The sequence below is a fragment of the Melitaea cinxia genome, chromosome 11, assembly GCF_905220565.1.
Source record: "Melitaea cinxia chromosome 11, ilMelCinx1.1, whole genome shotgun sequence".
NCBI classification, from domain to species: Eukaryota; Metazoa; Arthropoda; class Insecta; order Lepidoptera; family Nymphalidae; genus Melitaea; species Melitaea cinxia.
This window is the reverse complement of record NC_059404.1, coordinates 8,719,659-8,852,305: the sequence shown is the minus strand read 5'-3', so window position 1 is coordinate 8,852,305 and position 132,647 is coordinate 8,719,659. Positions and strand designations below refer to the sequence as shown.

Sequence of the window (132,647 nt, the reverse complement as noted above, 5' to 3'; positions counted from 1 at the left end):
AATGTTTAAATTTATAAACTAAAAATTAAACTGAGCTACTCATGAATGTTAATAAAAAAAAAATATATGGAAAAAACATGAAATATTTTTCCTTAATTCATTTATTATAAAAGATATTGAAACTAACAGCTTGAGTAGCAGATTTTAGTTTCTGTCAAGTCCAAATATAATTTATTTATTTTAATTTTAGTACAAGATTTACAAGTGGAAGATGACTGAATTAAATTTTTTGTGTTCGTTGCAGAAGTTAAATAGCAATCAAATTAAGCTAATAATAAGTTAATGGCATAAGTACAATTTAAAAAAAATGTTTCGTCTATGATTGAAACTAATTTGAAAAAATATCCTACATTTAAGAACATATTATGTTAGTATACTATTATAGAATTAAGGTATTGTACGCTTATCCTACGATGTACGTTAATTTTCTTTCCCAATGATTGGAACGATGTTTCTTTTAGATCTCAATAATGGTATAAATTCGTGAAATCTTATAAAGGGCATCAGTATTTCATTTTTCCTGGAATGTTTTATAAATGTATTGCTACAAAAAGTATGAAACCACAAAAAAAATGAATTTATTATATAATAAAAATAGACCGTGAGACACAGGAGTATTTAATTCTAACAAAACATTGTATATCAGTGATTCTATGGTCTGAAAGTAATTATAAAATTTTAAATGACAGCTTTTCATTAACTTAACAAGTGATGTAATTTTTTATTTCTGTATCGTAAAAACTACAATACAATTATAATTATTTCATCATTCATCATCATCATCATCATCATCAGTTCAGCCTCAGCCTCAGCTTATTGCAGTCCACTGTTGGACTTAGGCATCTCCAAGCTCGCGCCTGATATCCCGGTATATTATTATGATTATCCGGTATTATTTATATGACAGATATTTGCAGTTGTCATTGTTTCTTTTTTTCATTTTATTGTAAAATCATTATATACAATTGAAACATTCTTTTAAGGGAAAATCAGTAATTTAGTGTTAAAATAGAGCTTAATTTTACTTTATTATTTGTACTTCTATTGAATCAATAAAGATTAAATTATTATATTTTGATGTTTTCTTTAAGAATGAACCTAGATAGATTATTATTTTATGGTAATGTTAGATAAATATTTTATTTATTAATTTATTTCTAAATAACCGATTCGTAAAAATAGGAACTTTCTTTTTTTTTACGATAGATCATACTTTTTTGTAACATCAAAGAGTAATTTGCTGAAAATATTGTTATTTTTGATTACCCTAATTTTTTAGTGTTCTTTCCGGGATTTATTTTTGATTTGATATTACCCTTTTACGATTAGTCAATACAGTTTATTATTTAGTCAGATTCTGATATCGATCAGATACATAGTTTACAATAATACTTATTAAGGTAATGACTGATGACATGATCTATACATATAATAGAATGGTAGGAAAGTCAAAACTGTACATTGAATATTTTTTTAAAAGAATACTTGGGGTGTGATCTACCATCGATACTGAAGCCAAAAATATAGTTTTTATAATTTTTGTCTGTTTATCTGTATGTATGTCCGGGATAAACTCAAAAAGTACCGCATGGATTTACTTCAAATTTGGCACGAATATTATTAAGAAGTCGGGTCAATATATAAGCTACATAATTTTATCATGCTATCACCTACGGGGAACGAGCAGTGAATCTTTATTTCCTTTTTTTATGTCACTAGGTCGGCAAACAAGCGTACGGCTCACCTGATGGTAAGCGATTACCGTAGCTTATATAGACACCTGCAACACCAGAAGCATCGCAAGTGCGTTGCCGATCCAATCCCCAATCCCCCCAGGAGCTCTGGTCACCTTGCTCACCAACAGGAACACAATACTGCATGAAAACAGTATTATTTTGCTGTGATCTTCTGTAAGGTCGAGGCACTACCCCAGTCGGGCTGCTCCATATTTCGAGCAGGAAATTCCTTCTGTGCCCTACCTCAGTTAACGCATTCCTCAACGCATTCTGTAACAACGTGTAATCTAACGACGCATATTTGATTGTTGTTGTTATTATGTTAATAATCATGCTATATAAGCTAGCTTCACACTATAAAAATCATGCAATATAAAGTAACTAAGCCGATAAACGCAATTAAATGAATATAAGTAGACAAGACAATTTTAAAGCAGCGCCATCTATGAGATTTTTTGTAAACATGAAATGTAAAGTAGAAACGGGTAAATGAATGTTATTTTAAAAGGTATAATTGTAGGTATTTTTGTGCTGTATAGCGTTCACGCAGACGACGTCGCGGGCAGCAGCTAGTGATAAATAAGAAACCACCAAATGATCAAAAACAAATTGAATTTTCCTGATAAAGTTACTTCATCGATATATTAAATCAAAATCCTTTTAACTTATTGACTGATGCAATTTTTTTATATTGCTGTACTACAGTAATATAACTTCTTTGTATTCAACTGTCGCTAACCTTATTTCCGTGTTAAAACTTGTAATTTTTATTTTGTACCATTGTTAAAATTACCCATTCAAATTATAAAACTGACTATAGCTCTCTTTTTTTGTGTAAATAAAAGCATAAGAATAAAATAGAAAACATTAAATATAATATTTAATTGAAAATAACAACAGCGCCATCTTCTTGTAATCTTGTTAACTATGTAGGGACTAAAACACAATGTACGATAGTTGCGATTTTGTTAAAATGTTTGATAGATGGCGCTAGTGATCTACAATATAAAAGTAATCTAATAAAATTCATTCACAGAAGGTATGAAGGCAAATGTAATTTTATTGTTCGTAGATTATACAGACTATTTTAAATAAGGTATGGAGGGTGTCGTAAGAGGCGACTAAGAGATAACGCATTTTAACACGTTAATAATATTCTATTAATTTCAAGTGTTATGAAAATCCTCTACTGTGTGGTTAAGGCAGTAAGGAATATAGTCACCCCCTCTCTTCTTCTCTTCGTTTAGATGAATAAAATGATTCTAAAGTTAATGAGCTTACTGCTAATAGGCAATCTAGGTATTATTGGTCTCTTACCATCAAAAGTAACCTTATCATTATTATCAACATCTGATTCAGTCACATATGACACTTCAGCCTATCCCAGCCGAATGCTGGACATAGGCCTCCCTAAGTTCGCGCCAGACATTATGGCGCTAACTCATGTGTTTTGCACATAGTCACCACGCTGGGCAGGCGGGTTGGTAAACGCAGGACTGGCTCTGTCGCACCGAAGATGCTGCTGCCCGTCTTAAACCTGTGTATTTTAAAAGCCAGCAGTTGGATGGTTATACCGTCATCGGTCGACTTTATAAGTTCCAAGGTAGTAGTGGAGCTTTGTTATCCCTTAGTCGCCTCTTACGGCACCCACGGGAAGAGAGGGGGTGGTTATATTCTTTACTTCCTTTACCACACAGCGAACAGTAACATGTTTTGAAAGCAAAAGCTTGGGTACCAAAAATTAAAGAATTAAGAAGAGAAAGGAAAGAGTTGGAATGATGACCTTAAAATACCTATAACGAATGTTCATAAGTTGTAGCTAAGAACAATCCTCTCACGTCAGCTTTCAGACTAAAACCTACATGATGATCAGTTCATTTGCTTAGAAGCTATGACGCTTCAGACCTCGTGAGTTAATAATACAAACTGTATATCAATCGATATTAATAGATAACCAATAACATTGATGCCAGAATTTCTCAAGATTATTTTATTAAAATTGAGTGTAGCTGTACAGAAGTGTGTGTGTGTGTGAGTGTAGCTTACAGAAGTGTAGCTTACATACAAAACTATAATCATTCTGAAGTATGAAACTGATTCAAAATTTGGTAACGTAGTGGCACCAATCGTCGACACTTTAAGGAGATAGTGGACTTCTTTATAAAATTAAAGGTCATTTAGTCATCTTTAAACCAAAAGTAACGATTGAGTTTGGTAAGGTATATTCTTGATATAAGAATAGGATGTAATATTTTTATTAACTATATTCGGATTAGAAAAAAATCCTAAAAATGGAAAAAGTGTATAAATCTCCAATCATCGACACCGAATCTCCAGTAATCGACACCCCAGTAATCGACACCCCAGTAATCGATAGTTACAATTACCGACTCCCAGTTATCGACTATTACCTATAATGTGTATCTGCCAAATCGCGGCATCCTTAGTGGGTCGTTAAAATAAAATTAACAGTTTAATAAGTATTCATTTATTGTCCATAGTATAATGTCCATATTTTTAACCGACTTCAAAAAAAGGAGGAGGTTACTCAATTCGACCGTATATTTATTTTTTATGTATGTTCGGGCATAACTCCGTCGTTTATGAACGTTATTTTTTGTTGGAAAGGAGATATCCCTAGTTTGGTGCCATGATAAGGAAAGCAGGATCTGATGATGGGATCCCAGAAAAATCGAGGGAAACTCTCGAAAATCCGCATAATTTTTACTGGGTGTACCGATTTTAATGATTTTTAATTTAATCGAAAGCCGATGTTTATCATGTGGTCACATTTAAATTTCATCGAGATCTGATTACAACTTTTTGAGTAATCTTTGATAATGCGTATTTACTTGACTAATTTTTCGTCTACCTACGTTGTATTACTTGTCGATATAATTGAAGTCGGCTTTTCTTCGTTTGCCTGCAAACACAATTATTCTTTCTGAAGTGTATTAATCATAAAAATACACAGATTACACACTTACAGACTTATGTAAATTATAATAAAAAGGGTCAATATAATTAACAAACAATTATCAAAAAGTTTCATCATCATCATTTCAGCCTATTGCAGTCTACTGCTGGGCATATGCCTCCACAAGTTCGCGCCAAAAATGGTATGCGACTGCAATCTTTTCGCCATTTTTTTTACAGCTTCTAAGGTTTTTTCTAACTGGTGAGGAGTATAATTTTTTCTCGGAACCATCTGTAAGAACCAATCATCGACACATTATTTCCCAATAATCGACACTTGTCGATTACTGGTCTCTCGACTTTGTTTAGTTTACTTCAAATATCTACCAAATACGCAAAGTAAGAAGAACTATATTCGCTTGTCAAATGAAAAATGTTTTCAAAAAATTATTATCGACCCGTGTCGATTATTGGTAAAAGTCAGTTTATGAAAACCAGTGATCGACACCAACATTATACTAATATCAAAATAACCTTAAACTTTCGTTAGAACAAAAATCGATCGTATAGTTCTTATAATAACCCGTGAAAAACATAAAATCCAAATATGTTGGACTACATTAGTATAATTAATAAAAAAAAATGTACTCACTTCCTTAAGGATTTCACTAAGAAATGTTGTAATTTTCACCGGTACTCCACGCGCAATCAGTTCTCACACCGTCATTTTCAAAAAAAAAAGACGGATATCGCTCAAAAGTCACTGGGAGCCAATCAAAAGTGTGATACCACTCGGTATATATGTTATCTTTGTTCAACCACTAAAATGAAGGATCTTGTTGTGTGGAATATTTTGTTGCCATGTTGTTACAAAGGAAACTAATGAGCAAATCCAATTAAAATATGAAACAACATCATAGTATAAATATCAATAGAGGCTTTATGAATGAGATGACATTCGTTTCATACTAACATTGCCGGTTGGAGTTAAAGATTATATATTATATAAATAATAATAATAATATAAGCATTATGAAAAAGAACAAAACTCAATACAGGTAAAACCGCAATGATACAATAAATCTATTTTCACCTCAATGTAAAACCGTGACAGGTATTTAGACTACGTATGCCTATATTACAACTACCTTAGTATCTGTACTTACTTTCTTACCTACCAATACTACTTAAGTACTTACCCATTTTTAACCGACTTAAAATAAAGGAGGAGGTTACCCAATTCGACCGTATACATATATATTTTTTTATGTATGTTCGGGGATAACTCCGTCGTTTATGAACCGACCATGATAAGGAAACCAGGATCTGATGGTGGGATGCCAGAGAAATCGAGGGAAACTCTCGAAAATCCGCATAACTTTTTATTGAGTGTCCCGATTTTGATGATTTTTAATTTAATCGAAAACCGATGTTTATCATGTGGTCACATTTAAATTTCATCGAGATCTGATTACAACTTTTGGAGTAATCTTTGGTAGTGCGTATTTACTTGACTATTTCTTTCGTCTGCCTACGTTGAATTACTTGTCGATATAATTGAAGTCGGTTTTTCTTCGTTTCAACGGGGTTTGCCTGCAAACACAATTATTAGTACAGGTACAACTGCAATAAGACATGAAATTAATAACGTAATTTATATAGACTTCGGGTTTCAATAAAAAAGTCTAATCGTCATTTTAACTCCCATATAAAGTCAGCATTCATGTCTACTATTAAACACCTACCTACAGTGTAAAAGCCTTAAAGAATGGGGTACGTTGTTGGTATTAGTCGTTAGTTTTTATTTCACAATATTCTTATTTCGCTATTTTAAATTTTAAATATTTTGTAATAATTACAATGGTACATATAATTATAAAAATGTGTACCTATATTGTAATCTCTCCCACGCAAGTAACAAAGCCGTGAGTAATCTAATTATGATAGATATACATTTTATGTGAGTTTTATATATTCGTATTATCGCGGACTATACTGACGGCCTTTATTTTTTTTTTTATTTTTTTTTTAGTCGCGGATTATATTAAAGGCCTAACAAATATATTTATTTTAAGTTAGATGAAGTAAACATTGAACGATTCGTGGAGCATATCTCGATAACATTAGTGATGATGGCGTGCACTCAACACTTTCCCTGAAAGTTAAAAATCTAAAAATATAATAAAATGGTAGGAAATTCAAAACTGTACATTGAATATTTTTTTAAAACAATACTTGGGGTGTGATCTACAATAGATACCGAAGCAAAAAATATAGTTTTTAGAATTTTGTCTGTTTGTCTGTATGTATGTCCGGGATAAACTATATATTTGATAAACTCAAAAAGTACTGCATGGATTTACTTCAAATTTGGTACGAATATTATTAAAAAGTCGGGTCAACATATAGGCTACATATTATCATGCTATCACCTACGGGGAACGAGCAGTGAACCTTTATTTCGTCAACGCATTCTGTAACAACGTGTAATCTAACGACGCATATTTGAATGTTGTTGTTATTATGTTAATAACCATGTCATAAGCTAGCTTCACAATATAAATAAAGACATTCTGTAGTATAATTGAGTATCAGCATTGCACCCGTTCGAAGCTGGGGTGGGTCGCTAGTATCTCGATAAAGTTAGTGATGATGGCGTGCACTCAACTCTTTCCCTGAAAGTTAAAAATATTAAATAAAATAATTCATTAAAAAGAAAAAGGTTTCTTTAAATTTCTACATAAAATTTTATATATTATATTTTGTATTATTTTTTTAGATAGCACCGCGATAATAGCTTTCCAACCAAATAAACCAATTTTATTTTTATCTAGCTGTAGGTACCTACCCTGCGCGCGTTTTGCTGAAGATCATGACATAATCAAATGCATAATTTACGATTATGTAAAGGACATACAGACAAACATTCATTTATATATATATATAAAAGAAGAAGATAAAATTTACATTGTATTTACGATAGATGAATTTTTTCTAAAAAAGAAATCATCAAAATCGGTACACCCAGTAAAAAGTTTTGCAGCAAAACACGTAAAAATACAATCGAATTTAGAACCTCCTCTTTTTCTTAATTCGGTTAAAAATGGCGTAAAATGGCCCCGAAAAACCAATTTTTGTGAGACTTAATTCGCAAAAAATTGTGTTAGTTTACTTCTAAAAAAAAAAAAAAAAAACTAAGCAGCCTTTACACTCATGTATAACATGTGGGTTTTTAGTTACACAATATTCAGTATCTGATTAAGATTTTTGAACCAGATAATATTAGTATGAGAAAATAACCCGAAAAACTAAACTTACAATGAATTCAAGAAATTCTAAAGCCTTATTATATTAATCCTCGCAATAAATAAGGTTAACTAATTTAAAGGGAAATCTTAAATAAATGGTTCCTATGGATGCCTTATCCGTTCAATTTTATAGTTCGTAAACTAGCTCTATTTTAGTATTAGTATAGAAAACGTAGCTCAAGGCAAAGATTAGGTCTAGTAATTATAAAATAATTGTGTTTGCTCGCAAACGAAAAAAAAACGACTTCAATTACAACGTAAGTAGACGAAACAAATTAACAAACGCACTAGTCGTCACTACGATTTTCAAGGGTTCCCCTTGATTTCTCAGGGATTCCATCATCAGATCCTGGTTCCCTTATCATAGTACCACATTTAGAATATCTCCTTTCCAACAAAAAAAGAATTATCAATATCTGTTCATAAACAACGAAGATATCCCCGAACATGCATAAAAGAAAGAAAAAAATATATGTACATATTGGTATACGGTCGAATTGAGTAACCTCCACCTTTTTTGAAGTCGTTTAAAAATATACAAATTATCTCTTTTATTACGTTGTACAAATTTAGTGACCTAAATTGTTTTTATCTTATTAAGGGTAACACCAATTGTTATCGGTGTATTTTAAATAATTATCAGTAATGAAAAAAAAACGTAATTGTGAGGTCCTTAAACACTAATAGGGTAATTGCTAATAATTCAATTATGTATTCTGGTGTTAAACATTCAAATTAATGTATCTTGTTAAATTAGTTATTCTTTCGTTGACATCGTTTCTGTTATAATAATTGGAGTAGTACCTAATATAATAATAATAATAATTTATTTCAGACATATGTCCATATTTTTGTTAGTTACATTTTTTCTAAACTATGTTAGTTCCAACAATTGTGACAAATGACAAACAAACAAATTATATCAAGTCAAAAATCAATAAAAATAACACTAACATCAAAATCAATATACTAAAATTTAATCAAACCCAAAATTAAAATGATCACCAAATTCAATCCTAAAATTCAATCAATATTACAATTATTAAAATATAAAAAATTTAAATACTAAAATTCAAAATTACAATAATAAAAAAATTAAATAAATAAAAAAAAAAATCAATATTAAAATTCGATCAAAATTAAAATTAAAACTAAAAACTAAAATCAAAATTCAATCAATAGAAAAGCTTAAGAAATAATGACTTATGCAATTTAAATCAAGTTTAAAAAATTTCAATATATTAAATTATCACCGTAAAACCAAAATCAAAAATTAAAACTAAGAATCAAGACAAAATCGAAATTGAAATCAAAATTATAATTAAATGTCAGTTACATTAATTCTTAACAACTATGTTAGTTATAAAAAAAAGTAAAAGCTATCAAAATTGCAACCACCTAAATGCCGTTGGAAGCTGTTTCGATTCCTGCTCGAGGCTGATATTTGAATTTGTAGAAATGTTTGTTCTGGACTGGACGTGTGTAATCTACTTCTGTCCACTATTCTTCAAAAATCAGAGATAAATTAATGGATTCCAGTTATTATAACAGACACCTGATAATAATCGGTAGTTATGGTAGGGCAACTACCAGTATAACACAGTTCCGATACCACCTTGGAACTTAAAAAGCCGACCGGTGGCGGGATAACCATCCAACTGCTGGCTTTGAAATACACAGGCCGAAGACGGGCAGCAGCGTGGTGACTATGGGCAAAACACATGAGTTCACGTTATTTTTGGCGTAAACTTGCGGAGGCGTATGTCCAGCAGTGGACTGTATAAGCTGGTGGTGGTGTGGTGGATTAAAGTGAGTAGGTACAGGTCTTTGTACGAGCAGGGGCACGTTTACAAACTATTCTGCCGTCAATTAATCCTATTTTAAGGATAAACTTATTTTCAAAATTTTACGAGGTAAAAGATATTTTTATAGTCTTAAGTCATTAGCGTTTGGAATTGTCTCTGCAATATTTAACTGGCCCTCTTGTATCCAGTAAAATCAGGTTCAGCAACCTGTGATAGTATAAAAACTGTAAACTTTCTAATTATTTTGAATACTTTTTACAACATTGTGCGTACACAAAGTCATTTGGGTCACATTTTGCGTAACCAAGTGGCACTCGTAAGACTTTTCACAAAATTTACAAATTTATTCTCAACCAATGACCTATTCAAAAGTTTTTTGTCTTACTTCCTTTGAAAATTTTAACCATTAGGAAACCCTCAACAGAACATCTTTTATTTAGACTAAGTTTGTTAAAGAAATTGGAATAAAGTGATTTGGTACACTGTTTGTTTTGTTATTTTGATACACAGAAACTAGAAAGACTAGAAGAGCTATAACAATTTATTTCATATTATTTTATATAATGATAATATAATATCATTATATAAAATAATAAAATATATATTTATTAATGATATTATCATTAATAAATGAGTATACAGCCGTGTATCTGAACTTATTAAACTGACAAAGAATCAACCTCTTACTCAATCGCTAAAATATTTAAGTGTATATTATGTAAAAAGTTTTTGCAAACTTACTATTTGCAGTTAAGTTTACTCCGGACAAAGTTTTCAATAATGTTGATAAAAAAAAAGTAACTTTTATGCATAAATATTAGTATTCATTACCTAATAATGCTCATAAACAACATCGTTTCATAGCTTAATTGGCTAGAGCGCCGACACGGTCAGTCGGAGACGCGGGTTCGAACCCCGCTGGAGCGGTCAATTTTTGATATGATATTCAAAAATGCTCATAAACAATTTTCTCAATTTTAATAATTTGACACAAAAAGTTATATTGTGGCTTGATACCAGAGATACATATGCGGCCTTTTTAAATGTAATTAATACTAACAGTTTTGTAATACATACATTATGTTGACGTATTTCTTACCATTAAGTCAATGTAAGGGCACAAAGTGATGTACTTACCTAATAATATTTTTAATTCCCACTTGTTTGACAAATGTGATTTTTTATAGCTGAAAACTAACTGCCACGTAAATTTATTTACATATTTTTATATATTCTCTGAGTACGATGGAAAGATCACATCACAAACTCCGAGATACTAAAACTAGAACTATGAATACTACTGACAACTAACTAAGAATATGTAAAAATGTTAGTGTTTGATTGGACCAATAATTATTTTATGGAAGCGTGCGATATCTGTTGCATTATGTTGATTAAACGGAAGAGTTCAAAAGCTTTTACTGAGGGGGAATGATGACAAGCTTATTAAAATAACATAAAAGCTATGATTTATTTTAATATTTATTTACAGAAAAAAATATGATATATGTGATAAACAGTGCAACAAAAATAATTAACAGTTTAAAAGTGCACTGCGTATTGTATGCGTTGGACTAAAAGGATAAACTGGCAGTTTATATAATACAAATAAATTTATTTTAATGAAAATAGGCCGTACTTATAAAACTGGTTAGATGTTATTCCATAATACACAGCCATCCCTAAATTATGTTCACGGTACGAGGTTTTTTGTAGGAGTTACAAGATCAAATGGCGATGAAAATGATTTGCCACACCACATGCTGTTGGAGCTATTTAATCGCAAAGTTGTAAATCATTCATCGTTCAAGTAATGGAATTATGTGTAAATGGGTGATTACAAAGGGTACATTATAAAGATGACTATATCTATTCTGCCATGCTTAGACAAAAAGGGTTTATTCAATGGTTTTGTAAAATTTGACGCAATTAGGTACATTATTTATTATGATTGCAGTTTTAAAGTACATCATAAAACCTATTTTGTTAAATCTTTATTATTATGGGCATGCCATATATTTAGTTGAAATAAATTTAAAATTATTAACTCAATTTTCTCAGACACCTTTCAATAAGGTACCAGCTGACAAACTTTCCACCAGCTGTATCTCAGCCAGCTGACATTAATTTTCATTCATCGTAGCATATAAACCAGGTAAATTTTTAGTTGAGAGGAATCATTGAGTATATATATATATATATATATATATATATATATATATATATATATATATATATATATATATATATATATATATATATATATATATATATTTTTTTTTTTCATGAAATGAAATGAATTGAAAACATTTATTTCGCCATAAGGTGATAAACATAATTTACGAAAGTCAAAATAAAATCATTTACAAATAAAATAAAAAAACTAAAAAATAAAAAATAATAAAAGGAAGTTAAAGTAGCAAAAATATGAAGTAATAAAATAAAAATTTACATCTTAACATAAGGTACATTACAAACTTAGGTACCAAATTTGGTAGCTTACATACTGATAGCAGCGCTACCTACTAGGACAAAAACTACCCTATCTCCCAAGTTGGGCCAAATTATAGACGCTTACAAAATTTGATAAAAATTGGTTCAATAGTTTCGGAGTTACATACTGATAACAGCGCCACCTACCGAGTCTAATTGAGATAAAAACTACTCTATTTCCCAAGTCGGACCAAATTATAGATTCTTACAAAATGTGATGTAAATTGGTTCAGTAGTTTCGGAGTTACATACTAATAGCAGCAGCACCTACCGGGTAAAATTGAAATAAAAACTACCATACCTTCCAAGTCAGACCAAATTACAGATGCTTACAAAACTTGATAAAAATTGGTTCAGTAGTTTCGAAGCTACATACCGATAGCAGCACCACCTACCGGGTCCAATTGAGATAAAAACTACCACACCTTCCAAGTCAGACCAAATTACAGATGCTTACAAAACTTGATAAAAATTGGTTCAGTAGTTTCGGAGCTACATACCGATAGCAGCACCACCTACCGGGTCCGATTGAGATAAAAACTATATCTTCCAAATTAGACCAAATTACATATGCTTACAAAATTTGATAAAAATTCCTACCAAATTTGAAGTCGATAGGAGCTATAGTTTAAAAACAGGAATTTTCCATTATAACGCCTCCGCAACCCCCTCTTATGAGTGGAATTTCTTAAAATTCGTTCTTAGCTGACCTCTACTCGGCGAAAGGGTTGTGTGTTTTGCCCATAGTCACCACGCTGGGCAGGTTTTATTATATATACAATAGATAGCATAATGTCCCTAGTGTAGGTAGTCATCCATAGTGTATGTAGGTTATGTTCAAGGAGCCAGCTGTCGTATAATCTACCATATTATGGTCAGGTGACTTTATTTTTCCTTCAAGATCTTAGGTAAACTATAATCTGACAAATTTTAAAGTAGAAGGAAATGACTAAAAAACTATTTTTTCTCCTTGCATGGGAGGCTGCCACTGCCCACCCCACCCACGGAGTCGCAGCTGACGATTGCGAATATTCATAATATCCCTAATGCATTTTACGAAGTTTCGATTGCTAGTAAATTGGTAATGAAAATCGGTCACTGGCTCCCGAACCATAAGCACTATACGTCTTTTCTATAATCATATATTGAATAATAACATTATAAATATCACTGGCTTAAAATTTTAATTTATTTGAGTGGTATTTAATTAAATACAAAAATAAATTTATTTAGAAAGAACACATTTATTTTACTAAGTCAAAAAGTTGGAGGCACCAGTTTATCATTCCATTTCGTTTTATTACAACGTTTGTTGTTGTCTTGCTCAAAGTAATAGATTTTTTTTATGAATATACTCGTACATTAATTCAAAAATTAATGTACGATGTAAATGAAAAATTCTCGCGCATAATTAAATGATTTATAAGATATGATAAATTAATTTACTTCTATTGATGTTTTTTGCCATGTCTACATTGTAAATATACTTATATTCTAATTTATACAATACTTACAAGCTCTCGTAGAAATTGATTATATTTACAAAGTTATGATAAAAAAGAATTTAATGATTATACTATAACAATTTAATATCTCTTCAGCCCGCAATTATGGATCGAAACTCTCCCAAACACTGACGGTCGCAGTTTGTTACATAAAGTAAACGTAAACGTTCCAATAAGGGCACTTCAGTACAAAATGTGGCATATCTAAGTTTCTAACGAAGATATTAACGAAGATTGAGAAAATCGTGAAACTATCATACGTAATTAACGATATGATGAGTAACTGTAAGTCATGACAATAGCCTTGGTCCAGAAATTATGTACATGATCTCTTAATTACGTAAAGACTATAAATACCACCAACAAAACCGCGTTAATTGCCAATATCGAAATACGTAAATTAATATTTTTGCACACATCGATAGCTAAATCTCGCTTCAACCTGTAATATCCCACTACTGGGCATAGGCCTCTGGGGCTCATGGGGAACCATGTAGGAGAAGGATCAGAACTTAATCCACCACGCTGCTTCAATACGGGTTGGCGGATATATTCCCTACCGAGTAACGATCGTTATCAGGTGTACATGATAACCGGAACCGACGGCTTAACGTGCTCTCCGAGGCACGGTGGGAAGACCCACAAAGACTGCATAAACACCCAGAACACGGCAAACACCTGTATGGCGAATACAAATGTTTGGCATGTGCGGGAATTGAACCCGCAACCGCCAGCGCAACAGGCACAATCCATAGCTGTGAACGTTGCGCCAACGCGGCGTCAAAATCTAATCTATATAAATAAAAATGAATATTGCTAAGCGCACAACTCGAGAATGGCTCGACCATTTCGGCTTATTTATTTTCCTGTATAATCCTTAAGGCCCACGGAAGGTTTTAATACTAAAAAGAAGCTTTAAAAAAAATTAAAAAAATAATTATTTTTATTATTAACTTTTGACAGAACGAAGTCTGTCCAGGCAGCTAGTATTAGATATAAATCTATGAGCATATTGTAACGGAGACTGAAGATAAAACGTTGCGTAAATGATTTTAATGACGTCCTTTGACTTTAACAATTTTGCCACATGCTAAAGGAACTTTTGCAACAGTTACATTAGTTAATAATAACACAACCAGTAAGTATATTATTACATGGCTGGATTCCTTTTGCTCAACGATAGGCTGCCCTTAAGATATGTCTAAGCAGCTTATGTGTTAATCTGGGTTCGTGTAACATACCGAATTTCATCTCAGACGTCATAGAATTTTCAATTTGAAATAGTAATACAATTAATTATTTATTCTTAAAAAACTCTCGTATTTAATTCAAATATTTAGTAATCATCGCTAATGCAATAAAGATATTTATTCAATATGAGATTATTTTATATGTTGTAATCTATTAATAACTAATTGTATTAATAACTCGTGACCGAATTAAAAATTCTTTTTGCATCAGAAACATTTTGACGAGAACTATTATATACAGGTTTATTATAACTCGTCATAAACATTATCACTAATGTTATTGCACTTGTCATGTAATATTTATACTAAAATACGTATAAGAATGAATTTTACCTTTGCAGTACCGCTCGGTCTCTGTCTAAACACTTTACCCTTTACAACGATTATATTATTTGGACGCGATTTTCAATCAGATTTTGAAAATTTCCATTTTCCAAACAAGAGTCAGGGTCAAGATTTAAAAAAAATAATTTTATCTATATCTTTCTGCATGTAATATATAAATTAAGTTAGCGTAACTTCGGTCGGTGGACTCACGTCTGCATTAGGGACACTAAGTTACAATAATTAGTTTTCTTGATGTAAGCTACAGTTGTGTAAATACCAAGTAACGATTATTAAGAAAAAATGGAATAACAAAAGCACGGGCATTATAAACCTGTGGACATATCTTATATTATAATACAACGTAGAGATGCTGAGAATCACGCTGGAAAGTAACAATTTACGGAGCCTTTAACGGATTTTGTAAGATAGCTTATTTTAGCCGACAATTGTAATATCTCTAAAATAATAAAATCACTCAGTACTAAAAAGCACCCGGGATAGATAAAATTCGCGGAGTTGATATCGTAGAATTATGTGTAAAATTAACTCCAATTCTTTTGAAATTTATAGACGGTGGTGTCCTGTCAGGAATGTACCCCAAAGAATTAAAAAAAGGTACTGTAAGACCAATAATAAAAAAAGGAAACTTTGACTCATATGAAAATTATAGACCTATAACTATTTTATCAATAATTGATAAAATAACGGAAAAATACATTCATCAACAAATTCAAAATTTTTATAATAAAAATAAAATATTATATATGTAGTAATCAATTCGGTTTTCAGCTAAAAAAAAAAAGTACTACACAACTTTTATCAATATCTTCTAATTCTGTAAATAAACACTTGAACGATAGCAAGCACATTTTGGTATTATTTATAGATTATAGCAAAGCATTTGATACTCTACAACATAACATTCTTCTTGAAAAATTAGAAAATAACGGAAATGGGGACCCACTTCTAAATTGGTGTTATAATTATCTTTCAAATAAAACATATCGCGTTAAAATTACTGACACGCTCAGTGACGAAATACCAATAACAGAAGCATCTGCACAGGGTTCAGTTTTGGAACCCCTTCATTACCTCACATATGTTAATGATCTTAAAAGCGTTGTAAAAACCTATGAAATGTATCAATATGCGGATGATACACGTCTTCTATCGGCTCATTATGATATAAATCATAAAACTTCAATATGATTTTGACCAACTTTCAAAATGGTCCCATGATGTTGGCCTAGTATTAAATAGAGAAAAAACAAAAGCCATCTATATAAGCTCAACGCAAAATAGATTCTCGCGAGACATACAAATCACTGCATATAGCCATCAATGTTTTCATATTTCATATACTGGTACCTGTTACTGTTAACACCATTGACTTTGTTAAAACTCAGCGTTACATTGGTATTACTATAGATACTAACCTAAATTGGAAGGAACATATAAACAATGTGTGTTTTGATTATTATTGTCGTCAGCTTATTACTTATTATGTATGTATGTATCTATGCATGTATGTATTTATGTATGTATGTGTGTATGTATGTATGTATATGTGTATGTATGTATGCAAGTTTATATCTGTTTATGTATGTTTATATTTTTATGGTATATATATGAATTTAGTTGCTCATGTATATACTAAGCCACTAACGTTACTTTATATTCCCTCCCTTTTTTCTTCTTTATCTGAATTTTACTAATACTCGATTTTGCACACCTACAAACGTCTGCTCTTGTACGTCCTAAGGTTGGCTGGTAGAGAATTATATTAGCATTAAGCCCGCCTTTTGTACAATTCTTTAATGTATTGTACAATAAAGTATTAATAAATAAATAAATAAATGTTTGCGACAAATTACGTGCCCTTTTAGCCAAATTAACCATAATTAAACCCAAAATTCCATTCACAATACTATTAATGTTTTATAAATCTTTAGGTGAATCTATTATATCTTATGGACTAAGTACCTACGGTCTTACATTTAAATCACATCTCAATAGAATCTATCATCTCCATTTACGAATCTTAAAAACAATTGTACCCATGTACATAAGAAATAAATACAAAAACAACTCCTTGAAATTATTTAACTACTGCAAAGTAATGCCAATACATACTAAAATAAAATATACATTATTAATAGAACAATACGCTTACATATATTATTCCTTTCTTTATAAATAATCAATATATTATTCCTTTCTTTATAAATAATCTGCCATCGAATTAAAAAAAATTCAAAAAAACAACTATAAAAACATATTTAAAAATTATTTTTAGACCAACATATATAGAGAGATTAAAATGGCCGCATTTATTATTTTTATTACAATTATTATTATTCTTTAATCACTTGATGTTCATTTTTTTTTCTTTCCAATTATATTCACATGTACCTATATATTTATTATTTCTATAGCTTTATTTCATATTTTTATATTAGTATATAATATCGTGTGAACTTTAGTATTATTACTTTAGAAACACAGTGCACTCTTAAACTGTTAATTGTTTTTCTGCACTATTTATCACAAAAATTGTATCTTTTTTTCTGTAAATAAATAAATAAATAAATAAATAAATACGTAAATAAATGTAGGTAACAGTATACCAGTATTTTTTACTGCACTGATACGAATAGTAAGCGTCAATTAAACTTTGAATTTTTTGGTTTTACTGTTTTAATTAATTATAATTTGATTCATTTAATAAATAAAAAAAATATTAGCAAAAGGTCGTAACGCCATCTATCGGAACCCAATAGGTAGGTATTCGATAGATGGCGTATGAAATCTTAATACTCACGCCTGAAAAGTGAAAGGTGCGCAGAATAGGTTGCGTACAAAAACGTAACGAAGGCATTCGTTCAGTAGATTTTACCCCTCATATTTTTTAATACCGGGAGCCTTATTTGAAAATCGATTCTTAAGGAGTAAACTCCAAAAGAAATAAAAAAAGTAAAAGACACAATTTTAAACAATTTAATGCCTACTAAAAATTTAAAATAAATCGCAAAATTACAATGATGTACGTAAATCGTCTAAAAGTACTTATGTATTTAATATTAATCATTTTTAACTATTTCAAAATAACTATACAAGTGGAATGAAATGGTTTTTTAGATACATATTTTTGTTAATATATTTACAGAAAAAATATAATTGATGTGATCACCAACGCACCAAAACCAATGTATACAGCTTAACAGACAAACAGTGCAGAATTTGTTTATAGAATTATATTAAAAAAAGAAAAAGATATTATTAAACTGTTACAATTCTATAAATTAATTGTGATTTGTAAAACACCTATGGGTTATAATAAGAAAATACATGGGTTAAAACCAACGTATTTTCGTCTTCCTCGTACGTTGTAATATATATTTAAAAAAATAATTTCTATATATTTATAGCAAAAATAAACTCGCATCAAGCATCAGTTACGTGTTAAAATATAATAAAAAAATTATAATCTAAAGCTATAAACATTTGTAGCTAACGAAAAAAAAAACATATTTTGACGTTTCTATTTAAGTAATCCTTATTGGCTAAAAGTTAGCTTTAGCGGAATTTTAAGATTGCATAAACTGAAACGGAGTGGAATTTAATAAGCAGCATTTTATAATAGCATTCGGCCATAAAAAGAATAGGTCATTTATGTAACCTTATAATCTGAATAGCTTTATCATAACTCTGTTATTGGTTACATTTAGTTTAGATCACGAAAATATGGCTTACGTTTGAAGACTTCTCATGTAGTTTGGACACAAAATTACCCTACCTTCGACCAAAGATTTTCCGGGAAGTTATGCCGATATATTTTTATGATGATTGCGGTCACTCTTAAGTCGTGTGCCAATAAATGCGGGGTCAGGAGAAACTTTATACCTACTAGGAATGACACAGCGTTACGGAGTTTGTATTGTATGTTTTTTCTTTGATAAGTATTGGTTTACGTACGGAACTCTATGTTTGATAGTAACAGAAGCATACGTTAATTTTTATAATGAAATGAATGATACTAAATATAACTTCATATCAAACAAAATTCCCAATTTTGTTTGATATGAAGTTATATTTAGTATTTTCTTCTTCTTCTTCAGGGTTAATGGCTTTCAATAGTGCCAAATGAGCAGAGATGGTTTCGCCAATGTCACGTAGAAGTATAATGTATAGTTAAGTATTTTATTTCGTGACGTATATTAACAATATTGCTTACTTTTTAACCGACTAAAAACAGGAAGAGGTCCTTAAATCCACTGTATTTTTAAAATGTGTATCACCCTACCTCGTAACTGTCTGCGGCTTTTTTTAATTCGAAAGCTGACATTTTTGATTACTTTTTAACCGACTTCCAAAAAAGGAGGAGGTTCTTAATTCGACTGTATTTTTTTTTTTTTATGTATGCTACTTCAGAACTTTTGACTGGGTGGACAGATTTCGACGATTTTTTTTTTTTTTTGATCGAAAGGTGGAGTCATTTTGTCACACTTAAATTTATTTGAGATCTAACAACCAGTTTCCGAGTTATATCTAATAATGAATTTTTACTTGACTATTTTTTTGTCGACCTACGTTGTATTATACCGCATAACTTTTTACTGGGTGTACCGATTTTGATGATTTTTAATTTAATCGAAAGGTGATGTTTATCATGTGGTCACATTTAAATTTCATTGAGATCTGATAACAACTTTTTAAGTAATCTTTGATAACGCGTATTTACTTGACTATTTTATCGTCTGCCTACGTTGTATTACTTGTCGATGTAATTGAAGTCGGTTTTTTTCTTTTGCGAGCAAATACAATTATTGAGTTGAATATACAGTAAAAGTACGTATTTTTATATACAGTACAGTTAGATAAGTATATTTTTGAGAGTATTTTAGGTGTATAAAACATACTTATGCAAGTAATTATTAATTATATAATACTATTAATATTTTAATTAATATTAAATTTAAAATAAAAAAAAAAATTAGGATATCACTAAAACCAATTACGAAGTACTTCGTTGACAACTCTCTTTTATTTTTTATGATTACTGTTGCCTATATATTTTTTTCTTCTTCCTTCTTTTCTTGGTTATCGAATACATTCATATTTTATGCATCAGTTCCATAACTATTAAGCACCGAATAAGCGTCAGATAACTTCGCCCCCGCTTGTTGGGTATAAAATTGTATGGTCTACCTTCACGCGGCTTAGTTTGTATAAAGTGCGCGGGCGCAGAATCGGCGTGCCAACAACCGTCACGCTAAACTAAAGTCGTATTGGTTTTTACGCGACTTTTTCGTTTAGTGTTCAGTGATTTTATGTTCATAGGCAATAAATAGGCGAAGGTGAGTAAACAAAATTTAAAATAATTAAATAAATTATTTATATTTTTTTAATATTATTTATAACTATATATTTTCTATTTACTAACAGCATATTAAACATTAAATACATGTATATTACGTTTTGAGAAAATAAAAATCAAAATTACTTAGAATCCAAATTTACTTAAAATTAAAAAAAAAAGTTGGATTATGTCTTACTTTTATCTATGAAAAATACATATTTTGCGGAAACTTCTAGTAAGAAAAATTCCGATTATGTGATTACGGTATGTATTTCCGACAGTCCACAACCCATGTTTTTAATAATAAAAAAGGTCTCTGTTCGGCGGCGCAACTTTGACCGTTACAGAATAATACAATTGCATCGGCGTTGAATACGTACCTTAATATTGTCTTTTAACCTCTTACCCGTTAACATCTTGGGAAATAATTATTTGTTTATTCTCTTACACGTTAACAATAGCATTATTATAAATGCAAGTTGGTTTTCAGTTTTTAACAAAATATTATTTTAATATACCTATAATCAATATATGATAGGTTTGTGTATAACGCCTCACTTTTGTTAGTAAGGACGATTATTAGGCATATTTACGTTTCGTTCTTCCCTCGTCTCGTAGTATTGAAGAATGGCTAATTAAGCTCCTACATTCTTTCTTTTTGACTAGTCCATTGGCGCATTTTGTAGTAGCCCTGCTATTCCGCGGGTTGCGGGTTATATTCCCGCCTTAGTTTGGGTGTAGTATTTGTGTTTATTTATCGGTTATATATGTATTATTTCTATGTATATGTATAAAAATAGTTATATCAGTCGGCTGTTACCTATAACACAAGCATTAAATTGCTTACCATAGGAACAGACGATCGTGTGTGTAAGTTATACTTAAGATATTTATAAGATTTATTTATATTATTTGTCTATATTAAGAAGCCTTTACCTAGCAGTTTGAACGCCACGAAATGGTTTTTTTCTTCAGACGCCTTATCTGCTCTTGTTTAAGAATGACCTATGACGTGACATGTACACAGGTGTTTGTAGATAAATGCATTATGAACGCTTATACCTATTCCTATCAGTGTAAAATTTAAAAATGTATTTCCTTCAAATACTTTGACATCGAATTATAGATGTTTTTTTTATACCATATTGAATATCCTGATTATACCTGATTACATACTTAGAGTACCTGATTTGTAGTAAAAAGATAATGCTATGATACTAGTATAAATTACCAAAATATTGTGATATTTTAGAACCATTCATTTTAACTGTGAGTTATAATACAAGTATGATTTTATACTACCTACATTGAATTCCAATTTGAATATTCATCTTTCTTTATGATAGCAATTTTATGATACTTCGCAATAAAAATAAAATAAAAATATCAAAAAAATCCAAGCTTCCATTTAATATGGGTAAATTTTTAAAATAATGTGTAATAAAAAAGTTATAGTTTAAAAGTATTTTTTATGTATTGCTGCAATATAATATGTAAAAAAAATGATAAATGACACATATAAAAAAACGTGTATTTTTTATATATCCTCCGAAATTCTCATACATCCGCTAAACGTTACATACAATACTCTCACTTGCATATTACACGTAACGTGCTCTCGTTAAAGTAGCAACCAGACCCAAAGGGTAACAACATCACGATTTTAACATACCTACTCGAGGTTACAACTTAAAAAATTATTTATCTCTTTATCTATGGTAAATAGTAATTGTTATTCTATATTCAATTTGAATCGGGCGCGTTATTGAAGTGTTTCATGCAATCACCGACAATAATCACTGTGCGCTTGTGAGACAATCAGATTTAGCTATTATTACGGGCACAATGCCTTATAATTTTATTCGCTGTCGCACGTTTTTCCTCGACACGGTTACGGCTGATAGGAAACAAGTACATTGTTGTGAAAGATATCTGTTTAATTAATTATTTCGGTATTCTTCTCATTTATCACCAATTAGCTGATTCGGCAGACGTCCTGTCTTGTGAACTATCCAACGCATAAAGTATAATCGTTAATATTTATCAATATAACACTGTGTTAATTGTCTATTCCGTAAGAACTTTTTACAAAGTATTAGAAAAGTTTATACAAAAAATAAGCGGAACTTGTCTTGTTGTTCTTGTGTGTCGAGATTAGCTACACATTTAGCGATTCATTTTTATTTCTATATCATATATATTAATACGCTAAGGTTAAGATGTTTGCCTCCCTTTTTATAAAAAAAAAACGTCATAATTACTCCACATAAATTATATATCAGTTTATAGATAATTGGTTGCTACCGGCATCCACAACTAAAAAAATTAACTATTTAGAAAGGAAGGTTAAGTATGATTTAAAAAGAAAGAAGGGTATTTTTTTCCTCAAATCAACGCGGCCGAAACCGCGGGGCCCAGCTAGACTGCTACTAGCTACTACTCTATATTCGAACAAAAATAAAGTTTTCTCTCGCATGTATCTCTATAAAAAGTAGGTTAAATCGATACGAAGTAAGTTATATTTCTCTAATTCAAACAACGAAATTTAAAGTCTTCAATAATTTTTTTAAGATTTATAGTCATGTGTTTTAAGACTTTGTAGCCTTGAAGTAACATTTCCTGAAGTTACAGTAATATTATGTCTTAAATACACTTGTTTCAACGTCTTAAAATCGTTTGTATAATAAAACTGAATTACGTCGAAGAATTGTATGAGTAAAACAAAAAAATTCGTAGAAAATAAAATTATAATACGTTTAATCGCGCGAAAGCGATTGCGTTATATTTTTAGCACCTTTGAAATATCGATTTGAATACGCGAAGAAGAAAATTTATCACAAAGTTTTTTAAAATAAATTTAAAGAAATTTTGAGTTATCGTACATGAGTCTCTTATTTATGACTAGAAAATGAGGAAAACTGTTCGAACGCATTTGAAAATCAAGTGCTTAAGATCTAATTCATAATGCTGCGTCAATTTTACTGTACAAATTATACATTGAAATTTGACGCATAATTTGTAAAGGAAATGTACGTGTAACATGAAAAGCCCACAATATATAAAAAAATGGAAAAAAATATGGAAAAATAAAAAAAACTTAAAATTATAGGATTTCTTGTCGTGACTGCTTCCAATGCGTAATAAAAAGTTGTGTGAGCAGGAACGTTCATAACATGCCTTCAAAAAAAAAAGCTTTTTTTGTTCATGGAATCCTAAAAAGTAAATTTATTTTTTAAGAATACAACTGAAATTCTAATTCTAATATATATAATATGAATAACTTGAAATGTGAAAGTTTTCTATTAATTAAAACATTTACTCGACAATAGTTGAAATAAACTTATCAGTTTTTGGTATATATACAAATATTTATTTCTAGCCTTAGGTCTGTCCTAGTGAGTCTCTCCACAATTTCTTTTACCGCTGTTTCCTTCTAGTTTTTACGAATGACGTTATTTACTTAAGGTAGGTACTCTTGTTAGGGTAATTATCCGCCAACCTGCAACGGAGCAGTGATATTAAAAAAAACTCTTGGTCTGTCTAATGCCTACCTGTAGGCTATATATTTTTTTGCCCATATTAACCTTATTTGTATTTTAAATAAAATTGCAATAATAACACTAGCTGGAGTAAAGGAAACATTTACACTGAACGATTTATTACTTTCTTTAAAGGTTTCTTTCCACTTTATGAACAGAGTAATTCGATGATTTTTTTCATAATTACTCGCTAATATAACTTCACTTTCCTGGTTGTTAATTCGTTCATCCATCATTGTTTTTTTTTTCTTTCTATCAAATATAGTAAGATTTCTTTTCAATTATATTTTGAAATATTTTTTTTTCATTACAGTTCGATTGCAAATATTATTTAATTGACAAATTAGTCAATAGAACTATAACAGTGTTTATTAAAATTGTAATGACAGTGTCTAACTTTTGTATTTTTTCAAAGGAATAAATAAATTTTTATTACGTGAAGTCAACAATTCAACAATCAATTAATTTTTTATTATTTTATTTAAAGAAACATTCATTTTATAAAACGATATTGATAGAGCAGTGACTGTTTAACCAATTTACGGTTTATTTTGCACATGAGTAATGTGTGCACATGTGTATGCAAACAGTTATAATTTGCAAGAACGTAACAGGCTGTCTCATTTTTTCGTTACCCAAATACCTACAAGGCAAATGCCACGATCACGTCGAAATTCTCGTATTCACGCGAAGTTAATTTACTTGTGATTTGAAATTAAATACTCGTATCTAATATTGTAAAACTTTGTCTTTACAACTATTATCGAAATTTTATTACTTTATAAATATTAGTTCTTTTATTTTTAAGCCATTATCATTTTTTTCCAAAGAGGTATGATTATTTATTGATATTATCTTTGAAACAACTACTAATTTAGAAGATAAGTATAATTAGGTGAATTGTAATTCAGTACTTGTGGTTCATTTATATATTATTATATAATAAAATGCAAGTAGAGATTGTTAAGTAAAAAAATAGATTAAAATCCACATAACAAAAAAGATTAGGTTTGAAAACATATAGTAACTGAACAAATACGTAGTTTTTATACTTACTGTTATTTTTTTTATAATACCCGTTGTTTAGTTTATAATATCCGTTTTTTACATTTCTGCTATATATTATTTAGAATATTCGCAACAGTGTCTCAAAAATGGTAGTAAAACTTTCTATATCATATCTATATAATTATTCATACATTTTAGAAATGTAAGAAATAAATGTAATATTTTAAAATAATTATAATGATACAAAATTGAATTTGTAATCTAATTCGTAACATTTACTTTTAACATTTATTTATTTTTATGTATATACGTATATTTAGTAGTTTTATATTATTTTTCTTTCACTCTTATGTATACAAATAAATACAATTGGAGTGTCTGTTTGTAATATTCAAATAATCGCTTTTTACTAATGTATACACGGTACATATACCAAAATAACATTTATTTTAAATTTTTGTCTGTCTGTCTGTCTGTCTGTTTGTTCCAGCTAATCTTTAAAATGGTTGGGCCGATTTTGACGGGACATTCACTGGCAGATAACTGATGTAATAGGAAGTAACATAGGCTCCTTCTATTTTAGAAATTTATTCATTTTATAACTCTGCGAACTGAACAATAACTTTTTTGTTAAATTCCACGCGGATGAAGTCTCGGGCACAGCTTGTCTAACATATTTTATTAACACATTTTACTTGTTTGAAATATCATTAAAAACTTAATTTTATAGTCTTTAGTGACTATTTAAATTTAAAGATACGGTGTTATTACAAATAATTTTGCATTTTTTTTTATCTATTCAAGTGTATATTGAATATTAAAGAAATATATAAAAAATTTACTGAGAAATGTTTGTATTTTTTTTTCACTCAGGGTGACTTTACTAAAATGTAGCATGTGATTCCTAAGTGTGTAAAAATAAACTAAAATTCATTAATTATTCATTGGTATTGTATATTTAAGAGAGTCTTATCCTTAATTTTATAACCAATATTTATTACGCATGACTGGTTTATTTAGAGTACGAAAATTTGTTAAATGTTAACACAGTTTGAGGAGCGCTTAATTTATACACTTGTTTTACATCTAAACTATTTATATTTGTGAAATTAAAAACAAGCTCGTTTCAAATATTTTACTTACATCTTATCGAATGAAAGTAAAAACCAATGTATTTAACCCTCTTCGTTATTTATATTTACATTGTTTTTTTAGGAGTTACATCCGAAATATCGATATTATTGTTTCGAACTTTTTTTTTAATAAAACATTCTTCGTATTATATAACAATATATGAAAAGTAAATTAAAAAAGTAAATGAAAAGTAAATTTGCGTACACTTATTTATTATATCACAATCATGATTGAACCATGCTGGAGAAGGGTTTCAGCTTTATCAACCATGGTGTTCCACTGCGGGTTGACGGATATATTCCCTACAATGAGTAACGATTGCTAACAGGTATTTATGATAACAACCGGGACCGGCAGCTTAACGTGCACTTCGAGTCATATTGGAGAGACCCGCAAGGACAGATCCAAACTGGAAAGAAATATTTTATACAAATACAAATATCCATTAGGAGCGCGAATCGAACCCACAAACCGCTGGTATTTAGGCACCTACATACCAGAGTACTTGTCATTATTATGTATTTTACGTAAAAATCTTCAATTTTTCTTCCGAAAACGATTCGGCCTATTTTTGTTTTTGTGTTTTTTGCTATTCGATTTTGAGAAAACTTGGAAGACAACAAACAAGCATTTTATGCGACTGTTTAAATAAAAAAAAGTTAGTTTAGCTTAGTTATCTGTAGGTTTAATTTTTTCTCACGTTCAAATTATTAGTACCTACAATTATTATGTAAGCTGAATATTTCAATATTGTTACCTATTTGACTTTTTAGACCTATTGACCTTTCTAATCTGGCTTAAATTTGATTATGCAGCCTGTTATCGGCTGTCATTGGAATAACCTTAACGTTTCAAATACCAAAGGCGACTAAATTCCATGGTTCGGATGATTTTACAAGTAATCACTTTTCGATTGATCACCTACAAATTCTCATCAGACCTCCGTGCATGTTACTTCCGCAAACATTTCTTTTGTTATTTCGCTTAATGGATGAAAATTACTTTTTACTTATTTTAGTATATTAGTAAAAATAGCCGAAAGAGTTGGCTTAAAAATTACTGGCCAGGCTATATTTAATTCTAAATAGAAAAAAAAAACATTTAAAATGGACCCTACGATGACATAGGGTGCCTGCTAAAATTCTAGTTTAAATAGCGGTTGCCAACAGGTTAAAGCTTACTGTTACTACTGCTCCTGTCAAGTAGGTTTGAGTTTAGTGACTAATACCCAACAGACGACGCCCTTTTGACACAAAAAAGAAATCAAAAAGATCTCTTCTTCGATGTATGGTGCAGTCATTAATAAAATAGTGCTAATAATATATCAATGAGAGTGAATAAATTATATTAATATTTTAAACGCAAGTGGCAAAATGAAAGCCATTCGGCAATTAATAATTTATTTCATTTCAAATTGAATAGAAATATTTAGTATATAATTATTGTTATGAAATATTTCTCAACATTAAACAAAAACAAATATTATAACTAGAGTTATATTAATGTATTCAATGTTACGCAATCATAAACTTGAACTGAAATTAAGTGTTTTAATATCTACTTAGTATTTAAATAAGAAAATGTATTACTGTTTAAATACACAAGCTTTATATGTAGGTATTTAATATTATGTACATCCGAACACGTTGTAAGTAACCGCAGGAAAGCATACACGTTTTCATAGTAAACATAATACACAATAAGTAACACGTGCAATACTCCGGGACAAAAAAACTATTTCCTTATCCTCCTTTCTCATTTTTTTTTACAATATCAGTTTTCGTAAAGAGTGTACTTTCACAAAGTACCTGAAAAGTTTTTTAACTAAACATAATTTTTAAATAGTTTAACAATAATTATGTTTAGAGGCAAACGAAAAAAAACCGACTTCAATTATATCGACTAGTAATGCAACGTAAGTAGATGAAAAAATAGTCAAGTAAATACGCATTATGAAAAATTACTCCAAAGTTGTAATCGGGTCTCGATGAAATTTAAATGTGACCACATGATAAACATCGGCTTTCGATTAAATTAAAAATCATTGAAATTGGTACATCCAGTAAAACGTTATGCAGATTTTCGAGAGTTTCCCTTGATTTCTCTGGGATCCCATCATCAGATCCTGGTTTCCTTATCATGGTGCCATACTGGGGATATCTTCATTCCAACAAAAAAGAATTATCAAAATCGGTTCATAAACGACGAAGTTATCCCCGAACATACATTTTTTTGAAGTCGGTTAAAAAAGTTACACTAATTACATAACGTAAATCATATGTAACAGGTTCTACATAATGTATATTATACCTACGGTTATTTACATAATTGTTAATGATCGTTTGCTGAAGTGCGGTGTTAACAAATAATGTGAATAATGTAAGACGGATATTGAATAATTATATTTTTTTCTGTAACGAATACTGAAATAACGATTTTATTACATGTTCATGTGAACACGATAACTGTTTGATTAGTTTTCCGCGCTGCTTAATGTGGCTTACTAGTTATTTTTTTAAGTTTAAAAATAAAATTAAAAATTTTAGTTTTAATTAAACAAAATACACTTATTAAATAAATTAATTTGAATTTGATTTTATCTTGTCAAAATAAGTTCACCTTGAAATAATTTCGGTTCAAACAATTTTCAAATGATTAATTACGAAATAATAACCACTGTCATGTTAGCACATCGAGCAACGCGTGCTTTGATTGTTACACAAACAAGAAAAAAAGACCAATCATAACCGACACGTGACAAGCTAAAGTGAAACAAGGTCGGTTGAGAAAACGAAATTGATATTGTACTATCTCCTGTACGAGACGCCTACAAGTTGTCGAGTGCACTAGTACTTAGTTACAACAAACTGCACCGTCCGTTATTACTGTGAGTAATGTTGTCATTCAAGTCAATTAGATTACATCTCAACCTTCGCTGTTTCGTAATTTTTTTTTTTTTTTAATAATGTGCGACTTGTTATCTATTTCATTGTCTTTGTTTACTAATGTCAAGTTACAGTCACGCATGTGAAAAACGTAATGAAGTGTTAGGTACAGATATTTTGATAAATATATATACGAAAATAATTAAAGGTGCACTGCGACTTGTGATTTTGTTTTTGACCAACTTCAGTAAAAGAAGGGGGTTCTCAAATCTATTGTATCTTTTTAGGTATGCTACCTTAGAATTTTTGATTGGACGGACCAATTTCGATGATTTTTTTTAATCGAAAGGTGGTGCCATGTTATGTGGTCCCATTTAAATTTATTCGAGATGTGACAAGTACTTTTTGAGAAATCTCAAATAATGCGTTGACTTGACTATTTTTCGTCGACAGTCGTTGTATTACACTTCAAAGCTTTTTATCGGGTGAACTGATATTGATGATCATTTTTTAATCGATAGCTGATACTTATGAAAATCTCTCTTTCATTTGAATTTCATCAAGATCTATTAAGTACTTTACTATTTTTTCGTCTACCCACGTTGTATTACTTGTCGATGTAATGAAGGTTTTTTACGTTTGCGAGCAAACAAAATTATTATTTCTCATAATGCATACGTATGCACGCATTCAGTTACACTCCACTGCTGCCCAGCAGGCCCATATGCCTTTTCTCCGTGTAGGAGAATGATTTGAGCTTAATCCACCACGCGGCTTCACTGCAGGTTGGCGGATATATTCTATGAGTAACGATCGCTAACAGATGTGTATGATAACAACCAGGCCTGACAGCTTAACGTGCTCTCCAAGGTACGGTGGAGAGACCCACAAGGATAGACATCTAAACCGAAAAGAAATATTTGTACAAATATCCATCCCGAGCTGGAATTGAACCCGCAAACCGCCGGTGTTTAAGGCGACTACTCGCACCCCTATACCAGAGTGGCTGTTATATCAGAGCGGTTGTTACACCAGAACGGTTGTTATATTCTATACTAATATTATAAATCTGAAGAGTTTGTTTGCTTGTTTGTTTGCTTCAACGCGCTAATCTCTGGAACTATTGGTCCCATTTGAAAAATTCTTTCAGTGTTAGATAGCCCATTTATGGAGGAAGGCTATAGGCTATATGTTTTTTTCAAATTAACGCGTGTTAAACCGCGAGGTACAGCTAGTAATGCATACACGAAATATAATTCCAGATTTCTTAAAAAATGTTATCTAAAGAGTGTTAAGTAATTCACAAATGTATACTATAGTTAGATTTATTTAGGAGTATATAACCAAAATTTAGTAGGAACAAGTATTTAAGTAAATATTTGCTTCTTTTGACGGCTTCTACTCTTTACATTTAAATACACTTCAGTCTGTAATATCCCGCTACTGGGCATAGGCCTCTTTCCCCATGTAGGAAAAGGACCAGAGCTTAATCCACCACACTGCTCCAATGCGGGTTGGCGGATATATTCTCTACTATGAGTAACGATCGCTATCAGGTGTACATGATAACAACCGGGACCGACGGCTTAACGTGCTCTCCGAGGCACGGTGGGGAGACCCACAAGGACTGCAAAAACACCCAGACCACGGCAAACACCCGTATGGCCGATACAAATGTTTGTCATGTGCAGGGATCGAACCCGCAACCGCCAGCGCAACAGGTACAATCCACGCCTGTAACCGTTGCGCCAACGCGGCGTCATTAATTATGAATATTAAAATGTAATTAAAACACATTCAATGTAAGTAATATTATTAAAAATTTAGTTAATAATATAGGATATAAATGTTTCAGTACGTTAAACGAAAGTTTTTAATATGTATTTCTTTTCATGAGAATAAGTTTCACGCATATTTTATAATTTTTTAGTAGAAATCACATTTATATTGTTACTAAGAAATTTGGTCTAAAATTTATGTAAATAAATTAAAAATTATATCTTTTTTCTACAATGAATATTCTTTTAATATAGTAAAAAGTAACAAAAAAAGACATTGAACAATATTATGTAATTAAATTTTTAGACAATGGAGAAATTTATAAAAATTATTATATTAAAAAAGAAATTACGTATTAAATTCTTATTTATTAAATATTTGTTTAAATAATTACGCATTATTAAAACATAAGTGAATACTTTAAAACTTTTTATTTTAACAATGTTTTGTTCTTACAATATCATTATATTAATAACTTTATGATAAGTAAAGCTGATCTGTCCTATATACAACCTTACAAAATAATATTTCCTAACAGGCCAATACATCATCGACGACCGTAAACTATTAGAACTAGATACATAAAATTGGGACAGAAAGATCCTTTTATATCCCTAGGCCTCAATAAGGAAGAAGTTTTGATACATAACATAACATAACATTTTCGTTCAAAAAATTGTAACATTTTATCGACCATACTTATAGTATGAAAGTATAATCATCAAAATATAATAAATATATCTAAGATGTGTGTAACTATGTGGGATGTCTGTTTGCAGGCAATTTTAAGATTTTTAAGTCTCTAATGGTGCGCCGGCGGCGCCTATACACCGACGGTCGCGGGTTCGATTCCCACTCGGAGTAGATATTTGTATTTATACAAATATTTATTTCCAGTCTGGTTGTTAGTCCTTGTGGGCCTCATCAATGTACCTCAGAGAGCGCGTTAAGCTGTCTGTCCTGGTTGTTATCATGTAAACCTGATAGCGATCGTTACTCATAGGGAATATATCTGCCAATCCGTATTAGAACAGCGTGGTGGATTAAGCTCTGGTCCTTCTACATCGAGATAGAGCCCAGTAGTGGGATATAACAGATTGAAGCATAGCGTTGGCTGACATATATACATATGTATAAATAAATATGTATTACATTTAGAATCGGGGTAATCAAACCCAAAATTTCGGAGCAGAAATACTTCAAAATCACCGCTAACGGCGCCAACGGGCTAGTCATCATCACCATCATCATCATTCGTATCTAGAATAAAACTTTATTATTGAACTTTCGATCAGTAATAATACAAAAACGTTCTTAATTTACCGACACGACCCTTGGGAGAATGCAAAGGGGAACTAAAGTTTCTACACGTTAAAAGCCGCAATCAACAGCCAGAACGGCCTTAAGAATTTAAACGTAATTAAAACGATTAGATAGTTCTTGAACATTTGTTTGCATTAGAATTTCATTTAGTTACAAAATAGCAAACAACTGTCACTGACCTAGAATGTAGACTATTTAGCAGACATAAAACAACTCAATAGTTAGTCGTACTGCCTTATAAGTATTTATATAACCCTAACTCGAAACGTATTAAGCTAGACGTCCCACGTGGTATCAACGCGGTATCATCAGTGATAAATTTGATGGTTATCACTTCACTTGAAGAAGCCTAGCATTCAATTTTATAGTATTTTATTATAGCTATAGCTTACGAATGTACTTAGGTAGAAGAAGAAGAAGAAATATACTTTATTGTGCATATTACAACCCAAAATAACATAGATCTTTAAAAATAAAATTTGCAAAACAATATTATGCACAAAGGCGGTCTTATCGCTAGGTAATCGATTTCTTCCAGACAACCTTGGGGAAGAGGAAATTTTAAAATAAAAAGAGTAGAGTTATCAAAAGGCAAAACAGAAAATTAAAAACAAAGACAGGTAGGTTAAGTAGGCAGAAGTAGGTAAGTAAGACTCTATAACACAAAAAAGGAATGTTTGAGTAAGTTTTATAAGCTGACTAATAATATATTATATATAAGTAATTAAGTTTAACAATATATCGTTAAACAAAATTTTGTATCAATTTAGACGTCGATGTATTAGATAAGTGCATAGTTTCTCAACACATGAACCTTGATATACAATCTATGGGAAAAACTTTATATCAATGTCAGAACCAACCCATATATTATTTACATTCACTTAATACATTATTACATAACCTTCATTTGTTTGGTAATTTCGTACGAGTTTATCCACCATATGTAGACGAGAGGTAATATCATTAAGAAAAGGTTTCGAAAATCCATGTCATCATGTCGCATTTTGATAATCCAACAAAAATATATTTTGATAACATTTTACCTTATAAGTAATGTAACTCTTCGTAAAAGTAAGTGAGGCCTACTTTTTGTCTTTGTTTTTCAAATCATTTCATCAATTCAGTTCATCTAAATGTGAAGCTTTATAAACAGTTATCGTTCCGTTTCTGTGTGTGTTCCTGTAAGTTTCTAATTACCAAACGAAGATACAAAATATTACGAGTATGTGTCGTTAAACATGTAATGTTGACCCTCTCTACAAATTACTACCCTGCTACCCACATTGGTAAATACGATATACTAAACATTTCTCGCGATTTCACCTGTGTTTATATTAACGGCTACTGTCACCATTACTGCTATACCACCTACCATTAGTCATGGGTTTAACGTAATATTAATTACTACTATAATCTATAGTTCTTAAGAAGGCTATTTATAACATTTATGTATTACTAAACCTCTTAGAGGTCATAAGAAATAGTTAATAAAAAAGCAATAAAACAAATTAATAATTTCATTATGAAGTGATAGCTGGACTATAACTTATTAACGAACAATATTTTCTACGTAATCTTTTTATTTCCTGTGGTAAAATTTAATGACTTTGGCGATCAATTAATTCATTCATCCATTTGGCTTAATGGCGTAATTGTGTCTGCTAAACAATTTTGTAATTATAAATTGATGCTTTTTAAAGCACCCATACTGTAAACAGGTTAATAAATTACTTAATGAAATACATGTGACATGGTTTTTTTAAACTTGACAGCTTTTAAAATACACAACATACTATAAGACATGTGGGTTTAATTTTAGATTCATTCATTAAATAATATTCATTTATTCTTATCACATCATAATGTAACGTAGTGTAAGTTTTTAATTTAAGTTGTTTTCACGAGCAGTATTCATATTTTTGATTTAAAAGGGTCTTGCCGCGATTATAATTTTGAGATTCCCTACACTACGACGATGTTGCAGACGTTTAGCACAATGTAGAAGCGTATATTTTTGGTTTGAAAACGTAGTCTAATGTAAAAGTATAATATAATATAATACAATATATATACTGTATATTGCATATTAAAAATGTTACAAGTACTGGCTGAAATTGTTTTAAATACATGTAGATGTCTTAATTACTAACGCAACAATCTTGTCTAGGCAACCTTAGAAATGGCTACACTATACGTAATAAACAGTATTTATATGTTATTAATTTAAATGTACAATGTACCTACATTTATTCAAATGGTTATATTGCTATTAAGATAGATGACCTCAAGTCATTGCACCACATAATATTTTATTAACGTTAAATGCTTGTGTATGAAATGGTTTTTCATGATCTAACAGTTAGTAATATTTTTATATATAATCACGCCCTTAATTCGCGTTATAGACGTGTCTGCATGTTTCTATTTTGTACCCGGTGTTTGGCATTGAATTTTAACGTGCTATTATAATAACATAATAACTGATAACTGATATCATATACTTAGCACGTGAGTAAAGAACACGTAATTAAAGCGAGTTTTTTTCTTAAATTAACTGAAATTATCAGCGTGTGGAAAAACACTTGCTGCATTTGCATCACGTTGCGTTTGCGTTGTGTCTATAACTTTATTGTAATAATAAGCTACCTTAAAAAGACGAGGGAAATCACTGTGTGTGGTACCTAATGACATCATAAAAGAGGAGTAAGATCATCGCTAATTTTGAAAAAATAAGAGTGGTAAAGACTGGTCTCATTTACCATCTCTTACCAGTATAATGTATGAACGGAGATGGAGTTTGACAATGCACACCATGCATCTCCCCTAAATATAACATTTTCCATGGAGTGGCTGCATATTGGCGATCTATTACGAGAAACCTAAGCATTTTCTATGCCCTACACGATCAGATGGTTAAGAAGTATAAGTTCCGAAAGCCTTATTAGATAGACCGGCGCTGGAAAACAACCCTGGTACCGTGGTAATAGATTAGACACGGTTGAAAATGTTTTAGTTTTTCTTAAGAAGCGTCGAAATAGAAAATAAAACTAAATATTTTAATCTGGCGCAAGGGTTTGTCGACTATAGTCGATCCCAATTAGCGCATCGTCAGTGGCAGCTGAGGATCCATGACATATTTTGCTCGAACCAATTTGTAGAAGGCGGTAAGGATGGGCTCTACTAGGATTGGCCGCCGATTCTTAACCTACGATCCTAATCCCCGGTTATTTGACCTCCCTGCTGTAGCGTAATCCTCTCTCCACCTACTTATATCACTCATCACTTTAGCCTAATACAGTCTACTGCTGGACATAGGCCTCAACAAATACGCGCCAAAAATGGCATGAACTCATGTGTTTTGCCCATAGTCACCACGCTGGGCAGGCGGGTTATCGCACCGAAGACGCTGCTGCCCGTCTTCGGATTGTGTATTTTAAAGCCAGCAGTTGGATGGTTAACCCGCCAACGGTCGGCTTTTTAAGTTCCAAGGTGAAAGTGGAACTATGTTATCCCATCGCCTCTTACGATACCCACAGAAAGAGAGGGGGTGACTATATACTTACTGCCGTAACCACACAGCACCTACTTATACTCGTATGTATCCATGTAAATTTATCACAAGGTTTATTTATATAACTAGTTTATTTCACTACAGATAAACGTATTTTCATACGAATAAACGAAACTAATAGTAATAAAATTATTACTGTTTTAATACATTTACATAAATAAACACAACAACATTAAGTTAAAACAATTTACCAACAAAACGTTTTGATTAGTTTATGATCAACAACTTGCTCTAAGGGTTGTCTTGTAGTTTGTTACAGAAAATATTTGGCAAGCACTGGAAATTTATTCACCTCTTCAACTATCACCGTATACATAAGAAGGAAATCAAGGTATCTAGAGAATGTTTGTTTAACAAACATTACCTAAGAACTGGGAAGTATGCTCCAGGCGTTCAATAATAGGTGCCAGACGTGCAAAACTATACACGCAATTCTAGTTCAGGTCAGAAGCATAACATTATAGAGATTTCCTTCCGTAGTTACAACTCGTTACTGCTATAAAACGTTAGTACCTGGGTGACCGAGCTCGGTATTTTTAATAAATCGTGTTTTTTGGAAATCATGTTTAAATACGAATTACATATTTGTAAAATATGGATAATATTTTTTTTACCAACAATAATGAAAAATATAAATAAATGAAATAAAGAAAAAATAATAATCGATCTGGAAATTTGAGGATATGAACCGTGGTCTTTTCGGTTGATCGCGACCGGCCGATTTCCCACCTGAACTATTACAACTTTATTAACAATCGCAAAATTTACCTTTGTATTCTAACGATATTGTAGTTTCATTGTCTAAAAACTGAAATAAAACGAAATTTTCTAAAAATGAATCTTAGCTAGATTTATTTATCTCCCCCGAAATCTCCTACATACTAAATTTGATGAAAACTATTGGTGCTTTTCCGAGATTCAGATTCTATATATTATACATATATACAAGAATTGCTCTTTTAATAGTATTAGATTTAACATATGTTTTTTCACTTTTCGAAAGGTCTTTGCAAAGGTACGAGTAATTGAGGTTAAAGACATTTTTTGTTGTCTTTCAGTAATGACATGTTGTTGCAATAACTTTAATTTTCTAGACAAGGATAAATGTTATATTTTGATATCATAATTACGTATTCGTGTTGTTGCATATTTTTAACTTGAAATAATGCAATATACTTATTAGAGTTGTATAACGGCATGAATGATTATCTAAATATGAATACAAGTGTAGTAGACAAATACCAATAAGATATTATTGTACAGACTGCTTTTATGAAAAACAACTAATTATTAATTATTTCTAAATGTTGATATTTTTGGAAAGCTTCAAATAACGAAAATAGTTTTAATATATTTGTCCGGTGCGAGTTTGATTATCGCTAGGTTCGTTTATTTATTTTTTTAAACAAAAAACTATGTCTGTTTTATGCCTTCTCTACGTGACAATAGTGAAATCATTAGTAGCTTATTGGCTCAACTGAAAACCATTAAAGCAATCAATCAATCAAATACAAATCAAAAATAAATATCTACTTGCCTGCCTTACCCTTAAAATTATCCACCAATCCACAATCGAATCGAATTCTACTTCCTTAACAACTAAAAGTAGGTATATATATTTTATTGTACCAAAATTGTGTACTGATTATATGCATATTGTATAATTTAACTGCAACATAGAAATAAGCTAATTATAATGATGAAATAGAATACATAAACATAAAAACGTAGTGACAAACTAAAAGTTGAAAAACCGGTAAAACCCGTAATGATTACTCACTGGAAAATAAATAGGTTTTTTATCACCACTGTAACTAATCTAGGACGAATTAGTGCTTTATCTTTAGTTAATTATATTTACCTTTACTTTTTTCCTCTATTTTTTTTTTGCTTATTATGCACGGAATCTGTATCCACTGACTTTATTTAGATTACAATTAATGACTTACAAAACAGACAGATGTTGCCCAGACCTATCCTACGACACTACAACTATGATAACATTTAGGGTGAATTGCACCAACTGACGTTAACGTTAAATATCTCACGTTAAGGTAATATCTTTCGTCAAATCGATAGTTAAGACAAAAATGCGTTGCACCATCTGACAATGGTTAAAATGACGTCATAATTTAACGACAACTATAACGACTCATTTTTGACCGGTTATCGTTTATGTTACATCAAATTCCGTCAATACATCTTTATTAAATTGTTGTTTTTTGCTGTAATATTAGATATTTCCATTCCATTCGGTATGTCTTTACTACAAGAAATTTTGTGGGAAAGTTCTTCCGATTCAGACAACGACTTAATTATTTATTCTAATATTAAAAAAAGAAAGGTTTACCTCGAAAGAATAGATAGATTTAGCAAATGGGATGAAAACTCCTTTTTGGAAAGGTTTCGTGTTTCCAAGAAACTTGCACGCGCTTTGGCTTTGTACTTAGACCCATTGATATCATCGAGAACCACGAAGTGAGTATCTATTTTCTTTCAAACAGTTTCAATGAATGTATCTTACATAGTATTTTTAAAGAGTATCTACATTAGAATTAAAGTTCTTGTAATAATAATTTTAAATAAATATCTATTCATTTTGCTCCAGAAATTCAACTGTAACTTCAATGCAACAAGTACTTATTGCATTAGAATATTTTGCGTGTGGCTCATTTCAACGGTGCATTGCTGATACTGCAGGAGTAAATAAATCAAGCGTATGCCGTATAATAAACAGAGTGAGCAGAGCAATTGCAAGAATGAGACCTGAATGGATATCAATGCCTTGTAATATGAATGAGATAGAAAAAGTGGCAACAAATTTCTATGAACTAAGCGCCTTTCCTAAAGTTATTGGGGCTATTGATTGTACACATATACCCATCAAATCTCCAGGTATTTATTATCAGTTATTAATCTAGGATTAAAACTGAATACATGGTATGGTACAACTGTATAAATGGTAACTGTAGGTACCTTAAGGATTAATATCTCATTGTGATTATGTACTTGTATTTTAAATTCATTTAAAGAGGTGTAACTTTTAATTATTATTTTTCATAATACAGTGTACTAATAATTTTTAGTGTTGTTGTAAAATAGTAAAAATTAGGTACATTATTAATTAGACATTATAATTTATTATTTCTGTACTTTTTCATGTTAGGTGGCATAGACGCAGAAAACTATAGAAATAGAAAATTGATATTTTCAATAAATGTGCAAGTTATTTGCGATGCAGAAATGTATATAAACAACATAGTAGCACGTTGGCCTGGCAGTAGTCATGATAGCCATATATTTAACTGCAGTGTTATAAAAAGTAGACTGGAGGCTGGTGAATTTGAAGGATACTGGTTACTTGGTGATAAGGGCTATGCAATAAAACCATATTTGATGACTCCTCTACGTAACCCAATATCTGAAGGAGAAAAACTGTATAATGAAAGCCAAATTAGAACAAGAAATGTTATTGAAAGGCTATTTGGATGTTGGAAAAAGCGTTTTCCAGTTCTATCATCGAAAATTCGCACTGATTTAAAGAAAGCACAACCTATTATAGTGGCTACTGCAGTACTCCATAATATGTGCAAGAAAATGAAAGAACCTACACCATCATTTATGGATTATGAGACTCCGTTATCTTCTGATGAAGAGGAATTTGAATATAGAGGTTCGATTAACAGATCTGATGACCATAATAGAACTTCTTTGATAAATAATTACTTTAATCAAATGTGTTAGTTACTCACCACCTAATATGTTGGGGTTGTTGAGGTAATAAGGATAAAAATAAGGATTTATTTTAAATAAAAATTTTATTAATTAATTTGAATTATTTATTATTTAGTAAATCTATCTCTAACTGTAATTTAATTATTTCTAACTTATGTTTTTCTTCATTATGTCTAAGTTTTTGCTCATGTAATTCTTTTTGTTGCTCAATAGTCTGTTTTATTTTTTGGAGCTCCATGTCATGTAGCTCGTCTAAAACATTCAATTTTTTTTCTTGTAGAGCTTTTTTAATTAAGTTGCAGCTTACTACTTCCCTCCTCCTTTTTGCCCTGCCTACAAAAATTAAAAGTAATATATTAGGTTACCTTTACAAAATTTTTAAAAGTAAGTAAAGTCCTCTGGGGTACAGGGCAGATAAATTTCTGTATCTGATTCACTAATCAGTTTATAATTATACAAGCAGGTTAACAGCTTCCTTTGCCATACATGACCAAAATATTTTTTTATTGTTTCCCTGGGATTCAAACCTTCAAGCTAAAGCGCAAGTTGTCTGAACCACTGAACCACAGTGAGTTTTTCAAATATTTAACAACATTAATGTATTTATCCAAAAGTAGAGAAGGATAAAATAATTTTACATTTTAGCGGTGAAGACATTGGTCTCTTCAATGATGAATGGGGTGTGCTGGTGTCAAAAACAATTTCTGCGTCAATTCCAGCTGGTTCTGCTGTCTTACTTTCAGCAACCTTTAAAAGTTAAATAAATATTGGTATTACTATATGTATAGAATGAATGAATATAATAAACAAATTTAGTTATCTTGTGCACCTTTGCAATGGGAGTATTAGAATTTTTAATTGTTATAATATCCAGTTTGATATTTTCGTCTTCATGGGGCTGTAACAAAATCAAGTTTTCTTTATTAATAAAATACATCAATTTAAATGAAAATTACGTTGATATTATGTACATCATAGAAAACTCAAAAAGTCATGTCAACTTTTATGAAACCCAACAACAATAACAATTATTTCTATCAGAATTAAAATTGTGTTATTTATTTGATACCTACGATACAAAAGAAAGGAAATTCGTACGATTTGATATTGTTTAAAGGCAACGTTTTGGGCTGGTTAATTTGTGTAAATCATTAAAAGCATTATATTAACAAGATAAATATTAGTACTTATACTTTATAATTATGAAATAAATACCTTGATTACATCATCATCATAAATAGCATCATTTCCATCAATAGATGTTGACATAATTGACTTTAACCAATCAGTAGTTTCTTCATCATCTTGTGAAGGGGGTAATGAGGGGGTCAGGCGGCCACCACCAGTTTTTAACATACTCTGACGCTTGCTGCTAGCTTCCTATAGTACAAAATTTTGGTTTTTATTTTATAAATATATAAATAATGCTAGCTGACCCAGTAAAAATGTACTTTTATCATATATAAACACTTAAATCATAACTGCAGACACAGTGACAAAAGATCTTTTATGTTAGAATTTACTTATCACACAATATATCAAGATCAGTGGCTCAAATATATAAGTACCTTTTTAATTGCCCTTTTTAAGTTATCAAATTTATATTTTAATTGTTTTACACTGCGCGGTGTTTCACCAACTGCATTAAATTCTTTGGAAATATTATTCCAAACGTTCTCTTTTTGTTTAGAGCTGGTCCCATCAGTTTTTTTACATAAGAGTATATGTTTATATTTTCCTACAAGTGATTGTAGTTTATCAACTTCTGCTTTTGAGAAGTTTGTACTTCTTTCTCTGAAAAAATAAAATAAAAATGAAAGAGTATCATAACATATACATTCATTTTTTATTTCTATTTGTAAAATATTTTTCATAATATATATAATTAAATCGAACGAGTAAATTACTTTTAAAAACTTACTTTGTTGTGAAGTTTTCAAGCACATGTGAATTTTCCATTATTATACAAATGAAGTATACAACTTATACACTACACAGATGAATTTCTTTGAAATAACAACCAAATATGCAAATAATAACGAGAAAATTAGAACTTTAAAATAAGAAATTGACAGCTGAAAATTGAAAATTAACTGTATGTCTGAAGTGTTGCTATAAACGAAAATTTACCCGCGTTCATTATCGAGTGAAATGTGTCTCATTGTACTAGTAACCCACTAAACTATAACGTTAACAGTTTTTTTGATGGTGCAACCGCTAATGGCTAACGTAGCTATTACTCGTTATTGTTAGCGTTATTGTTAAATTTAACAGTTACAATAACCAAAGTTTTGGTGCAATTCACCCTTAGACTTAACAAAGAATGAATCTTGAATTTGTGTTTATGTGTTAACATGTCTATAGAACAATATTATTCCAATTTGTAAAAATAACTCTAGCGTAACTTTTTTTTTTCGTAATGCTTAATAATTTTGTTATCTCAGACTATTGACTGAAGAAGGTTATAAACTGTGAGAAGTAATCACGTAAAAAATCAACGAAGCGGCAACCTTTACTCGTGAATTCGCGCGTGTCGCTTAGTCCGTGACTTCGTGTGTACGTATAATAATAAACTAAATTTATTAGTTCGCACAATCTAACTAAAATATAAACAATGTTTCAACTAAAAAGAAAATTAGAATAGTAAAATATTCATCACTTTTTCTTTTAATAGAATAAACTGAAAAAGATAATCTATAAAACATAAAGTTAAAAAAGTTATCATTTTTTATATTCATTAAATTTGAAGAAAGTTATTTACATATTTTTCTAAATTAAAAACTAAAATTCCGATTTTTTTTATTTGTAATCATTGCAGCTGTTGACCCTTAAGGCTTTTATATTATGGTTAGTGAGATTCAACCGTGAAAATTGGAAACCTTGTTTAGTGCTCAGAATGGACATTCATCTAAAATTATCTTCTATTGAGATCGTACCTCGACTTCGAACGTCGTCAGAGAGGTAAAATTTCTGCATAAAAATGTCAACTTTTATTTTTATTGACTGTTCACATAACAATATGCCTATTATAAAGACTCTCATATACATTTGCACGTCAATATATAAATATCTATACATTGTTCAACAACATATATTTTTAATTGACTTTAAAAAAAGGAGAAGGTCCACTGTATTTTTTTTTATGTTTGAATACTAAAAGCTGGTCGATGTTTTAAGCCCATTTAAATTTGATCGAGATCTGACAAGTACCTTTTTAATTATACTTATAACGCAAATTTAATTAACTGTATTATCGACTACCTACGTCGTATTACATGTCAATGAAATTTAAATTTGGTTGATTTATTTTTTTTTTCGTTTGAGAAAAAGTAAAGAAATAAAATCTGATTCAAGCGAAATTTTATGCTGTTTTAAAATATAATCAATAGAAATTACTTCAATATAAATAATTAAAAAGTTAAGTAAAATAATAATACATTTATTGAAAATTCTTGGCAAGCGCAAACAATCGCGGATGACATTAAATTTTATAGAGTTACACAAAAATCATATATTCAAATTTTTGTAATAATTATTTTATGGATTTTACTCATCAAATAAATTCTGCCGACTTTGTCTTCGGAATCAAGATGAAGTAATAAAACGGTACTTTGAACCAAATCTTATCTCTCAATCATCACGATCTCATATCACGATTTTAGAATTTATTTTTGAGTAAGAATTGTTAGGTTGTATTTTAATGGGTGTACCATAAAATTCGTTTCCCCGTTGGAAAAGAATTTTATGTATACCATACCATTAAAAATACCTCTAGAAAAATTATAAATTAAAATATATATATATTATTAAAAGTAAATATCACACATCTTATAATATTAAATAACGTGATAATAGTTTAAAAATGTTATATTATATGCGTACGTTCGTAACATTCGACAACATTTACAAGTACATTCGTAAGTGAAAAAGATTTTTCATAGTAATATTTTAAAATGCCATACGGTTCTGTTTAAGGTAAGCTTTTGATTGGTAAGTCACAGGACTGTTATATTTCTCATAACTCATTTTTTGTTATTTCCCACACAATCAAACATTTTTTACGTAAAAATAACAGAAAAAAGCATTCTTAATTAAATCGAGGTCATCTGAAATTCCATAGTAGTTCATACTACATAAAGACAAAACATACATACGCATAAGAGCTATACAATTACTGAAAACGTTCACAATTGAAATGTTTTTCTCATTTTGAAACGGAAGCACAAGCCTAATGCAAACAATCGGGTCTTCGTCAGGCTTAGAACGAGAAAGGCAATCATTGCAAATTTATCAAATAAATACTATATGAACAGTACAGTACTGTAAAAAATCTTCTTATAAGCTTATAACATTGAAAGACGACTAACGTATTCAAAAGTTAGAAGAATATATATTTTTTTGTAACTTTCATTTTTTAATAACGCCCTCTCTAACGTTACGTATCCATTTACCAGGTGGTTCTAAGCTTCCCTTCTGCATGAACAATCCTTAAGAGATTGGTTCTAATTCTTCAATCGAGAGAGCCAGTGTCAAGGACGAAGGATGTGCTTTGTGCTACCAATTATTGCGCTAAGACGAATTCTTGTATAAGAGTTGTTTTTAAAATTCAAGTGATTTTAAATGCTAAATTGTGTTTCCATTTTATGTGAACAACTTACTTTCTTACATCTATAAACCTTAGGATTATACTACAACGTCATGGAGCTTGAAATACAAAATTTTGAAATACTAACTGCTTCAATTCCTTTAATTCTACATTTTATAAATTGACGAGTACTTGTATAATATTATAGTTGCGTGGTTTCTATGCTAAATGTGGTCATTATTCCAGAAACCTGGGTATGTAACTTTGTCTTTATAACAGTATAAAAAAGCAACATTATAAAATAAAGATAAGTATTACGCATTTGATTACATATGTTAATAGAATAAAATTAAGAATTAGTTGTTTTTGACATAAATACAACACAAGTAGAGACAACTGCGAAAACTTACCATTTACACAAAGAACTTGTTGCACAAAAACCTTCCGAAATTTGTTTGAAGTCGCGGTGCCCGAATAAATGAAACTTTCAAATTTTGACAGGTTATGGATAACCCCGAGGGTCAGTCGCATAGAATTTAAATTGAAAAACACGTCAACAAAGTAAATATTAATTCAGTCTTCCTACGCTAAGCTTTATTTTTTAAACCTTCGTTAGATATATAACATAACACAAAATAGTTTTTCTGAAAGAGCTATTATGAAACGAAAATGTTAAAAGTATGCTTTTTCTATTTTATCGTCTGCTCACTTGGGAGACGAATTAAACATTTTTACTTTTATTTGAATCTAATAATATTTTAATTGATCTTTAACAATTAAACCTAATGTTAGGTAAATTACACATAGTACCTGAAAATATTTTAATACTCAAACAACAAACAACAGCAATTAAGAACTATATTTATGACCAGGATTACCTTAATTTAAATTAGCCTAAATATTTATCCACGTTTGTGTAGATTCATTAGTGATAAAAAGATCATGTTGGTTATATGAATCGATGAAAAATGAAGTCTGTGAACGTGCTATTACTGGGCAAGACCTCTTCTATATAGCTGAAATATATTTTAGATATGTATGTTAGCAATATTGCTATGTTATTAAAAAAGATATGATGATATATCTAGAATGTATTGGTAGGAATGCCATTACATACTATATACTAACTGGCTTGGAATCGCCATTTTATGTATGAAAGACCTGATTGTATATTATTAGATATTTACATAGAAATATTCTCGAGGGTGTTGTTCAGTATTTATCAAAAGGTTTTATTTACTGCTATTTTCGAAATAGACTATTCGTGCCTGAATGAAAGTTTGACAGAACTCGAAGGGTTTATAAGGCACTCAATCTTGGAAAAGTTCAAATAGGATAAAGGTTGAAATGAAATCAAACATCAGAAACGTGCTTGGCAGTGAACTTTTTCAATAGATATAAAGCTGTTTAGATCTTATTGAAAGTGGGTGACACGATACAACAATTACTACTTTTGCAAAAGCCTTTCTTGGATGAATTATATTATTATTAGATTTTTGTAATTTTTCTTACATAGTTGCTAGAAGTTTCGTTCGCTATTAGGGTAATATTATTGATATTAAAACTATACTCTATTTCAAAATTTTCTTCCATTGTATTATAGCAGTGGATAATTAAGAGAAATGGCTCAAGAAAGTAAACATAGCATTTAACTGAAAGATCGCGCGTTTAAATCCAGGCCAGCATCGTTAATTTTTTAAGTAATTATTTAGTGCTAAATTTACCTCTCACTCGGTGCTTATGACACATCTTAAGGAAACTTGTCTTGAGAGAAATTCGCAATTGCACTTGCCAATCCATATTAAACTAACGTCACGTTTTAATATTTAGCCCTTTCTTTCTGTCATTTTTATATGTATACAGCTTCTGTCAGATAATTTGCTTAATAATTAAGTATAAGCAATTTATTTTGATTAAATTCCCACATTAGGTTCAATTTTAGTCGGTATTAAGTAGTACTAAGTTACTAGAAGTTGCAATTAATTTAATTACCTTCCGGTTCCAGAAGTGTGGGAAAAACGATAAAAAATGTTTATTTAAATTTAAAGACGCAATTCGCGTAAGGAATTTGAACGATATACCCCTATTCATTCAAGAATCGCACTATACCGGTGTACAACCGGTTTTTATGCAGGCAGACTTCACTTACGTAAAAGTAATACAGAATATATTACTATCAAATTAAAATTTGTTAAAATAACCTCTATCTTCGAATATTTAAGATAATAATTTACCTAACTTCTGTCTTCTTATATTATTTTGGACAAAACAGCAAATTATAATTCTTTTTTAGACACATTACGTAGACAGTTTGCCTTCAATAACATTTATATGGTAAAGAAGAACCCTGTTTTTAGAATGTAATTAAGGCTTCAAAACGTAATCACTTTTAAACTCTTTACCTCATTATTATAAATTTCATCTCTTCCTTTAACCAATTTCAAAACTAAATAAAAAGGTTGTTTTTGGAAGAATTTTTTTTTTGCGTGTGTTTCCTCATAAATTTTTACTAGGTGTATCGACATTGCTGATTCTGATATTAATCGAAAACCGGTTCTTGCCGAGTGGTCTCTTTTAAATTTGATCGAGACCTGATAACTATTTTTTTTAGCTATTTTTAATCGACTTTAAAAAAGGAGGAGGTTTCTCAATTTGACCGTATATAATTATATATTTTTAACCGACTTCAAAAAAAGGAGGAGGTTACTCAATTCGACCGTACATATATATTTTTATGTATGTTCGGGGATAACTTCGTCGTTTATGAACCGATTTTGATAATTATTTTTTTGTTAGAAAGTTCAGATAAGGAAACCGGGATCTGGTGATGGGATCCCAGAGAAATCGAGGGAAACTCGAAAATCCCCATAACTTTTTACTGGGTAAATTTAATCGAAAGCCGATGTTTATCATGTGGTTACATTTAAATTTCAACTTTGATAATGCGTATTTACTTGACTAATTTTTTAGTCTACCTACGTTGTATAAATTGTCGAAATAATTGAAGTCGGTTTTTTTCGTTTGCCTGCAAACACAATTATTTTATGTATGTTCGCTGATAACTTCGTCGTTTATGAACCGATTTTGACAATTCTTTTTTTTTTTTGTTGAAAAGGAGATATCTCAAGGGTAGTATAAGTAAACTAGGATCTGATGATGGCATCCCAGAGAAATCGAGAGGAACCTTCGAAAATCGTAGTGACGACTAGTGCGTTTGTTAATTTTTTTCGTCTACTTACGTTGTATTACTTGTCGATGTAATTGAATTCATTTTTTTTGTTTGCACAGTTATTAAAAATGCGCATTTAATTGAATATTTTTCGACTACCTACCTATGTTGTATTAATTGTTAACATAAATTGAATTCGGTATTTTTTTTTTCGTTTACGAGCAAACACAATTAATTGAATCAGGATTCCAGTTCAATAAGGAAATGATACTAGAACTCTTGTCAATATCCTGAGCGAAAATGATTTGTATTATAATTAGTCACTTATTTATATACATTTTTTTAGTTTTACTTAGTAACAATAATGTGACAGAATTATACAAAAAAATTACATTTTTTTAATAATATATAAGAAAAAATATACTAAAATTAAACCATTTTTAATATGTCAATTACTGAATCTGACAAACGTAGTAGTAAATTCATATTTCATCAGATTTATTTACCCGTATAAGTGTATAAGGAGTTCATGCGATATACTCATGTAATAACTACATGAATGACGATGAACAGGATGTTATGCAAATTAATATTATGGAAACTGGATCATCGATATTATGTATAAGTATTAATTTTGTTTCGCAAAACAATTTTTCCCATACAAGTAGCTGTTACAGAAAGTTAAAAGGTTTAGGGCGTGGGTATTCATTCAGTCTGAGTAAAAGCAACCTCGGGATCTCACGTTCATAATTAATTTCGTATTGACAGAAAAAAAAAAAGATTTTTTCTCATTTTCGTACAAACTTTAAAAACTTTTTTATAATCATTTCCTGTACCGTATTTATAATATTTTTTTCTTTCAATGAAATACATAACAATTTTTAAAGTTTTATTTGAATATGCCCTTTGATACACAAAGGAAATTTATAACTAAATAGACTTTTGCTAAGTATATAAGTCCGAATAAAATTTTAATTGCCATTTTCACGACTATTTATAATAATTTCGCACACGTAACTTCAGTCTACGAGATACATGCAAAGGGATTTTTAATTTTTTTACAAGGTGAACGTTAAATAGGATTTAACAGGGTTGACATTTGACGTAATCTATTACTCACACATATAATTTTTTTAAGTTAAAGACAAAACTTAAAATGTTTTGCAGCTGATTTTTTTTTCGTTTTGTACATTGAAATATAAAAATCGAGTAATCTTTTATTAATTGCTATAGAATTGAATTAGCGACTGCAGAGTCGTACTACGTAACTTGAAACTTAAAAAACTCAAGTTACTTACGTCTATCGTGGGATACAATTATGTGAGAGACAGGCGGCTACAAAGAATGAGTACCAACATTGTCTGCCAGCTTTCTTCTGCTTTAAAATTATTTATTTATTTAATATTTGGAAAACCAACAGCAGATATATCAATACTTACCAATATTAATAAACAACAGGAAGCTAATGATAGGTCTTCACATCAAGATAGTTTACTACAAAAAAAAAAAAACATTCAAGAGAAGATGCTAAAGATGATTTATGGATATGCTAAATATCCATAAATAGGTTATAAAAAAAATTTAAAAAGTTATTTTTAAATTAATTTCTATAATTAAGCTTTAGACAGTAGTTCTTTTAATTATGAAGGCCCATATCTTTATTAACCGACTTCCAAAAAAGGAGGAGGTTCTTAATTCGACTGTATTTTTTTTTTATGTATGTTACATCAGAACTTTTGACCGGGTAGACTGATTTCGACAAACTTTGTTTTAATCGAAAGGTGGTGTGTGCCAATTGGTCCCATTTAAATTTATTTGAGATCTAACAACTAGTTTTAAAGGAAACCAGGATCTGATGATGGGATCCCAGAGAAATCGAGGGAAACTCTCGAAAATCTGTAATAACTTTTTATTGGGTGTACCGATTTTGATAATTTTTAATTTAATCGAAAGCTGATGTTTATCATATGGTCACATATAAATTTTATCGAGATCTGATAACTACTTTTTAAGTAATCTTTGATAACGCGTAGTTGCTTGATTATTTTTTCGTCGATCTACGTTGTATTACTTGTCGATGTAATTGAAGTCGGTTTTTCTTCGTTTGCGAGCAAACACAATTATTTGACTCATGATTTGGTTATTTTCGAACGATTTGATTTCACGTTGATGCATATCACAAAGTTTTAGAAATAAGTACATTTTTATTAATTACTGTAGTAGATTCCAAGAAATACAAATATAGATATTGTAAGGGTTTATATTTTGACACAGAAGCTCACAAAAAGTAGAAACTGGTATCGTGTAATACATTTTAAATTTTAAAGACTTACACAAAATAATTTTTAAAGCTATCTAATATATAAAATTCTCGTGTCGCGGTGTTTGTAGTTAAACTCCTCCGAAACGGCTTGACCGATTCTCGTGAAATTTTGTGTGCATTTTTTGGGTAGGTCTGAGAATCGAACAACATCTATTTTTCATCCTCCTAAATGTTAAGGGTATTTCAACCCTAATTTTTTTATTTAAAATAAATTATTATTTTTTTATGATACAACATTGAAAAATACATACAACCCTAAATTTTCAATCCTCTACGATCAACCCCTATTTTTAAATCTTTTCTCTTTTTATAAAATAAACTCTACTATCAAGTCGTTATATGACTAATCAGATTACAACATGGTTAAAGTGTATCAATTAAAAAGTAACGGAAGCCGGATATGTAAATTAGGTTAATTGTTTATTAAACGTAGTAAGTTGTAACAAATTGTTCCGATTAGTGTAATATTAACGATATCACAAATAACAATCTCATAAATAACGGTCACCGTGACTGAATTGACGAAGAAGGAAATTTCGTGTTTAAGTATTTGTCGAGTAATTTAAGAGCATGAACTTTTTATATTTCTTTTAACTTTTATTACTTACTAGTACAATAGTAAAATATTTGTAGCTCTATAAAGTAGAGTCGATAATTTTTGAGACCAATAAAAAACTAGAACACTTAGAAGGGAAAATTCGCGCAATTGCCCACTGCTAAAGCAGCTTTGACAAACAAAAGGTTTTTTTCTACATTTATTTTTTGATAAAATGAATTTGGTTTTTTGTGAAATTTAGTATATCACGTATGGTTTCGGTTACATACAAACCCAGTCAAAAATACAATATTTCTACAATTAATAAAATTTCATTCAAAAGCATGTTATGAAATGTCACCTTTGTTATCACAATTTTATTTTCGTAATGGCAATGCAGAGTTCACGTTTCACCATTAAATTGTCTTCCATATATCTCGTATAATTTCGTGTTTCTTCATAGCTTTCTAGTTGAAAATATTTCATCTGCTGTATAGTGATAAAAAAATGTATCCATATGAGTATTAAATACACACAGTACATGGAAGATATAAAAACAAATAATTATTAAATAATTTATTCCGGTACCATATACGATGTTGTACAAAACTCAATCTACTAAAATGTTTGTTAAGGAATGTTATATTAAATCCTAAACATTTATGAGGCATCACGTACTCTTTAACAGTAGATAGCGAGGCCGAGAACTATGTAAATATATTCTACCCAGGTACTTAACGTCTATACTAATAGAGAGATTATAATGTATATTATTATATATAGTTATATTATTTACTAGCTGCCCGCGACGTCGTCTGCGTGAACGTTATACAGCACTAAAAATACCTACGATTATACCTTTTAAAATAACATTCATTTACCCGTTTCTTCTTTACATTTCATATCTACAGAAAAATCTCATAGATGGTGCTGCTTTAAAATTGTCTTGTCTACTTATATTCATTTAATTATGTTAATCGGCTTAGTTACTTTATATTGCGTGATTTTTATAATGTGAAGCTAGCTTATATAGCATGGTTATTAACATAATAACAACAACATACAAATATGCGTCGTTAGATTACACGTTGTTACAGAATGCGTCGAGGAAATAAGGGTTCACTGCTCGTTCCCGGTAGGTGATAGCATGATAATATGTAGCCTATATATTGACCCGACTTCTTAATAATATTCGTACCAAATTTGAAGTAAATCCATGCGGTACTTTTTGAGTTTATCCCGGACATACATACAGACAAACAGACAAACAGACAAAAATTCTAAAAACTATATTTTGCTTCGGTATCGATTGTAGATCTCATTCCAAGTATTCTTTTAAAAAAATATTCAATGTACAGTTTTGACTTTCCTACCATTTTATTATATCGCTCATCCAGAACGACATCGTCACAATTGCAAAAATCTCTAAAATGACTTTTTCATTCCAAACGATCTCATTTCGTACATACTTTCTAGTGTAATATTGTCAGAATTATTGTTTCAATAGTTTTTGATAGATGTCGCTAATGTCGTTAGTGAATCGGCTCTTTTGAGTGCGATCCCGTAGCAAAATTGACGCATTTGACAGTCGCGCGGAGAGCCCCGCAGTGTTTAGACGTGTTGGAGTCTACAACGACGCAATCGTAAGTTATGACAATCACTTCATTTATTTTTAGTGCAACATTGACACAATTGACGTCAATTGAATTGTGTCTTTGTCGGTTCTATAGAATGTTCGCAGCTTGACTTAATTGCAAAATTTCGTTTTATTTTGAATTTATTATTGCACACTTTGTTATGTTTTTCATTAGTAACCACATCTTTCTTAAAAAAACTCATTTTTGATACGTCTTAATTTGGCAATTCCTTTTCTAAGTGTAAATTTTTCTATAAAGGTAACGTAAATTTTAGTTAAATACAACAAAATTATTAACACCTAATTTAATTTTTTTTTTTTAAAGAAAAAACACAAATTAATCAATACGGACGCATGCGCTGAAATAGAAAAATTCATATAACTTTATTATTTAACTATTTATAAAATGAATTCTTTGTAAAAGTAACTTGATTAACAAAACTTTAGAATAACTGCTTATTTTTTTTTAATTAAATTCTTTATTTTTAATTTACTTATATAATGTATATTGTTTCAGGAAAATGCCCAAGTCAAATAGAATCCAGCAAATCGTCAAATTAGGTCAAGAAGGCCGAGTACCCTTACCATTTTCAAATAATGAAGGTATTGTGCAAACAGTTACAAATAGTAATGTTATGAAGCCTATAACAGACCAACTGACCAAAGAAGACAACTCAACCCTTAAACGTAAACGTTCTTCATCATTGTCTTCTACTGGAAATGATTCGTCATCTACAACATCAAGTGACAGTACCCATAAGTCGTCGATAAAAAAATCATTACCTATCTCTGTTGATGCATTAAGACATGTTCAGAACAGCGATTACACTGCCTTAGGCATGATGTCTGTTGGAAATGACCGTGATAACGCAAGCTCACCTTCTTTGCTTGGTGTCACTCATGAACTCTTTGTGGATAAAGAAAACCATCCTCCTCTTTCTGACAACGAACATATATCTGGTGTCGACTTTTCACCTGATAATAGTGATGATGAATACCAGCCACCTCGACCGCGTTCTGTATCTCTCAGTTCAACTTCTGACAGACCATCTTCTACCTCGAGTTCAGAAAGACCAAAAAAGGGGAAGAAGCGTAATAGAAATCCACAGAAGTGGAAAAAAAATGTATTAAAAAGGATAAAAAACTCAGGGAAGGAGTATATTTCGCGATCAGGAAAAAAAGTCGATGCAAAGGTAATGAAACCTCCATGTAATTGTAGATTGCAATGTCGTACGAAATTTAGTGATGAGATGAGAAAAGAAATATTTGAAAGTTACTGGAATTTGGCGTCACTTCAACGGCAAAGAGATTTTTTGTGGTCATGTGTACAACTTTCAAATATTTCATGCCGTCGCGTTAAGAATGTTGAAAAGCCCAGAAAACCTAATTGTTCATTTTCATTTCTCAAAAATGGTCAAAGCATAAAAATTTGTAAAAGGTTCTTAGTGAATACTTTAGATATAAGTGAAAGGACTCTTCGAACAGTTATTGAGGCATTACAGTCTAGTTCCAGCATGGCACCAGTAGACAATAGAGGTAAACATAAGAATCGTAAAACAACTGACCCAGAAATTTTGCTATCTATTGAAAATCATATTAATTCAATTCCGCGAATTGAATCTCATTATTTAAGAGCAAATACCTCTAGAGAATTCATAGATGGAGGTTTAACGATCGCTGAAATGCATCGCAATTACGTAGAACAGCGTGTTCAGCTAAATAAAGAAGCTGCTAGTTACGATACTTACGCGTACGTTTTTAACACAAAATTTAATATTTCTTTCTTCGTGCCAAAAAAGGATCAGTGCGATCTCTGTATGTCCTTTCAAAATGCTGTTGGTGAAGAAAAAGACAAACTACTTCCAGAATATAATTCTCATCAAAAAGAAAAACAACTAAGTCGCGAAGAAAAGTCAAAGGATATAAAGATCTGCAAAGAACCTGACAGTAACACTTTAGTTGCTATATATGACTTGCAAGCAGTAATGCCGGTGCCATTAGGAGAATCATCTGCATTTTTTTACAAATCAAAATTAAATTGTTTGAACTTTACTGTGACGGATGTGAAGAGTAAAAGTACTGATTGTTATTTTTGGCACGAAGGACTCGGTAACCGCGGCGCAGTAGAAATTGGGACTTGTATTTTTAAATTTTTAGAAAAGATCGCTCTGGAAAGTCCTAGCATGGATATTGTGTTTTATTCGGACAACTGCTGCGGCCAACAAAAGAACCGTTTCATATTTAGCATGTATGCATATGCAGTAAAAACGTTGCCAATAAAATCATTAACCCACAAATTCTTAGTCCGGGGACATACTCAAAACGAAGGGGATAATGCACATTCTATCATAGAAAGGGCTATAAAAAGTGCAAAAAAATCTGGTCCAATTTACGTACCCGATCAATACGTACAAATAATTAGAAATGCTAGAAAAAAGGGAAATCCTTACCTCGTTCACGAAATGGATTACACGGACTTTTACGACTGGAAAGCATTAACTGATGATTTAGGTGTAAATTTTAATAAAAACCTGGATGGCGATATCATCAAACTGTCAGAAATCCGAGTCATTAAATTTGAGAAAGGATCTAATGTTTATATATACAAAACATCTTACGACAAAGAAGCACAATGGTCCCAATGCGATATTCATTCATCTAAAAGACGCAACCAAAGACACCCATCCAGCAATATTACTCTGAAAAAAGCGTATAATGCTCGCATTTGTATTTCCGAACGCAAAAATGAAGATTTGAGGCATTTGATTAACACTAATATAATACCTAAATACTATGAGGCATTTTATCAATCTATTTTTTAATACAGCTACAGATTCCAAATCTTTTAAACTCCTAAAAATAATAAAACAATATTTTAGACTGTAACGCCATCAAATAATTATGCGCAAAGAGAAAAGATTATTTATATATATATTTATATACTATTTAAACTGTTACTGTTTTTATGAATAAGGAGGTTTAAGTTATTTTGCTATAATTTAAAATATTTTATTTTTCTTTTTAATGTTTATTTCATTTAAGGTAAAATTGTTTAGACTGTTTTAAAGAAATTACAATACTATTAATATTGTACGTAATTTTGATCTCTTACTTAATTTTGTTAATTTTAGAAAAGAAAAATATACTAACAAAAAAAGATTTATCTGACACTCCAAAAAAAAAACTGTTATGCTGTTTTAATCATGTTTTAACTATTCTATCTCCTATATGGTTCTGAAGAGTGTAATTTCGTTCATTTGATAGGTATTATTAGACTGTACCTTTTTTATCTCTGTACTTAATTTTGTTAAGTTTAAATAAATATTTTTGTGATTGTAAAAAATAAAGATTTACGTGAAACTTTTTAATAACTGACTTGTAAGCAAGTGTTGTATTAATAATATTTAACTATTATATTGTATTCTTTTGAAGAGGAAAGTTTAATTTCATTGATAAGTAATTTTGTTTGATCTCTTAATTTTGTTAAGTTTATAAATAAAATTTTTATGGTAAAAAGAAAAGATTTAATAAAAGTTTTTACAAGAAATTGTGTAATAAATAATTCTGATAGCAAGCATATTATGCTTGTGTTCTAATATTGCTTGAATACAATAATTTGTATTAAATTTTGATGTTTTATTATCGATTATTTCCTATTTATTTCTTCATTGACATTGTCATAATTACATACTTAAGTTTTTTTTTTTCAACAAAATGTCATAAGTGTAGGTCGTGCTTCTTTTATTCAGTATTTAATGTATGTTTTTTCAAATTTATATAATAAATAAATATGTATAAACTTACCTTATTAACTAACCTGGACAAGTATGTAAAACATAATTCGATAATATGAAGAACTTCCCTAAATTTTTAGTCCCAAACTTTCAAATACTAATACTGTAAAGTTACAAAAATGTAATTATGACACTGTCGTTCTGGATGAGCGATATGTATAGATATTAATGGGTCTATACTAATTGAGCACCGACTTTTGAGTTATTTTCGCGTGTTCTCTGTATTTAATATTTCCAGAAAATATTTTTTATTTAATGTTATATTTTAAGAGGACTTATTATTTTAAGAAATTAGTACAACTTTATACCACAAAGGTCAAAATACCCTTTTATTTTTCGTGTCAATAGATAGAAATAAATAATAAATACATGATATGCGCTTCTTTAAAAACTATTATTTTATTCATTTAAATTATTTTAGTTAACATTAAGTGATTTAATAAACTAAGATAACAGGAAAAAACTTTAACGATTTGCTGATTATTTATCAGTACTCGGTCTCGGTAATAATAGATAGCCTTAAAATTTGTACTTGAACATCATAAAATTTACATTATGCGTCAGAGCGTTTGATAATAGTATAATTTAAAGGTTTTTAACCATCGGACAAAACGTTATCTAGTAAAAAAAAGTTCTAATTTGTTTTTCTATACAAAATGAAACTCTACTAAACGTGTTAGTTATTTCTAGTGAAAAGGTTCTATTAAGGGTCGGTTTTGCTACTAATACAATATATATATATATATATACTATCAATAACTTAACGGTAAAAAACTCTTGTAAAATTAATTTACTCCAACTACGTTTTATTATTTATTTCTTTGTAAGTCGTAACGTTATTGTAAAATATTTTATAAATCAAACAATGAACAAATATGTGATCTGTACTTTAACCTCCTTTACAAGGCCATTATTATATTGACAATAATAAAAGATAAACTTTGGCACATTTATTTATTGTTTGTTATTATTTATCATAAGTTTTATAATACGTTATACTGAAATCTATCTCTTTTAAATTATAAATATATTTATATTGCTTACAACAATTATAACTTTCAAAGGACTAACCACTACTTTAAAAAAATGAAAATTTGGAAAGACTGGGGTACATCAAATCCGACCTCGTAGTCGGTGTTACATTTTTATGTTAAATTGACATTTTTATGATTTATAGTTGTGTATAGTATTTTGTGATTTATTTTAAGACCTCTCAGAACCTATTATGAAGAAAAAGAACTGGATTCTGTGTTTATTTTCTAGAAAGACATTCCCTTGTGTCATACGTACAACAAAAAGTGAAGTTGTGCTGGCTATGTCAACTTTTCACCACGATAAAAATAAAGGCGAATCGAAAGGCAATAAAACCGGAAATTATTACATGTTACAATAAAAATACAGCGGGAGTCGATGTCGCAGACGAATTAAGTGCCACTTATGATGTTTTATGCAACAGCAAACGTTGTCTTATGACAACTTGTACTGTTATACTCAATACAGCTATCATACATGATATCATCATTTACAGAAAAAATAATTCGGGTTTCAAAACACGCATAAAACGCCAAGACTTTAGTAATTTAGGTTTGAATCTAATAAATGAGAGTCTTTAGAACAGACTGTTGTCTGCGTACATATTCAAAGGGAAATGCGAAAGAGGATTGCCAATCACTTAGGAAAATCTCAACATCAACTCCCAAAAAAATACTGACAAATATGTTAAGTGTAGAGGCTGTACTAAAAAAGACAGTAAAACAAAAAACTGCCGTAAAATGTGAAAAACCATGTAACACGCAATTTTTATGTGCGGTAATTGTTCTTATTCTTTGGTGTAAGTTTAGTGCTATTATGTTATTTGTGTATGTTTGTATGTGGCCCACAAGACATTTCAGTTCCTTTTTTATATTATGGTTTTTAGAAGATACTCGTTTAATGTTTATTTACCAAAGAAGGTGGAATTTCGTTACATTTTGATTCGAAAATGAGATAAACTACCTTAACTAATATTTTTAATATAAATTTTAGGTGCTTTTTTTATTTCAATGAAAATAACGATTTTTGTTCTTAACGATGGTATATTATATAATAATTTACTGATCATGTTGAACAATCATTGTTATTAATATATCTTAGGTAACAAAGCTGATTAAATGATCGAAATATAAAAAATTAAACAATAATGTTTCGGGTATCTCTCACCCACCTCATTCCTGGTATAACAATATTTCACCTCATTCACGCCGGGTTAATGCCGAACTATTCAATTGTAATGTTACTGTAAATATTACGTTTAATGTTATACCAGTCTGATGTGAATCAAAAGTTAAATTTTCTGATAATAATCCCATTAAATACACGCTTAATTAGGTAAAACGATCATGTTATAATTGTTAGGCAATTTATACCAATGTTTTATATAATAAAAATTTCTTATTTCGTTTTGTTAAAAGATTGCTCCAATATTAAGTTGTTAGGAAATGTCATATAATTCAATAGAAACTAATTTTAATATGTTTTGGTCCGATTATATTGCAAGGTAGAAAGTGAACGTAGATTAGGTCCATACAAATGAGGCAACAGGCCTAGAAACAAGCACTGTTGGGAAAATGATAAATTATCATGCTTTTAATGCAAATCAGCTGCAACTAGTCCGATATAAAAATAGATCAAAAATTTTTTACGTTCATAAGTCATTTTTTTATGAAATTATTATTTATTCTCGTACAGTATGATACTACATTATGTCTCTTCTTGAAGCGACTTGAACCCGCAAGCGTCAGAGTTAAAAGGGACTTTTTGTTGCTCGGTCGTTACACACCACTCACCAAGTAAATTAAATATGATATATTGATTGATTCAGCCTGTAATATCCCACTGCTGGGACTCCATGTAGGAAAAAAGTCGAAGTTTATTTCCTCACGCTGCAGCCGTTCCAATGATTGTTGACAAATACATTTTTATTTATTTCAAAGAAGTTTGGAGGGTTTTTATTATTAATAAAAAATATCTCAATAAATTTTCAAACAGTAAGTAGGAGACAGTAAGATACTTATTTAAAGGAATTTATACGTAAACGATACTTCAAATTGTTTGCTCGAGATCTAATCATCGAACTTTTTTTCCCTCTAGTCCGCTTTTTGATGAGAGATTTTATCTATCCGATTTACCTTTAAAACCGAACCAATACTTTTTACGTCATTTGATTATATCACAAAATTAGAACAATTTTCACATAAATCCTGAATAGTGTGTACGCTACTGGTATTTGGAGTTTAATATAATTGTGTATAATTTTTTTTTCCATTATATTATGGGCTTACTCTTGACCCCAGTCTAGCTCTAGAGCAGAGACGAGGTCGAAGATGGAGCGAGCACGCCCAGAAGAAGCCTGTTCACTCGCGCTTAAAACATTTTTGGGGTGGATGAACTCGGAAATACAGACGCTGCCGCGCCGGTAGGGAGTTCCACTCCTTGGCCGTGCGCATTAAAAAAATGATTTGAAGCGCTTTGTACGTATGAAGGGTATATCAATCAGGTAGGGATGAAAGCCTGTGATACGTCTGTAAGTCCGATAAAATACAAAAATTAGGACACAAATACAACAGAAAAAAATATTTATAGAATAAATTCCGTAAGAACCTTCTATGGAGCTCTAGAAAACTAGAAAATATGAATGATCAAAAAAAAGAGGATTTTCTATTATTTATATTTTCCTTAGACAATATGTGCATACGCCGAACAAGAAAACTTGTTTTGTAATTTTGTGCCTCCTTTGAAAAATAATATAAGTCAAAAATCATGACACAGGAGTGCAAAACAATGTTTCAAAACATTCTTATTCATAAATTAAGTTGGTTAGGTCCACTTTAAGTATCTTCTTTTGTATAAAAAAACACTCTCTTTCAATTTACACTTAAGTTTTTTGGTAAACATTTTATTTTTATTTTAAAAACATTTTTATTTAAGTATGTGATAAATGATACTTATACAGTTAAATTACTTTACACCTATATTTTGTTTTTGAGTAAGCTCTAGAATAATTATCCTAGCGAAATGATCCTCAAATGACAAATAAAGATTTAATTTTTTTTTTTGTTTCCACTCGCCTATTCACATAATTTTACCTGAATTTTACCAATTTACGAAAGTTTTAGGTTCAAACGTAAATAACTGTAGATATATAACTGTAGATACGTCAAATATTCACAAAAAAGTGTACTGAAAACGAATGGTAAAATTCGATACAATCGCACTGAAATCACAGTCTGAAAAATAGCGTTGAATGCTTCTAGTAATTCATTACTGACAAAGGGGTACTTGAAAAATATCACGACCACGATCACGAATTTTTAACCGAGTCATGTCACCTTGCAAAAAAAATATTTACCTCGTTTTTGAACGAGTATAGAGTATCACCGAAAAATGATTTTTAGGTATTATTACATAGCAAGGTCAGAAAGTAGGTTAGGAAGATACAATAAGATTACTACAAAAAAATAATAAATGATTTGCAAATTAAAAAAAAGAAATCATTGTGAAATTTAAATGCCATTTCTTTTAGGTAACAGTTGGCTGATAAAGATGCATATCTAATTTTTTACTATACATGGATATATAATTAATACATAAAACATAAATATATTAATTAACATTTATTTCACTCTGAAACGGTGCGGAAAATAAATCCTCAACTCTGGAGTGGAAAACAGGGTCTGTCAATTGTGCCAACGAACCAGTCAAATATAATTAAAAAAAAAGAGGTTCTAAATAAACTAAAACTTCGTCTAAGCTATTTTTTTTAGTTGTTCTTTCCAGGCCTCCCACAGGATTTCCCCCATGACGAAATGAATGGTTACTGACCCTATTACTTTTGGATGACAACTTTTTGATGACGAAAAAATATAATAGGTTCAGAAATTGTAAATTTCTACCACAAAATAAGCAAATTTCGCTTTTATAATATTATAGTACCTAATAATAAATTACGTATAGGTGACCGTCGATATTATACTGAAGTCAAGCAATAACCGTTAATATTTATGGCAACTTGTTCATCATTACAGCCCATACAGTCCACTGCTGGACATAGGCCTCCACAAGTTTACGCCAAAAATAACGTGAACTCATGTGTTTTGCCCATAGTCACCACGCTGGGCAGGCGGGTTGGTGACCGCAGTACTGGCTTTTGGCTTGTCGCACCGAAGACGCTGCTGCCCGTCTTCGGCCTGTATATTTCAAAGGCAGCAGTTAGTTGGCAACTTGTTACGTTTCCATAATTATAGGGTTCGTGGAAGGGCATGATACAATGAGTTTATTAAATATAACGTCCAAAAAAAGGAGGAGATTCTTAATTCTATTGTATTTTTTTTTTCTATAAACTTCAGAACTTTTTACTGGTTTCCTAGTCCTATTTAAATTTGATCGACATCTGATCACTAATTTTTAAGTAATCGTTGATAACGCGTATTTACTTAACTACTTTTTCATTGAATTACGTTGCATTACTTATCGTTGTAATTGTAGTCGATTTTTTTTTCGTTTGCGAGCAAACATAATTATAATTTATTTATGTACTAGCAATAGCTAATTACAAATTTCATGTTTAGAAATGTAATTAGTAAACCATATTACAGTACATTGATACACAATTAAGGGGGTTGCAAAATTTATACCTTCACGAATAAGCGTCTAAGAAGGCTTACAGGAATTCGAATTATTTTTGAAGTTATGGTTAATTTTGTAAATCGCTAAATAAACCGGTCCGGCCGGAACCGTCTGGTTTGGATCGAAAGTGACAGTGAGTACCCTCCAGCTACTTGATTGGAAAGAAAGCAGTAAAAATTCCTTTATTCTCAATAAAATAAAATAAAATAAAATTATGCCCACACTCTGCCGGCTTCTACTGACTTCAATTTGTTTTTTCTTTAAAATTATTATAAAAAAATTATTGTTAAAATTGTTACTGTTTTTCATTTCTTCTATTATTTAAAATCACCTTCGAATCGAGCCGTTATAAGTAATAATATTCCTTATCTTACAGTAACATAATATATAATTGTTTTTTTTTTTTGTAAAAAAAAAGTTACATTAATTCATCACAGGCGAAAAAGGAATTCTGCTTCAACCGCCTCATCCACGGAACTGATTCTTATTATTAGACCGTGAAACTTTTTGTTCGAAGATTGTCTGTAGTCGTATAAATAAAGCTTGAAAAGCGGCTGAAAATGTGTACGAAGAAGAATCATAATAAAGTAAACTAGGAATACAAAAAGTTAATATTTATTATTTTAAATAAAACTAGCGACCTCTGTCTGTCCATATTTTTATAAAAGGCATATAGTCACCATCATAATTATGATATACTAATACCTTCTCCGCTGCATCTTATGGTATAAGTATTATTCCGATCGGTTCAGTAGTTTTCGCAGTATAACCGTACAAAAAAAAACGGCTCTCCAATTATTAGTAAAGATAGAAGATAGATGAACAGTGTGCTTTAGAGCAATGATTCAAAAGAACTTTTGAATAGTAATATTAATAGCTTTTTTTAAAGTCGCGGTAATTAACTATACTACCAAAACAATAAGTTTTAGTTTAACTATAAAATAATTTATTTTAAATTTATATACATAACAAGATAAGTTAGGCATCGTAAGAACTCGTGGCTTTTATTTATTAAAAATACTACTTTGCTACGGCTAAAAGTTTTTCGAGGAAGAGTTTTATTTTCAAGAAAACCCAACCTCAATATAAACTGTCCGTGTGATAAAATAGTCTGTGAGTACTTATTAAATAATAAATAGCAGGAAAGTATTTACTTTGTATTTTTCCTGAGCAGACGTGAAACGAAGAGTAAATTTAAAATTTAATTTTAGTTATTTTGAAGGAACGTAACGATCATTTTCCAAGAAGCAAACAACAAACTTCAGTGTCTTCTGATGGTAGTACTGAAATTTGTACGTTTTTTTTTTTATAATTTTAGTTAGGAATATGAAGTACTTTAAAAACTTATTATGCGCAATACAAAAGAATAAACATTCAATTTTTTTTTTTTAGGTTTTGACTTTTATTTATCAATATATATTTATCATGTTTTCAAATATAAATACACCATAAAACTATAAGTTTGTTAATAAGAGCGTAAATCATTTCTATTTATTTTTGAAAATTAGTTCTTGCAATAAGAACGCCGGTTTATTAAAGAAGGATAGAGACTAAAAAACGGCGAAATGCAACTTATAAGGAAAGATTCGTTACAATAAATATCGAATATACAACCTCAACGCAAGAATATAATAATACTAATTAGATACATACCAATATTTTTACTTTATATTTTTTGAACATCATTAGGCGTGCTCTGTAGAGCGTTATTTGTTAAACACTTGTGTATGTAATATATAAAGCACAGCACCTATCGTTCTTGTTATTATAAATTAGAATATAGCACCAACTTAATGGACTCTTTTAATAGTAAAATTATAGCTTCAATTTAAGGACTTGGGTTGCTTTTGAAATGTACGAGTATGTGTACTTTTTTTTTTAATCGGCTCAAAACTTCAATTTTCTTCCTTGTTTTTTACTTGTAGTAATATTAAAAAGAGGTAAAGTTTCTAGCTTTTTTTGTTTGTAGGGGGTAATCTTCGCAAAAACTGATCCAATCATGAAAATTCTTTCATTAACAGAAAGCTACACTATTCAAGAGTAATATATTTTATTATTAAATATATTTTATTGTTACTGAACAAAAATTCAGTGAAAAATATATGTAAATCAACATATGTAAATCAAGTCGCAGAAATGCGAGCGACATGAAAACTTTACTATATATTTGCATCACAAAAATAATAATTAACGCCCAACGAAGTGGGCACGGGTCGGCTAGTATTAGATAAGTTAAGACCTTTTTATTGAATTATATAATATTTAATAAAAATAGCACTCCAAATTCCTCTAATTATATTTTAAATAACGTAATAAATTAAATCTACACAAAATATATGTATATTTAGAAGAACTATTGCTAAAGTTATATCAAAGCAAAAAAAATTGATGTTTGCTTGTATTATCTCAATTAATTGTTTCATTCATAAGCTACGACAATTTGATGTTATTAGCTAAACAAATAAAGATGGATTGAATTAGATAAATTATTGCTTTCTGTTGTTCATAAACTTAGTTTGGCATTAGTGTTGACTGTATTTTATTGTTTATAATATTTATAACACAATTTTTTGACTTTACTGCATCACTTTTTACTTTTAGAAACAATTAATTGTTTTACATTTGATTGATAGGGACGAGGCAAAATATTTTAGGTGTAGGATAGTGTCTTGTGTCGCGTTTTTTTTATATACAAGAACCGAAACATACAAATACATACATTAGATAAACAAATTATGTACCTTTGTACAATTTTATATAACGTCTGGAAACAAACATGTGACCATTGGTGTAAATTCTGATGTGATGATTGATGTAAATTCAATATCCCAGTAATTATATCCTAGATTATTTCATTACATAAAGGTTTAAAAATAAGATTTGTACCTCTCTTTCTATTCTCGTTTAATGTAATCGTTTGTAACTAATGACTGTGTGGTTACGGCAGTAAGAATAAAAAAAAAGCCAGCAGTCGGATGGTTACCCCGCCATCGGTCGGTTTTTTAAGTTCCGAGGTAGTAGTGAAATTGTGTTATCCCTTAGTCGCCTTTTACGACACCCACAGGAAGAGAGGGGGTGGCTATATTCTTAATGTCGTAACCACACAGCAACATATAACTAATAAGGTAATGTAAAATATTTTTAATTTTGTTTATAAAGTATGAATAATTAAATTCAAAATAAAAAATAACTTTATTGAAATAGGCTTTAAAAGCAATTTTGAATCGTTGATCTACAAATTAAAATTTTAAGTATCGTTAAACGTGAAACTATCTTCGGCTTGAAATGTAGATTCTTCAGAGAAGAATCGTTAAGGAACTCCGCAGTTACTTTAAAAAAAACTGTGTTTTGTGTCCCTAAATCTACAAATATTTATAATTTATATAATTCTGCAACGAATAATAAGCTTTGGATATTAATTTATTTTTAATACAAGCTTTAAATTTAATCTGAGGCAATTGCAAAATCGCTTGTGTAATTTGTACATGCGAATACCATAACCTAGAAAGGAGACATTTACTTTGTGCAGTCAGAAGCTTAAAGTTACAATTTTGTTTCTTCTCGTGTTTATACTGCGTTTGTTAATATTTTTTCAAAATAGTTCTTTTTTATATGCATATTGTGTTTATCATATTATTATTTATATATCGAAGGGAAATTTCCTTAGAACCGTTGTGATTTGAAACTCGATGAAACGAAAATGCATTACAATAAGGAAAACAAACACATAATTATATAGGAGCGAATGAGATAGAATACAGTACACAGTATTTTATCATGATCATCATCATCATCACTGCAGCCTATTGCAGTCCACTGCTGGACATAGGCCTCCATAAGTTCGCGCCAAAAATGGCGCGAACTCGTTTGTGTTGCCCATAGATAGTCACCATGCTGGGCAGGCGGGTTGGTGACCAATATTAATGTATTGTTTAATAATAAATAAAAAATGTGTGTGTGTGTGTGCAATTCACACACGGTAGAAGTTAAACTTCTGAAAAGTATCCTACGAGAGATTTTGGCGCGAACTTGTGGAGGCCTATGTCTAGCAGTAGACTGTATTAGGTTGAAGTAAGTGAGACATTAATATTAATTTCTATACACTCCTAAAATTTCAACCAAGTTTTAATATATTGTAACGTAATCGTATGAGTATCCTTATTATATGTATAGGTACATAATGCAATACTTTGCTCTGATGTAATTTTTGTTGAATGATTCGATCAAGTAACAATCGCCCAGGTTCAATTTTTTACACTAATTATACATTCATACGTCTAAGAAGGAGGTCAAGGATAAGAACAATTGTTGTGTATAATCAATTGTCTTTAGAAGGCTGCATTCAATAAATCATTTTGTGTACAGTAAAAAACAATAGGTATATAACGGAAAATAAAACATCATTATTAATTTAGAATTAGTTACATTAAAATTTATTTACAAAATCTATATACATAAACGGAAATCTAATTGCATATAGCTTACAAAATGCTACATTAAAAAAGATATTTTTTTTTTCGTTAATGACAGGACTAAGTTTCTATAAAATAATTGTGTTTACTCGCAAACGAAAAAAAACTGACTTCAATTACATCGACAAGTAATACAACGTAGGTAGACCAAATATAGTCAAGTACATAAATAAACGTTATCAATCATTACTCAAAAAGATATTCTTCGGTATTTATTATTCGGTGCAGGATTACATAGTTGATAAATATGTGTGGACTTAGTGACGCTGTATTTTTATGCAACATGTTACTAATTTTGTACTAAAACACAGTTTATAATATTACTAGCTGACCTGGCGAACTTCGTATCACCTTATTCTTTTCTGAATAATAACATAATATATCAAAATAAAATATAGCCTATCTTTTAAGTTGGATCAAACTGCACACGGTGTTCAAATTTGATTAAAATCGGTTAAGTAGTTTAGGAGTCCATTGAGGACAAACATTGTGACACGAAATTTATATATATTAAGATTTTACAAAAGAGTAACTGCGGAGTTTCTTGCCGATTCTTCTTTGCAGAATCTACATTCCGAATCGGTGGTAGCTTTACTTTTACAAAAATAATAATTTCTTTTTATAGTTTTAATTTGTAAAATGATGATTCGAAAGTGCTCTTGGGGCCTATTTGAATAAAGCTGTTTTTGATTTTGAGTTGTCATCAAATCTCGATCAAACTTAAATAGGACTACATGACGAGCATCAACTTTTGAATAAAATAAGAACCATCAAAATCGCTATATACCCAGTGAAAAGTTATGCGGGCTGTTTTCTGTGTCATAAAAGGTTGTTATTACTTTTTTAATATTAGACAAATAGTAAAAGAACGCTTTGGCGATCTGAAACTATTGCAACTGTTATAGTACTTCGTTTTCAGTTTTCTTAAAATTATGTAAAGATAAAATATCTCAATATAAACAAACGAATTTAAAAGTACGTTAATATTTATTTCTATATACAAATTCAACTTTCAACTTTTGTTTGAAATTTGCATACTTCATACTCTGTAATATGACGATTTCATTTTTTAAATTTTTTTAAGGAGATCGATTTAAAAATAATTCCTAATTAACCCCCAATGTTCGCTTTTCCGCCCGGTCCTGCTTTTCACTATCCACCTAATTTATTTAATAGCGAGCCTAGTTTTGTGAGGAATGTTGCGAAAACTAAAAAAAAACTCTTTTTATGTGACGGACTATGACGAACATATTTTATACTTATTTGGACCGAGTACAGTATTCATTAGTAGGTATTTTGTTTATATTTCCGCTTTGCTAATAGTTTTGTCGGTTTTATAATTGATATTTAACTGACTAATTGATACAATTTCAGTAGTTGTTGAGTGTTACGATAACATGCTAATTTAAAACGAATACTAATGAACATCGATGAATTCTTGACATATTTTTTTTTACTTACAGATACTTAAACTCACTTCAGGTAATTATACCATATCAAGTATATTCTATAATTAATTGATATTCATACGTTGATACTGTTTTATCACTTTCGAATTTTAATTTTAGGTAAAGTGTTGATGCTATTTTAGTTCAAATGTAATTATTTAAGTACATTTTGTATAATCTTTAAAGTTCGAGGTGTTCTTCTAAAGAGATAGCTCTTTTGTATTTAAAAAGAATACTATTTTCGTGGTTACATCCAAACTTACTTATTTGTAGACTATTTTAAATATTAGTAAAAAAGTAGCTTGGTGAAAATCCGTAAATACATTATATACAAAAACAGAAAAAAACCAATCTGATGACAACATGTCTCCTCTTTTAAACCTTACTTGATCTTTCTTCGGGCAAATTATGCTCATCTTTTATAAAATCCTGTTAACTATTACGGGTTTACCACTCTTCAGAATCAAATTCAAAAATGTACAGAGAATTTAACAGGCTTATTTAAGTGACAAAAAACTTGAAGTATACCAGCTTCGATATTCTAAGAAGATCAAGTCTAAATTAATTGATAAACAAAAACATAGAGCATCGATATTTAAGTAATGATGAGAGATGGTTGAAGTTTAGGGTAAGTCAATAAACTCAAGACGCTCGATGACCTGATTTTTTTCATACTTTAAGGTTAGAAAACAAGCTTATGGTAAGCAGTTACCGTTGCCTATGGGTATCCACAAAACCAGAAGCATCGTAAGCGCGTTGCCGAAAATACACCCGACCCTCCCCAGGAGATCTGGCCACTTTACCCACCACGGTAATATAACACTACGTGAGAACAATATATTTTGACCGTGATCTTCTGTAAGGTAGACATTCTTTCTCAGTTGGACTGTTATAAATTGTGACCAGAATATTTACTTCTATAAACACACATCTTTAATCCTCTAATACCACCGCGGATATTATTGCATATTTTAAATTATGTGTCTAAAATAATTGCAGTCTAGATGATGAAGTAACTTCATAGGGATTACTTCAAGTTCAAGTCAAGTTTAGTAAAAATGCTTATAAATAAGTGTCTAAATTTTACATAAATTTTGACAAAAATTGCACATTTTAGCTTACTTACCAAGGATAGATATTAATATGACGTTGCGGATTTTTTTATATGTGCTAAGATCTGACATTTTTATAGTTAGTAAATTTGACTCAGCCTATAAAATCCTATTGCCGGGCAAATGCCATTTCTCCATCTAGAAGAAGTGTCGGAGCTTAATCGACCATGCTGCTACCACTACGGGTTGGCGAATATAATTCCTAATAGGAGTAGCGATTGCAACCAGATCTATCATAACAATCACGATAAATGTCATAACAAGCGCTAAACGTGATCTCCGAGATACGGTGGGAAGGCATAATGTCCAGATCGGAAGGTAATATTTATAACACATATGGCATCGATCGCACGCACACGCATCGATCATACCAGAGTGATGTCATTATTGTAGTACCTACACTGTATTGATGTATCATTGACCATTACGTCGACTTAAAAGGATAAAATGACGAAGTAATGCAATTTCTTTTGACATGTTTTAAAAATTATTAAGATTTCTATTATAAATATTTGCTACTACACTTAGCAAATAATGTAGTTTTCTCTTTACGAAAGCATTTTCAGAATTTGATTCGCCAGAAGTTATCCCTAACAGCAATCTTATAAACCTGAATAATAATAATGAAAATAACAAATTGAATACTCAAAAAGTCAAAAGTATTTCACAAAAACTATTTAACCAAAAAATGTTCTAATCTAAATTAGTGTGGTGATTTTAATATTCGTTACATAAAGAAACAAATCATGATTACATTACGAGAATAGTTGCGTGTATAGTAATAACATTAATTGCGCTTTTTTTTTTGCAAATTAATGGACAAAGTAAATTAACAAACATTCTAATAAGACTGCTCATTCATCTTAATATTAACATGACGATCGAGCCTATAACGAAACCTAATTACTTCACTGATTCGCTGAGGTCTCTATAATTTGAATAAGTTTTACAGATCGCGCTAAGTCAATAATTCTATAGACAAGAAGATTGAAGCTGTCAGCTCAACCATAACACAAATTGTCTAATACATAAATTACGCCGATTGCATAGCTAAAATTGCCTACATTTTTAACCGACTTCAAAAAAGGAGGATGTTACTCAATCGAGCGTATATGTATGTTCAGGGATAACTTCGTCGTTTATGAACTGATTTTAATTATGCTTTTTTGTTGGAAATGAGATATCCCAAGAGTTGTACTGTGATAAGGACACCAGGATCAAGATGGCGTCCCAGAGAAATCAAGGGGACCCTTCGAAAATCGTAGTGGCGACTAGTACGTTTGTTAATTTTTTTCGTCTACTTACGTTGTATTCCTTATCGATGTAATTGTAGGCGGTTTTTTTCTTTTGCTTGCAAACACAAATATTCTAATTATTTTCGTAACTTTTTTAATCGAATATAAAGTTAAATATAGAAAACGACTTTTGTAATTATATTATAGTATTGTTTAAAATTTTATTTTACCTTAGAAAGGTGATAAGAATTTTTTTTTTCAAGGATTTCATAGCGACGAGATATAGTTCTTAATTTTAATATATGACTATAGATTCCGATTTAAACTATCGCCACCGAATCAAGATATTAACGGATAGAGAAAGAACACAAATAAATCTACTAAATAATTATTTACTTAAATATCTCACGATATCACCGACTCTTTGTCCGAGAATACTAACCGTAAAATGAAAAGTGTTTTCAGAATGTGAATTGTCATTGACATTTTCCCTTATATTATACGTTTAATCGCACTTTTGCAAAGCCAATAGCTAAGAGATCACTCGATTTCGATCGAGCGATAAGTCCGCCGATTGTATACTATTTATATTTTTTAAGTTTCTTAATTTAGTATCGTCTATTTATTTCAGGTGTACAATAAAGTAGATTTCATTCATTCATTTAGAAGTAATTAAAGGAAAGAAATTAGCACCTAAAATTACCAATTATGATTACCTAAGGTAAACTAAAATTACGTTACCTTAACTTTACTTTTACAGTAAGCCTAAATATGAAATAATTATTCATATTCATAATTTAATACTTTATTTCATTAAAATAATGGTCACCAAAGTGTTAAAACTTATAGTAATAGGAGAAAAGTTTAACCCGACAAATTAGGATATCGACATAACTATCATTTATAATTCTAGTTTAATAATAAAATTATAGTTTTCGCGCTATCTTTAACAGAAAGTTATTTGAAATTTAATCTAGTTAAATGAAATAAGGATATTGTGATCATTGTTTCTATACGGCTAACGTTAATATTTACATAATACGTTACATTATTATTTTATAAAATACAACAATTTATGTATTCATTAAATTTATGGACAAGACTAAACAGCCCTATAAACATTTATGTTACTTAAATATGATAGGACTCCTCAGTATCCAAAATCGTTATCCCTAAGCTGATATTTGACAAAAGTTATAAACTCCAGCAGGGACTCAATATTCACATGGATAGCTTAATTTCTTAAAGTTTTAAATTAAATTCTATATTGTGCGTCGTTACTTGCTTAAAACTTACATTGTAAACAAAAAAATTGATAATTTAATGGAATAATCATTATAATTTTTCATTAATCAGCCTATACAGTCCACTGCTGGACATAGGCCTCCACAAGTTTACGCCAAAAATAACGTGAACTCATGTGTTTTGCCCATAGTTACCACGCTGGGCAGTCGGGTTGGTGATCGCAGGGTTGGCTTTGTCACATCGAAGACGCTGCTGCCCGTCTTTGGCCTGTGTATTTCAAAGCCGGCAGTTGGATAGTTACCCCGCCATCGGTCGGCTTTTTAAGTTCTAAGGTGGTAGTGGAACTGTGTTATCCCTTAGTCGCCTATTACGACACCCACGGGAAGAGAGAGGATTCTTTAGTACCGTAGCCATGCGGTGGTAATGGAATAAAGAATTGTGTATTAATTATTAATTAACAAACACATGAAAAAAAAAACAAAAAAACAACAAAAACTTGAATTTATTAATAAAAATAGTATTCATAGATTATGCTAATATATCTTTACAAGATTATCACACATTTCTTGATCTTTGCCATATTCATAATTACTTAGAACAATGTCTCAAAAAATGAGCAATCAGAAAAAAAATAGTACAATAAATTGGCTACACGAACAATAGTTATCGACATTTAATTTAAATCAAAATTCTATAGTATATAAAAAACAATAAAATCGTAAACTTAGGTTTGGACTTAGCTAATTTCATAGCAATTATTTCGCAACGTAATTTTGCTCTTTATTCAAATGTTAAGTAGTGTATACAAAAAAATGTTCCATTGCAAGATCTAAATGCAAGATCTCACTGTACTTTAGCAATAAAATTTTGCAATGGAAAATGTAGTTGTTCGTTTTTAGAAATAGGAAATATTTTCTACATAGTTAGAATCTATTTACGGTCAAATTGATTTCTGACGAATAATACTTCGTAAGAGTTTATAATTTAAAGAAATATAAACGAAAAAGCTAAAAAAATACTTGCATTCTATTAAAATTAATATTAATTTAAGGAGAAATGTCTCGTGATTTTGTTTAGTTTAACTGCATATTCGTTTAAATTCAATAAAATAATCGTTTGTCTAGTTTCCGTTATTTTTGCTCCTACTTGTGAAACAAAATGATTTCGCCGATGTCACGTAGCATATCGAAGACAAAGAAGAGATTTATCTGCGTAATCACGACCGACGATATTACAACTTCAAATAAATTAATAAAAGTCTAAGAATAGCTTTCAAAATATCAATTTGTTTCTTTTTTGTTATTCATCCCTGACGACCTACAAAGCTAAATATTTATTTATTACTATAATCTATCTGCGTTTAGAAATAGTGATTCATCTTGTGGGATTCCCCTCCGTGCCTCGGAGAACACAGTCATTAAGCCATGGTTACTGTCGTAAATACCTAATAACGATCGTTACTCATAGTACAGTCAACCTGTCAACCCGCGGTGAAGCAGCGTGATGGATTAAGCTCCAATCCTTCTCTTACATGGAGAAAGATGCTCATGCCTAGCTGTAGGATGTTACAGGCTGAATCATATCGTATCGTATCGTTGTCATCCTGTTTAGACACGCATTTGACCAATTATAATAAATATTACGTAAAGAACGCCGTTTTTAAAATGAAAAAATTAAAATAAGTCACTAAAAAATTTTATTTATACTTATAATATATATTTATTTATTATAAAGTAAAAATTTATTTTAATTGACAGATTAGTGAAATATGGATTCTAATCCATTATCTCGGATAACCAAGGGCTTGATGTAACGCGAAGATATCAAGTGTTCCTTGTACCTACGTCAAGCCAATTAATAGGTACTGGTCCTGATACGTGTTAAGAGTTTATTTGGTAAAGTGATATACAATACGTGGTTTTTTCTCACGTCAAGTATCGTTTTTAATTAAATATCCTGGCCACTGTTCATGCACCTTGCTTAATCTTAGATACACATATTTTTATTATTAACAATTGAATTTAATGTATAATAGGTATATAACGATTATAATAATATGCTCTATCAAATCATAGTTCACGTTACATGAATTATTATAAATTCAAATGAATCATTAAAATATATGTTATTACATCCCTCATGTTAAATACTAGCTTTTACTTGCGGCTTCGAACGCACAGAATTTTTTTAAATAAAAAGATCCTAAGTTACTTACTTCTAATACTTCGAAAAATATGTGTACAAAGTTTCATGATGATCAGTTATGTAGTTTTCACGTGAAAGCGTAACAAACAAACTTACATTCACATTTATAATATTACTTAGAATATTAGAATCACACATTTATAATATTACTTAGAATTTAACAAAAAAGTTGTTGTTCAGTTCGTAGAGTTATAAAATAAATAAATTGCTAAATAAAAGTAGCCCAAGTTACTCCTTATTACATCAGCTATCTGTCAGTGAAAGTCCCGTCATAATCGGTTCAGCCGTTTCAGAGATTAGCAGGAATAAACAGACAGACAAAAATTGTAAAAAATGTTATTGTGGTATATGTACCGTGTATACATCCATATGCATTTAGTACAAAGCGGTTATTTTAATATTACAAACAGACACTCTAATTTTATTTATTTGTACAGATGTAACGACTCATCGAATCGTCTCGCGTCTCTTATTATCGTTTTTGTTATTACAAGTGAAACAACAATTAAATTACAAATAATATAAAATGTAACCTAGAGTTAAGCTATTAAAATTGAAGTAAAAATAAGAGTAAAATTTTAGGATGATATAAAATAGGAAAAGCATTAATGACTCTATAAAACATTTTAAAATACAGGAAGACACGTTGAAGAAATCAGAATGAAGAGAAATTTTACTGATACTTTTTTTTATGTTTACTATTGAACTTATACACTAAGTTCTGATAGTGGCTTTTTCCTTACAAGCTCTACTTATTAGGAGATTTATGTAATCCCTACCGGAATAATATTATCATATATACTGACTTGGCCTACAATATTATAGTGATAAACTTTTATACATACATACCTTCAATTGTTGTTTTCTTTGTGAAAATCATTTTATTTTACTAGATAAGGCACAACAGACCTTGATTAATATCTGGACCAACCCAACATACCTATTCAGTTGAACTAATCTGTCTTGATAAACTCCAACTCAACTTAAAAGAATATTACAGCCTAATTCATTATTTACTCTCAATTTTTTTTTTTTTTTACTCCTGAATGTTTTGTGTCTAGTTCATTGTTTCATTATACTTGCAACGCACGAAAATAATACTCAATCAACAATTATCATTTCTATGTAAAAAAATGTAAATGTTTATTTTTATTTTTTATATAGTACTTTTTTATCGTACCTATATTAAGAATTTGTAATGCTCATCACATAAGACGATACAATAATATTCTAGACAACAAAGGCAACATAAATTATTGCCCTATTGATGATAAATTACCGATATAGCACCATTTCAATTTCTTTCGATTCAATTTCCTTTTAGTAATTTTTTGGGTCCGTATTTCGGTAATAACCCGTTTCCGATTATAATTACTTTCTATTATAACAAATCAAGATCATCACGATTATTAAAAACCTAAACATAATTTAGTCTGCTGTATAATGTGAATTTTGTTATTTATTATATTAAACAACTTTTTCGGTATTTATCGCGGTTTATTAAGTTTTTTAGATGCGCAACGTTTCGAATACTTTACAGCAACCATGGTCACGTGAGAACTGAGGACTTTTGTAATTTCTTTACCGTTTATTATGCGGTTATTGCAAATTAAAAATTACGTGCGCCTAATCTGATTTTAACACTTCCATATTTTAAAAATGTAATTTTTATTTTGTTTCAGATAAAAATGTTTACGTTTACATTATGCCTTTTGGCGCTATGCAGTGCAGCGCTGGCGCAAAATATAATTCTACAAACGAATCCCGTTGACACGTTTTTACAAAGCATTTCGCCTTCAAATTTTGGTGGTAACAATAGAGGTATATTCCCACCACAAAGATTACCTGTCAATGGACTTGGGTATGTCAAATATACTTCTACTATCTGTAACTTGTAAATATATTAATATACACTTGTAACTAAATCTTGAAATTTCACACAGTTATTTTTAGTGCTTTATTCCTTTGTATGATATGTTGTATCTATTAAAATTTAATATTTTTTGAAGTGAAACTTCTTTAGCATGAGGGTAAAATTTTTACGGATGAAACGGCAACGTTTATGTAAACGGCAACGTTTTCGTCGATAGCGCTGGAACGGAAATCTAAAGCTTTAGATTTGTATAAATATAATTAAGACTTAAAAATTAGTTCGCCAAAGAAGTTTGAATTCTGACATGTGTACTTTGTAGGCACGCACTTTCTCTGGTATTTTATTAAACGCCAAATCTTAAAATATATTTCTAAATCAATGAAATAAAAAAATAACTTCACAAGTAAAATGTCTCATCTGTGTGAAATTTCTTTTGCATGATACAATTATAACCATTATGTTAGAGCCCCTTTATAACAAGCAACTTAAGAAAATAATTATGTAATGCACTTGTCACTAAATTTCTTAAAATGTCTACACCGCTTCAACGCGGCGGAAATCTCTATACGATGCTTAAATAGCGTGTAATTAATTAATTTCTAATTTTAGAACTATTTCCTATTAAACATCCTCTGTATAATCGTAATAATTTAAATTTGTTGTAGTAACATTTAAATTTCTTAGTGATTCCTATTAGATACTGCACAAACCTATGTAATTAATTTATGCTTGATTGTATGTTGCATGAACTAAATATTTGCACCAATTCTGTTAACAGCAAACAACAAGCGCCGGATTTCGAAGAGCTAGCTCAACAATACAACTACAGGTTATTTTTATTGTAATTTCATGAACACCATTTTGGGAGTTAGCAGTTTGCCTGCAGGGTGATGTATATGGGCTGCTATAGGATTTTGGGTTCGATTCCCATCCAGACTCTGAGTGTACCATATATGTAAAAAAAAAATATGTTTACAAATATTTATATGAAAATTTGAATAAAATTCGATAATTATCTAAAACACAAAATTAAGTCTCTCTTAAAAACGGCCACGAAACAGTCGACCTGTACGTATATCAAAAACATTCAAAATAAAGCCATTTTTGCACTATTATTTGAATTATTGCTACTTGGTTTTTGTAAAAAATTAAGGTATTTTCAGAGGAGAGAGCCTTCTGGAACATAATGCATAATACTTTTATGATTCTCTTTTCTGTAAATAAATTAGCCTACGATTTGAAAGGATAGTTCGTATACGATATAAAAAGATATCCCTAAAGTACCAATATTTAATGTTATATACATTTGCAAGTTTAATTTTTTTTTTGTAAAAAATTAAGTCTTATGTTATTAACAGATAATTATGTAAGTGTGAAATTAATTAAGTCCTCGCAACTCAAGAACTCAAAATTGAGCATGGCGAGAGATATTACTTTCTACAGCTAATTCATTAACTAGTTACTTATTTTATTATAAAATTCTGATTATAGTTCCGATAAAAAAAAGTTTAAATAAATTAAATTTATTATTTAAGTTTTTAGTATTTTTTAATGAAATAATACTTCAATAGTTCATCTATAAATTTTAAAATTCAATTTAGATTTATGTTTGAAAAACAACAAACATCCATCTAAGGCCGTTGTGTTTTTATGTCCTATACGTCGTAAAGTTGCTAGTAAAGAATTATATTTGCATGAAGCCCACATTTAATAGGTACATAAAAAAAACACCAACATCTTCATACAACCTAATTCGTTTTATATTAGTTTGTAATTTTACATACCAATATATAAATGATCTTGATTATTATTGTTTATTTAATTTACATATATTTTTACGCACTGTGTAATTTTTTTTTAATTGATTGTAACCATCTGCGAATATAGTTTCAGTAATCCCCCTCCCCCGCTGGGGTCAGGGCAAGATCCAGCCACGCAAAGTTGCGGTATCGTCCCGCCTTTCTGCGTTAAATCCCGCTATCGGACTATTGATGGATCTTGTAATAACTTACTAAGACCTACGCTCGGGACTCCTCAAACTCCTTACGGTCGATTAGTTCAGTACAAATACGGTGACGGTAAGTACAAACGTCTAAACTTGTTATGAGACTATCATGGTTTCTTTTTTTATAGTGAAGCTTTATAATAGGTCTTTACCTATGAAATTACCGTTTTTAATGAAATAAGTTAACGCACTTTTTTTTCTACATTTTTTATTTTTATTATTCAAAGTAATTACCCATGGAATCAATGCACTTTTGCCAACCTAGTGGTAACTTATTATTGCCTTCCTTGAAAAACTCTGCTGGACGAGAGGCAACAAACTCTTTAAAGGCATTTTGTACTGCCTCTCGAGTATTGAATTTTTTCCCGCCAAAAAGTTATCCAAATTCTGGAAAAAGCGGAAGTCTGTAGAAGCAGGATCTGGTGAGTACGATGGATGAGGAAGAACGTAGTTCGCGCTGGCGTTCATTCAATTCGTTAGGTACCCATTTGTCGAGCTTCTTTACCTTGCCAATTTGACGCAAATGGACCCATATTGTTTTAGCGCTAACTTCGAAAGCTGCTGCTAATTCAGCTGTAGTTTGAGAATCAGCCTCCACAATCGCCGTTAATTCGTCATTGTCGACCAACATTTTCGGCCGACCACGTGGTTCGTGTCTTAGGTTAAAATTTCCGGAACGAAAGCGAGCAAAGTAATAACGGGTGGTACGATCGTTAGTAGTGTTCGCACCGTAAACGCTTTGCTACCCGGCGGAACTCATACTCCATTATCACTCGAATTTTTAACATATCCATGATGACGAAAAACGTACAAATGCGATGTAAACAGAACGCTAACCATTAAACAAATGACCAATTATAAAAAAAGAATTGTATATTTTTTAAATAAAAATAATATCAAATTCGAGTTCTTAGCTATTTTTTTTTTAGTTTTGAAATAGCTAGTACGACGAAACGGCAATTTCATAGGTAAAAACCTAATATTAAGCGAAGTCTTTATATGTGGATTTTTCTATTATCAAAATTTTTGGAACTGTTGAAACGTTTTTATATTTTTTATGATTAGAAAACTGTTATCTAGAGAATATAATAAGAAGAATATATACATAATTATTACATTATATACATTAATTATACTATATTTTGTTATAAGAACACAGACTTTATTAAAGCAGTAGTAATTTTTAGATTCCTGAAGGCTAAGAACACTGGGATATATCAAATCAAAGTCGAACCCTTTAGTTTAACTCCACTATTCGTAAATCAGTTCATTTGTTTTTCTTTTTAACCGACTTCCAAAAAAGGAGGAGGTTCTCAATTCGACTGTATTTTTTTTTTTTTTTTTTTTTTTATGTATGTTACATCAGAACTTTTGACCGGGTAGACCGATTTCGACAAATTTTATTTTAATCGAAAGGTGGTGTGTGCCAATTGGTCCCATTTAAATTTATTTGAGATCTAACAACTACTTTTCGAGTCATATCTAATAATGCGTTTTTACTTGACGCTTTTTTCGTCGACCTACGTTGTATTATACCGCATAACTTTCTACTGGATGTACCGATTTTGATAAAATTTTTTTTGTTGGAAAGGGGATATCCCTAGTTTGGTACCGTGATAAGGAAACTAGGATCTGATGATGGGATCCCAGAGGAATTGAGGGAAACTCTCGAAAATCCGTAATAACTTTTTACTGGGTGTACCGATTTTGATAATTTTTAATTTAATCGATAGCTGATGTTTATCATGTGGTCACATATAAATTTCATCGAGATCTGATAACTACTTTTTGAGTAATCTTTAATAACGCGTAGTTGCTTGACTATTTTTTCGTCGATCTACGTTGTATTACTTGTCGATGTAATTGAAGTCGGTTTTTTTTTTCGTTTGCGAGCAAACACAATTATTTATTATTCTTCTATGGGATTATAACAGGCATACAGTTGAAATTTTACAGAATTGTTAAGACTTTTAATGTTTTAATAGGGTTATATAATGTAATGATGTACTAAGAGAACTTGCTTCTAATTATTTTTATTTTTATTTTTCCAACGAAAATAAACCATTTCCACAAGGTTGAATAATTTTAGAACGTTTCCTCAATAATAAAACCTTTATAGTGTTAAATATTTTACAGAGCTACAGATCCTATCGTGTTTGAATCTGCAAAAGCACTTCATGATTTATTTTTCTAACAGTATAAATGATAGTTCAAATTCACAAGAAATAACAAAAACGAGTTAAGCAGTACTATAAGTACATATATTTCTTTCAATCAAAATGTTCGTAATTCTCAAAAAGAGAGAATTCACCAAAAAGAAAAGCAACAAAAATACTTTAATTTAGGTAACTACTCGAAATAACGAGTAAAATAGGTTCAAGAATTCTATCTTAAATTGAAGGTTTCCGAACATTGATTTCCTTTATTGTAGAGTGAAAGATGGGTGGTGAATACAAATTAGATGACAAAAATAGTCACGCAGCCAAAATAAAATTTTACTCGAATTACCCACATTTTACTGTAGCATATGCCTCCACTTAGGTATTTAAAAATAATTAAATAATAATCTATTAGCCTTCTGTTACGAATACACCAGAAACTTTAAATCAATGGTCTAATTACCTGGTCTTTTACGATTCCTTAATGACATTAAAATTGTTATCAAAATTACAGACCATTAATCATCGCAAGACTTAATGGTAAAGATATTATTTCTAGGACATTTTTCTTTCAATCTGAACCAAACATTAACGGTTACAATCAATCATCTTCAATTGTTTCAATAAAAAAGTACATATATTGCTTCTGAATTACGAAAATTATTCCTAATACGTCAGATGGTCTATTATATTATTTTTTACGGTTTTCAAGCGTCGTATAGTATATTTATTTGGTGTAATACTAACCTATACTTGTATATATTACACACATTTATATATTGAATAGCCCGTTGGCGCTGTTTGTAGTGGCCCTGCTTCCTGTTGCGCGGATTCCCGCCTGAATCTGGGGTTTATTATATTGTAATATTTGTATTATTCATCAAAAAATATATAGTTATAACAGTCGTCTGTTACCTATAACACAAGCATTAAGTTGCTTACCATAGGAGTAGACGACCGTGTCTGAATGTTATAAGAAAAAAATATATATTAATGCTACTATTTTTAACCGACTTCAAAAAAAGGAGGAAGTTACTCAATTCGACCGTATATTTTTTTTTTTATGTATGTTAGGGGATAACTCCGTCGTTTATGAACCGATTTTGATAATTCTTATTTTTTTGGAAAGGAGATATCCCTAGTTTGGTACCGTGATAAGAAAACCAAGATCTGATGATGGGATCCCAAAGAAATCGAGAGAAACTCTCGAAAATCCGCATAACTTTTTACTGGGTGTACCGATTTTGATGATTTTTAACAGAATCGAAAGCCGGTGTTTATCATGTGGCCACATTTAAATTCCATCGAGATCTGATTACAACTTTTGGAGTAATCTTTGAAAATGGGTATTTACTTGACTATTTTTTCGTCTACCTACGTTGTATTACTTGTCGATGTAATTGAAGTCGGGTTTTCTTCGTTTGCCTGCAAACACAATTACCTATGTATTCAATTTTGAAACGCAAAGAAAAGATATTCTAAGCTACGTCGTACTCCAAGGGTTCGGAATTCCGATAAGATGCGTATTATATATGCGAATTCGTCAGTCAGTAATGGATGGATGAATTATTTAGATAGTTTTTCATGCTGAGCATTTCACGACAACACTGGTTATGTCCTCGTAGGTAGATTTTGAACTATTATAAATCGCATATCACAAAAAATTCATTGTGTATCGAAAAAATAATATAAAAATTTACAATTTTAATATACATATGTGTTATTTTAGGTATAAGTACTTTTCCAACATCTCAGTCTGGCAAGGAGTTACCGAATGCACGAGTGATAAGTAGTTTCCTGTTCCCGGAGCAAAAATTGGTCGACCCAGTGTGGAATTTAAACGCCCAGCAGTGGGGTCAAATTATAACTCACGACATGTCTCTCACGGCTGGCGTAGCTCAAAGTCGTAAGTATAATTTTGTTTTGTTTTGTTTTGGTTTGTTCCTTATATATTATTAAGGTGTAGAATATGATACTTCAACTAGAAGGGATAATATAAATAAAGATCTAGTATCAAAAAAAAAAAAAAACAATAGGTACAATGCCGCCTACGGACAGAGCTGCTTTTGTCTTAGTGTAATGATTAAAAATAATAATCATAGAAAATCCTTGAAAGATCCTTTTCCAGCAAAAAGAACGAACAATAAAACGAATACTTTCTTTTTTAAGATAAGGATTCAATATCGTGTTGTGATGATAACGGTCAACTCTCACCGGACGCGGCCACAAATCCTCTTTGCGCGCCGATTCTGTTCCCGCTAAATGATAAGGTCCACTCTCAAGTCGGTACTCAGTGCATGAACTTCGTAAGAACTGGCACAACAAGAGACAGGGGATGTACACCTCGCTATTCTCCTGCCCAATCGGTAATATTAATGAAAATTAAGTACATTATATTTTCTTCATTTTATATATGTATATATCAAGTGTTCAATATTTCTGTTTGCCATGACACTCAGCATACTTTTTGGCCCAATCTTAACTGTTGTATATCTAATTAATTATTAAATTTATTCATATTATTATAGAATATGTAAAATTCACTTGTTGAATACATTATAACTATTTGGAAAATATTCATTGTAAATATTAAACACATTTTATGAAGTTAATAAATATATGTTGTTGTGTACAATAAAGAGTATCTATCTATCTATCTATATTGTATAATTAATTTTAAAGAACAATCAAACGTTACAAAAGGTTTAAATCACTAATTACTGACAACCTGTAACAATTAAAATTAACAGTAGCTCGCTACGTTTAAAAATCCTAAAAATTCAACCTTTTATTTTAAAGGAATAAATTTTCAGCGAAAGTGACTTTTTTCAACATTTAATTATTATTAATTTACGTCTTTCTATAAAGTATTGTGATTATAACACGTCCAAGCCGTATGAGTTTACAACATTTCATAAAAAATATAATTCGAGAAATATTTTACGTGCACGTGAATTATTACTTATATTCCTATTATTCCTAAAGGTCACAAATTGACCGATAAATAGTTTTTGATAGTGTTTAATAATGCCTCTAGCTATTTTACTTGATTATGAAACGTGATTAATAAAAAGTCAGAAATTCACAATCTGAGGTTTAGTTAAGATTATACTTGAGATGATTTGTTCTAAAACATCAACCTCAAACAGCAATAGATCCACGCTTAGAATTAATATAACTTTTAAATATAAGAACCAACAATTCAAACAATTCATTTTTTTCTGGAAACTTAACATAATTGTCTTTTTTTTTTTTATGTCACTAGGTCGGCAAACAAGCTTACGGCTCACCTGATGGTAAGCGATTACCGTAGCTTATAGACACCTGCAACACCAGAAGCATTGCAAGCGCGTTGCCGACCCAATCCCCAATCCCCCCAGGAGCTCTGGTCACCTTACTCACCAACAGGAACACAATACTGCTTGAAAACAGTATTATTTTGCTGTGATCTTCACTGTGAATGTAAAAATGTCATTTTTAATGACTTCTTATGAAAGACAATAGTCTGCTACGAACAAAACGAATTGTAAATAAACACTTGATCAATTTTATTATGTTTTTAACTGTTTAATCCTATTATTATCATGAATCATAGCCATGGTTATGACAAAATTATTTTATATAAAGTTATTATTAACTAGAAACAATTTTGTACAGATCTCAACAGTAACTGCTTATATGGACGCCTCATTCTGTTATGGAAGTAGTGAGAATCAAGCGAGACCTATCCGCGCTTTTGTCGGCGGTCGATTGAGGACTATTATAAGGGGAGGACGCGAATTTCCGCCTCAAGATCCTAATGTCACACTTACTTGTGAATCTGCACAATCACCTAATGAACCCTGCTATTTGGCTGGTAAATTTAAAAAACTTCATATATAAATTAAGGAGCTTAGAGATAGAAAGAATAGAATAGAAGGATTTAAAAGTATTTGAAGAGATACGAGTACCTATATTATGTACTCGTATGTATATTAAAGACAATGAATATTCAAATTTCTATGACGTTTATGTTATTTTTAAACGGTTTTATTTATTTTTAAATGTAATATGTTAATGTTTTTAATATTATCACACTTCGATTCAATTCAGTTCTTCATATTGTACCAAAATAAGTCCGAGTTAAACTAAAATCTATACCTGTTCTAAAATATGTTTTTCAACAAAACTCAAAAACTAAATTTAGCGTTGTACTTTGTTATATTTATTTTTAATCTATTATTCAACTAGTGAATCTACAAATATTAAATATTTTTTTTAAGTAGCAGAACATCGATGAAATGATAAAAACGCTGATACATAATAACAATCTTTTTTTACATAGGTGATATTCGAGTAAACCAAAATCCTCAACTAACAATTCTTCAAATCATCGTCATGCGTGAACACAACAGAGTAGTCGATGGTCTTGCAGCTGTGAACCCTCACTGGAGTGACGAGACGCTATATCAAGAAGCCCGTCGTATTGTTATTGCAGAATTACAACACATCAATTACTACGAGTATTTACCAATATTCCTTGGTAAGATCTTTGTTCACTTTCCAACACCTTTCATTTACAATTTTATTATGTTAAATCTAAATGAGACTCATACTACTAATGACGATATAATTAACGTTATATTTAAAAACTATATACATAAATAAAAATGAGTGTGCTTAATACCATACGACTGAAGTAAAACTTACCAAACGTAACACTCTCTCTGTCTCTATATTTGCGAACTTATATCTCCCTCTCAACTAACATTCGCCTCGCCCGATCACAGTTTTAGTAACGCTCTCGTCACGCATTCACCAGCTTACTCCACAAGTAAAGCATGCGTAAAGAAATTTTACTTCAAAAACCGTATAAAATAATTATATTTTACAATATTTTTTACTTTAAAGTCCACCACGAAAAAACTAGTTTTTTCGATTGACATGGCATAGTCACATGATTAAAAAAGAAACGTGTAACGTAAAAAAAATAACATATTTAACACCACAGATATCTAAACATTATTCCGCGACGAAAAATACTTCAGAAAATAAAAAGGTAACATACGAAATATATTGCAGGATATTATGCCGACCATCTTTGATACGATTCGATTTATATTCTAAACTTATACACAGATGTCATTTATTTTTACCTTTATTTTTTATAGTTATTATTTTTAATATAAGAGGCCTCGAATAATATCTATCGCTACATAAATAAATTGAATGTAAAACTTTAATAGGACTCGTACTTGTATTTATGTAATTTTCTTTTATTTACACAATTTTGGCTCTTCCCATTTCTCCCAATAACCTTTTTTTACTCGGAATTAACAGTAGCATTTTACTGTTGAAAGAATTTAAAAAATCGGTCCACTACGTATGAGTTAATTTATTATCAAATATTTATAATATTAGTATATATTGCTTAAAGCTTTACTAATGTACCTAATATCCAGTATGTCCAGCAGTCCACTGCTTGGACATAGGCTTCCACAAGTTCGCGTCAAAAATGGCATGAACTCATGTGTGTTACCCATAAACACCACGCTGGGCAGGCGGGTTGGTGACCGCAGGGCTGGCTTTGTCGCACCTAAGACGCTGCTGCCCGTCTTCGGCCTGTGCATTTCAAAGCCAGCATGGTTATCCCACCATCGGTCGGCTTTATAATTTCTCTTAGTGGCTTCTTACGACACCCACGGGAGGAGAGCGGGTGGCTATATTCTTTAATGCCGTAGTCACACAGTATACTAATGTACAGATCACTTTAATTAAAGCAAAACACGCGAGGCGAGGTCAAATCAAGCTACCGATACAGGTGTGTCTTACTTATGTTTATTACGTGTTTCATTGATTGAATACACGTCAAAATATATTGTCATATCCACCTTAAAATTGATACTGATAATTAATTGACTTCCGTGTAATTGAAAACGCTTTTGTTTGACAGGTTAATAATTGCCTCTGAAAACCCATCGCAACAACTCAAAAACCAGCATTTATTAGTCGTACAGTTTTTTTTTTCGCAGGCGTTGCATGTTAATTGTAAATACTCTTTTCGTAGCTAATTAATAAAAAAGAACAAAAATTAAAAAAATACACACATATACACGCACAAAAACAAACTCAAAAGTACTTACCACTCAAAGAGATTCTTTCAGACAACCTTTGGGTATAAGACGAGTCATAATAGAAGCAGATATGGAAGTTTCCATAGAATTTCTTTTGGAAATTTAGACATTTTGATAATTTTAAATATTTCATAGGTTTTGAAAACATGGTGAAGAACCGACTTATTTATCCTGGAGCTAAGGGCTACATAAATGATTACAATCCTAAAGTAGATCCTTCTGTTTTGGACGAGCACGCAACAGCTGCGTTCCGACACTTCCACACGCTGATCAGAGGCTACTTAAAGTAAGTGTAATTTATCTGACATTTTTATCTTCTTTGACCCTATTTTGTCGTATAATAAAGGGAATTAACATATATAATACCGTATAAAATTCCCATCTTACTAATAAGTATAATAGTATTATTAATCCTAAGGTTTGTGTAGGTATGACTGTATACATATAATATAGAGATAGATGTATACACATAGATTGAGGAACCTACAAGTAATAATTGTTACTTTTTCATAAAAAAATAATTCTTTGAAGTCATGTACACAGACTCCATTCAGAAATCCTAAAAACTATATGTATATAAATAATTTTTTCACCAATATTGCTTTAGAATCCCCAGTTTGTAGGCATAGCCCAAAGACGTGTCTTAATAATTAGCTTGAATTTATTTATATAGTTTTAGTCGGATGCTTTAAGTATTCTTATTATTTTAATTGTATTATATATTATCATATAGTAGATTTTTTTAAACGCCCTAAATTTAATATCTACGTTTATAAATTGTTCTAGAAATATATTCTTTTCGGCAATTTTTTTTTATTCATAAACTATAAATAGAACCTTTGTCTATTTAACAACCTTTATTATGTAAAAACAAAAAAAATAGTCACATAATATTTTACAAGGAATTTTTAGTAAAGGCTTATTATATTTGCTAAACTTTCATAAGAACGACAATATTACGATTATACGATTTTTGATCTTATTTATATGTATCATCACATCAATTCAAAAGTTATTTTTTAACTTTTGTCGCGAAAGTTGTATTTATAATGCGAGATTATGCCTTCGTAATTTTTTGCTATAGTATCTCTTGTGACACATGCATAATTATAGTCTATACCTTTCCTTAATAAATGGACGATCCAACGCTAGATTAGAGCATTCGATCAAACTCATTAGCTTGATAATATTACTATAGATAAAGAAAGATGTAAATATATTTAAAAACTTTGGTATTAAGTATCTAATATTTTAATAACTAATTCAACAGATTTTTTATGTTCGTTTTTAATATTACCGATGTCTTGTTTTAGAATGGTAACAGAAGACAGACACCTGGCGGGTGTAGTTCGTCTTAGCGATTGGTTCAATCGACCATTACTAGTTGAACTCGAAAATGCCTTCGATGATTTAACCAGAGGGCTCACCTATCAACCTATGGGCTACAGCGATCAGTTTTGGGACAGCGAAATCACGCAGTTTTTGTTTAAGTGAGATTTATTTTTGTTTATTTTAAAAGTGACTTATTATTATAACAATGGTACGAGATTCAATTTTAGTTTTAAGACATTTTTCTTAACACCTATCTAAACAGACAGTTTTCTATTTTAGTTCCGATAAGAGGTATGAATAATTTAAATTTAACGTTATATTTCTGTTTCCCTTTATATCCTTTTAATTCAAAAGAGTGAAATTCTACCGATGAGTAAAAAGGCTATATAAAACTAAGGTCTTTGATTAAATAAAAAACAATGTTTAATACATTTTACCTATTTAATTTTTTTTAATAGAATAAAAAAACTGGTACAGTTAAAAACACCTACTTTAATTGAATAACGCAGTTATTTAAATGTGTATATACTTCCTGAAATTTTAACTCTTTGGATTAGAACAAATATTATATTTCAAATACGCTTTAATTATGTTCCTATCATAATAATTAACAAAATAATTCCTACCTCCTATCCTCTGTTTGAAACACATTCATTACAACAATTTTAATAATACCTAGATAAAAAATCTTTTTTTAACAACTACATATTTATTCCAATATTAATAAGAACTGTGCGATTTCAATAAATGACAATTTTTTATTAAAAAATGTACAAAAGCTAAAAAAAATTAATATCCTCTTATAAAATATGATGAAAAACTATGAGCCGTTTTAACAATACCGTTAAAAATGGTACCTTTTTCAAATATTGAGTGTAATAGCTGGTTCAATTCATTCTCGAAAATAAAAAGTGAACTTCGTACTTTATTGAAAACTTTACAATACAATATTGCTTTCAGAGAGCAAAAAAAAATATATTATATGAAAATCCTTTTGTTGTGTTGCGTATTATACGATACGACAATACTAAATCTTTCGAAGTCCTTGTGTTAGTAATAAATATTTATCGATGGACCCCATTTAATAGCCGACGAAAGTGTAAACTTAAACTTAATCGCTAAATTTATCGTTTGATTTTTTTCGTATACCTAATGAATATAGTTCCTTTGACGTGAAATAATTTTAAAAGTTAATAAAAAATAAAAATTTGCTTCTATCACAAACAACTCAATGACTTTTTTTATTTTTCTTGTCGATGTGATTAAAGTCACTTTTTTTGTTTGCAAGAAAGCACAATATTATACATTGAATCATGGTATGAGCTTGTACAGCAATTTTAAATATAACTTTTAAAATGAAAAAGAGAAAGGAAAAAAAGCATCGAGATCATTTCAAAAAATAAAGCTATAGAATACTTAATCTTATGTCTATGATTTTAATTATAATTGATTTGATTAAATTGAATGTTCTTAGGCGTAACAACACGTTTGGAGGAGACCTCCGAGCGACTGACATTCAACGTGGACGCGACCACGGCCTTGGCAGTTACGTGTCCACCCGAGCAGCATGCGGTCTACCAGTGCCTCATACTTTCGACGACATGAAAGACTTCATCCCTGAAGAGGTGAACTTACTCTGCTAAAATTTCGTCTTACTAAGGCATCATTTATTATTACTTTCATAAATAATTCCGCAATGTTCCTTTTTTACTAAGATTTTAAACTGTTTCTGCTATTATTTTTGTTATTATAATTAAGTTTTATAGAGAGTACACTAAGTCATAGAAACATAATGGATTTATGTTTTCTACTTAAACTATATATTCAGGTAATAACATAGATTATTCTGAACTACAGACTCAAAATATGTTAATTATTCCAAGAGAAAATACTAATTTTAGAAGTACAAGTATTTTCAAATGTCTATTTTCTACAACAAACTTAGCTATAACCAATTAACTACTTCTTTGTATTCAAAGGATAAGGTTTTTAGCATTCAAAAAAGGGTTTTAAAAACGTATAATAATATTTATAAAGAGGCGGATATTGATTTTTAGTGACCATATAACACAGCGGACATACATAAATAAAATAAATTAAATTATGATAGTTTAAATAAATCAATACATATAATAAAAATGTATATGTAATATGTACACGCTAATCTCAGAAACAGCTTATCCGATTTAAATGCGGTTTTACTAATATATTTTGGTAAACTTCACTTAACATGTAGTGTTTCATGTCAATCGGTTCATAAATAAAAACGTTATGCCAATATTAAGAATCACGTTGAACATCTAAATACCCAAATGACGGTGCTTATAATCCAAAATAAACCAAAAGATATATTCAAAAAATGCTATCCAAAATCACTGTTCCACGCGGACAAAGTCATTGGCATAGCTAGTAGATAATATAATTTGTTTAAGTTAATTTTTATTTAATGCTAATTTAAACTTAAATTTTATTTCTTTTATTATTTGAATATTAGAATATTCAAATAATTATAATTAGAATACTTTATCTTTTTCTCTTATCTAAAACGTTTTTTTTTTCTTCTTCTTCTTTATAATACACATTTCCAAAGTTATTTTATATAGTAAATATATAAAAATTAAAAATAATGCAAAGAAAACAAGTAGATTAGCTATTCTAGTTTTAAATACCTAAAAGTTGCATCTTCGGTGCGACAAAGCGTGCCCTGTGGTCACCAACCCGCCTGCCCAGCGTAGTGACTATGGACAATACACATGAGTTCACGCTATTTTTGGCGCGAACTTGTGGAGGCCTGTCTCCAGCAGTGGGCTGAGATAGGATGAAGTGAAAAGTTGCTCTCCTTTAAACTAAACTCTTTTATTACCGCAAATATTTAATTTATAGAAAAAAATACGTTAATCTGCTATTTTATACTTGTTGAAGTTTTTCTACAAAGCTTTGATTGTTATTAGATAGCGATATAGTAATATTTAGAGTAACTCAGTTGTTTTTCATACTAAAGATTAAGATGAAGAGAAGAAAATGTAGATGTCCCAGTATGGTGTCATTTTTTACAATAGAAAAAAAAATTGAAGACGGAATAATATTTAATGGTTTTAGATAATGCAAAAGAACAAGAAGTTTATAGTTATGTAATGAACAACTATTTCGGAATAATAAATATTACACAAAAATTCTGAAGTAATTTTCACCGTCATGGAGTAAAACGTTCACTCCATACCATATGTAACCATAGAGACACATTCTTTCATCAAACAGTTTAATAGTCGATTTCCATTAGGCGATTCGTTAGCTTGTGATTCAAAAAGTGAAATTGAAAATTCTTTAAAAATATATCTTATGCTATCTTATATAGAAAGGTAGAGTTTGAAAACGGGTAGTAGTAATTGAGATAATTTTTCCTTATGATAGACCACAAATATTTTAGTCACAATCGAAATCCATAAACGGGCCTTAAAAATAGTTTGTGTCATACTCAACTGGGTGTTAAATTCGTAATACATCGTGAATAACCCTCATATCTCAGGATTTATTTTTGGACGCATTTATCCGCTAATCTCTATCTGCGACCCACGTAGCAGATTAAACTCCAATCTTTCTCACTTATAGTGAAATTAGAGGATGGACGTAGTCCATTACAATACTACTCTTAATTATAAACCTTAAGTGTTATTGTACCATACATACACCAAAGTTACTCTACAGTAGTTCAACTAGTTTATTAAAGTAAAATTTCTTTACACGCACTTGCCTTGGGGAGTAAGCTGGTGCATGCGTAACGAGAGCGTTACGAAAAGTCTTACTAACACACACAACAAGAGAGAGAGGTGCGAGCACACATTTTTTCTCTCTATTCCTCTCATAGCCACTTACATTTATTATGTCCAAGACACAGTGCAGGCTTATTACTAAAGAAGTTTTACTTCAATCGTGTCGTCTAAAGCCCACTCGTTTTTTTTTTTCAATACTTTTTACAATAAATTTTCATCGCAATAAAGCTATGACGCCGCGTTGGCGCAACGGTTACAGCCATGGATTGTACCTGTTGCGTTGGCGGTTGCGGGTTCGATCCCCGCTCATGACAAACATTTGTATTGGCCATACAGGTGTTTGCCGTGGTCTGGGTGTTTGTGCAGTCCTTGTGGGTCTCCCCACCGTGCCTCGGAGAGCACGTTAAGCCGTCGGTCCCGGTTGTTATCATGTACACCTGATAGCGATCGTTACTCGTAGTAGGGAATATGTCCGCCAACGCGCATTGGAGCAGCGTGGTGGATGATCCTTCTCCTACATGGGGAAAGAGGCCTATGCCCAGTAGTGGGATATTACAGGCTGAAGCGTTTAAAGCTAATACAACAACCAAACGGACGACCGCTCTGGTGTAATGGTGCGTGTGGATGGGGAAAGAGGCTTATGCTCAGCAGTGGGATGGTGTAAGCTTATACAACACGCTCAATGTGATAAATTAATATTCTTCGGTGCGACAAAGCCAGCCCTGCGGTCACCAACCCGCCAGCCCGGCGTGGTAACGGGGCAAAACACACGAGTTCACGCCATTGTTGGCATGAACTTGTAGAGGCCTATTTTCTGCAGTGGATTGTGATAAACTGAAATGACGAATGTGATAAATTAGAGCTTAACTTCAATATAGCTTTACTATCACTTAAGATTTATTTAACGAACTAATATTTTTAAAAACTCCAACATAAGCTTATACAAGCGACTTATGTTATTAAAAGCATGTAGCAGTAATGTCGAAAACTTTATACGGTTGTAATAACTTTCACTTAAATGTCTTTATAAATCCGATTACCATCGTATCGTATCGCATTTTTCGTCTGTAACCTCGACCTGAAAGTACAAAGTTTTTAAGTTTTATTTCTTGTATTAAAGAGCAGATCGTTACAGATGAAAGATGGTGTTAACTGCTACGAGTATTAAGAACAAGAACTACGGCCAAAATACATTAATATAAAACTATAGTGCCAAGAATGTTTATAAGAAATACGCTACTTTAAATTATTTTATCTTTTTATTTAGTTATTGTTAGGTAACATTCTTTTACGGAATACCTTTCGTACTAGTTTTTTTATGAAGTGTGCTTCCTAATAATTTTAGGCTTAGATTTAAAGACTGGTGAAAGATTTACTTTAATATCAATAAAAGTGTTTAATTTCTCCTGGTTATTGCACTAAGTAGCATATAAAGCAATTTTTGATCATCTCAAACGACGTAATAAATTACATATTATAATTGTACAAAATATGTAAAAAATTAACACCTCACACTCAACGGCCCCCACTAGATTTTTTTCCTGTGTTTAATTATTAATTCTTTCCAAAATAATTAATATTTCATGAAAGATTTTATAGTTTATGTTAATATATACAATATAAAGCTAGAAGAGATTGAAGTCGAGTCGTGTTTATATATATTTTACATCTCTAGCTCTTATTATTTATGAAGTTGTTTGCTTTTTAACAAACTCAATAGAAATATACGAACCATGACGCCATTTAAATCATGGCAGCGGATATCGAAACCAAAACAATTATACAATTATATATACATCAAATGTCAATTACTTAACGCGCTATTATTTCGTCGTTTAGTTTAAATCAATAAAAAATTCATCGACTCATTATTAAACTAGCTTTTATCTGGGCTTTTGCCCACGACGGTTAGGATTTTAAAAGCGGAGATAGCGAAAATAGGCAAAGGTGATTAAAACATACACTTATTTGTTTTCATCTAATATTTATACACAAAAGTCTTCATTGAATCCTAATTAAAAGTTGTCAAAGTACGTATACATTTCTCGTTGATCTTTAAATAATATTTGAACTTATATAAGCTCCGTTTTTCACACAAAACTATTCTTAATTTCGCGTAGGCGCAGATTACGCATCAGTGTTGACATATTTTTATCCAACAAACCTTAAAGCAAAATGAAAATTAAATGAAAGCTATTTCATAGCGAATAAAATTCATGGAGTATCCAAAACTATCTAAACATATTAGAGAACATAGCTATACTACGTGACCCGATTTAACAATTTTTTAATCCATTTGAAGGGGGGATGAAGCTTTGGTGACCACCCGTAGTATTAGCTAAGACACCCCTTCTCTCGAGTTTTCGCGTTGTAATCCAGAAGTATGGTTTCAATAATTTTTTAACCATATTTGAATGCTCGGTATACTGTCAGTTTTTAATGAGCTGGCACATGTGCGTCAGTGTTACCACTTGTGAGTTTAAAAAGCGCCAAATTTGAATATAGTACTAAAATTGTGAGATTTTTCTAAAGATTATTGACTACATGACGAAAACCTAAGACCACCACCACCTTTCGCCCCTGTGACCAAGCGTCGTATTTTCAAAGACCGCTCCTCCTGAATGGGTCACGCAGTAAGGGGAACGTTCCCAAAACGTAATAACAGATACCGTAAAACGTACCGTAAATATAATAATAATGTGAATATTGTACAGTTTTTTTAGTAAAAAAAGGCTCGAAACTTAAAATTCGAAAAAATATAAATAATTAAATTTACTTTTTCTCTTATAAAAAAATTAAAATAATCAACCGCTTGAAAAAAAGGTTGCCAGATGAAATGACATTGACATTGAAATCGTTCTACAATATATTTATGTCATGTCAAACTGACCAATCTCCTTCGTGTGTTCTCCACTCTTCGTGAAATTGGCGGAATCAACTGTGCTCCACTGGCACAAATGAAAGCCAAGCAATCAATCAATCAATATCATTTCAAAATATAATGGCGGTGTTACACGACAGTAATAACTAAAATACCTACTAGGTCATAATGACTAAAAAATAAAATCATTGTATGTAAACGGGGATTTTTAAAACTAAAATATAATTATAGTTCTTTTAACTATTATCTTTGACTAATTTATCCTTGATTAGATTAATTAGAAATTAAATACATAAATAAATATCTACAGCATACACATACGGTCGTCTGTTTTTAAAGTAAGCAACTTAATTCTTGTGTTATAGGTAAAAACCGACTGGTAGCTATCTTTTTTTTCGATAAACATACATATAAATAACACATATATAAATAAATAAATATATATTACACCCAGACTCCAGGTGGGAATCGAACCCACAATCCCCGGAGCAGAAAGCAAACTGCGCTAGTCAAAATAATAATAATCTTAGTTGAAGTCGTAAGATTTTCGGCTTTCCAAAACAACAAACAAATTCACTTTCACATTTAAATATATAATATTAGTATGGATTATATTTTCCTAACATCTAGCACTTTACAGATTGTCATACCTTACGAGTAAACTCAAAAGCGTCATTTATCATTCATATCCATCAAATGTAAGATTTATCACTGAATGCTAAATAATAAAAGAATTGCGTTTATATAACTAATATTTTACCCTCAATATATGAGGCCAAAACTAAAAACATCTTAACTTTTAGATTTATTGTATTTCTTATTGACCTGATATTTAAATAGAAACCATAAAAAATTATTAGTCGACACTAAATTCAAATAGTATGTTTTTTTAGTAATTTAAATATAAATATTATAAAGCTAAAAAGTTTGTTTGTTTGTTTGTTTGTTTAAATATGATAATCTCAGGAACTACTAGTTCGAATTGAAAAATTATTTCTGTGCAAGGTAGCCTTTTTACTGAGGAAGTCTATTGGTTATTTTTTCCTCAAATTAACATGTGTACAGTGGGCCGCAGCTAGTTTAGTTTAATATAAGTGTATTGCTTACAATTTTCATTGCCAAAATACAATATAACTATTTACACCTTTAACGTTTCTCTGGAAATGTATAATGACTGACTACTCCAAATAATGCTTTTTGATAGATCAAAAGTGAAACCAATCCAAGTGATAATGTTGTTGTTCTTTGAATACTTAGACAATATTATTTACTTCTTGGGCTATTTCGGTCCAGCTTTAACGGTTCATCGACGGTCTTAAAATTGCAGTGTGATGACATTGATGTTGTCATAAATAGGTTATCAAAATTAATTGACGAAAAATTTCTTTTTTTTCTATATATTTTAAGCATTTTGAAACGTAGTAAAAAGCTATAGTAACAATTAAAAGTAAACAGCACAAAAATAAAAAAATCTTTTAAGAGGAAATTTTAAAACTAAATCTACTTTATCCGCGGTCAGTGATAGTTCAACATTTTCAAGTGAAGTAGTTTTATAACAGCATAATACTGAATACGCTATTTAATTTTATATATAAATTTACTCTTATGTCACTCTATTACGATGGTGAAAAGTTATCAAAGAATAAGATCGACCATATACAATAAAAATGATAAATAAATAATGTTTCAGTAGTAAACATTTTTATTCCAAATTTTATTTCTTTTAGTACTTGAAATATTTTGTACACTGTGCTCTAATTAACAAAGCATATACGAGGCAAACATGAGGAATACGGGCTCGTGTTTTCCCACGTAAAGCTTTAATCTGTAGTACACTGTAAAGTAGAGTTGATTTTTTTAAAACCGAGTTTAAGTAATAGAGGTTAATCCATAAGGGCTAAAAAATTGTAAGTCGAGATGAAACAGCAGTGTAGTAAACATTAACAAAAAACTATACAAATAAAAAAAAATTGGAGTATCTGTTTGTAATATTAAAATAAGCGCTTTTTAACCGACTTCCAAAAAAGGAGGAGGTTACTCAATTCGACCGTATATAATTTTTTTTTTATGTATGTTCGGGGATAACTCCGTCGTTTATGAACCGATTTTGGTAATTCTTTTTTCGTTCAAAAGGAGATATTCCTAGTTTGGTACCATGATAAGGAAACCAGGATCTGATGATGGGATCCCAGAGAAATCGAAGGCAACTCTCGAAAATCCGCATAACTTTTTACTGGGTGTACCGATATTGATGATTTTTAATTTAATCGAAAGTCGATGTCTATCATGCGGTTACATTTAAATTTCGTCGAGATGTGTTCAAAACTTTTAGAGTAATCTTTGATAATGCGTATTTACTTGACTATTTTTTCGTCTACCTACGTTGTATTACTTGTTCATATAATTGAAGTCGGTTTTTCTTCGTTTGCCTGCAAACACAATTATTACTAAATTTATACACGGTACATATGCCAAAATAACATTTTTTACAATGTTTGTCTGTCTGTCGGTCTGTCTGTTTGTTTGTTCCGGTTAATATCTGAAACGGCTGGACCAATTTTGAAGTAAATTTCACTGACAGATAGCTTATGTAATAAGAAGTAACTAAGGCTACTTCATTTATATAATTTTATAACTCTGCAAACTGAACAAAAACTTTCTTGTTAAATTCCACGTGGATGAAATCGCGGGCACAGCTAGTTATACATAAACATGTAATGTTACGTAACTTACATAAACTTAGAAAAACAAACAAAAAAGCACTTCCGAATTTGAGTCACACCACCTAATTACAAATAACTTTGCAGATTGTGGAAATAATTAAAGCGATTTACGAACATCCTCAAGATGTGGAACTCGTAGTAGCGGGGTCACTGGAGTTCAACGTTCCGGGCGCCCAAGCCGGACCTACGTTCCTCTGCATCCTAACTGAACAGTTTTATCGTACCCGAGTTGGAGACAGATTTTTCTATGAGAATGGCGATCCTGAAATAGCATTTACCCCAAGTGAGTTAATTTTGATTCTATAAGAAGACAAATATTAGTTTGAAAAACAAAACTATTGAATTAGTTGAAAATTCCTCTCCACTAATTCCCTTGGATTACTCCTGTTACCCCTCGTGTATTTACGTATCTTCGCCATTATATCCCGGGTGGAGCAAAGTGTGATCATGAACGGTGCTGAGCTGTCGGGCATTGTGACTGCTCATTTATTAAATATTTTAATCACAATAAATCTAAATACTAAATTACTTAGTTTAAGTCTATTTAATTTCGCTTTTAAAAAGTTTCCTCGAATGTTTTTTTTTTTTTTTTTTTTACTATAGTAGTATTTAATTTTTTAAAGTTTATTTATCGTCTCTTAATGTAAACTGAATTATTAATAGCATTTTTACTCAAATTATAAAAGATTTTAAATGTCTGTTGACGTTGTCTGATCAAATTAAATTCTTATTTGCTTTTCCCATTACACTTCAATTATTCTGCCTACAAAATATTTTGTCAAAGAAACCCTTTTCGAAACAATAATATCTTAGAAAATTAAAAAACCAATTAATAATTAATAAAGTTATAAAATTAGTATTATATTTAACCTTGTGCGTGAATTTTTAATATCTTATTTCTACGTGATTCTTCATTTCCATATTCGGGTTATTTGACTTTGATTCAATCCACAGGTCAGCTCCAAGCTATTCGCAAGGGATCATCGATCGCACGTATTTTATGTGATAACAGTGATAATATTCAACACATGCAACCAAAGGCTTTCCAGCAAATATCGCACGGGTAAGATTTAAATTTTATTGAACTTTTAAAAGAGGTGAGAAGATATTGGTATAAAAGAGTAATAAAAACGTATCCCCATACAGGTATACACGATATTGTCTAGTAACTCTAGTGGATACAAAAAGGTGAACCTTAGTAAAAAGTCATGAATTCAAATTAAAGTTAGTAGATTTTTAGTCCAACGGTTATTTCACTTTTGTTATTTAATAGCACTTAGTCAGTCAGTCAGTCAGTCAGTACAGCCTATTACAGTCCACTGCTGGACATAGGCCTCCCCAAGTTAATTTTACTACGAGAATCGTTCGAATATAAAGCAAATATATCAAAAAACATCACTTATTTTTAGTCAATGGCTTAAAATTAAATTGACTTGCTGTAAAATATAATCAAAATTATTTAAAAATAATGTAGTTTTGTTCAATTATTTGTGCGTGGATAGGGATTGTAGGATGTGTGCAATTGCACAACTTGCATGTTTTTAATGAAGTACGTCATACTCATACAGTTATATTTATTTATTGGCAATATAAAGTTAAAATAGTATTTTGATAAGGTCATCGTATGATGAATAAGGTTTAATATGAAATCGCCACATAAAAACTAAATCAATTCTTACTCAGATATCTTACTAAGACAAAATAGTTTATTTTTATTAGATATTTGAAAAATATCTTTGATTTTATATTATTATAATTCGGTATTGTTTGACTTTAAGCGCGTGTTATTACATGTTATTAGTTTTTGACTACCTAGTGTAGTTAGTTTTCAAATAAACACAAAAAGAATATAATAGAAGTGGAAGATCTATAATCATAAACCACAGTCCATCTGACAAGTATCAGTCTAATATGGACAAAACAATGATAAATAAATAATGTTTTAATATAACTCAACAATCTAATTAAAAGTAATTTATTACATAAGTATTAGTTACATCATCCACAATATCGCTGTCTGAATAGATATCAAATTTATCAAGTTATTCTCATTTTCGTGGAAATTAATAATTATGCTTAAAATATATTTGTATTTCTCGACAGTGAAATGTAATCTCAGTCGGCCCATCGTACTACCTACTGAAAAATAGAAACGTTCATTTAATTTAATTTTGCAAAATCTGTGTACAGTAAGAATTGAAAATATTATTTTATTCATGACAAATTTACGCCGCCGCGTAGTAGTAGATGCCGCTTTGGCGCAACGGTTACAGCCATGGATTGTGTTGTGTCCCGGTTGTTATCATGTACACCTGATAGCGATCGTTACTCATAGTAGAGATATATCCGCCAACCTGCATTGGAGCAGCGTGGTGGATTAAGCTCTGATCCTTCTCCTACATGGGGAAAGAGGCCTATTCCCAGTAGTGAGATATTACAGGCTGAAGCGAAACAATCATTACTAAGACGACATTAAAACCATAATTGTGTTATTTATTAAATTAAAGCAATTGTGTTATTTTTTAAAAGTAAATCCTTCGAACCTATGGATTTTAACTATCTCAACTGTATTATATCGCTCTACCAACTGGATTACTGAAGGCTTATCGATAAATTTTATGTTTTCTTCCTTATTTTACAAATTCCTTAGACGTTAAAAATTCTAAGAACCTTAAGAAGGTAATAGGTACTTACGGATTCTTACTCGTAAATCTTATTATATCCTGGATTGTTTTCTTTTTTGTAACGTAAACGCCTCACACTTGACAGCCCTCAGTAGGATTTACAGTATCGTGGGTCCGGAACCACGTACAAATTATAACCACAAACGCTTAATCTAAGACAAACATCTCATGGCCTATACAGAGCTGACACGCGCTTGCAACCAGTAGTCAGAACTGTGATCGCTGCGTTATTAATAAAAACTTTTATATCATTAATTTTAAAATTAAAATAAAATTGTTTTGTTAACGTTGTCTTCTTTTTTCAGGAACATGCCGGTGCCTTGTCATCAATTACCATCCATCGATCTAAGTCTGTGGCGAGATTACAAATTTCAATAATTTGCATGACTCCCGTTTGGACTGCACTATTTAAACAAAATACTAAATTATTGTAAAGAAAAATAAAACATAGTAATGTTAATATAATATTAAATTATTAATATATGAAGTGTAATATAGCTGTACAAATGTAGTATAGAGTTAATAGTGTAAAAATCGAAGTATGGAGATTTACTTAAACATCTTTTTAAATAAAATTTTGAATTAAAATATTTCTGTGTATTTCAAATCCGTCACACGATAATTTCAGAATTTGCATTATAAATTACTAAACTTAATAATTAATTATTTGATAAAAAAAAGAAAATTTTGCTTTTCTTTTGCGATAATTTAGTAAACTATTATTCTGTATTCATTTTTGTCAATTGTGTCAAATTTTTATATTATACCGTTTATTTTTATGTGTAAATAGAGTATAAAATATGACTATTTGTCACATATTGAATTTTCTTAATTCACATTTAAATTAAATAACTTATATAATACCTTGTCTACAGTTTTTTTTTTATTTGAAACAATTTAACTTCTTTTCATATTCTCATATAAATTAAGTTATTGTCACACAAGAAAAAATTTAAGTTAATAATGTGATTTCTTTACCTGATTTTAATTTTCATACGTAATTTAAAAGTTATTCTTACTTAAAACAACTGAATTCTTCAATTTGATTTTATACCATAAAGTTTTTTTGCCGTTTTTGCTATTGGAAGGTTAAATGCTTTTGACACATTTTCTTTATCTATGTATATTTAAAGAAGCTTGGGTTTTATTATATAAAACCCCGAATACGTACAACCTTATTCTATTATTTTTACTGTTATTGTTTTTAATGGATTGTAATAACTTAAAGCTTATTATTTTTATAAATGAACAAGTTTTAGAAAAAAATGTTTTATTTAACCTTACAAACCTTTTATTTTTTATATCAACAAATAATTCGCAATTTAAACTATACTTACTTTTATACGTTTAATTGTAAATTTTATTAAGTAAGACATTTTTATTTATTTTTTTTTATAATAAATTACATAATAATTGATAATTTATTTTATTAAAATCGAAATTAACATTAATTTTTAACCCATTTTCAAAAAAGGGGGTTCTTAATTCGACTTTATTTTTTTATGTATGTTACCTCAGCAACAATTTTTAATGGCTTGACTGATTTCGATGATTTTTTTTAATTGTCTATGGTCATGTGATGCCATTTAAATTCAGTTGAGTTTTGAAAAGTACTTTTCGAGTTATATCTAATAATACCTATTTATTTGACTGTTTTACCGATTACCTACGTCGTATTACTTATCAATGTAATTGAAGTCGGTTTTTTTCGTTTGCGAACAAATATAATCCTCAAAACCTGTGCTTTGTCGCGCGTAAAAAAAATAATCTAGAGAGAAATTAAATTTTTAACACGACAGACTAAAAAATAAAATAAAAAAACTAACTATAATTCAATTAAAGGTGATGAAATCAAAAAGATAACAGATTGAAATTAATATATTGCAAAGTATAACATCCCTTAGTACATTATACTTCAATGTAATACATTCATGTAGTTTAATAAGAGATGACAAATTTTTAATTTTAAAATTAAAATTATGAACACACAAACTCGTAATAAAAAAAAAAACTATAGCACCAGCATTCTAAGGTTCGACTTATTCCTGGCACATGGTTGGAGGTTATAAAAGGGCACTTAGCCGAATCATGCTCCGAAACACCACGCGTCACCACCCGTAGCACCACCTTGCACCACGTGGTTAGGCTCACGCAGCACCCCACGATTTCTGGCGACGCAAATAAAAAAAGAGTAATTACGCAACAAAATAAATTAGTAACATTACATTAGATATGTTACAGCAACAGTACATTATATATGTTACAGCTTTAATAAACTTAATGAACAGAAATAAAAAACTAGCATCCTACTTAACAACTTCTTAAATTATTATAAAACATAATTTAATTATAATTAATTATACTATAACACTGAAAATTTACTGTCAGTCTGTTTCGAAATGTAGTCATTTATTTATAGACCTTTTATTGATGAAAAGCGCAGAAATTAAACTATACATATAATCACTAAAGGACAAAAGACGTTATATGTATAACATGTTAAATTTGTGTTAGTACTTTTATTTATTTTTGTGTTAGTACACAGAAAACTTCCTGCTCAAAAAAATGGAGCAGCGCGACTGGGGTAGTAGTACCTCGACCTTACAGAAAATCACAGCAAAATAATACTGCTTTCAAGCACTGACGTTTTCGTATTGGTTAGTAAGGTGACCAGATTTTCTGGGGGAAATACAAGCTTAAAAAATTTATTCAAATTGAGTGAGTGAATGAACAAAATAATTTAGTTAAGAATTGAAAATTTTATCAAAGATATATTAATTTCGTGTCATATGGTTGTCCAAAGGTTATCCGGAAGAGATTTTTCTTTTAAATTGGGGATAAGGTCGGCAACGCACTTGCGATGCTTCTGGTGTTGCTACGGTAATCGCTTACCATCAGGTGATCCGTACGCTTGTTTGCTGACCTAGTTATATTTAAAAAAGAAATCCGTTTTTAAATAGAAATCCTTTTATTATTAATTAAAAATAAGATTATCATGTTACAACAATCAGTATTATAAAATGAATTCATAATTTGCTTATATGTATTAGGACCTGGGTGACCGAGCTTAGCTCGGTATTTTTAGTAAATCGTGTTTTTTGAAAATCATATTTAAATACGAATTACATATTGATAAAATATGAATAATTTTATTTTTTTTAGAAAAAAAAGAAAAAAAAAAACGATAATCGATCTGGAATACGTGAGGATTCGAACCATGATCTTTTCGGCCGAGCGCGATCGGCCGATTTCCCCTGAGCTATTACAACTTTATTGACAGATGCGAAATTTACCTTCTTATTCTAACGACATTGTAGCCATTTTTTTATTGCCTAAAAACAGGGATAAAACGACATTTTCTAAAAATGAATCCTAGCTAAATTTATTTATCTCCCCCGTAATGCCCTGTATACTAAATTTCATGAAAATCGTTGGAGCCGTTTCCGAGATTCAGATTATATATATATATACAAGAATTGCTCGTTTAATAGTATAAGATTATTACCGGTGGAATAATTAAGTTTTTTAAATATTGAAATATTTACGACGCGACTAAATAAAAATTGAGTAATAGAGTAGAACAACGATATTTTTATCATTAACAGATCAAGTTGAACAGATCGTGAGAGTAATATACATTACAGAAAAGATCAGTGTATGACCACTATTATTGCTACACCTAATAACTAAATATTTATTAAGTGTATTCTGCTATGTTACAACAACCATGGCATTTCAATAATAATTATTATTGTATTAGTTTCACGATATATAAAACGCAATTACACGGTACAATGAATGACGCGTTAGGCCTTGATTCACTGACACGTCTTAATACATTTTAATTAACATAAGGTATAACGTTAATTAGTACTAACAAAAATTGTAAATGATAAGTATAATCATTTACAGCCTTAGACACACAGGACAGATCGTCTTATTTCTCAAAGATAAGACATTTTGTAATTTATTAAACAAACAATAAAATTAAAATCAAAATTAATGACAAAAGGCGTAAATGTACATAAACACCGAAGCGAATCGAAAGTAAGTCCTAAAATAAAAACACTCGTAATAATGCTATTTGTGATCTTATCAATACTAGCCTCCAGACTATTAGGTAACCGAATGATCTGAATGCTGGGTGCTTGCGTCCTATTTGAAAGGGTCCAAAAGTGACACCTCCAATTATCTCCCTATAATTCTTCTCCCGGCAATTCATAAGATAATTGAGAAATTCATGTATGGACAAATCATTAGCTTTTATATTTATAAAGGCCTAGTGACCCGCCCCGGCTTCGGACGTTTGCAAAAACTCTACTAACTACTAACTGGAATCACTCTATTTACTACAGAAAACCGCATCAAAATCTGTTGCGTAGTTTTAAAGATATAAGCATACAGACAGCTGGAAGCGACTTTGTTTTATACTACGAGTATGTAAAGATATAGCAAAACCAATACGGTTTCCGGTCCGGAAAAAGCACAACATGTTGCTAAGGTAACTAATGAAGCCTTGAGAAGGGCAAAACTAAATCAGAATTATACACTTTAATAACATTAAAGTTAAATTCATTCGGGTCTGATGTTTAGGGAGTCTAGGAACTTGTTTTTTAAAACTTGTTTAATGAAATTTTAATAATTCTATTCTGATACATTACTGTCATACACTGAGGCTATCTTCAGTTATCATCATCATCATCATCATCATCATCATTATCATCATCATCATTATCATCATCATCATTATCATATCAGCGCACGGACGCCCACTGCTGAGCATAAGCCTCCCCTAATGCTTTCCATGACGATCGGTCCTACGTAACACGCATCCAGCGGCTTCCCGCGACCCTGAACAGATCGGCGGTCCACCTTGTGGGGGGGGGCTGCCAACGCTGCGGCGCCCGGTACGCGGTCGCCACTCGAGAACCTTTCCGCCCCATCGGCCAGCTTCTTCAGTACAAATAGAAAATAAATAATTAGCAAGAAAGTTAGCTATCCCATTTCCCATATTTTGTGATAAACTATGTAAGATTTTAGTTAAGGTTTTTATCGCTGCAACAAATATCGTACATAACATTAACAGTGTAACGATCAATGATGTTAATTAATATTTGTATATTAAATCTCATTTACTTTAAGTGTTGATTTATCCGGTAACGTATGCTTAGACACTTTGATGACGATTAAGTTCAAAAGGACTGAATTAAAATTCTTTAAACTTGCATGAAAGTTTCCCACTATAAAAATGTTATCAATTTTACTAGCGACCCGCCCCGGCTTCGCAGGGGTGCAATGCTGATATTAAATATACTACAGAATATCTTTATTTATAGTGTGAAGCTAGCTTATAGTATGGTTATTAACATAATAACAACATTCAAATATGCGTCGTTAGATTACACGTTGTTACAGAATGTATTGAAGAGATAAAGGTTCAGTGCTCGTTCCCCGTAGGTGATAGCGTGATAATTTGTAGCCTATATTTTGCCCCTCTTCTTAATAATATCCGCGCCAAATTTGAAGGAAATCCATGCAGTACCTTTTGAGTTTATCCCGGATATACATACAGACCAACAGATAAAAATTCTAAAAACTATATTTTTGGATTCGGCGGTATCGATTGTAGATCACACCCCAAGTATTCTTTAAAAAAAATATTCAATGTACAGTTTTGACTTTCCTACCATTGTATTATATGTATAGATTGGTCACCATATTCGCTTTTTTAACAGTTCGATTACAAGTAACTTCCATTTCAACCCAATTTTGTTTCATCGTCATTATCCAAGTAATTTCGCTGTATGATAAAATGTCACGTGATACAGCAATTAGCACACTATCACCATTTTGTTAGTTATCGGAGTATAAGCATGTCAAGTACGGTATTTACTTACAAATATAAGTCAGGGCGTTACCCTCGAAATGCTTAACATTTAAGATAACTTCTGTTACAATAAAGCGTTTGAAATAAATTTTTTGATTTCTATTGCTTTAATAGATTTTTATAAGTTATTTGTTATAAGTTTATTACGAGTTATTACAATAATTGTTGTTCCACTACACAATCATAAAGGAGAAAACCACTACCAATTTCGTGAAGTACTTTTTGTGTAATCCTACAGTGATTATAATGATAAGTAAACATAAACGTATTATTTTTAAATAAATATTTACAATATACACACACGTCATCTGTTCCTAAAGTAAGCAACTTAATGCTTGGGTTATAGGTATAGCTACATTTTTTTTTCGATAAACATAAATATATATTAAATAATTAAATATATATAATATTAATAATACATATATCAATCTTACATAGTAATATCTATAATCTTAACTATAAAATTCTCGTGCCACAATGTTAGTTACAAATTACAATACTCCTCCGAAACAGCTGGACCAATTTGTATGAAATTTTGTGTGCATATCGGGTAGGTCGGAAAATCCGCCATCTTCTATTTTTATACCTCTAAGTTATAGGGGAAGGGGGGGATTAAGGGGGTTAATAACATATATGGCAAAATCACGTTTGCAGGATCAGCTAGTAAATATATATATTACACCCAGACTCGGGGTGGGAATCGAACCCTCAGCCCCCGGAGCAGAAAGCAGGGTCACTACAAACTGCGCCAACGGGCTAGTCGAAATGTATCTATTACTTGTTTTGCGAAACATTAAACATGTAAAGGCATAGGACATCTTTATACGATATTTGAATAGTTTTTTACTTCCTTCTTTAAAACTGATATCAGATGAAGGTACTTGTGACAGCAGAAAATAATATAAAGATCTTCATTAACAAAATTGACATTCATAACAAAATATTCGACAGTTTAAAACTAAGAAGCGTCACTTATGTCAAATTCTCAAAAAAGGTATAGCTCAGCTTGTATCATAGCTTACTACCAAATACCTAGGCTTTCTATACAAAGTTTTAGCGCTAGTTAGTTTATAAGTTGTATTAAAAATAATTTCATTCAAATATATGCTATTCTATCAAATGCTTACTTTATATTTGTTGCCGAAAACGTATAATGATAGCTAATTATATGCTGTACAATACACTATACTAGAGCCAACGTCACATGTCACACCAAAGTAAGATTGACAAGCACTCTATTTCTCATGAAACATGTATCTTTCTTATAATTCAAACATACACACTGAAAGTAACATATAAAACAATATTTCTTAATATTACATGAACACCTTACACTTTACACGAAAATTGACAATCATTTACTAATATCTATTTTTCTTTCACATCTTTGAGATTGCGTTGTAATTTAACGTTTATTAGCTTTTATCAAAGCGTTGAAGAATGTCATCAAAAAGCTTGCGAGTTGCAATTAAGAACACATAATTTCTCGCGGAAACCTTATAATTGTATCAAATGTTAATTTTCTATCAAATTAAGCGCAAAACTCTACGTTTAATAATGATCTATATATAAACACATTTATTTCACAACAAACTTTAAAACTAGGAACGTACTTAACTTTAATTTTAAAACTTCGAACGCGTATTACCCGCATTGACCTTAATAATCACTCTTTTGCTTGTATGTGTAACATCAATTTCAAACAGATAGACAATTTTTTTATAATAATAAAATAACTTATAGGCTTTATTTTTGTATTCGTAATAAGGTAAACTTAGGCTCCCGCCTAAATCCAACCCACCACCCGCGGAGCAGAAAGCAGGGCTACTACAAACTACACCCACGAGCTAGACATAGTACTTATATTCTTAACTGTTTGACTAGTTGAACGGTTTTAATGGCGCAACTCAAATAAGGTTTGAGAAGTAAGGAGATTATCAAAGCGGTTAAAATATGCCTTCATCGATGTTTGATGAATATTCAAAATAGCCAGACTTACCTAAGCCTCAACTTAAAATAACAAAAACATTTGAAGTTAAACTAAGACTTAAACTATCAAAATAAACATTATGTCAGACACGTGAATTATTTACAACTAAACTGTATTAATGACAATATATGAATAAACTGTAGTTTTATCTGTAACGGTTTGACGGGCCATTTATACTCACGTAGCTGAAGACTCTCTTTGAGATGTTTGTAGTAAGGTGTTATTAAAATTCTTCAAGTACGCACGTATGTTAGTCAAAATACAATCACAATATGCTACGTACTTCTATTACAATAATATAATTTATCCTTGAAACCTGTACTTTAATAAGACTCTTATATATCAAACTCTGTATATTAAAGATATTTCAAAAACTTATTTCGATGACTGTCTCTTATTGATACTAATCTGTATTGTATATACTTAAGTATATCGCGGCATTTACGATCTTGCAGCTCGAGTCTCCCTACGGAATGTTTTTCATAAGATACATATTAACAATTGTATTGCAGTATATTTATAACAATATTATGTACAAGAAGATTGTTTTGATATAAGTAGTATTAGTCGTAGTAAAAACACGAAGGAATAACAAAATTGTAACTCCAAGTTTCCGACTGCGCAAAAACGTCTCGTGTCTGGTTTATGGTATTCGCATGTATAACGAAATCCACCAAACAATTTTTCAACTGTCTCATCATAAATTTAACGTTTTTATTAAAAAGATATTAATACATAAAGCTGTACTGTGTGGCTACGGTAAGAATATGGCCACCCCCTCTCTTCCCGTGGGTGTCGTAAGAGGCGACTGAGGGATAACACGGTTCCGCTACCACCTTGGAACTTAAAAAGCCGACCGGTGACGGGATAACCATCCAACTGCTGGCTTTGAAATATACAGGCCGAAGACGGGTAGCAGCGTCTTCGGTGCGACAAAGCCAGCCCTGCAGTCACCAACCCGCCTGCCCAGCGTGGTGACTATGGGCAAAACACATGAGATCACGTTATTTTTGGCGTAAACTTGTGGAGGCCTATGTCCAGCAGTGGACTGTATAGGCTGTAATGATGAATACATAAAGCGTTTTATTCGGTGCAGGATTACATAGTTGATAAAGATGTGTGGACTTAGAGACTGTATTTCATGCAAGATATTAATAATTATATACTTAACACAGTTTATATGTATATTATTTTCAAAAGAGTAATTGCGAAGTTGCTCGCCGATTCTTCTCTGCAGAATCTGCATTCGGAACTAGCTTCACTTTTAAAAGTAATTTTAATTTGTAAAAAGACGATTCGAAAGCAATTTTGAAGCCAGCATTCGAATAAAGTTATTTTTACTTTTGATTTTAAATATTATAAAGAAATATTAATATCTTATAACATACGCACACGGTCATCTTTTCCGACGGTAAGCAATTTAATTCTTGTGTTATAGCATGGCATGATAGCCGACCTTTATAGCTAAATAGTATTATTTATTTATTTATTTATTTTTGATAAATATACATAGAAATAAAACTTATATAAATACAAGTATTACACACATACTTAGAGGTATATCAACCCGCAACCCGCGGAGTAGACAAAAAAGTAAAAATCATATTTTATTTTATGTTAATCGGAATTCTAACAATTTTCCTTGAGCTCATAGATCAAGTAAAAAAATATAGATAACGCACTTAGAACAAAAAAGTGAAGCCACTTTTTTAAATATGTGTGAGTGAGTAAAGTGTTGACACTTTTTAAAGAAAGTCCCTGAAAATTTTATTAAGTGGGATTAAACACAATTAATTTAATATAGGTAAAATGGGTATGCGAAAATAAAAATATGTTTATAGTTTTAAATATATTTACTCCTTTTTTCGCTTCAAATTGTTAAATAAATATATTACAGCCATGTTTTGATTTAATGAATTATATAAATATGTATCAATGAAAATTGTGTTTTTAAGTAATTGATGATTTCTCTGAAGGGCAAGTTCCTGTTTTAAAGACCTCTAACTCTTTGCTGTAATGATTTAATTTTTTTACATTTTTTTTTAAAATAAAGTTCCTGTTTTTTAACTTCTCTCTTAGTTTATGTTTTCTAGGTGTATCAAAGATTGAATCTTGGTTATCGACTGATTTTAGACTCATTCGGTAGGTCCCAGAACAAAAAATACAAGTAAGTAGTAGTATATACGTGATGGTATTCTGCGAAGTCCACATTTTGTACCGTACATGTCAGCTTTATCAAAATGGTTTGATCAAACCACATTAGATGAGGATGGCTGTCGTTATAGTTCATTTCGGCTCAGTCGTACAGCATCTACCTATTCTATCTATCTCCTATTAAAATATTCGTTGCAAACCTAAAATCATGATATTTAGTAGTAAAATATGAGTAGTTAATTCACAAATTTAAACAGACACAAACGAGTTAAAAATTCATATTGACTTCAATTTAGGTAAAACATAAAATCACACGATAAAAAAAAACACAATAATGATGTCCACTTTCTACTTAATTATTTTTCTATGATTGCCTACAATTTATTTACCCGCATTTTGGGCTAATGGAAATAAGAATTACTGGTAACACTTCCTCAGTACGTCATTTCGGGGCATGGAAATTATAAGTTCCGAATAACCTGATTATTTTGGAATAACAAAAACTATAAAGTTTTGTATGTACTTACGTGTGAAACGATATTTCTTCAGACTTTTCGTTCACTTTGGTATTGTTTTTGCACCATTTAATTACAAAAGAACGGCATTAAATAGGCAAAGTTACTGTACGAGGCCCCGTGAGATACTAACGAAAATGAGCGTAGTTTGATGCATATGTGTGCGTGAGCGCGTGTGTTTACTTGAAGGAGCCGAGTTTTGTGGCTTCAGTAACAACATAGGCCGCGCATTATCTACTTTTTTTTACTTCATCTATGGTTTTGGGATAGCTCAAGCATAGATGAAGTAAAAAAAAGTAGATAATGCGCGGCCTATGTTGTTACTGAAGCCACAAAACTCGGCTCCTTCAAGTAAACACACGCGCTCACGCACACATATGCATCAAACTACGCTCATTTTCGTTAGTATCTCACGGGGCCTCGTACAGTAACTTTGCCTATTTAATGCCGTTCTTTTGTAATTAAATGGTGCAAAAACAATACCAAAGTGAACGAAAAGTCTGAAGAAATATCGTTTCACACGTAAGTACATACAAAACTTTATAGTTTTTGTTATTCCAAAATAATCAGGTTATTCGGAACTTATAATTTCCATGCCCCGAAATGACGTACTGAGGAAGTGTTACCAGTAATTCTTATTTCCATTAGCCCAAAATGCGGGTAAATAAATTGTAGGCAATCATAGAAAAATAATTAAGTAGAAAGTGGACATCATTATTGTGTTTTTTTTTATCGTGTGATTTTATGTTTTACCTAAATTGAAGTCAATATGAATTTTTAACTCGTTTGTGTCTGTTTAAATTTGTGAATTAACTACTCATATTTTACTACTAAATATCATGATTTTAGGTTTGCAACGAATATTTTAATAGGAGATAGATAGAATAGGTAGATGCTGTACGACTGAGCCGAAATGAACTATAACGACAGCCATCCTCATCTAATGTGGTTTGATCAAACCATTTTGATAAAGCTGACATGTACGGTACAAAATGTGGACTTCGCAGAATACCATCACGTATATACTACTACTTACTTGTATTTTTTGTTCTAGGACCTACCGAATGAGTCTAAAATCAGTCGATAACCAAGATTCAATCTTTGATACACCTAGAAAACATAAACTAAGAGAGAAGTTAAAAAACAGGAACTTTATTTTAAAAAAAAATGTAAAAAAATTAAATCATTACAGCAAAGAGTTAGAGGTCTTTAAAACAGGAACTTGCCCTTCAGAGAAATCATCAATTACTTAAAAACACAATTTTCATTGATACATATTTATATAATTCATTAAATCAAAACATGGCTGTAATATATTTATTTAACAATTTGAAGCGAAAAAAGGAGTAAATATATTTAAAACTATAAACATATTTTTATTTTCGCATACCCATTTTACCTATATTAAATTAATTGTGTTTAATCCCACTTAATAAAATTTTCAGGGACTTTCTTTAAAAAGTGTCAACACTTTACTCACTCACACATATTTAAAAAAGTGGCTTCACTTTTTTGTTCTAAGTGCGTTATCTATATTTTTTTACTTGATCTATGCCCAAAACTAAAACGAACGTTAACGTTTGGCTATAAACAAAGCTGCGAGTACAACTTACAGGTTCTTGACTTCAAGAGTTGAATTTGGCTACCCGTTTAAGAAAAAAATCTACATTTATTAACAAGTCCGAATAATTTTAAGTTTAATTAAAAAGTTTTGTTTTACCTTAATCTTATAATCAGATATAAGATAAAAGGACTTAAAACTGTTGACTTTACAATTGAGTTTATCATTGACTAGTGACCCGCTCCGGCTTCGCACGGGTATAAAATATAATTATAGCCTATATCATTCACTGAAAAAATGATTAAAATCGATCCAGTAATTTTGATTTATTCATTACTGCCCGTGGCCCGCTCTGTTATACCTAGGTTTAATTCGCGGATAGTGCTGACGCCGCTATTTTAATTACTTTAAATATTTCATTTTCCATACGGTCGAGTCAGTTGCCGTTTACCATCCAGCGTGTCGCAATATATATTTTTTTTATACAGAAAAGGAAAGTGAGGTGTTTCTAGGGACAGTTACTGTAAGTGTTTGGACTATTAAATAAACCTTATCAATATTTAACCAGTTGTGTGTCTATTCTAAAAGACTACCTGGAGGTGCCGCGTAACAATTGGTGTCAGAAGCGGGATGTCGTAAGTGGTTTTCTGTATAAAACCCTGACATCCGAACCCTGGCACCCAGGTACGTCATTAGACATTACACAAGGTCACAGGCCCCACGTTGCCGTGCCTACATCAGATATACGTCTCAGGCCCCACGAGCCGAGGCAGGTCCACCAAACACACGGAACTTCTAGCAGATCTACAGCCCCACGCTGCTGAGACTGCGTCCCAGCAGAAGAACCCTCACCAGGCAACCACACCATCATCTACATTTCATATACACGTCGCTATATTGCAACGTGACGCGTTAGCTGCAATACGACTCACAGAGCCACCACGTGTCCGAGTTCCGGCCCGCAACGTCATCAACACGTGTCACGCTTCCCAGCAGATATGATCGCGCTTGCTGTTTCATTGTGAGTTTTCTATTTTACTAAAAGCCTAAAAGTGAATAAGTGCTAGTGATCAGTGATTCTTTCCCAGAAGATTAATATATCTTAACCTTTTTTTTTAATAAACCTTAAATTCAGTAACAAGCTTAGTATATTTATAGAGTCACGTATATACAACTTCTACAAAAATCTATTTACATTTTCACTAAAATTACTGTTATTTTTAATTGAATGCCTCCTAAAAAGGAAAAGACTGTAATTGAAGAAGCTCGCTCTGATTCCGACAGCAATTATTCAGATCCATCTTTAAAGTTCTCAAAACCGAAAATGGCTGAGAAGATAACTCTATCTGTTCTTACCAAATTTATAAAACCTTATAATGGTGATCGCGAATCTTTGCCAGCTTTTCTCACAAACTGCGAAAATGCTATTTCTCTCGCAACCGCTGACCAACAGAATGTGCTTTGTAAATACATTATATCCCAGCTTGAAGGCAAGGCTCAAATGGCTTGCTGTCTTAAAACATTTAATAAATGGTCCGAAATAAAATCATTTTTAAAAGTCACGTTTGGTGAGAAAAAGCATTCTACGCATCTTTTAATTGATCTACAGAATTGTAAGCAAAATTCAACAGAAGATGTCACGCAATATTCATTAAGGATTGAGTCTTGTATAACACGATTACTATCTGATATACATTACAGCTGCGAAAACTCAAATGAGTTAATAGGAAGGTTAGCTGCTATGGAGGATTTGGCATTGAATACTTTTTTATTAGGGATTAATTCAAATTTATCGCAAATTGTACGTTGTCGTAATCCCAAGACGCTATCTGAGGCTATCACACTTGCTATTGAGGAGGAAAAGCTTTTAAACCTAACCAAAATTTCTCAACAACCTTCTAAATATTGTTCAATTTGCCACAGATCAGGTCATAACACCTCTGTATGTTTTAAAAACCAAAAACCTAATTTTACTAAATCTAACAATTTTCAAAAAACATTTCATCTACAAAATCCTCCAATTTTAAGTCAACCTTATAAACTTAATTCTAATTATGATAATAAATATTGTGTTTATTGTAAAAACAAGGGTCATGTTATAAACGAATGTCGCAAACGCGAATATAACAATAGCCGCCGCATACTGCAACCCGATTCTTCTCAGATTGCACAATGCGACGAAACGGGTTCACGTGCACCGAATAACGTATCGCGCGTGCACCATTGTGATAATATTGATCGATGTAATACTTCTTTTAACGAAAACGATTTAAACTAAATCCGATTTCAGCCTCGTGCCAGTCGAAATCGTCGGCTATAAACGGCACAAACTCCATTTTCGATTCTCTATCATCTCAGCCTCCCCGCGAGGTAGGCCTGAGTCATATCATTATGAATACTATTCCTAATTCTTATAAATTAAATGCATCTCAGTCCCAGCCGCTGAGTCTCACTGAATCTCATAAATTAAATGCATCTCAGTCCTAGCCGCTGAGTCTCACTGAATCTCATAAATTAAATGCATCTCAGTCCTAGCCGCTGAGTCTCACTGAATCTCATAAATTAAATGCATCTCAGTCCTAGCCGCTGAGTCTCACTGAATCTCATAAATTAAATGCATCTCAGTCCTAGCCGCTGAGTCTCACTGAATCTTATAAAATAAATGCATCTCAGTCCAAGCCGCTGAGTCTCACTGAATCTTATAATAATAAGTCTCTTAAATCTCATTAAAAAAATCTCAATCATTCTATACCAATGCACGCAATCACGCATTCTAACATAAATAAAGCCAGCACAATCATAAAATCAAGCTTAAATACTTTTAATTCTACTATTCGAAGACTAAACCAAAACGAAATTAAATTAAATTCCCATATAACTATACCTACTAAATGATATTCTTTCTCAAGTTACAAAGCAAAATGATAACTTATACTACGTAACGCGAATAAATAGTTTTATCAATCTAATTGAAAGTTCCCTGATAACAATTTCTAATTTCTTAGACATAATCCTTAATTCTATTTTATTTTAAAAGCAAATATTTTAGCTAACATGTTTCTACTACAACAAAAGATTATTTTCATATTAAAAATACCATTAATATACCCAGAAAAATACATTGTTTACAAAAATATTCCTTTACCGACTCCACATGATAAAAATGCTAACACGTTTTCTTTAATGCAACCGACTAAAGCTTATATTGCAGTAACAGATGATAAGCTCAGTTACGTCTTGTTAGATAACTTAAACAATTGTAAGTTGATAAACGATGAGTATTCTATATGCCCTATGCTCAGCATTTATTCGAGTATAAGTAATCCTTGTTGTGAAAGTAAATTGTTAACAGAAGTAGTCCTATCAATGTCACCTGAATGTAATCATAAACTTTTGTATAGTAATGTCGATATTTGGCAAACGCTTAGTAATAATAAGTGGATCTTTGTTCAATCTAAACCATGTAAATTAACTGTTAAATGTAATGAAACTCTCAAATCGTAATGTATCCAAATTCTAAATAAATGTTTTTTATACTAATTCTAAATATTAAACTAATGTCTTAAGATTATCAATGGACTATCTCTTACACTATTCATTATACTAACTATTATACTAATTCTTATAATAAATAATAATCTTAACTCTAAGATAAACACACTTAGAAACTTATAAAAGTTTGTTATGATTTTTTATTTATGAATTTTGGCAATTTTTGACAATTTTATAAATTTTATGATTTTTGTAAATTTTATTAAATTTATATTTTCTTTGAGAATTGTTTGTGTGTAGAATAGACTAACATTAGTCATATAAGTTAAAATGTTACTAACACATATGGATAAATTTTTTGAAAGAAACTTATTATTATAATTATCACATTATTATAATTTTATGATAAAATGTCAAATTCTTAATTATTGATGATATATTAACATTGTTAAAATTTTAGCTAAGCAGCTCTCTTATTGTTTAATGATAAATTTTATTTTTTTAATTCCAATTAATTAATATTTTGGTAAAAAAATTGTAAAACGCTCATTTTCCTTTCTGACCTTTTCGATTTTAGTCGCGTCTCAATTCCGCTTCATCTTTAAAGATAAAGCTCCATCAAAAGGGGGGAGATGTTATACCTAGGTTTAATTCGCGGATAGTGCTGACGCCGCTATTTTAATTACTTTAAATATTTCATTTTCCATACGGTCGAGTCAGTTGCCGTTTACCATCCAGCATGTCGCAATATATATTTTTTTTATACAGAAAAGGAAAGTGAGGTGTTTCTAGGGACAGTTACTGTAAGTGTTTGGACTATTAAATAAACCTTATCAATATTTAACCAGTTGTGTGTCTATTCTAAAAGACTACCTGGAGGTGCCGCGTAACAGCTCGTGTTAACTTTAGAGTAAATGCCGGCCGGAACCGCCGCAAACGCTACGTACCGCAATTTTTAAATCTGTAATATCTTCGAAAATATTCATTTAAATCATATGGTGTAAAGAGCCATATAAATCTATATTCAATCAACAATGTATTTAAGGTATTTAATTGGATAAGGATTAATCCTGTATTGGTTAAAATCGCTTCGAAAATTAGCCATTATTTGTCGTAAAAAGTAAATGACAAAAAAATGTTATTGTGGGATATCCATAAGAGATAGGTATATACCATCGCGGAGTTTTCTGTAGACCTTTTCAATGTGTACACTTACTTAGTACATTATTTTGATAAATCTCGTAAGGTTCAGCCTGCGTTTGCAATTTAAGCGGAAAAAAAATTATTATTTACGACATGACATTAGAAAACTCAAAAATAACAGTATTTCTCCACTATTTAATGGATGTTATTTTACATATAAAACTTTCTCTTGAATCAATCTATCCATTAAAAAGAACCGCATCAAAATCCGTTGCGTAGTTTTAAAGATTTAAGCGTACATACATGTGCAGGGACAGAGAAAGCGACTTTGTTTTATACTATGTAGTGATATAATTTCGTATAGATAATATTAATAATTCTTAATATTTTACAAATATGTACATTTTCGTGCTTACAAAGTATTAATAATGCGGAACTCCACACAAAACCACATCAGAAAAAATAAGATACATCAAAGTTACTCTAATATTTATACCTATCTTATTTTTAAATACAGAAATTAAAATTTTTGCAGATTATCAAAGTGTTTTCGATTTTGGAATTCAATTACACTTAATAACATAATTATGTTTTTTTTTTCATTAAAAGTCACTGTCTATTACACTATCTACATGAACCAAGGCACTAAGTGATGATGAATGAGAGAACCTGACACCATAACAGAAAAATTTGTACCTGAAAAAGAACTCAATAAAGTACAAATTTTCTTTTTTTTTTAATGATTTCTGGGTCGAATGGAAAAAAAACGTCGATATAGGTATACTCAGGAGACAAATTAAATTAGTTCATTTAAAATGAAGAAGTTCAGCGGACTTTGCTCAATTAATTTCCAACAATAATGGTTTTTCTTTACGGAGTACGTTTAATTTACATAATAGGAGTTTCTTCCTGTTTCCCAAATGCGGTAGCTCAAGCTCCGACCTCATTCAATTTCACCAATATATATTACATTTGCAACGAATTTGGAATAAGAATAAATTAATTCTTTTTAAAATCAATTACGTAAAAAGATGAAATGTAGGTATCTCGGAAGTAATTAAATGTCTTTTAGTACCTTAAAATGTTTATACATAACGCAAGTTGTAAAAATTCATACCTAATATACCTACGTATACACCATTTTTATCAAGCACAAAAAAAATGTATGATGCTTTTAAATATTTGGCTGACAGCTGATTTCGTAAGTGATAAAGGTTTTTTGTTTTGTTTAAAAAAAAACAGTAAGTTTCCAATTATATTACTTTATGTTAATTATTGGTTGGTAAGCAAATATTTAATTTTTTACATAAATTATGTCGCTAGTACCTGATGAAGAGAGAGCTAAAATAATTTTCTGCCGGTTTAGATGAAGTCTTTTTTAATAATGAATTAGCGCACAGTGTGTAACAAACGCAATGTATAAAATAAAAATAAAAAATGATGGTAAATTAAAAATTGATACAAATTACAAAATTATAACATTGAGATTAATTGCTTCTCTAAAACTGATAGGCGCTTCAACAAATCGTGTTTTTGGAAATCATATTTAAATACGATCTACATATTTACAAAATATAATATTTTTTACCGACAATAATAAATAATCAAAAATAAAAAGAAATATTAAAAAATAATAATGATAAAATATGAATAATATTTTTCGATTTTACCAACATAATAATAAAAGTAAGAACTGGCTATTTAAATAAAAAATAACGAATGCAATTAGAAAAAAAAAAGAAAAATAATAATCGGTCTAGAAATTTCAGGGTTTGAACCGTGGTCTTTTCGGTCGATCGCGACCGGCCGATTTCCCACCTGATCTATTACAACTTTATTGACAGTTGCGAAATTACCTTCGTAGTCTAACGTTATTGTAGCCGTTTTTTCACTGTCTAAAAACTGGGATAAAACGACATTTTCTAAAAATGAATCAATATATATATATATATATATATATATTGCTCGTTTAATAGTATAAGATGAATATACAAACGTTTATTGAGTTTTTCTAGCACGTGGACATTAAATAATCTTTGTTATTTTCATTAAATTTTCTGACATAAAAACTCACTTTTTAAATAGGACATACGGAAAAGTTGTTTGACAAAATTTTACTTCGTGACCGGTCAAAGTCGTGAACTTTACCTAAAGTTTCCGTTTTGTGGAACTGATTCTTGTTTTGCGAAACATTAATTATAGCAAAATCATTTTACTTAATATTATATGCTTTTCTTATATTTATATTTTTTGCATTATAAAAATATCAAAATTTGCAAAAGAAAATATTAAGTTTGACACTCAAAACTATTAAGTTTTTTTCGAAATAAACTAAATAAACTTCGTTTCGTTACTTATATTTTTTCATAAATATATAGATTGTTTACGTAAAAATCTGGACCTGACAATAAAAAACAAAACAAAAAATAATTATCCCATTTTATGTAGTAAGACTTTTCAATGTTATGCGCGTACATACATTTCGGCAATTATTTTTTGTATACTCGTATATGGTTTAATATCGGAATTAGAAACGACCTTCGTCCATCTGATTATTGGGTACACATTATTTTATACCTACTTTTTAGTATAACAAAAAATTAATTGTAAGCGGGTTGGCTGAAAAATTCCTCCCTAGTCTATATATCTACACAGGTCCCCATCGTCCTTCGAGGATGACGAAAAGTAGTCGGTTGTGGTTTTAATCATAAACAGAAGCGCAGCTAATACTATATACTTTACACTGTTATATGTCACATATATAATTGATATTGAGCTCATTATCGGACTCATTTTCATACATTTTCAATATCTTCTATTTTCAATATCTCTTACATTCATTCATTGTTTTCCAAAACTTACTATATTAGAAAAGAAATATATTCTTGATATCCGCTTATCCCGTGTTATGTTGTATATCCCATAACATGACAGTTTTGACATTTTATGCGAATAACAGTCGAATATCCTTATACTCGTACCGTCAATACACTGGACTGCTTAGCATGACAGATTGTTACAATGTTCACATTTCATATATTTTTTTTTACTTTTATTCATAGTTTGACAGTCATAAATTATTTTTATAACAATAGAATGTCATTACATACTTAGAATCCTATTTTACTGAGAAATACACATGTGTTCAAGCTGATTTGTCGGGTCACTGTACGAGTGACATAGCGTGGTAATGAGGGAGCGAGGGGTCCAAAACAATAAAATTTTGCATGACGTATTTATGAACGGTTCCTAAATATTGAATGCGATTTCTTTTTTTTTTTTCTCTTTAGGGTTCCGTACTTTAAAAGGAAAAAACGGAACCCTTATAGGATCACTTTGTTATCCTCTATTGTTATTGTCTGTCAAAACATTTTTCTCGGGAACGAAAAAGAGGGTTATTTCCAGTAGTGATCTTACAGGCTAAATGATTACATATCTCTGGCCACTATTAATTCTGAAATTAAGCACGGTTCTCTGAGGAAGAAGAATAAAATTCAAAACGTAAAATTATTTGTAATTCATAATTATGACGACTTAATATTTTCTTAAGGTTAGAAACGAAATTATAAAGATTTCTGTAAATATTTCTGAGGTTTTGATTTATTACTTTAGACTTTGCCATTATCATAATCCTTAGTATTATGGTTAAAGATCATTTATTTCTCAAAAGAATACAATTCACTTACATGAAAAATTACAAACACTAAAATAAACAATTTATAATCGACACAAGAAATTAACTATAGGTAAGGTAGTATTAAAATATATATACACCAGTTAACAATATGTAGGGTAGTATTAAAATATATATACACCACTTAACAATATGTAGGGTAGTATTAAAATATATATACACCAGTTAACAGAAATATGCGCAACTGGAAGTGTCATTGTTAAGGAGTATTAAATCAATCATTACGTGAAAACTAGATTTTACAGCCACCGTTGAAGTTGCTTAACCCAAGGAATAGCAATCGTCATCAATATTACTACATATACTTATATATTTTTCTTCAAGGTTTTTTTCATAATAAAATGGAGTACGAAAAAATGTCCAAATAATAAATTACTGTAAATTACACCATAGACGCAACTTAAGCTCTTGACCTTCGGTAAATTAAGGTCCAACAAAAGTTTTCCTGTTGCTTACAAAAGTAATCCAACGCAAATACGTGACTTCAAAAGACGGCACCAAAAAATAAAAAGGCAACTGCATTGCTAAATTCACTTTTTGATATAATTGAATACATAATTTATGTTGTGAACTAGAGATTTCTTTTGTAGATGACTAACTGATTGCTTAGTAATATTTTGTCTGACTTTGACTGACTGACTTACAATGTGTATGGCGTGTTGTCAAAAAGCCGTTTTAATAACCATTGCGAACTTCAAGAAGCTAGCCTTGTTAACCGACTTCAAATAGAGGAGAAGATTCCCAATTCAACGGTATTTTTATGTATGCTATAGCATTTTACTAGATATATTGAGTTGATGATTTTTTTAAAGAAAGTTGGTTCTTTCACGTAGTCCCACTTAAATTTGTTTGAGATCTGATGAGTACTTTTTAAGTTATTCTTAATAATGCGTATTTCATTGACTGTTTTACCGACTACTTACGTCGTATTACTTGTCAATGTAATTGAAGTCGTTTTTGTTGTCGGTTTGGGATAAACACAATCATTCTTTATCTTATTGCGTCAGCCTGTAATATCTCACTGCTGAGCATAGGCCTCTTTCCCCATGACGGAGAAGGGTCAGAGCCTAATTCACCACGTTGCTCCATGCGAGTCAGCGGATATATTCCCTACTATAGCAACGATCGCTATCAGGTGTACATGATAACAACCGGGACCGACGGCTTAACGTGCTCTCCGAGGCACGGTGGGGAGAACCACAAGATTGCACAAATGCCCATATCACGGTAAACATCTCTATGGCCAATACAAAATAATGTTTGTCATGTGCGGGGGTCGAACCCGCAAGCGCCAGCGCAACAGACACAAACCAGTGCTGTGACAGTTGCGCCAATGCGTCGCCTTTACCTTAGCACATTTACATAATTATAAAATAATGGTTTCTTAGTTAAAGGGCTTTTATCTTTATTTTTTCTTCAATGCTAATGTAAGGTTTTTTTATGTATTTTAAACACTACATTATCTAACAAAATTTTGCCGATAAAACAAAAGCCGAACTTTATGACTGATGGCATTCTTTATAAGTTTTATTTTTAGTTAAACTAAACAAAATCTCGTTTTTATTCTATTTTTAAATATATGAAAAGTTTATACGGAACAAACAATATATTATCCTCAAAACAACTACACTAAGTTCCTATTCTTGGTAATTCTTTTTGTTTTAGTAATCCAACGGATTCATAAAACATTCATTCGCCGAGAAAGAGTTTTTATTTACCGAGTAGAACTGTGACGTAGCGTTCGTAACAATATAATGTGCTTTGTTAAAAGAGCCAGAATTACTGCGGTATTTTAAACAATTCCTTTCCATCTGACGACCCCTAAACTGCTGAGACAAATATAGAGAGGAAAATGATTAAAAATTTTCTATTTTTTTTTACATGTTTTATTTCAAACGCTAATGCTGTAAATATTCTTACCGTTTTCTAAATTTTACAAGCAGCATGATTAAAAAGCACAGCCTACAAAAGAGCGAGAAAAGAGGATATTCTCGAAATCCTATTAGCGATACTCCGTAGCGTGTCTGTCTGTGCGATTAAATAATAAGCAATACGGGGTGTTTTATGTTAGAACAGAGAACAGCAACGAAACAAGTAAAAAAGGTGAAAATTATTTTATAAATAGCAGTAACGAGCGTTCTGAAAAATCTGTATTGTATGATGATTTGATGAAAATCGGAATATTCCGAGATCTATTTTCCAGATTATAGTTTCGGATAATCTACCTACTAATATTTTATAGTTACTCCGAGTATGTAAAACTCATATATTTTTATACGTCGTGATATTTATATATATAACTTAAGAACAAAATATTTACAAATAGTTATGGTACAAATCGTGTCAGCGGTGAATGGTGCCACGTATGTTGGCAGCATTCACCGTTATATATTCATATACTAGCGACCCGCCCCGGCTTCGCACAGGTGCAATGCTGATGCTAAATACACTACAGAAATACAATATATCTTTGGAATATACACTACGTTTTTTACTTTAGAAACAAAAGATAATCAATGATCATAAAAAAACAAAAGATACCTATTCTATTCAGTTTTTTTTAACTGAAATACCTCAACTTAAACTACGACTTTAATTTAATTAAAAATACTTTGCTTTAATAATCAACAATCATCAACAACAAAAGATTCTAAGACCTATTCTATTAAGTTCTTTTTCTGAACTTAAATACCTCAACTTAAATTACGATTTTTGAAAATAATTTCCCTAATATTAAATTGATCTAACTCTAAATTTTAACCAAGATCTTAATAGAAAATTCCAATACAAAAATTATGGTTAATCTTATCTAACCGTATGTACTTATACTAATTATTACTATAAGTGCGATTTAAAAATTAACCTTACAATAAAATGTAATTTATATTTTAAAACTACTATCATACAATTACTTATCGTAACTTACTTATAATTACTGATACGTTGTCGCGCTGAAAAGCACTGTTTTATTAAGAGCCATTTCACAAAAATCGGTAACAATCCACGAAATTGTAATATTTTGACGTCGTTAATCTCAGTGTTGGATGCAATAATGTAATTTATATTCTTGAAATATAATAAAGCAACCTTTGTTGTAGTCCATAGTCGGATCAGAATTTTGATTTATATTATGTGTATAAAATTATTAACCTTTTCATCAGCCTTTTCCCTGGGTAAACGGTCGCAATGTATACTTTGAAGTTCTACTTTTCAATAACCTCTACGTTGAAACCATTTTAAAAAAATATCATAATATGTGGAATATAATTTTGTTGCACACTATCATAGATTTTTATTCCATTTGTATCTCTATTAAACGATAAAAAAAATTTAAAGTTACGAATATTTTCCAAATAAGTACAATTTTAAAAGCGATATTTCTCTTAGAAAACTAAGAAATTTTAACGAACTATCTTCATCAAAGTAAACTTACATCATTAAGGAATACAAAAAAAATAATTAAAAGATGTAATTATTTTTAATACATTTTATATTAAATAATAAAAAGATAGTATATATTACCACGCATCAAGCCCAGTAAATCAGTCGAGCGCTAGCGCTCTTAGAGGTAAGGTCCACGCCAAATTCTGCGCAGCCGTCTCTTTCGCTCACACGCGCCAAGCGCCTGTTGTTATAGTGGATAAAACGCATTTGATACTTTCATAATAAAATAAACATATTACGAAAATGACTCTAAAATAATATAATGATAATTTCTGTAAACAAATGTATAATTTAATTTTCTTTTCTCACACTATCAATACAAATAGGCATTTCAATCTGTTTGTCTTGTTATTTGTTAATTAATATGTTTGTCGGTGTCGATGTCATTAAATGCTTTTTTATTCATATCGTAAATATTAGATTCATTCGTAAACTGAAAAAACTAAATCAATTTAAAAAAATTGTTTCATAAAATTGATTTTTTATTTTTATTTTAAATTTATTGACTGTTGTTATATAATATACTTGAAATTTTTAACAAATTAATTATGTAAAAAACATTTTATACCAGTTATTAATTTTTATTATACATTAGAAAATGATCAAGATGGTCTTTTGGTTGTCACACTATACTTACTAGCACAAAGATCGCGCGGCTCGTACGATTCGCGCGATGCGACCAAATTTACCTAAACTTGCAGAGCGTAAAATTGTGAAATGGCTCTTAAGTATTGTTATTTTCCTCGCTAGAGAGCTCCGATAGTAAACGCATCCAATCGCTGCTAAATTCAAAATGCTATAGGGAGAATCGCGGCCTCCGACGCGCTATTTATAGGCACATTGCCGCCACCGCCCGCCGGCCGGTACCGCCGCAAACGCTACGTCCCGCAATTTTTAAAACTGTTGACTTTACAATTGAGTTTATCATTGACTAGCGACCCGCTCCGGCTTCGCACGGGTATAAAATATAATTATAGCCTATATCATTCACTGAAAAAATGATTAAAATCGATCCAGTAATTTTGATTTATTCATTACTGCCCGTGGCCCGCTCGTGTTAACTTTAGAGTAAATGCCGGCCGGAACCACCGCAAACGCTACGTACCGCAATTTTTAAATCTGTAATATCTTCGAAAATATTCATTTAAATCATATGGTGTAAAGAGCCATATAAATCTATATTCAATCAACAATGTATTTAAGGTATTTAATTGGATAAGGATTAATCCTGTATTGGTTAAAATCGCTTCGAAAATTAGCCATTATTTGTCGTAAAAAGTAAATGACAAAAAAATGTTATTGTGGGATATCCATAAGAGATAGGTATATACCATCGCGGAGTTTTCTGTAGACCTTTTCAATGTGTACAATACTTAGTACATTATTTTGATAAATCTCGTAGGGTTCAGCCTGCGTTTGCAATTTAAGTGAAAAAAATAATAGGTAATTATTTACGACATAACATTAGAAAACTCAAAAATAACAGTATTTCTCCACTATTTAATGGATGTTATTATACATATAAACCTTCCTCTTGAATCAACCTATCTATTAAAAAGAACCGCATCAAAATCCGTTGCGTAGTTTTAAAGATTTAAGCATACATACATGTGCAGGGACAGAAAAAGCGACTTTGTTTTATACTATGTAGTGATATTCATACAGCATTTAAAATAAGCATATACAAAATAAATAAGCATATAAAGTCTATGAATCCAAGAGTCTTAAAAGACACCAATAAGGTTCTTTATAGTATAAGCGATCACTTAAAAAGAAATTAATATGATTAAAGGATTAAGGAAATACGTAATGAATAGATTAGAAATAAAGCTTCCTTACATATATATTGTTTTGTCTGTATTTTATAACGTAACTACAACTATATGTCTGAAATTGTAAAATATTTTCTGTTTCTGTTTAATAAATTTCATTTCATTTAATTCTTCGGGATATCGCCATAGCACACTTTAACTTCTGATTTTCTATTGCATCCGTAGAATCTGTAATTTGAACAAAATAATTGTGATGACGACGCGTTGGCGCAGCGGTCACAACTCTGGCTGTTGCGCTGCCGGTCGCGTGTTCGGTTTCCGCTCATTACCAACATTTGTATTGGCCATATAGATGTTTTTCGTGGTCTGGGCGTTTGTATTTGAGTGTTATGTGTGTTTCTGGACCCCCGATACAGGATAAAATCTTACTGGGGACCGTTCAGTGTGAATCATTTATTTATTTATTATTTAATTATATTTGTATTGATATAGTAATACCTAATAATTTTTATTAGTATTAATTAATCATTTTATCCGCCAACCCGCATTGGAGCAGCATGGTGGATTCAACTCTGATCCTTCTCCTACATGGGGAAAGAGGCCTATGCAGCAGTGGGATATTACAAGCTGAAGCGAGCGAGTGATGTAGTTATTAGTACATTAATAGTTAAGTTAAATGAAAATATTTACTTGTTAAATTCTTACAATAGAGGAATTTGATCAAAAATTACCGAAGCGGAAGATGGAATGTTAAGATGGCTACTTATTTTAAATGGAAGTCGACGGATCCAAAATTAAATTTCAAAGTGAAGTATCCAAACTTTACTATAACGTTTTTTTGGTTTAGTAATATGTTTTTGTTTGATTTAGTAGTAAAAGTCGTATGTACATTAAAAAACTTTCCCGATAGGCTATCTTTCAAACACGTTATGTAGTTTAGAAGCAATTACACTATAAATGTTTTAACCGACTTCAAAAAAACATCAAGAGATTATCAATTCGACCGTTTTGTATATATGACTATAACTTTTTACTGGGTGTACATACTGATTTTGATGATTCTTTTTTTAATCAAAAGCTGATAATTTAATGTTTACAAAAAAAAAACTTGTGATGTTGCTAGTGACAGTATAGACCATTATCATTGAGATAAATGAAACGAAATTTGCATCAAGTTTGTATTATTTTATTTAAATAAAACGGCATGAAACAAAACAGCCCAGGGTTTCATAATATATCTGTGTATACACATTATACGAATATACGAATTCTTCTTGACATTTATGCAACAACATTTTATGTGTAGAATATTTTATTGTAATGTTAATAAAACCGATTATGAATAAAATCTAGAGTAAGACTTCAGAAAGAGAAAAAATGACAATTTTTTTTTTAATCTACAACTACTCGAAATAAAACGAATAATTAATACCGCATTTTAAGAAAACTTTCAATTAAAGTGTCTTATCTAAAATAGCAGTATTTATTATAAAACTTTAGTGCCTCAATTTAACATATATAGCTAATTCGTTTTCGTTAAATGATCTTTGATAAATTTGTACGTTAGAAAAACAAAATCAAAAATTACTTTATTCAAATAGGCTTCAAAATCACTTTTGAATCTTCATTTTACAAATTAAAATTATATTTATCTTACTTTATTGAAGAATCGACAAGAATCTCAGCAGTTCACTCCTCATCAAAAATACTGTGTTCCATACAACATTATTCTATCATAAAACTGTAGTTTGGTTTTCTTGGTTTAGTTACTTCATTTTTTTTTTATGTCACTAGGTCGGCATACAAGCGTACGGCTCACCTGGTGGTAAGCGATTAACGTAGCTTATAGACACCTGCAACACCAGAAGCATCGCAAGCGCGTTGCCGACCCAATCCCCAATCCCCCCAGGAGCTCTGGTCACCTTACTCACCAACAGGAACACAATACTGCTTGAAAACAGTATTATTTAGCTGTGATCTTCTGTAAGGTCGAGGTACTACCCCAGTCGGGCTGCTCCATATTTTGAGCAGGAAATTACTGCTGTGCCCCTCCTCAGTTATCTCTATCTCTTCATATAATAATCTAACGAGTCTAGACTATAGTTGTAAGACAGCGATTGACAATTCATCTATTTTTACTTTAAATGCGATATATTTATGCACTGGTACATACAAACATACCTAAAGTAATAAATATTTGAAAAACCATCCTTTACCAAATTCTAACGAAAAATGTTCTTGTGCTATATTTTAGTAATGGAATAATAATAAAAAAATATAATAATCTTGGGTATCCTTTATTTTTTTAACTATTTAAAATCTTCATTTTTTTTTTTAATTTAATGTATCAACAAAAAAGCGATAAAGTAGCCTCATTGTCTACCAACCATTAAAATTATAGTATAGTGTTGACGATGTAAGTACACCGAATACAAATGAACCGAAAACGTATGCTTGTTTGCTTGCATCGTTTACAATACCCTACTTGTTTTATTACATTTATGTTCAATACTTATCCCTGCTAATATTATAAATGTGAATGTAGGTTTGTTTGTTACGCTTTCAAACGAAAACTACTTAACCGATCATCATGAACTTTGTACACATATTCTTGGAGATATTAGAAGTAACATAGGATACGTCTTATTAAAAAAATTCAATGCGAGCGAAGCTGCGGGTAAAAGCTAATGTTCACCTTAACGTTACACCTTACATTTTAACACGCGCGATTTATTATTAAATAAAAAAAACCCATAGGTATGTGAAATATTCAATTAAAAAGGTAAACTAAGGACCTGTTTCACCGGCTGCTGTAATTGTTGTAAAGTGACGTTTAGCGGTAACCAACTAATAAAAGTTCATTGGAAGATATGTTGTATATGGAATAGAGTTCATTGGAATGTAGTCCCTAAGAATCGATTTTCATATAAGGCCCCTGGTATGAAAAAAATATGAGGAGTAACGTCTCTCGTTACGTCTCTCCTAACGCGTAGATAGAGTAATTTGATTCGTTTATTTACCATTTGATATGACATTTATATTTTTCTTAGACTAGTAAGCCTTTTTTGTGCCTATTTAGACGGTCGATCTGAAGAAGTAAACTTCAGTCGTGCCTCGGAGCTGACACACACTTTTTTGTTATATATTTTTAATTTCCATTATATTATAACCTATAAATTCGAAAGTAATGTTTCATGAATCGCGTAACGTCTATACGCATGTTTTGCCTCCTGCTAATAAAGTCTCAAAGTATTTTATAAGTAACTTAAAACGAAATCAACAGCAGATGGAACACACTGTTAATATTTGAAAGAAATAACCTAAAACTACGAAACATAAGAAATATACAATATTTACGCACACAAATGCACACATAGGCTTTCATGTTGTGTTTACAGTATAAGCCGTAGGGAATTCAAATACCAACGTTTCTTCATCACAAAGACAAATACAGGAGTCCCTTATTTTTTTAAATCGAACTGTTCCAGTTGTGTATTTAGTTAAAATATTACATGTGTGATCTTAAATAAAAAATTAAAGCGTGAAATTCATAGCGCCTATTTTATGAGTAAAAAAAAAGATTACAATAATTGTGTTTGCAGGCAAACGAAGAAAAACTGACTTCAATTATATCGACAAGTAATACAACGTAGGTATAGACTAAAAAATAGTCAAGTAAATACGCATTATCAAAGATTACTCCAAAAGTTGTAATCAGATCTCGATGAAATTTAAATGTGACATCGGTGACATGATAAACATCGGCTTTCGATTAAATTAAAAATCATCAAAATCGGTACACCCAGTAAAAAGTTATGCAGATTTTCGAGAGTTTGCCTCGATTTCTCTGGGATCCCATCATCAGATCCTGATCCATGGTTTCCTTATCATGATACCAAACTAGGGATATCTCCTTTCCAACAAAAAAAGAATTATCAAAATTGGTTCATAAACGACGGAATTATCCCCGAACATACATTATATACATAATATATAAACTTTATTTTGATTTTTATTGTACACCTTTAACCTATACTTTCTTGCACATACCAAGGTTGGCTGATAGAAAATGCATTAGCGTTAAGCCCGCCTTTTGTACACACTTGTATTAGTGTATTTATTGTACAATAAAGAATTTAAATACATGAATCACTTTAAATATACTTCTCACTATCGCACAGATGAGCCCGAAACATTTGTAAACATATCACGTCACCGTAATTTGCCCTTCGCTCAATCACTGAAATATATACCGATTGATAGCATTTTGAACTTTATGTAGGTATACGTCGATCGAGCAGAAGCTGATATACCTGAAACACCCAAACCCAATTTTAGTGCTATTTACTTTTTCAATTTTAAATCTAAAACATCGACGGTCGTCTGTTTCTAAAGTAAGCAACTTAATGCTTGTTATAGGTAACAGCCGACTGGTATAGCTACATTTTTTTTTTTGATAAATATACTTATAAAAAATACATACATAAATATATAAATAAATGTTTATATTACACCCAAACTCGGGGTGGGAATCGAACCCACAACCCTCGGAGCAGAAAGCAGGGTCACTACTACAAACTGTGCCAATGGGCTAGTTAAAATTTGTGTATCATATAATTATACAGACTTATAATAAGCACACGTAATATCTACAGAAATATAGTTGTTCCTTAATATTTAGACAAAGTTATTTGTTCAATATTTTAATCACTGATAATGCTAAGCTCAAAGGATCCAATTTGATTCTTGATAAGTACCTAAATTACTTTTGTGTTAATCGACGCTCTGACCTCGTATTGTGAAACGAACTCGACGACAGAGATAAGCAAACGCGATAACAGTCTTTCTTGTTTTTCTAAACCTATCTTTGCAGCCTTATTCCATATTAAGACATAACATATGGAAATTTATTATTAACACAGAAGGACCATTTTGACTATTAAAGAGAAATATAATGGATAATTTATTTTTGATTTCACCTCGAAAACGAAGTCACCGGTGACAAATATCGCATATCGCGACACAAATTTTTGTTCTATTTTTAGGACTTCAACGTTTACATTCCACTTAACGTATCTAAGGGGGCTAAGGTGACAAACGCTCCACCCTGACACCTTTTTGGCTGTCCTAGAAAAATTATTAAACAATTACTTTATACTATACACTACCATCACACCATTCACCCATGGTTTGGCTCGCATTGTATTTTTTCAGTTAAAAGTATCATATGTTACTTCTAATACCACCAAATATATGTGTAAAAAGTTTCATGATGATCGGTTAAGTAGTTTTCGCGTGAAAGCGTAACAAACTTACGTTCACATTTATAATATTAGTAGGGATTGTGGAAAGTAAATATTATTTCTCGTAGAGAGCAATTGTTAAAAGTTTACTCTCAAACGTTGCCAACGGAACATTATTGCAAAGTCTATTTATCTGCTTGGGACTAAACTAAAAGATATGTTAACTATGTTAACATTATTATCCTACAAAGATATCTAAAATAAAAACACCTATATACGTTGAAATATATTGGCAAGGAACTTCTTTTTCCGCCATTTTCATGCTTAATGTATTAAAAAAAACATAGAGGCGCTATTGCTCCAACCTGGTTCCAGTTAGCACTTTATAAATGCAATTTCAAACTACTCAATTAAAAACACTATAAGCCGCATTAACAAATAAGGAATAGCGCTGGTTATATGACATCAAAAAGTTGCCCTTTACCACTAGCAAAGATAAAATACGGAGTAGAAAAAAAGCAACTTGCCTTGCCAACTTGTATTATTATTTTATTTGTGTTTAAACTGTAGTCACATGTTTGACATAAAAAAGCCTTAGTAAATTAAAGATGAGTCAAACCAGAATCATGTTCCAAATATATGCTATAATATTAATAAGCTTTATATTGGGTTGGTACGTCATGATAATGTTTTGAATATTATTAGTTCTTCCAGTACTTAATTTTTTTCAAACTGAAAAATTACAATAAAAAATGAATTATACTCTACTAATATTAATTTTAACAAGCAATTTTTATAAAATTAACAAGTTTTAGTGAAAAGACCATAATGTAAAGACATTTCTGAGTGACCGTTAAAAACATAAAATACTTAAAATTTCGTTTATGTGTGAAGTAAAATATGTTAAAAAAAATAGATTGCGGATTGCATTTTGTTTGTAGTAAAAAATAGACTGCAATTCTATTGTCTTTATGCCATTTGACACATCACGTGTAAATTATTTTAAATGTACTTCAATGAAGACACTGTAAATTATTTGCCACTTGAATGATCTTGTGAATTATATTTTGTGTATTTTCATTCACATTAGTGTTGTACTGCTGAATATTCATATCCGCGCATATCCGAGAAAGAAAAAGTTACTTTCTAGTTAATATAAAACGGATATTTTTCACTATTAACTTTTTTTACAAACGAGAAATTTAATTAAAAATTTTGTAATCCTATTAAAACAATTAGTTTTAACTGACTTAGAGTTTAACTGTCCCACGTTTTGACTTTTCCTACGTATTTTTAGCAATTATTTTTAACTCCTACTCTTTTTTCTTTTTTTTCAATCTGTAATGGTTCCTCGCTGTGTACTTTAAGTTCTCAATTTGTTTCATTTGATTACCACCACAACAATAACAACACACAGCCATAACAAAAATATCAAATCACGCACTCTGACTGTTTGATTGGGTAAAAAATCAAAGTAAAAATCCGTACCCGTATCGCGATCTGGACCCTAATGATCCAAACAGAGATAATTTTTTTAGTCTTTTTTTGCATATCACTACTATTTGAAACAACCATAAAATAATTAATAACGTTAAATCATACTAAAATATGTACATCACAGAAAAAGTACCTTATGGTTTACTGTCAGGTAAGCTAAACATTTGTCATTGGACAACTTTATGATCTACAATAAAAAGGTCCATTTATATGGTGAAATATACTCCTCATTTCTTCGCTTTTTATTTCTGGCTACCCGTTTTAATTCAAAGCCATTTTAATGAGAGCTTGTGATTTAATATAAGCTTAATAATTAATAATTAGCATAATTATTTATCTCCGTTAACTCAATCTTTGATGATTGATACATTGAACTAAAACTTTGATTTTCAATTCTACTGATATTGGCGGAATCAACCATGCTTCACTAGTGAAACTGAAAACCATTAAAACAATCAATCAACTAAAATTCTAAGACGCCGTTTTTGTCCATTAAACATTATATTTGAATAAATGATGCAAAATCCTTTTTTTTTTCTTTACTATCTTCCATGACTTCTCTTTGTCTAACTGATACAGAGGAAAAATATTTATATATGATATACTACTCTGATCTAGTACATTGGTATGTTTATCATGTTACATTTTTACGTTCACATTTTAATTTCATCGAGATCTGATTACAACTTTTGGAGTAATCTTTGATAATGCATATTTATTTGACTATTTTTTCGTCTATCTACGTTGTATTACTTAAGTCGATTTTTTTTCGTTTGCCAACAAACACAATTATTAACATTAAATTTTTGAAATTCGTTAAAAAATCAGTATCCGGAAAAATCTAATACAGGTTCTTGAAGGGAATTTAATTCCCTTCAAAATACGTCTCTTAATATTTTTAGCTAAACTCACTCGTTTGAAAGTTATTCAAAGTTAAAGTTAAAGTCAAAATGAAATTCTTGTTTTAAAATTCTACGCTTTTTGTGCTAGCCACTGATAAGTTTGAAATCGGTGCCAAGCCCTAACAAAATAAAACCTAACAAAATAAAATACTACTATTAGGTATAAACAGCTTTAATGAATACTGGTAAATTACCGTAATGAAATTCCTTCTACGCTTTTTTCTTCACGGTTGGTTTGTTCTAGACAAAACCAAGGTCTCAGCAAATGTTATATTTAGCTTTTAGTATCAAAACATAAAAATATATAACCTTTTCCCACCTGTACACACATTTTTAATATTAAAAAAATATATAGAGCTAAAACATGTATCAGACTATAATTAAGTTGCGCAACAAATAAACTCAAATAATATTAATTTTCTTCTTAAGCTTCGTTAAAGTAACCTAAAGCGGAATAGTACTATTTTTTCTAATAATCTACAGGCTATTAACAGTGAAACGATATCGTTCAAAAGATTATTTTTTTATTATTGTTTATAGACTTGATGTGCCGGCGACTTCGTCGGCGTAGTTATAAAATAAACAAATTTCTAAAATAAAAGTAGCCTAAGTTACTCCTTACTACATAAGCTGCCAGTGGAAGTTCCGTCAAAATCAGTCTAGCCGTTTCAAAGATTAGCCGGAACAAACAGATAGACATAAATTATAAAAAAT

At 30.5% G+C, this 132,647-nt stretch overlaps 3 protein-coding genes and 1 long non-coding RNA gene across 4 annotated transcripts; 3 read left to right on the top strand and 1 right to left on the bottom strand.

Annotated features, from left to right (window-relative positions):
* The first annotated feature begins 38,198 nt into the window (after positions 1-38,198).
* Positions 38,199-39,770, top strand: LOC123658055 (putative nuclease HARBI1). The gene is made up of 3 exons (XM_045593537.1): positions 38,199-38,419; positions 38,550-38,836; positions 39,108-39,770. Exons 1-3 carry the CDS (start codon positions 38,199-38,201, stop codon positions 39,683-39,685), a joined length of 1,086 nt encoding a protein of 361 aa, XP_045449493.1. The 3' UTR covers positions 39,686-39,770.
* On the bottom strand, positions 39,767-41,635 carry LOC123658054 (myb/SANT-like DNA-binding domain-containing protein 3). The gene is made up of 6 exons (XM_045593536.1): positions 41,598-41,635; positions 41,245-41,470; positions 40,892-41,056; positions 40,506-40,574; positions 40,315-40,423; positions 39,767-40,009 (listed from the first exon to the last, which is right to left on the bottom strand). The coding sequence occupies exons 1-6, from the start codon at positions 41,633-41,635 to the stop codon at positions 39,777-39,779; spliced, it is 840 nt and encodes a 279-aa protein (XP_045449492.1). The 3' UTR covers positions 39,767-39,776.
* Positions 41,636-51,871: 10,236 nt separating this feature from the next.
* Positions 51,872-99,229, top strand: LOC123658053. Its single transcript, XM_045593535.1, has 15 exons — positions 51,872-51,931; positions 52,442-54,722; positions 74,782-74,960; positions 75,751-75,801; positions 76,866-77,050; positions 80,866-81,042; positions 81,306-81,502; positions 82,794-82,992; positions 83,461-83,658; positions 85,385-85,535; positions 86,563-86,739; positions 88,056-88,206; positions 96,040-96,238; positions 96,910-97,018; positions 98,945-99,229. Exons 2-15 carry the CDS (start codon positions 52,446-52,448, stop codon positions 99,015-99,017), a joined length of 4,323 nt encoding a protein of 1,440 aa, XP_045449491.1. The 5' UTR covers positions 51,872-51,931; positions 52,442-52,445; the 3' UTR covers positions 99,018-99,229.
* Positions 99,230-109,671: 10,442 nt separating this feature from the next.
* LOC123657922 lies at positions 109,672-110,322 on the top strand. The gene is made up of 2 exons (XR_006743803.1): positions 109,672-109,707; positions 110,240-110,322. It is a non-coding gene; the product is annotated as an uncharacterized LOC123657922 (long non-coding RNA).
* Positions 110,323-132,647: the final 22,325 nt, after the last annotated feature.

Coding starts and splice junctions, on each gene's coding strand:
- LOC123658054 (XM_045593536.1), bottom strand. CDS start 41,635: ATGGAAAATTCACATGTGCTTGAAAACTTCACAACAAA. Junction 40,424..40,505: donor CTAATACTCCCATTGCAAAG/GTGCACAAGATA, acceptor TAACTTTTAAAG/GTTGCTGAAAGTAAGACAGC. Junction 40,010..40,314: donor AATGTCTTCACCGCTAAAAT/GTAAAATTATTT, acceptor TAATTTTTGTAG/GCAGGGCAAAAAGGAGGAGG.
- LOC123658055 (XM_045593537.1), top strand. CDS start 38,199: ATGTCTTTACTACAAGAAATTTTGTGGGAAAGTTCTTCCGATTCAGAC. Junction 38,420..38,549: donor ATATCATCGAGAACCACGAA/GTGAGTATCTAT, acceptor ATTTTGCTCCAG/AAATTCAACTGTAACTTCAA. Junction 38,837..39,107: donor TATACCCATCAAATCTCCAG/GTATTTATTATC, acceptor TTTTCATGTTAG/GTGGCATAGACGCAGAAAAC.
- LOC123658053 (XM_045593535.1), top strand. CDS start 52,446: ATGCCCAAGTCAAATAGAATCCAGCAAATCGTCAAATTAGGTCAAGAA. Junction 83,659..85,384: donor GTATTTACCAATATTCCTTG/GTAAGATCTTTG, acceptor AATATTTCATAG/GTTTTGAAAACATGGTGAAG. Junction 96,239..96,909: donor TGAAATAGCATTTACCCCAA/GTGAGTTAATTT, acceptor TTCAATCCACAG/GTCAGCTCCAAGCTATTCGC.